The sequence below is a fragment of the Numida meleagris genome, chromosome 3, assembly GCF_002078875.1.
Source record: "Numida meleagris isolate 19003 breed g44 Domestic line chromosome 3, NumMel1.0, whole genome shotgun sequence".
NCBI classification, from domain to species: Eukaryota; Metazoa; Chordata; class Aves; order Galliformes; family Numididae; genus Numida; species Numida meleagris.
Genome location: NC_034411.1, coordinates 48,483,596 through 48,609,105, shown reverse-complemented (window position 1 = coordinate 48,609,105; position 125,510 = coordinate 48,483,596). Strand labels below are relative to the sequence as shown.

At 42.0% G+C, this 125,510-nt stretch overlaps 6 protein-coding genes and 1 non-coding gene across 23 annotated transcripts; 6 read left to right on the top strand and 1 right to left on the bottom strand.

Annotated features, from left to right (window-relative positions):
• NUP43 (nucleoporin 43) lies at positions 4,561-13,708 on the top strand. The gene is made up of 8 exons (XM_021392287.1): positions 4,561-4,725; positions 4,868-4,990; positions 5,215-5,292; positions 6,214-6,391; positions 9,150-9,285; positions 10,100-10,251; positions 11,817-11,939; positions 12,585-13,708. The coding sequence occupies exons 1-8, from the start codon at positions 4,606-4,608 to the stop codon at positions 12,797-12,799; spliced, it is 1,125 nt and encodes a 374-aa protein (XP_021247962.1). The 5' UTR covers positions 4,561-4,605; the 3' UTR covers positions 12,800-13,708.
• LATS1 (large tumor suppressor kinase 1) lies at positions 14,386-37,118 on the top strand. 6 transcript variants are annotated; one of them, XM_021392274.1, is made up of 8 exons: positions 14,386-14,449; positions 18,437-18,946; positions 22,723-22,873; positions 23,950-25,466; positions 29,876-30,458; positions 31,429-31,611; positions 31,844-31,950; positions 32,929-37,118. In XM_021392274.1, exons 2-8 carry the CDS (start codon positions 18,596-18,598, stop codon positions 33,436-33,438), a joined length of 3,402 nt encoding a protein of 1,133 aa, XP_021247949.1. In that variant the 5' UTR covers positions 14,386-14,449; positions 18,437-18,595; the 3' UTR covers positions 33,439-37,118. The 6 variants fall into 6 exon arrangements, with proteins under 6 accessions (XP_021247949.1, XP_021247951.1, XP_021247950.1 ...); XM_021392275.1 differs by lacking the exon at positions 14,386-14,449 and adding an exon at positions 14,486-17,298; XM_021392276.1 differs by lacking the exon at positions 14,386-14,449 and having other exon boundaries at positions 14,485-18,946; positions 23,953-25,466.
• On the top strand, positions 38,547-59,983 carry KATNA1 (katanin catalytic subunit A1). Of its 7 annotated transcripts, none has more exons than XM_021392284.1 (12): positions 38,547-38,771; positions 42,422-42,451; positions 43,506-43,680; positions 44,364-44,521; positions 47,262-47,445; positions 48,600-48,721; positions 49,975-50,080; positions 50,413-50,571; positions 51,708-51,834; positions 53,404-53,538; positions 53,826-53,952; positions 59,651-59,983. In XM_021392284.1, the coding sequence occupies exons 3-12, from the start codon at positions 43,510-43,512 to the stop codon at positions 59,847-59,849; spliced, it is 1,488 nt and encodes a 495-aa protein (XP_021247959.1). In that variant the 5' UTR covers positions 38,547-38,771; positions 42,422-42,451; positions 43,506-43,509; the 3' UTR covers positions 59,850-59,983. The 7 variants fall into 7 exon arrangements, with proteins under 7 accessions (XP_021247959.1, XP_021247960.1, XP_021247955.1 ...); XM_021392282.1 differs by lacking the exon at positions 38,547-38,771 and adding an exon at positions 38,833-39,023; XM_021392283.1 differs by lacking the exon at positions 38,547-38,771 and adding an exon at positions 38,835-38,935.
• Positions 38,589-38,659, top strand: TRNAG-GCC. The gene has a single exon. It is a non-coding gene; the product is annotated as a tRNA-Gly (tRNA).
• GINM1 (glycoprotein integral membrane 1) lies at positions 63,698-80,031 on the bottom strand. 2 transcript variants are annotated; one of them, XM_021389710.1, is made up of 8 exons: positions 79,866-80,031; positions 73,019-73,078; positions 72,746-72,842; positions 70,537-70,688; positions 68,503-68,659; positions 67,648-67,778; positions 66,100-66,263; positions 63,698-64,596 (listed from the first exon to the last, which is right to left on the bottom strand). In XM_021389710.1, exons 1-8 carry the CDS (start codon positions 79,968-79,970, stop codon positions 64,488-64,490), a joined length of 975 nt encoding a protein of 324 aa, XP_021245385.1. In that variant the 5' UTR covers positions 79,971-80,031; the 3' UTR covers positions 63,698-64,487. The 2 variants fall into 2 exon arrangements, with proteins under 2 accessions (XP_021245385.1, XP_021245386.1); XM_021389711.1 differs by lacking the exon at positions 79,866-80,031 and adding an exon at positions 75,570-76,450.
• PPIL4 (peptidylprolyl isomerase like 4) lies at positions 82,018-105,441 on the top strand. The gene is made up of 13 exons (XM_021389709.1): positions 82,018-82,689; positions 83,334-83,401; positions 83,505-83,569; positions 85,666-85,783; positions 86,820-86,962; positions 87,709-87,805; positions 89,885-90,001; positions 91,197-91,321; positions 95,040-95,106; positions 95,988-96,099; positions 97,335-97,431; positions 98,037-98,175; positions 104,018-105,441. Exons 1-13 carry the CDS (start codon positions 82,620-82,622, stop codon positions 104,234-104,236), a joined length of 1,437 nt encoding a protein of 478 aa, XP_021245384.1. The 5' UTR covers positions 82,018-82,619; the 3' UTR covers positions 104,237-105,441.
• On the top strand, positions 109,465-122,214 carry ZC3H12D (zinc finger CCCH-type containing 12D). 5 transcript variants are annotated; one of them, XM_021389706.1, is made up of 7 exons: positions 109,466-109,717; positions 112,457-112,561; positions 113,109-113,549; positions 117,116-117,255; positions 118,233-118,467; positions 119,328-119,434; positions 119,910-122,214. In XM_021389706.1, the coding sequence occupies exons 3-7, from the start codon at positions 113,167-113,169 to the stop codon at positions 120,851-120,853; spliced, it is 1,809 nt and encodes a 602-aa protein (XP_021245381.1). In that variant the 5' UTR covers positions 109,466-109,717; positions 112,457-112,561; positions 113,109-113,166; the 3' UTR covers positions 120,854-122,214. The 5 variants fall into 5 exon arrangements, with proteins under 5 accessions (XP_021245382.1, XP_021245381.1, XP_021245379.1 ...); XM_021389704.1 differs by lacking the exon at positions 109,466-109,717 and adding an exon at positions 110,006-110,228; XM_021389707.1 differs by lacking the exon at positions 112,457-112,561 and having other exon boundaries at positions 109,465-109,717.

Here is a 125,510-nt window from a genome sequence, read left to right as displayed (position 1 = left end):
TCGAGGGACGCGCCCGGCGCCACGGAGCGCGCGGGCGGACACAGTTGAGACGTCGGAATGAGCCTCCTGCGCCCTGACACGAGCGCTGCGGCCCTCTCCGGTTAACGGGAGTTCGTTACGAAGATGTCCGACGGAGGAGCTAGCAGGCTCTCGCTAAGAGGTGGGTTAACGAGAGAGGTACTGCAACGACACGCCCCTCCTTCCCTGAGCCCGGCCCGCACTTTGTGGCCGCCCTCCTGAAGCACCCCCACCTCACACCGCCCGGCCGTATTGGTCGTTATTGGCCCGCGCGCCCCGCCGCCCTCACTAGACAGCCAATTACTGCCGCCTCGGTGCGCGGTTTTTTCCATGAGGCGCGCCTATTGGCCGCAGCCAGCCCGTGAGGGCCGAGCCTACGTGTCGAAGGCTGCTATTGGTCAGCTGGCGCGGGCTCCGGCGGCCGGGCGGGAAGATCCGCTCAGCCAGTGTCAGGCGGCCGCGGCGCTGCGGCTGCAGGTTGATGGGCTCGAATGGTGCGCTGGCGGCTGAGCGCTGCCACATGGCTGCCTCCGCGTCGCGCTGTTACAGGGTAAAGCTGCGCGCTTAAAATTCCTTTTAAAAGGTATACGGCTTACAAAATCGCTAGCTCGGAGTGTAATAAATACCACAAGGCTTCGATACAGCTTTGCTCTGCCCTGCCACGTGCACAGTGAAGCAGCAGTTCTTTGCTTTGGAAACGTGAGACCACGAACTGCCAGGTCCTGTCGGCAATGTGTAGTATGAACATTGGAGAAAATAAGGTGTCAGTCATAAATTCTAATATCATATTGCTCTCTAAGAGCACTCTGGGTACAAGGACGCACACTGCCTATTATACCACCACGAGAGATGCAGATAACATCACTTTGTGCGAAAACCCATCTTGGGAGCAATGAGACAGCACTATCTCCACATCACATTGCTCTCCATCCCATGATCATAAATTCAGGTAAGGGAAGTGAGGTGAATGCAGGAATTTGCTTTTCTGGCTAGCATTCTCTAAAGGGCAAAGCCCAGTGCGCACATCGGGGTCATGTCCATTGAATTCCTGGGCCTTTCCCATCTGGTTCTTGTAATATTGGAGATGGATCTGCTGCTTCGTTCTGTATTCTGCATCCACCTTCTCTCAGGAATGATCTGAAAACTGCTCTACAGCCCGTCCCACAGCATGAGGGATGTCCTTGTTGTGTCCAGTGGGTCAGAAGGGAAGGAAAAAAAACCATGGAGTTACAAGAATTCCCAAAGGGCAGCAAGTACAAAGAACAAACAGACATTGTAAAAACACACAAACAAAAATACTTCATTGTTTTAAATGCAAAAGGCATTTTCTGTTGTCAGATGCAAGCAAACTGCATTGCTTTTACATAGAGAGGCTGTTAGCAACAAACTAGCTGACCCATGCTTAAAAGCATTCCGGGGATACTTACTCCCTTGGGAGACCAGAAATACCAGAGAAGCCATTTTCATACAGCCTGACTGTTCTACCAGCACCAGCTTGAATTAGGCTTATGCTTGTCAGAGCACAGAGAAAGAGCCTAACTTTAGCTCCGAGGAACACACAAACCTGCCCTGCAGCTTTCAGGCTGACCTTGGCCATTTATTGGCACCATGCTTGGCATGGTTTCTCAGATAGTGACAAGCATGTAAGTGATATCTGGGGTGGCAACAGGCATGTGAGAAGGAAATGGTTTGGCTCTGCAGATTTCCAGGAACTTTAAGACAAGCCAATTTGGCTTATGTGACACTGAGAAACTACAGTGCACCAATAGCAGCAGGATGCACCCTTTTGTGCAGCAAACAGCCATAAGGGTCACTAGCTCTTTTTGCTCTATAACCCCAAGCCATGAGTCTGTTATTAAAACTTACTAAGGGCATGGTTGTCAATAAAAGCCCATGAAAGAATGCCTGCATTCTATGCTAGAATAAGAAAAAAAAACAAGTAGAATTTTTATAAAGTGTTTCTGTCCATCAGCACAATTTCATCTGCTCTGACACTCAAGGTTCCTTCATCTTCCTCCTCACTTGTCCAAACCAGCATAAGCACCTCAGTCCCCAGATGTCCACGATCAGTTGCGGGCCCCTCTGCCTTCTGGAGGTGCAACCACCTCCCTAGCCCCTCCAGGCCCTGCCAAGGAAGGGGCAGGGGAACGCCAGTAGTGAGCCATCGTGTGATTGCTCTGACATGGAGATCCCAGTAGTTTTAAGCACGCAGCCCATCTTGGTTCTCTCTCTTTTTCTGCACATTCACCCACATCTCAATCTCTTATACATTTATATATAAACCCCTCCATGCTACTATTTCTATTTTATCCTTTCCCTCCTACCTTTTGCGCCCATTAGAATTTTGAAAGCCTTTGAATTTCAAAAGCATATGAAAAGTTGTTCATCACTGTCTGGTCCCATCTGCTTCTGCATATACATACGGCAAGCAGAAATTTCTTTATGAAATATTCCTGCAGAGCATTTCCTCAGCTATGTCCCAAACCACACACTAATTGGCTTCTACACCTACACTCACTCCTCTCCCTGCCTCTGTTCTGTTTTTAACTTAATCATTCCCCTTCATCTCTTCTCTCTTCCTGTTTTCCCAAGTCAGCCTTAATTTTATATTTCCATTTCAGAAGTTTGCATCTAAGGTTATTTTGCACTCTGCCTCCACAGGTCAGGGCAAGCAAGGGCTATGAGTGCGCTCGTGGCCCCAGCACTCTGCTCTTACATCTGCTCTGCAGTGCCCTGCATTGTCAACTGTGCTTGTTTGGGAGATTGAACTGGGCACAGCTCCAGGAGCTATGACCAGCAGTAAATATAGAGTCTTCAGATAACTTTCTTAAAATATTGCTGTGTGATAATTAGAGGAAAGCAGATTATTGGCAAATAGAATTCAGAATTGGCTTCATCCTGCCTTTGCACTCCCACTGACTGGCAGGTGCCTGCCTCCCCAGTCTCTGCAGCCTCTGACAGAGAGAGACATGCTTTGGCTTCTCATCCCCCTCGCTCACACTCCTAACTTTAGCCACTATGAGGACAACCCATACAAACTCATTTCTGCCGCTGCCATGTGTTTGGGCCCAATGCCCAAAGCCACCTTTGTCTAGTCTTAAAGTCCTTATTGGCAACCTCAGGAATACTTGATGAGGCATTTTGTCTCGTACTTTTTGTTTCCTTCTTTTACTTGTTTAATTAAGTCTGATATTACACTGAAACAATGTACTAACACAGTACCCATCTTTCATAATGATCAAATGCAGAGATTATATTTAAAGGCTTACAGAGCAGCCCTAAATCCAACAGACAGCATGCTGCCAAAAGAATCTAAAAAAAAAGCAAGACAGGGAGGAAAAATTGATTCTTTTTTCCTTCCCAATGAAAACAGTCTGTATGTCCCACCTACTTGCTTTAATACTTCCCAAATGCTTTTGATCGAGCGCTCCTGAGCAAAGAGAGAAACTATCCAAGAGTGTAAAAGAGGAAACAAACACACAAATATTATGAAGTAACCATCAAAGGTATTTGTCTAATAAAGCATTTCAGTAACATCAAGGTATGATCTCTTCCATGCTGAGGTCTCCAGTCTGTCGCCATGTTCTCCTCATTGACCCTTCTCACAAGTGTTAGGAGAATCAGCAGGGAATACTGGCGGAGTTGGCTGTGACTTGCAAGGTCACTGCTAGCAGCTCAGAACAGGATGCTGCTGTGAAATAGTAATGTCACTGCAGAGAGTGGCAGAGCTGTCTTAAGGTTCATAGTATGGCGACTACCATAGCATCTGCTTTATGAATTCATTCTGTGTTGGATACTGCTGTACATAATAACGAAAAAAAATGTTGCCGTGAATGAAGCTTAAGTGATGCACAAAGCATACAGACTAATGTCCCCGATCTTGTATCACATCTGAAGAATTGTGATGCTGCAGAGCAGACCAAGAATGCGTTGTAAAGAAAAGTCATAGTGCTTTGGCAGGAGAATTGCAGTAGCGGAGTTGGAAGTCTGACCAAGACGCTGCTGTTGCTGCTGCTGGTAAGCACAACTGGCAGAGCCCCAGGCAGCTGGCAGTGCTAGCTGGGAGAAAATGCAGCAAAAATCTGGCAGGACAGAGAAGGAAGGTGCCTGTGGAAGTGGCCTCACTGCGCTGCAGCGCGGTCCCATCCCAGTGCCACAGCCCAGCTCTGTCAGCTTGGAGCTCGCTTTACAGCTGACCCCTGAACTTTGTGTGGAACAGTTGTTCAGGGCTCTGGTGATCACAGAGTCACTGGAAGGGGCCCAAAGGGATCACAGAGCCCAGCAGCTGGTGTCCCACAGCACCACCCAGATTCATGCCCTATCTATGTCTGAGCGTTGTCCTGCAAATCTTCCTTCAACTCCAGCTGCCTTGGAGCTGTGACGGCTGCCCTGGGGAGCCTGCCGCGCAGTATTTGGAGAAAAAAAAAAAAAAAAAAGTTGTGACTGCGTGCGGGAGCGCCCCACCCGCCGCAGCTCCCAGCCCTCACGGCCGCGCTCGCCGCCGCGCCCAGCGCTGTCCCTCGGCGCTCGCCGTCGCCCCGCAGCCAATCAGGCGGCGCGTGGCAGCGGCGGGAGCTGCGCGGCGCCATGGAGGAGGTGTGCGCCCGGTTCGTGTCGCAAAAGATCAGCAAGGCCCGATGGCGGCCCCTGCCCGCAGCCGCGCTGCAGCCGCCCGACCTCTTCGCCACCGGCTCCTGGGACAACGAGGTAGCGCGGCGCGGCCCTCTCCGGCAGGCCGCCGCTGACCCCGGCTTCGGGCCCCTCGGCCGCCGCGAGCGGCCGCGGGCAGGCGCCGGGGAGCCCTGTTACACACCCTCCAGGTAAAAGCGACTGTGTCGTTTCCCTGCAGGACAACCGCATCTCCATTTGGTCTGTGGGAGACGTCGGAAACGCGGGCCTCAATGGGGAGTATCAAGGAGAGCCTCAGCTGCTGTGTGACATCCGGCACAACGGCGACGTGATGGACATGCAGGTAAGGGACCTGCTCTGTGAGGGCTCGTCGCCTGGGGGAAATGGGGTGATAATGAGCTGTGGTAGGCTGAGATTAAAAAAAGAAAGTTATGAAGAATGGCAAAATCAATCAGTATCGGTTTGTGGGGTTTTTACTGCTCCTACTGACACATCTGAATACTCTGAAATCGAAATTATCATCGTAGTATTCATATCAACTCATAACATGCTTATTAATCTCTTTAGTTTTTGGATCAAGAGAGAATTGTTGTTGCCTCCTCAACAGGAAGTGTGACCGTATTCCGTCATCATCAGAACAACCAGGTAGGTATCTTCAGCTGCGGTCTGTGCAGTGCAGGTCACTTGGATCTCAGCCTAAGATGTCTCAAATTTAAAGTAAGAGACATCTGTATTCAACAGTACATTTGTTTGAAGTGTGTTAGAAAAAAGATTTGGATTTGTACCTACAAGGAGTGAAAAACATCTTGCGCGCATACAGCATAAATCAGATTCTAGAGCCAGACAGATTGGGTTCAGTGTTAATATGTTGTAAGCAAGTAGTCAATTTGCTAAAGACATACCTGAGGTTATATGCAGTTATATATGAGAATTAATAATTTCAGGGAGTGGGAATGAATGAACTTGTACCTGTCTTACTGGAGTGTTTGTATTTTTTTAACTGAATGCCTCACTGAATTTTTGCTCACAAGTGTCACGTGAGGAAAGATAAAGTCTAAATTCTGTAGTCTTTTGCTTTGATTATAAATCATTGAAAATAAACCTGTAATGATACTTCTTATTTATTTGCAATGGCACAACAAAGACTAATACCTGTTAATAGTTTCATGTGGTACCTAAGATAAACTAAGTTAAGTTTCTTGCAATCAGAATCTAAATCTGACGTTACACTTTGTAAAGGCCTCAGCTCTTTTTCTTTGTCCTAGGGAAAGTCTGGAGCGATAAGTCTAGTGAGAGACATTTCACATTCAGGCATAGATGCTATTAAGTCTGAATTCTCTTTCGTGTGAAAAAGGTGATTCAGAGCAGACAGTGCCTCACTGAAGGGAGTTCAGGGAAATTCAGATCTCTGGTTCTTATTTATGTGGAAGATTCCCATTCCAGTGAGTTAGTATGGCTTTCCTGGAGCTTTTTTCCAGCTTTATGAGTATTTATGAGTATTCCGAAAGCTTTGCTCAGTCAGGATCGTTATTTACCAGCAGAATCTTATGTCTGGTTTCTGCTTAGACTCTATCTGCCAGTCACCGGTGGGAGAACGCCCATTATCATGCAGATCAGTACACAGCCTGTGGTGGAGCAGCATGTACCGGGGTCATCTGCAGCAACCCAGAAATTGTCAGTGTTGGAGAAGATGGTAGAATAAATCTCTTCAGAGCTGATCAAAAGGATGCAGTGAGGACTATAGGTATGCCGAGTAAATGCTCAGCATGTTTTGGTTTGGAACGGTTTGTGTTGGTGTACAGAATAGAATATTTATTTTAGCCAAAGCATTTTTGTGTGATAGAAAGGAAAGCAACTGAAAATTGAATTAAATACTCCAAGGTGAATGTATTTCCTCCAGATTTCCTCCTATATTCCTCCGGACTTCAAGTATCTGAAGTATGTTTCAGATATATTTCTACGTGTTTTCAGACTTCAAATGTTTGTAAGTTAATATTTCAACTGGTGGAGACATTTTAAGATTTAACATTCTCAGTAGGCTTCTGTTTGATCTGGATAATGCTAAATGCTATGATAGATTGCATGAAATACCGTTGTATTTCCAAAAGCATTGTGTCACCAATTGTTCATAAGAAGGGGTCAATAACTATTGTCATTTCAATTCATTATTTGTAGTAAGATTAACCCTCATGCTATCCATATTCAAAACCAACAATTTGCTAAATATGTAGCAACTGGTGGAAATCCAGCTTAAAAGCAGAAATGATGTGAAGCACAGTAACAGCATTCTTGATAATGGAACTTTCTCCGTGAAACCTCAGTTTGACACGTTGCCCGCGTTTCTCCTCAAGTGAAATCTTGCTTCCGATTGAACAGATGAAGGATCTTAGACAGTGCTAAGCCAATTAAGGAATGAACCTCTCTGGGATTTCTAGAGAGGGGTACTTGTGTGTGCATGGCTGTATATGTGTGCACACAAGGCAAATCCTATTAACTGCATACAGTCCTTTACTGAAGCTTTACCGAAGCTCCATGAGAACTGCAGGAAGTCATTTTAAAACGTAGGAAGAAACGCAGTGTTGCACAAGGCAGAGTTTTAGTACTAACCCACAAAACACAGTAACTCTTCAGCACTGAGGGTAAAAAGTAATTAGTTTAAAAGGTTTATTTTATTTTCAAGTTTTCATTTATAAACAGATACTAACACAGAGTGTTCTGGTACAGGTTTAATAGAGTAGAATGTTTTGCTGACTCAGGAAGGAAATGTTCACAAAAAATCTTTATTTTTCTCTGAGCAGTTGCTCAAATTATTGTATTCAGATTTAATAATGTGCAGGATGCAAGTCATTAGTTTTCTTAGCACTAATTTGATAGTGTTATGTAAAAAGGTGTGCTTTGTAGTGGTGACGTAAACCATTGTTCTGATGCAGTGAGACTGCATTGAGGCATTGAGCTCAGCAGGGGTATAAACATAAAAGTAATCATATGTGAATTAACTGAGAAATATCCTTTTGGAAACAGAAATAATAAAATATAAATGAACCATAAATAATTCAGTCAAGTGTATGGCCTGGTAAGTGGACCTTACTTGGACTTAGGTGGAAGGGACTAGCAGAAACTCATTGATTAGAGATGGTTTTACAAAAAAAGTTGGAGTGGGAGAGGAGAGGGCGTCTTGGAAGGTACTTCAAAGTTGCCTCAATATTGTAAGCAATCCTTAGTGCAGATTCCCAGTTCAGTGACACCTTATTGTTTCCCAGGCACTGAGCTCTCTTTTTTTTTTAACACACCAATGGAACTCTTAGACCCTGTGAAATACCCGTACAGAAGTACCTTGACATTTCTACTACTGCTTAATGAATTTAAGAGTGTAATATAAAATTGGTAGGTTTATTCCCAACTGTAGTGGGAGAAATCTCCAAAGTTAGAGATGAAGTAAACATCTTTTGGAGACATAAATATGTATAGTTGCTTAACACTTTCTGTTATTTTGTCAGAAAATTCTAAATCTATCACAGCTTAAGTGTTCAGTCATCTAGTATTTCTTCCAACTGTCCTGCAGCTTTCATTTAAATAGTAAGCAGAAAAAAAATCCCTCACTCAAATGTCTGTAATCTGGCAGTAATGTAAATTTTGTCTCAATACCAGGAAAAACATTCCTATTACACGACCAAAAAATTCACCTTTTGATTTTAATTAATTTTTAAATAGTTGGAGTGAAAGTAGACTTAATGTTACCCCATCATAATCAAGATGAAAGATTTATGTAAAACAGAACAATCCTATAGGAAAGCAGTGCTTGTTTTAGTCTTTCCTAAAGCCTCAAGTTTCAAGTTAGTGCTGTGAAGTGTTTTTGACATTTGTAGAAAATTGTGATTAGAAGGAGCACTGTAGTAAAGGACCTGAAAAATGGCTTTCCCCCTTAGTTAAGATTAACAGACAAAGCATTGTTTTTGTTTGTCTTTAAGGACACTCAATTGATGAGTCAATTAAGGACACACTGATGACTGTTCTTGGAAAATGCCTAATGAAAACGTTTTAAACACTGATTGCTGAAATAAGTGCTTCTATGTACCACTGTTTCGTGTTCTCATCAAGAGTTGTGGTTTCTTGTAAGAGAAACAGAAAGGAGAAGAGCATTCTGAAAAAATCCATAGCCTTTCTTGCATCAGTAGATGCAGGGCTTGTAAAGAAAACTCTCAGGACTTGGCTAAATTGATTCTTCTTAGGTACTCCAGAACAAAAACGTATGGATCAACAAGTAGGTCAGTAAGCACTGGTTCTAATTAAATATAGCTTCTTACAGATTTGTCTCGGTAATATTTCTATAGGAAGCAAGGTTATCCTTGCAACACTTAGATTTCCCATGACGCTGAGCCGTCTCTGCCCCCGAAAATGTTGTTTGGTTTTAGAAGAGTTGTTTTGTGTTCATTAAATGGAGATGAGCATTCAGTAGGTTTACCTGAATTTGTAGTTTAATGCTTTGCTGATCTCTCTTGCAGACAATGCAGATAGCAGTACACTCCATGCCGTGACTTTCCTTCGCACAACTGAGGTCTTGACGGTAAATTCAATTGGACAGTTGAAAATATGGGACTTCAGACAGCAAAGAAATGAGCCAGCTCAAATATTTTCCTTGTAAGACCTTAATTTTTGTTTACTTACTGAAAAGCACATGCTATGTATATCTGATTTAAGTCTTTCCTGATACCACCCTATTCTTAGCAATGGGGTGATTAATATATTTTTTTCCAAAATGTTTCTACTGCTTTGGTGTTTAAGTACCAAAAGCAGAGTCTGCTTAATTACTGTTGTGAGTGAGCACTGTAATGGTCTGTTTTGTGATGCAACTCTGAAAGACTTGCATCTGTACATTTGTTCTGCAAGAGAAAAGCTAAGCACTTCTTCCTGTTTACCTGGTTAATTGTACATCTGTTTTTTTCCCCAAAAGGCTTATGTTTCTGAATGATAACTTTATGCCTTATAAGGTATTGTGAGAAAACGAACTTAGAGCTAGATTCATATCCTGTTGTTTGTGGAATAGTTCCCATTTCTATTAATAGGCTTAGGGTTTGGTACCTGGTTAGCGCCTGGTCTCCCTCTGTAACTCAGCTCTCCCTCTGTAACTGGTGGTATATGTTGCAACTGTAATTATAACTTGAATATCAGAGTAACTTTCTTGTATGTATACCTGAAATATTTGTACACAAAGCTTTCTTGCTCTTGTAAAACTGTTGCATATTGTGTAGGTGCCTGTATGCCCTAGGGCACAGAACCTGCTGCCCCTCCAGTTGCAGCTGCCTGTTGCTGCTATAGGTCTAAACTCCAGTAGGTGTGGTGTGGCTGCAGTTGTTACAGTTGCCCTGTCGGTCAACACTCATAGAGATTAAGAGAAAATATTAACTGAATGAAGAATTAATGTATATATATTTTTTCTTCTTCTCCTTTACAGGACAGGTGACAGAGTTCCACTACACTGTGTGGACAGACATCCCAATCAGCAGCACATTGTGGCCACAGGGGGCCAGGATGGGATGCTGAGTATCTGGGACATCAGGCAGGGTACTATGCCAGTGTCCCTGCTAAATGCTCATGAAGCAGAAAGTAAGTATCTGAGTTGAGGAAGAGATAAGGTGTTTTAGAAAAGCTTCTGTAAATCCTGGATAAAAACTTGGATGTGTTTAGCAACAGTAGAAAGCAATCGTATTTGCTACTTAAAGTGCTGTTATCCAGTTGGCTTTGTTTTATCCCCTCTCTGTGTGTGAAATTGTTCTCATCTAAAAGGCAACTCTGTTTAAATTAAAACTAGAACTAGTAAGCAGTTCTTTGTTACCCATTAGAGGCATTTAATCAGAAAATATTTTTTTATAAAGCAAGTATATTGATAATTTCTTCTTACAGAAACTGATGCTGTGGTATACAGCATAAAGCAGTAAAGTAGAAATTAACTTGAAAACATGAAGGAGGGAAAAATGAAGATAGTACACATGCATTTGGTGATTTCATAGTGCTGAAACAGCTCACTTTTCTGTGTATTTTGTATGAATAAGATAGCAATTCATTTTGCGCTGAACATTTCTTGACTGCCACAATTTTATTTAAGGAATAAGAAATAATTTTTGAGTTAAGTTTTCCTGTCAAATATTTTTTTCAATTGTGGTATTTAGACACAATTGAATAATGTGCGTGCTGGGAAGGAGTGTTGTGTGCAGATTTAAACGAATAGTAGAGAAGATGGCATAAGAAATTATTCAGAATGCCTGAATTCAGATAAGATTGTAACCTCTAGCAATATACACAGTATTGAAAATGAGACATTTGGGTTTTTTTTTCCCTCCTGTGGAGGGAAAACTGCAGTAATAACTAAAGGGGCTTGGGGCCTTTCTCCCCACCTACCCACCAAACCAGTGGAGAATGGAAGCTTTTGGTGGGAGCCTGAGTGCATGTCCATGTCATATTAACCAGAGGACACTGAGCTGCATACCTGATACTTGTGAAATCGTTTTGTTCCTTTCCAGACCCCGAGGGTACAGACTGTCTTCACTAGTCCATAAAGTAAAAAAAAAAATGCGTTACCTTCTCAGAAAGCAGTAGTATTCTTCTGTTTAATTGAAGCTTTTCTTTCATTTACTGCAGCTGGCTGTTCTTTCTCACCACCCTTCTCGCAAGCAAACCTGTAGGAGGCACTTGCTGAGTGACTCCATTCTGCATATGGCCAAGCTAAATAATGCTGCTCCCATTGATGCGTATTACTATTAAGTACACTCCTTTTTATTTGTGCAAACATTGTAGTTTTAAATTGTGTATCCTGCAACACTGTAGCGACAGTAGGACCACACTGGCCTTTGAGGCACATAGTGCTCTTCCAGACTGTATGGATAAGTGAAATGCTTAGATTTGAAATGGCAGGAAATTGTGGTTACCTTATTATCCGTACCACTATCCTTACTGAAAGAAGCCATCCTGATTTACAGTTGCGAAGTTATCTTTCTCCTGTCATGAATAACACCTCAGTTATTTTAAGAGAAAGGTGAGCTCTTAGGGTTTTATAATCACTATTTGGATTTCAGTAATGGAGGAACCAAATTGCTTTTAGGATCATTGCAATATAGAAATGTTAAGGAGCATGGCTATACTTTTTAAGTATGCTTTTTCTTTAATATTTGTAGTGTGGGAAGTTCACTTCCACCCCTCCAACCCAGATCACTTATTTACATGTTCTGAAGATGGATCTCTTTGGCACTGGGACACTTCCACAGACATATCTGAAAAACCATCTTTTCTTCATCAAGGTAAGGATGTTTGAAGTTGGATAGCATTTAATTTGTCAGGTGGCAGAATTATTAAAGCCAATGTGCTTATTTATATTATCCAATTACTAATACAGTCCTAATTCAGAAAATTAAAACCTGTTTTATGTTCTTAGAAAGAAAGCACTGATAGGCTCTTCAGCAAAACTACTTAAAAGGCAAACACTTGAGTGGGGTTTTTCTGTGTTTTTAATTTGACCTTTCCATACTCTGTCCTGTATGTAAAGAGGCGCATCTGGTATTTCAAAGATAGATTGAGTTCAGTTAAAACTCATACATACATAGAAAAGACATAAAGGCAGTCTAAATGACCTTAGTCTCTGAGGGAGATGTACAACATTTTATAATACCAAAACAAGTGGTAAGTTATTAAGATAGTGGAATTATGAATTCACTCCTTACGTAAACTTTTCAAAGTCAGCTGGAAGACTGTTACTGAATGAAAGCAGACCCCTTTGTGTTGTGCAGAATTTTAGTTGAGGATATGATACTGACTTAATATAAATATTTCACATTCTGATCATAAAGACTGCTTGATTGTTTGCAACTTCAAACTGTAAACGGTGGAGGAACTTTCCCCTTTTTTATAAACTGATTTCCCTATCTTCCCTATTTTCTTTCTTTTAGGAGGAAGAAGTACTGCCTATATTTCCCACAACACCATTAACCAGTCTGTAGTAAGTGCCTGGCTAAGCAGCGATCCAACCAAAGACCGAATGGAAATCACCAACCTAATTCCAAATCAGACTTTGTCCGTGAATACTTTAGATGTTTTGGGACCATGTCTAGTGTACGGTACTGATGCAGAGGCTATTTACGTGAACAGACAACTTTTTGCATGAAATTCTTCCAGTATCCCTTTGAAGTGCTGATCACATTTAACTACAGAGAAATGTTGTCCATTTGATTCGAGTTCTTAACTACACAGAGTGTTATCAGCACTGGGGGAGAGGCCTTCAGTGTGGTCCTGGCATTGCAGAAGGAATGAAAGTTATCCCAGATTCTGAGAGCTCTTTCACATTACTGATGCTCCAGCATGAGTAGCTAAGCAAATTGACATGTCAGCTTGCTCTGATTTCTTCCCTGATGTCTGCTATTGCTAAGCAGACATAGTAGTTGCTAGGGCAAAGATATATGTTGTAAGATTATTTCTGTAGTACACCCAAGGTGAAGTAAAGGCAACACATGCTTCCCTTTTTTTTTTTTTTTTTAAACATAAAGACTTTTTTTTCAAGTAATTCAAGGCCAAACTATAGGGTTCTTTGGCATTCTTTTTATGTCATTTGAGAGAGAGAGGGTTTTTTAATCTGAGGGTTTTTTTAATGTATTTTGGGGACATAACTTTTTATCTTAGGGCTTGAGAGGAGAGCTCTTTGAGCACTGAAATGTGAAAGGTCCTGTCAGAATCTTAACATTTTAGCAGCATTATTTCAGGTTTTTTACAGCTTCATCATGGATGTTAAAACTTGAATGTTAAAATGTCTCACGTTAAAACTTGATTGTGATAACTTGTCAGTTACTCTCTCAGCAGAAGACTGTTCACGTAGTTATGTGTTTGTAAGTGAGAGACTTGTTGGCTGTGTTTTTGGGTTTGAGATTGAGACTTCCTCAACTTGGGACATAGTCCTGTCAATCAACATTTCACATCTGGTCTGTTGTAATCTTTGGAAGGTTGATTTTATGAATAATGACGTGCCTACCTTTTGTTGCAGAGAACCGTTTCTCTTTTTAATAAATATTTTGCACAAGGATAGTGGTCTGACTTTTTACATTAGTTTGAATAGACGTACCTGTAGCAATCTGCACGGGAAGGTAAATGAGTTACTGGGACCGATTCCTGGAGTGGGATCTCAGGAGTGGAGGGCAGTGCTGGAATTTGGGCAGCACCAGATGAAGTTATTGGGCTTTAAAAGGCGTTTTCCATCAAACGAACTTTAGAACGTATGTTATTTTCAAGTCGGCTGGAGAGGCATTCTTGATGTCCTGTTGTAAGCATCGCCTAATCTGAATGTCTTGTGCCCCTGGCTGGGCCGCGGGGGTTACTGCCAACAGGACTGTTAGAGACTTAAATTTTTCTTCCCCAGTTGTGCGGAAGTGCAGCGTACTACCGGAGAAGAGAACTGCGTCTCCCGACGCCAACTGTTCGGCCGCCCGTGGCAGCGCACAAACGACCCACGGCCCCGGCCCCGGCCCCGGCCCCGCCTCGCCTTCCCGGCCGGGGCCGCGGGGGGAGCGCCGGGCGCGCAAGGGCGGCCGGGAGCTGCCCATATCCGGGAAGCCCTTCGCGGCGGAGACACCGACAAAATGGCGGCGCCGAACTGAGAGGCCCGTGGCGGCGGCGGCGGGCCGTGGCGGAGGGAGCGAGCAGCCGCGGCTGGCAGCGCGGAGGGCCGCGGCGGTCGTCGCCGCTGGGGCGGGGCCGGGGCCGGGGCCGGGCTGCGTGCGCGCACGCCCGGGCCCGGGGCGCTGCCGCCGCCGCCCTCTCGCCGCAGGTAGGTCGGTGGCGGAGGGAGCGGGAAGAGGAGGCCCGGCCTCGGCGCAGGGGCGGCCGCGAGCGCCCCGCCGGGGCCGCGGAGCGGGCCTGGGTTTGAGTCCCTCCGCCCCGCGGGCCCGCTTGGCCGCCCTCTCCCTGCTCTCCCCGGAGGCCAACGGGACGACTGCCGCCCTTCTCAGCGCGTGGGCCTGCCGCCGCTGGGAGCGGCCGGGGTGCGTTTGTCCGTGGGGAGAGCCGCGTCCCGCTGGAGGAGATAACGGGGCGGGAGGGAAGCGCGGGCTGAGAGCGCCGTGTGCTCCACGAGCCGTCCTCATCTGCGGCGCGGAGTGCGCCCTTCTGCGCGGGGCGTTCTCCTCATCCTCTGGAAGCGCTCAGCGCTGGCAGCGTGTCCTTTGGCAAAGGGTTCGGTGGCTGTAAATGATGGAAAGAGTTGCTGCCTCTCGTTGGTTTGAATCGAGCGCCTACAGACTTAAGCTGATGCGTCCCAAATCCTTGCATTGGTTTGGTTTGGTTTTCCTAGCGGTGAAGTCTTGATTGAGATCACAAATAAAAGAAATTACTGTAACAGGAGTATGGGAGGGGGAACCAAAGACAACTTACAACATGGTGTGCAATGCTTAGAGAGGGAATAGGAATATGTAAATGTGTTCAAAGTTATTTAAATGTGCAGTATTACAAGTTTGCTGGAAAGCTGTGTGGGGGTTTTTTTTTTTTCCTCAGAAAAAAGTTGGAAGGCGCTGACAGTTGCATGCAGCTATGCTGTGTTTTCTTTCAGATGCCCATTCTGAAGCCCAGCCTTTCTTGGCTGTCTGTAAAAAGACAAGTCTTTTTTTTGTTTTGTTTTGTTTTCTTTTTCCGTATACTTTGACCTGTAGTAGAAAATACTATTCCTTTCATTTCTAAGTTTCAGGGTGAAGTGATTTATTTTATTTTTAATTTTAATTAGTTTAGGGACTTAAGGAGCTTCATTAGTGGAAGTAGTAGTAACAAACAGGTATATCATTTACATTTATCATTTACACTTAAGGACACCCAAGTGCAAAGCCCTACCTGCTGTAGGCTACCTGCTCTAGTGGGGGTTGGACTAAACAATGTCCAGACATCCCTTCCAACCACTAGTATTCTGTGATTCTGTAGGTACGTGTCAGTTTCCTTGGATGCAGTCAGTGCTTTCTGATTAGAGGTGGATGACTCTGATCGGTCTCTTACTGCGCAGTTAAAATGTTCTTGTTTTACAATGTATGCAGATGTTTCTGAGAGGAAAACTCAGAGAGTTTCTGAGAGTTAAACTGAGGGGCAGATTTAATTGGCTTTCTATGCAATTAAGGCTGCTGTATCACATAGGCATCTAACTGTTATTACTCAGTACTGCTGTTGAAAGAAACAACCCACCAATAAGTGACGATTTATGTGGGTAGGTTGCCCCAGCCTGATGTGCGCTGTGTGGCCTTACGCATAATTCCACAGGCCCAGGTGAACAGTGACAGGTAAGCAGGTTCACACTGGTGGAGCTCAGTTCTGCGGCATGAGAGCATAGCTTTGCTTTCCATGGCTGCTTAGTCTGTATCCTGTTGTGCTGCGGTAGCCAGCAAAATAGTATTTGTAAGACTCTTGCAGGGTCTCTTAGCATTCTTGAAGTTCCATTCAAATTCTCCAAGCACTTGTAAATACAGGGGTTACTAGCTGCTTTAGCTAGATAACTCTGCTAATGGTGAACTAATAATCACTCTTAATTTTGGCTGAATTTGAACAAGTAACCTGAATTACTGAGCTGTGTTAAATGCTGTTGGATGAGCTCGTGTAGAGATCTTGCTTTTCTGGAGGTGGGAATTCCTTCAGATCCTATTATCACGTATCCCTGCACTTGTGAATCCAGTATGTGTTCTGAAGCAGGTCTCTTGGAAGGAAAAGGAACGTGTGCCAAGCAGAATTATTTTCTAGTAAAATTCTAGAAAAAATAGTTATTTTCTCCCTCTTTGGAAAAAGCATTTTTAGCCAAGTGTTTTTCAGTGCGGTCTTAAATATTGCGTGTTCTGAAAATGATCTTGAAAGTGGGCAAAATTAATTATCTTTTAATTGCTCTCATGACATGCTTTCTGCTGAATCAAGATTTCTTAACACTTTGAGCAAAACCTCACTGTTTATTATTAAAACTCACTTAGATGCTTGATAATCTTTTCCTTATTCAGTGAGTGCTGTATGCTACCAGACCGCAGGAAAAAGCTTTAATATCAGTACCAAACTGCCTTCATTTGAAGTTCTGTACCTACTGCAGAGCAAAGAAAGCTTGGATGCAGTTATAGCACCTAAGATTTAGGCAGTTCCATTCAAGAAATTATGGTATTAAATGATAGGCCAAGGCAAAAGGGATTGGGTGGTGGTGCTCTGTGTTTCTTCTCACAAGCCTGGTTTGTGTCTTTCTTCTTTAAGCTTTCAAGTTTCATTCACGTATGGGTAGCATGCATATGCCACTCATATAATCTGTATGGGTATCAGAAGGTTCTTTTTCCTATTAACTTCTTGTCATGTTCTTTCTCAATTGTTGAATCACTAATTGGTTTATGGCAGTGCAAATATCATAGAAGTGAAACCAGGGTAAAGAAAGAGTGGTTTTTATGTGGGCTGTATGAAACTCCTTAGACATGTTTAATTCAGATGTCTGTCATGAGAAACACCTACGCACTACTTCAGGAGACAAATGATGTTCGCAAGCATCTGGATCCTCAAAAAGAATCCTTCAGAAAACTGGGAAGGCAGAACTTGAGCACGTTAAGAAATGGAAACAAGAAAAATAAGAATGTTTTTGTATCGCTTCTGTTGGATGCTGTACTGCGGTAAAGGAGGAATGTGAGTTAAGCTTTATCATTCTTCTTGTTGCCTGTGAAGACAGTGCTAAAACGTGTAAGTTTTTTTATCTTGTACTGTCTTTAGTATATGATCTGCCTCTGTGGAGCAGTACAGACTGCAGAAGGTTTATTCCGTGATACTCTGAAGAGGCAGAAGCTCTGTAACTTCTCAGTATATCACCTTAGTTTCTATAGCTTTACCATACCGGTTACAGTACATGCTAATGCACAGCATAAAGGCAGAAATTTTAGTTCACCACAGAGCACAGAGTTCTTTCCCTGCTGAGTCAGGCCCTTCTAAATGCAAAAATTGTTTGTTTTTGGCAGAATTTTCTGTTTTCCTTACCAAATGTCACAGTTATGTTCTCAGTGAATTTAATGCTTGAGTTGTTAAATGATATTGCAGTAAGGAAGTTTTGGTTTTCTATCCTCTTGCACCCAACTATATTAAAAAAAAATACATAACTACTAACAAAATACAACTGGATTCAGAAGGCTCAAGCTGAGAGACTATGACAGCCTTAGGAAACCGAGACTTTAAATGAGGTTAGGTGGAAGATGGTACAAGAAATCATAAAGTTGCATATGATGAGACCGGCCATTTTTTTGTATGTGGCTAGTGGAGAATGGATAAAATCATAGTAGTTAAATGCGTACTTTGTGCTTCCAGCTGCTCGTGGAGCTTGGTGTCAGGGCTGTTGAACAGCCAGCACGTTGGTCCCTGCTCTAGCTGACTGTCTGGCAAGCGGAGCAGGCACCTTCAGCTCTCCAGAGTGCTGGTGGAGAGAATGTGGGCAGGAGATTGGGAGTGGCAGGCAGGGAAGGCAGAGAGGCAGTGATGGGGGAGTGCGAGGGAAGCACACTTAGCAGCCATGTCTGCACCTTAGGCTTTGAACCTCACCTGAGTTCCTGTCTGTTCAGACTTGAAGCATCTATGACATTCCTTAAAGGACTGTTTGGAGCCCAGCAGAGTTTATCATTTGGGTTGTGTAAAGACTCCCTGAAGAAGTCGGGTAGCATACCCTTACTAACTGTGAAGGCAGCGCTGCATGTCAACGTTTTTCTGCCACTAGTGCTGCATTGTGAGCTCTTTCACCAGCGGATGTGTAACGGGTTTTTTTGTTTTGTTTTCTTAACAGGATAGCTACTTTGGGTTGTGACACCCTTCAGCACTACAAGAATTGCGGTTTAGCAGCAATCGGTCACTGCCTTCACGTATTCTGAAACTACCAGCCAGCCTTTCTGGAGTTTTGCATTAGCGTGAGTCCTTGGTGAAGGTTGCATATATAGATGTTTTCATGAAGAGAAGTGAGAAGCCAGAAGGATATAGACAAATGAGGCCTAAGACTTTTCCTGCCAGTAACTATACTGGCAGCAGCCAGCAGATGCTACAGGAAATACGAGAGAGCCTCAGGAATTTACCAAAACCATCAGATGCTGCTAAAGCTGATCTCAGCATGGGGAAAATGTCATCTGAAGATCCTCGACAAGGTCGAAATCCCCCCAAATTTGTAACGTATCATAAAGTTTTGCAGGAGATAAGAAACTCGCTGCTACCTTTTGCAAATGAAACAACTTCAGCTGTCAAAGGAACGTCAGAAGTTAATCGACAAATGCTGCAAGACTTACAAGCTGCTGGCTTTGATGAGGTATTGTATTTTATTTTCAAGTTTTAGTGTTCTTCTAACTATAAACTATCAGAGCGTATTGGAAGAGGTGTTGGTCATGGAATGTTTAAACAGCATATGATAAGCAAAATAGCTTGAAAATCTGGTACAGTTCTCATTAGGACTTAATGAAACTGGGATGAAGAAGGGGAACAGAGATTTAGAGAGATTTGGCTATTTTTCATTTTTATGCACCATTTGCAGTGTATTCTTACGTGGTAGGGATTGTTTTAATTATACAGATCATCTCGGACAGAGGGAACTGGCCACTTTAGAACATGGCTTTTGCCTCTGGTATGCAACAGAATTTTAAATTGTGCACAGTTAAAATATGTTGATGAAGTATGGTCATTCTAAAGTGAAAGGCAATGCCACGTATTTCAGGAATAAATTTTAAAGATCTTTTCACGTTTGTTGTTAGTAGAAGGTTGGTGAAGAAGATATGTTATTGCTTTTCAACAAGGTACACTATAAAAGCACTTACAGGATACCTTCTCTGCAGTATGTTCTCAAGACAAAAATGTTGAGATCACAGCTCTTGGAAAATCATGGGTACAAGTCACTATTCTGCTATCATCACTATAAAAAAAAAAAACCCACAAAAAATTAGATAATTATTCAGATAAGATTATTTAGATTCAGGTAGACTTACTTCATTCAATACGTGGAAGGAGTTTGAACTATGCTTTCTAGGAATATAAAATGAATATACTTACAGCTCCTGTGGTTTTTTTTGAGGATTGCGCACCTACATAAGTTATATTTATTCCTTCTCTGTAAAGCTGGGCAGAAAAGCAGTGAAAAACAAAACACTAACTAGCAAACCACTCTGCCACCTTGGGGTGGTATGTGCTTACCTTTCCAGGCGAGCACTGACTGCCCTAACAACCAGCTCGCAAGTTCTATAATGCTTTGGTATTCACAGGGAGGTTAAGAGGAGTGAATTTCTCCAAAGCTATCTGTTGGCATTTCCTCAATAATGTCCCAAAATCAGGTGCTGATAGTGTGGGTTTTTTTTTTTTTTCACGTTCCTTTGGCTTGCTCAACTGCAAAGACCAGGTTGGATTTTCAGTAGGAATGGAAGAGTTTTACAACGATAAATGATTTTATAATGATTTGTTCCTGATCTGTGGTTTGCTTCTAGAGTGGTTTTGTTTTTTTAAGTAGATTAGCTCTCATATCCATTTTTACAGAATGAGTCTCCAGTCACTTTCACAAGCTGTGAAATGGTACGTGGCTGGATAATAAACTAGAGAAGCATCTCAAGTTGGTATTTCTGTTGGAGCCTTTGTGTCTTGAAACCTTTTGCTCCTACCCTTTGTTCTTGGATACAAGCAAGAATTCACAGGACACTTGCGATTAAATGGACCTTTTCATCAGACACAGAGACAGCATAAGCAGTTTGTGCCACCTGTTAACCCATGGTTGTGTTTCCACAGTAGTCCATATGGGAGCAGCCTGTGGACACCACCAGGGAACGGATACAGCTGATAGCATTTTTCAGAGTGAGGGGGTTGAGACAAAAAGTAGGAAGGAAATAAGGGGGTGTTTTGAGCTGGGTATTTTTCTGGACAGGATTGCAGTTGGCGTGTGTTAGCTGCTTCTGTTTTGGCCAGACTGGACTGTTTCTGACTTACATTAGGTGTGTTTGTGCCTTAGCAGGTTACATGGACATTACTTTCATGATCTCTGGTGCATTACCAGACGTTTTCTAATCTGCTACTTACTGTAACTGTTACTGTAACTGTAACCAGTGGGTACCAATTTCATTTTCTGTTTTACTTAGCTCTGGTGAGAACCTATATATAAAAAGTGTGTGCTCCTCTCAGCTTCTAGTGAGTTTTTATTAAGATGTTCAAAATGGATTTGAAGTAATAATAAAAGCTTGTTTCAAATGAGAGGAAGATCTTTGCCATATTGTGGGCTCAGTAATCACTTAGGGTTTGGAAACATAAGTGTATTCCCACCTCTTTCTTTTTGTTCTGTATGTATTGATTGTATCACAGAAGTTTTGGTCATTCCCTCCAGTCCCCTTTTAAAAAAAAAAAAAAAAAAAGACATCTTAAATTGTTTACAGGAAATCTGCCTTACTTATTGAGATAGAACATATTAGAATTGAACTTCAGTTTAAGATGATACTCTCCAAGATGTCTAATACTTCATCTGACATAGGTAACCATTAAAATAGTCTTCGTTAGGAGAGACCCCTTGGGTGGCTCTTCCTCGTGTTCTCTGACTAGTGGACAGGGAATTTAAATTTAATATTCTAAAATATTGCTTATTCTGTACTTTTAAGTTAAATATAAACTTTATGGTTTGATGATGTCAACTTGTTATCTTATGTTTGTGTATTGTAGACTAATTTTGCTGAAAAACTGGTAAATCTGGTTTTGAAACTAAGAATTAGAATTGATAGGTAGGAATGAATGATGAGTCCTGTAAAAAGCATTTTCAGATTGGAAATGCAATACTACAAACAGTCTAACCTGTTTGCACAATGATCCAGTAGTATACTGATGCTGAAAACGTGCTTTGCAACGAGTCGGTCTTGCCTGTAATAGTTGAAATTTTGCAGGTGTAACTGTCTCACAAAAGAGTTGTGAGATCAAATGTTGTATCTTTTTGATCCAGTGATGTCACCTGGTCTGTAAACATTGAGGCTATCTTGTTTCATACATACATACACTTTTCTGTTTTGTTCATTTTATTATTGTCTCTGAAGGCTGTGCATATTTCGTACATTTGCAATGTCAAAAACACACAGATGTAGTGGAAGTGTAAATGTGGGTTTGAATTTGAAATTGATACTGACCCTCCTCCCTTCTGAGCCCTCTTGGATTTCTCATTGATTTCACTAGTAGGTGAATCAAAGAATGGCTTGGGTTGGGAGGGGCCTTGAAGATCATCCAGTTCCAGCCATCCTGCCATATACTGTTGTAACTTGGTGGCTTGTTTGGAAATAATGTGAACTGAAGTGATGGCTTTGATGTGACAAAGTATGGCCGTAACAAATTGCTGGAGGGCAGTGTGGTTAATTAAAGGGAGTCACTCTGTATATATGTATGTATATTTTTTTTCAAATTCTGAGTCAACTGCGCAATACCATTCAATAAAAGTGGGAGAGGAGTGCCTGACTTTTAATTGCCTCTGTTTCTTGACCTCCGTCTCATTCAAGTCAGGAGAAACACCACTGATTCATAGTACACTTTCCATTGACAAACCTGGGATTGGTCGTCTGATCAAAGCTTCTTTTCGGATCTCTAAGAACACAGCAAATCCCCACCACAAAAATAACAGAATTTCTGCCAATATTGTTATATTTACTAGTTAAAATACTTGAGGAGAAGCTAATGGATATTTGTTGACAAAAGGCATTCCAAGTTGAAGAAAAATGAGCAAAAACCAAAGTACTGAATGTCATATTTGGATATCTTTTAAAGAATAGATTAAGTTAGTTGGGACCTCTAAAAGTTATCTGAGTAGTGCGTATAAGTAATAAATACCTAGATAGGCAAACTGTTTAAGAATAGCATGGTAACAGGGTTAACATCAAAATATTGTTGTTCTTCGGAAGATCCACACTATTAATTTTTTTGTAGGTTCTGTTTTGAAGAAAGCGTTGTTAGATTATTTTTAAGTGGTTGAGTGAAATCATTATGTACTTTGGTAAAATTACTGGAGGATATTTGGCTAAATTCTCATGATTTTCATTATTCATGCCATTTTTAGTAACTTCTCGTGTTTAATTTTCCCTTTAGGATATGGTTGTACAAGCCCTTAGACAAACTAACAACCGTAGTATAGAAGCAGCCATTGAATTTATTAGTAAAATGAGCTACCAGGATCCTCGTCGGGAACAGATGGTTGCAGCTGCAGCAAGACCAGTAAACGCAGGTATGAAACCACCAGGTAGGTATATCCATGGTACTTCAGTAACTCATTAACTGTATTCTTTCTGGTGAAAAATAAAATATGTAAAGTATATAATAGAATTCTTCTGAAACATGAGTGACTGATGTGAATTTAAGACTTTTTTTTTTTTTGTAATGGCATGTTTTTAGCGTTTTATCTAAGTATTAGAATCACAGAACCATAGAGTCACCAAGGTTGGAAAAGACCTCTAAGATCATCCAGTCCACCTATCACCAATATTTTCCACTAAACCATGTCCCTCAGCACAACATCTAAACAACATCCTTGTATTACATCCATGGAATGATATTCAGATCTCGGTCATTTTTGCCCCTAGTTGTTGGTGATGCTTGTATTTTTTCTCCGTCATGTGCCATTTAGAAATCAGTGGTAAGTATTGAATTCTGATTTTATTTTTTTAATATCGCTTAACACAGTTTCCCACATAGCAGCACTATACATCTGTATATATTACTTATACAGATGTACTTATATATTGCATGGTTTCAATATTTATATTTTATTGTGTCCTATTTCAAGATCTCCTCCCGCTCAATTTTCTTCTTGGTTCTAGATTTTGTCTAGGGTTTTTAAGGCAGACTTTACATTATAATAGATGTTAGGGGATAGACTTGGCTTTAATAGCAACAGAGTCAGAATTTCCCACTTGCTATTACTGCTTTCATGAAACACACAAGCACATTTTTAATACATCTTGATGCTTGCTGGTTACCAGCATTTTGTAGCATAGATTTAGACAAACTACTTTCCAGATGCAGCAGAAATACCGAACTTTTATTTGACTTAAAGTTGAATACTCAACAGTCGTCTCTTTTAAAGTTTTGTTTTAAATCCACAATGTAAGTGTGAGGAAAAAAATGATAGTCAAGAGTAGCAACATACAGCATTTATTTTCTGTTAGCTTGTGAAGCAGAACTAGTTAGCGTTTGTATGAAGCAGCTAGCTAAATGCTACCACTGAGTTGTAATTTTCATTATTACTTGCAAAGTTGTCATAGTCGGCATGTTCTTTTACTGAAATGATATAAATGCTCTGTTATGTTTTTGTAAAAGCAGGGACTGTTAACCGCAAGCAGAGCTGGAAGGGTTCTAAGGAATCCTTGGTTCCTCAGAGACACGGCCCTTCCCTGGCAGATGGAGTAGCTTATCGCTCAGAAAGTCCCAGCTCGCAGCCTGATGTAGGAAGGCCGCTGTCTGGATCTGGCATTGCAGCATTTGCTCAGGCCCACCCTGGCAATGGCCAAAGAGTGAACCCCCCGCCACTCCCCCAGATCAGGAGCGTCACGCCGCCTCCTCCGCCTCCTCGAGGGCAGACGCCCCCTCCCAGAGGAACCACGCCACCGCCGCCTTCCTGGGAACCAAACGCCCAGACAAAGCGTTACTCTGGGAACATGGAATATGTGATCACTCGTATTTCTCCGGTGCCACCGGGTGCGTGGCAGGATGGTTATCCACCTCCACCGATGAATCCGCCACCCATGAATTCTTCCAGTCAGGGTCAGAGAGGCATGAGTGCTGTCCCCATTGGAAGGCAACCGATAATCATGCAGAGTTCTGCCAACAGCAAGTTTAGCTTTCCCTCAGGAAGGGCTGGAATGCAAAATGGTAATTGTCAGGCAGAGTTCATAGTTCACCAGAACGTTGTGTCTGGGAACTCAGTGAGTCGCCAGCCACCCCCATACCCAATGAACTCAACTAACAGGCAGAGTCCTACAGCACTACAGATGCAGGCGGGGGGATCTGCTCCTCCTTCAGCATACTCCAATGGGAATCTTCCTCCGACAATGCTGGTGCCAAATAGAAATAGTCACAACATGGAACTTTATAATACGAATGTAGCTGGAATACCTGCATCCTGGTCGCAGCCTCCACCTGTGCAGCCACAGTCATCACCTGGAAATGGGCATGAAATCCCCGCATGGCAACCCAACCTTCCGGCACGGTCAAATTCTTTCAACAGCCATCATGGAAATAGACAGAGTCACGCTAGCAGCTCTCAGCCGTCAGCCACCACAGTAACAGCTATAACACCAGCTCCCATTCAGCAGCCGGTGAAAAGTATGCGTGTGTTAAAGCCGGAGCTGCAGACTGCCTTAGCACCAACTCACCCTTCCTGGATGCCGCAACCAGTACAAACCGTTCAGCCCATTCCCTTCTCCGAGGGTCCATCTACAAATGTGGCTGTTATGCCACCTGTGGCAGAGGCTCCGAATTACCAGGGTCCGCCCCCACCTTACCCCAAACACTTGTTACACCAGAGTCCGTCTGTTCATCCTTACGAGATGGGACCCAAGCTCAGCAAAGAGGAACCACCCATTTCATCTAAGGAGGAAGAGAATGAAAAGAATTATGAATGTGTTGATTCAGCGGACAAAGAAAAGAAACAAATTACAACATCGCCCGTTCCTGTTAGAAAAAACAAGAAAGATGAAGAACGGCGAGAATCTCGTATTCAAAGCTATTCCCCTCAGGCTTTTAAATTCTTCATGGAGCAGCATGTGGAGAATATACTGAAGTCACATCAGCAACGTTTACATCGGAAGAAACAACTGGAGAATGAAATGATGCGGGTAAACTCTTTCTCCTAAGTCTTTGACTAGAATTGTCTTAATGGTAGGACGAATAATACAGACACATACGTTGTGGTACAGCATGGTGTTGAGGGCTATTTGTAGTTTTTTGTCTTTGAGATGTGGCAATTTCTTGATTGCTTTGTTTACGTACTTCATTGTCATCTTAGAAATTAGTTTTGTGATGTAAGATTTCTGTGTGTCTAAACATAGTTCATATGGCTCATAGCAGGTAACGCAGAAGAAGCAGAATTTCTGTATGAACTGAGATTTAACTATTTGGCTTATAGCTTTTTGTTATGGATTCTATTTAATCCTGATTTTTTGAGTGAGCTCTGTGCAATGTTTTAATGATATGTATATATGTGTATAAGTAAACATTGCAGGGACGAGTTGGTAGGCCTTTTATTTAGTCACTTGAACAGTGATAACTTTGGCTGTTTGTTCCCACTAGTAAGAGGGTTTTCTAAGTTCATATCTAGAAAGTCAGTGTTTAAAGTTACATTTCAAAAATGAGAGAACCCTGGTACTTCTTGGCAAAATATTTTATAATCCAGACTCTAAGGGTGTCTGTTAAAACAAGATGTAACTGAGTGCGATAATAACAAGCACACATCTGCAAGAATATATAGAAGCAATTTCTTTGCGCCTACTTGAAGTTAGTGGTCTGTTCCTGAGATTTCATGTTCTGTGACACTAAATGCAAAAGGTTAAAAAGAAAAAATGCAGCTGGTGTATGCATGTGTAATTTCAAAAGTGAAAATCACAAAAAGTAGATTATTAGGATCTGCAGAAATGAAGATTTGAGGTGCATTTTATATATTCTGAGCTGCTGTAATTGAAAATAGGACATAATTGTGACGTGCCTTTTAAAAGTGTACTTGGCTAATGCTACTTTCTTGAAATGCTGCTTTTAAAATCCATGTTTTCTTACTCTTTGAAAATTTTTACTGTAAGCTATAGTGTTTTATGTGTGGTTAATCATAAGATATGTAAATGTTAGCAAGATTTCCTGAAATTCTTTCTAGATCTTTATTCTTAGTTTTCTCTCTTTCCTTTTCACTTCCACTAACAGCTGATTTAAACTGTTAAGGTGTGGGAAGCTTTCCTGAACTCTGTAGCCTCCATCCCTGTGTAGGCAAGTAAGATTTTTGGAGCAACAGTATTTTTTTGTTAAAGAGTAGCATGATCCCTTGTTAGAGGTCTTTGCATGCAATCCTGCATCAGAATTAAGCATGAATTTTATTTTGACTATTTTTTTAGTACTGAAAAGTAAGATTATAACTCATGTTGATTTGCAACTTCAGTTTCCCTTCTTCCTGTGTTGTTCCATAGCATCAGAATCATGTCTTACTGAAGTGAAGACACTGATTGTAAGCTTTCTTGGATGTTTTCTTTGTACATTTAAAGCACCTAAGTGAATGTCTCTTTTTATATGAAATACATTTTGTAATATTTACACTAGATTATAAGATGGGATGTTTAATTTCAGACTGAAGCAGGGGAAATGCAGTTTTACACTGCAGCACGCCTCTCTTTGATCAGCTTGTAGGACAGAATTCCTCTAATAGTGAAGTATATTGGAGGTCTTCATGAGAAGGAGATAGGGTAACTAGTTCACTGCATATTGTTAGGAGGTTTAAGAGGGTTAAACAAGTATTGAATCCACTCTTCTCCTCCTTAGTAGGAATTTTGAAAATCAAAAAAGAACACAGAATGTATCCACCTGCAGGAGAGGTGTATTTGTAGGATAGGTGATGTATTTCTATTCTGTCAGGCCTCTTGGGGAACAGAGTGAAGGTCTGTCATGAATATTTAATTTAAATGTGTGAATTTAGTTCCCTTACACTCGTGCCCAAGTATTATGCTAGATATCTCTGCCATAAGGAGAAACTTAAGTAGTCATGATCTAAGGCACAGGTGAGAAGGAAGTAAAATGAGGGTAAATTATGTGTTAATATATAGCAATTCAGGAAACTTGTGCCTGATTGCATAATAGAAGTAACTTGAGTGTGAGTACATAAGTGTTTATGCACCTGACAAAAATAGTTAATTTTTGGTAAATGCTAGAGCTGAGAAGACTGTGATGCACATTTATTTTAATGAATGGCATAGGAAAAAGTGAAGACTGCATTTGGGTGAATAGATGACAAATTAGACTACGTGAGCTGGATTTTACAACAAAATTGTTAGAATGCAACAAGAAAGCTACAGGATTTTTGGAGACTGTATTTTGTATGTCTTGCAGTGATTAACTCCCTCCTAGTGTTTTGTTCCTTCCTGGACCATTTTCTTTGCTAGTTTTCTAACCGATCGGAGGGATTCTTTGTGTGCAAGTGGAGCTGTCCTGAAGCAGACTTCCTGGTGCAGGGAACATTTGAGAAGCTGACACTCTGTTGTCTGAACTTTTTTTTTTTTTTAAAAAAAAGTCTTGACATTTTGAGTTCTTCAGAAATGCCACCTTCTGCATTGAAGTGTACCTTAAGCACGTTCATTCACAGGAAACTTGAGATGCTTCCCACTGTATCTCTGTTTTCAAGGACGCTGCAGTAGTATTCCTACAGTAATGTGGAGATCATTTGCACACATTGGCTGTACTTGGGATAGGGAGTTGAACATATTTCCAATATCTAATCTGAAGCTAGCTCTACCTAGTCCTTACTGCTGCTTTTCTGATTTTGATGAAAAATTTTGTCTCAGAATTGAGACAGCCATCCCTATTTAAATCTTTTTGCTATTCTTTGTGAAGTTTTTGTGGTCCCTTTTTTTCTATGCTTGTAAGAAAATGCCTGTGATTCTAGCAGTGTGGGTTTTTTTGTTTTGTTTTCGTGATTGATATATGGTATACTGAAAGCGTTTGTAAGATACTGAGTGATGCCTAATTGGTCTTTTATCACTCCTTTTTTCTCAATCGCATCTTACGTTTTGTCACTAGTTAAATTTTAAGTTGGGCAAAGCGTAGGAGTCATCTGTTAACAGACAGTTCATACACGCCTCGACTAGTGGTTATCTAATCCTGGTGATGGTCTGGAATAGTATTCTGCAGATGGTACCTTAAGCATTGAAGCGTTCGGGAACAGAAGTTGCAACATCTGGTCAAGCGTCAGTAAAATATTGTGACGCTAAGAAATTGAAAATTTGTGCTGGGTAACTGTTGTTATGTTTGCAGGGTTTTAGTTAGTGCCATGTTCCATTTTATGATTGGAGTGTCCAGGAAAAAAAAAAAAGAAAGTATTCTCTAGGTTGCCCTGGCAAATCATTGCTGTTGGCTGGCGGCTTCAAGCCAGATGGGCAGAAAAAGAATTGAAATGCTATAAGAAAAGGAAGATAAAAATTTTTGAAAATGTTTACAGAAAACAAAAGAAGGAATGAACATAAAGCTCTGTGGTAGTAACGTCACAGAGGAAATAACAATTTGAAGAAAAATTTTTCTCATATTAAAACCAAAATGGAGGGATATCCTGATACTAGGGCCTGAAATTCTCCTAGATAGAAGCCACTGGAATGCTTTAAAGGAATTGAAGCCAGAAAAACACGCCAGTAGGAGGAACCTGGGGTTGGTATATGACAAGAATGCTTAGCGTGGTTATAGTAGATAAGAGTTTCTGTGCTTTAGGTGGTGAGTGGCATGTGACTTGTGAGTATTTCAGCTGTCAGAGTGTTAGTGGTATTGTCCAAATGCCAGGTATGTTCATTCAAGATAGTGATACTTGCTGAGAAGTGATAGTGGGTAGAGGAGTGAGCCACGTCCAAGAAACTGCTCTGTCCAGCTTGCTGGTACGTGGAGATCGACAGAGAGAACGTGACTGAGGCCCTGTTACAGAGAGGAGGAACTCGTAGTAGCGGGGAAGACTGGGCCTGGACTTACTGTGGAGGCATGCCCTGGGGTTGGGCAGGCACTAGGAAACAGTGCCAAGGTTTAAGGTTCTGCCTGGTGAAGATAGACATGAGTGTGGGAGCTGCGTATTCCCTCCTGTAATTGAGATTGCACTGATGAGGCCAGGATGTTTAATAACACTGCTTCAGCTAGGGTAGAGTGTAGAAGCCTTATCCACTGAAGCTCCTTAGCTCTCAGTGGGTTACTGCTCCTCTGCATGCCTTGGCTGCTTTTTGCTCTGCATGAAGAATCAGGGAGACAGTTAATGCACATTGTTATTGTGATTAATAAAAAACAGTGCAGGTAATAGTTAACAGTATTTTGTAAAACATTTTACAAAGGAAATAATTATTCCTAGTTTTTAGGAAGAGGAGCTGAGGAACAAAGACATGAAGTAAGATTAAAAGGATCTTCTTAGTCTCGTATATATAAGTATTTTGTTTATTTTGCTTAAGTCTTGTAATTATAAGAAGATCACCTAGAACTAAGAGTACTGTTCACTCTTCAGATGTAATTCTGTTTTGCCGCACAGGTTGGATTGTCACCAGAAGCCCGAGATCAAATGAGGAAAATGTTGTGCCAGAAAGAGTCTAATTACATTCGGCTAAGAAGAGCTAAAATGGACAAGTCGATGTTTGTAAAAATTAAAACGCTGGGAGTCGGTGCGTTTGGCGAAGTTTGCCTAGCAAGAAAAGTGGATACTAAAGCTTTATATGCAACAAAAACTCTGAGAAAAAAAGATGTGTTGCTTAGAAATCAAGTTGCTCACGTTAAAGCTGAGCGGGATATCCTTGCAGAAGCTGATAACGAATGGGTGGTTCGTCTGTACTATTCATTCCAAGATAAGGACAATTTGTACTTTGTAATGGACTACATTCCTGGAGGTGATATGATGAGTCTCCTAATTAGAATGGGTGTCTTTCCAGAAAATCTGGCACGGTTCTACACGGCCGAATTGACCTGTGCAGTTGAAAGCGTTCATAAAATGGGCTTCATCCACAGAGATATTAAACCTGATAATATTTTGATAGACCGTGATGGTCATATTAAACTGACTGACTTCGGACTCTGTACAGGTTTTCGATGGACCCATGATTCAAAATACTACCAGAGTGGTAAGAAAAATATAAAACTTTTATTATTGTTGGCATGTTATTCTTTTGGAGAAATTGAATAACGAGCCGAAAGATGACTGCAACATTACCTTTGTGAACATTAAAGCATCTAGCAATGTTTCTGCACACCATTCAAATTACAGAAAACAACATTTAGGGAGCATTGCTGGGTGTAGGTAGGCACTGATTCCTTGAGAGAAGGAATAAGCTATGATGCTGAAAGTTTGTCCTGTTAGTATCTTCTGAAACTTGGAGAGCAAAGACGTAGCAGCATAATTACATAGATAACAACTCCTAACACTATTTTGAATGTAGGAGTGATGGTTTAGATTAATCATTTTTGAAAATCTTTCCCCAAGTGTCTTTGTAGCTGTTGATTTCTTTTAAAACCCAACTTAATGGCTTAAAACAGTGGTTTAAAAAAAAAAAAAAAGAAAAACAGTTGTGAGTAATGAAATACAGATTATATAATAGTCTGAAATTAACTTTTTAATTCTTGGAGGCTTGTTTTTGTTTTAGAAAAGAATTTTTAAATTACTGTTAGACCAGGCTACTTCACCGTCTCTCAAGAGAAAGCAGAAGCGTTTGTATTGTTCCAGATAAGAGATTTAAACTGAATGCTTGGAAGGTTTAAAACTTGATAGATTTTAATTTTTTGGTAATTAGCATCAGATGATGCTTTAAATGTTTTTCTCTTTGTATAAGAGCAAGAACAGTGTACACACTGTACAGTCAATCTGGTTATGTTAAAACCTAAGAAAAATCAAGCTTTCTCATAATTATTCTAAAAATTATATTCTCAGATGTTTGTATCATAAGCAAAAAGTCGAAATCCTGATGTTTTAAGACAGTTCAGTTCTCTTTCTTATTAGTTTCTATTTTGTAATAAAAATAAATGAAGAAAACTTCATACTAGTTAAGCTCTGAAATAGTCTTTCTGAATTTTAGCATTTTTCTCACACAATTACAGGTGATCATGCACGTCAGGACAGCATGGATTTCAGCAACGAATGGGGTGACCCAGCAAATTGCAGATGCGGAGACCGGCTGAAGCCACTCGAGCGTAGGGCTGCACGCCAGCACCAGCGCTGTCTGGCCCATTCCCTTGTTGGCACACCTAATTATATTGCACCAGAAGTATTGCTACGAACAGGTAATGCGTTTATTTTTATTTTTTTATTGTAATCTTGCTGTAAAGTAACTGGCATTCAAGCAGCAGCTTCACCTTTTTTACACAACTGCTTTTCCCAAGTATGTATCTCGATAAAAATTAATAGCTATTAATATAGAAATCTTAAATGCATTGAATAGAATTCTCTTGCGAACTTTTAAGATTAAATGTATACTGAAACTTTGACTATGCTTTTTTTTTTTTTTTTCTCCAGGTTACACACAGTTGTGTGACTGGTGGAGTGTTGGAGTAATTCTCTTTGAAATGTTAGTGGGCCAGCCTCCTTTCCTGGCACAAACACCTCTGGAAACACAAATGAAGGTAACTTTAAAAAATCTCACGCAAACAGGTAGAAAAAGCTGAAAAAATAGGGTTGAAATGGGCATGATCTTGCTAATTTATAATGGAATTAAGGGTGATTTTTCTTGAGAGTGCCGCTCTGTTCAAGGATGTTATGAACTAGCAGGATTGTAAATGTTACAAAATTAGCGCACCATCACTGTAATGTAAGGGGCTTCAAGAATCACAGTCTTCTATTTTTTCTGGTTATGCTGCAATTGTACCAAGTAAAATCACATTTTAGATCTCAGCCATCCCCTATAACTAGAAGTGGATGCAAGAAGTTGTTATTTCCACTTCTCATTTTCCAGCAATCTGAGTGGTGTTCTGCTACCACTTGGCTTCCGTGCTCACTTTTCTGCAGAAAATTACTTTTTGAAGTATCTGCAGGTGCTCAGCATGTGAAGATGGAGGAAGAGGAGGTGACCATGGCTGCTTAGGGGTGCAGGCAGCTCAGAGCTGTTGGTCACTCTCTCCCCTGACCTCACTTGGTTCAGAGATTACGAGGATTCTGCAGTCTTCTGCAGTGCCATTTTTACAAAACAGTGTTCAACTCCCAAGATATTAGTTGGCCCAAATATACTTCTGTATTGATGTGTAACTTTAAATTTGTTCATCTTTCCAGTATATCAAATAACTAAAAAATCATTCATCTCACCTTCTTTTAAGATTTTAAGCTGTGTTAGGCACTGTTTTTTTATGATATCTTGTGGGGTTATGGCAGGCATATTCCATGCCAGACTCTAGTTTAGATCTGAACTGTCAATAAACTTAGGTAAAGTTTTGACAAATTTTCACACTAAACATTCCTTCTCTTGCTGACAAAACAGCTTTGCATTTGCCCTCATTAGCCTGTAAACATTCCTTCTGTTGAGTGATCTTTTTTGTTTGTTTGTTTTCACAGGGGATTTTCCTTTTTATGAAGTTGTAAATAAAATAACATGTCTTCTTGCTTTAAAGGTTATCAACTGGCAAACTTCCCTTCATATTCCACCTCAAGCCAAGCTGACTCCGGAGGCCTCCGACCTTATTATTAAACTATGTCGAGGGCCAGAAGATCGTTTAGGCAAAAATGGCGCAGATGAAATAAAAGCTCATCCGTTCTTTAAAACTATTGATTTTTCAAGTGATCTACGGAGGCAGTCTGCTTTCTACATTCCCAAAATCGCTCATCCTACGGACACATCGAACTTTGATCCAGTCGATCCAGATAAATTGTGGAGCGATGATGATAAGGAAGGAAATGTAAATGATACACTTAACGGATGGTACAAAAATGGAAAACATCCTGAACATGCCTTTTATGAGTTCACATTCCGAAGGTTTTTTGATGACAATGGCTACCCATACAACAATCCAAAGCCCATTGAATATGATTATAATAGTTCCCAAAACTCAGAACAGCAGTCTGATGATGATGAAGAACAAGCAGGTAGAGGGGTTCAAAATCGTGACCTAGTTTATGTTTAGTAGAGGAGTAAACACTAAATAAACAGTTTATTTTGCAGCTGACATTTTTTAAGTGTTTTCTCTGAACAGAATTGAGAAAAGATTTGCTAGGGTGAATATACGCACGTTCTTTATTATTATTTTAAACACTAAGTTGTCTTCGCTTTCCATCTCTGTACATTTTGTTTCCCCAAAATCCAGGGAATTCCTTCTCAAAAATTAATTTATTCCAACATTGTTAATTGTTTTATTTAGAAGAGATTCAGTGTTAGGTGAAAAAATTATCACTTGAATTTTATCATTGATCTCTGTACTCTAAGTACTTAAAATAGGAAATAGTGATTTATTTTTTTCCACCCTGAGATGATGCCTGATATCTATTTGTACATATACTAAATAATTTTTTTTTAAAAACCAAGTCTTTGTTTCAGAATTTTTTAATGACAGTTCTTCCTTTGCATTGACCAAATATAAAACAAACTTTACACTAATAAAGCTATTTGATAAGTTTGGCAGCCTCTTCCTCCCCTGCCCCATACCCTTACTGCTCACTGTATTTAGCATATTTATTCAGTGTTGGGGAAAACTGAGCCATCTATCTGGGTGAAACGTTTCCAGCTGCTGTGGTAATGGCATAGTTCTCAGCTTTTGAACAGGAAGGAGTCTTGGCTATACTCACATTGTAATATGATAAAGCATTAGAACTGGTCTTTTATTAAATATCTAATTGAATTTGTCATTAGTAATGCTGTAGTATGTGAGTGGTACTCTGAGAGCGGGAGTCCTCACTCAGAAACAACTTCATTGTCTCCTGTCGTCAGTTCTCTCACGGTTTTGAGAGAAAACAAGCTTTAGGAAAAATACTTTTTGAAATCGAGTTCAATTTTCTGACTACAACTGAACTGTAAAGTAAGTTTAAAAAAAATATGGCTTTAGTTGGAATTTCTAGTTTGAAAACTAAATTTTAGAATAGTTTCTTTATTATATGTTTGAAATAGTAATGAGAAAAGAGCATAAATCATGGTTTTTGAGACTTGTTGTAGAGACTGGTTTCACTTACTTTTAACAAGTTTCCTCCCAGTGACACTGGCAGTAAGAAATATCACGCAGCTGGCTACCTGAGCTGTTAGTTTTCCTTGGTACGTTTTCAGTGGTTCGTCTTTCCCAGCCCAGTTCAAAACAGAACTAGTAACCTATGTCTGTCTGCTGCATGTTCCGCATTCCTGTTTAATGACTTCCCACAGCAGGTGAACAGGTGTCCCTTTGGCCTCATGGTGGGAGGGCAGTGAGCCTGCTGAGGAGCAGGAAGCAAGGCAACCCTGTGGAAAAAATTTTCCAAGACAACACCAGGAGTTTCAGGTGAGAGGCAGAAAGAGTTACGCTTTTATTTCCATCTTGCTCTATTCTCTGAATTTAACACAGCGGTAAATAAAATGCACTATTTTTAGTAAACTTCATTCCTTTTTAAATACATCCTTCTTGGAATTGAATTTCAATGGATAATTTGTAATAATGTACCTGTATAGCATTAGTGCTTTCTTAAGTTATTATTTTGTGCCACTGCATTGTCATTATGACTATTCTTGCAGCAAACTTCAGTTACTAAGTCAGTTTTCTCACTAAGCTGGTCTAAGAAATTCTTGTGTACTTTCAGCCATTCGTTGCCTTTCTGTGCTCCAATTCAGTACCTGTTTTTATGCCAGTGCAACCATTTACAGTGTAGTGCTAATTACTGGCTCAGTGAAAAAAATGGTGTTTAGCATCTGGAGGGTTGTTGTAGTGCATATTCTTTGAAGTGATCCAGTTTCCAGTGTGGTCCAAAAAATGGCTTATATTGGCATAACTGAGGGAGGAGTGAATTGCACTGAGTAAAAAGTGATGGCAGCATGGAAACTTCTCAAGCAGACTTTGTCACAAGATAAAATGTTTTTGAAATTCCACCCTCTCCTTAGAAGGTGGATTAGGAGTAGAAGATGCTTTAAAAAAAAAAACACAACAACAAAACGTTGCTTTTCATAACCAAGTAGTTATTTTCTACAGTGAAAATGGGCTGTAGCTTAATAAAACAATTTGTGTTCTGTCCAGCTGTTCTACAGCTGTTGAAACAGAACAGCTTTTAAGAGTAATTTCATTTAGTTTGAACACTATAAAATGGCTGCAATGCCTAGCTATTCCATTTTATGTAAAAAAGATGGTTTTCAATGTAAATAAACTTAAAAATTATCCTCCTTTGTAGTAAGTATGCCAGTAAAACTGGTCTACTTTGCTTGGAGTAAAGTATAATATATTGCTGGTTAAAGGTAATTTAATGAAACCTACCTTACCATTTGTGAAGTTTGCAGAGAAAATAATGTCAGTTCTTCATTATTAAATTGACTGTTAAAATTGTGGGTTTTTTTTTATCTGAGTATATTTCTCCTTTGCTTGCTTTATATTATGTTATTATATTCCTATTTAATATTGTAACTGGTCTTTAGCTAGTGTGTTTAAAAAAAAAAAAAGTCACCAATAACGAAAACCCAAAAGGGTCCTGCAAAGGCACCACAGTTGTGTATGAGTTAAAAATGATGGCTTTTATTTAAAGAAATTGAGTGTGCTAAGGACGTGCAAATACTGAAATATTTAATATTATTTTACCATTTTGAAACAAATTTAGTAAGAGCTCACATTTTTAGACTTTGGTAGATGCTTCTAGCATTTTCTGTTACCTTGTGTTAGAAGTTGTAATATTCCTTGTTTGAATTTTGCCATCCGTATGCTAAAGTATCATATATTTCTTTGCAAAAATGCAGTGTGTATCAGTCCACGTTCTCTAAGAAGAAAAAATTACTTGCATAATGATGGTGCAACTCTCCAACATCCTATGCCTTACCCATGTTTGAAACTTCCCGTTTCACACGTTTTGAGTCTATTGAGATTCTTCGTAGCTGCTGCTTAAAACATGGGTATTTCACTGGCTACTCATCATGGGGATTGGTTTGTACTGGCAGTAAAGAAAAGGCTCCTAACCGGCAGCTGCGGAATTATGCAGTGAGTTTTAGTTCAGATTATTTTCACTCTGTAAAGCATGAAAATAAACTGCTCATGTGTGTCCTTGTATACATATAAATTGTATTTATAAAATATTCTATAATCATATACTGTATTGTAAATACTATTTGATATTCAGTGGCATTCTATCCTAGGGCAGGCCCTCTTGCTGTATCTTTTCTATCCTCAGTTTGTAGTAGACTCTATAGAATATATGGCTAGGAGGTCAGTGAGGCTGACTTGCCTTCTGCTATTGCAAAGCTCAAAGCTGTGAGTGGGAATGATTTAGACTCATTTAATATTGTTTAGCTAATAGGCAGTGCAGTGGGTGGGTTCCTTAGATGTTGCTGCTGTCACTCAAGATACCATTAGGCATTGGTTTCAGTTGTCTTTGGCATTTCAGATCAGACCTTTTAATGTTTGCTTTAGTTCAGACGAAGCAAAAATATATTAAACTGGGTCAATGTCACAGTAAAATGTTTGAATGCCTTAAGATGCTCTTGATAAAGGCACTATTCAAGTTTACTGATCTATATATATCTATATAGGCACATATATAGATATATTCTATGTGTATATGTATATATATAATGTTTTTTTGTATTATAAACATTCTTCTGATTGTCACAGTTCCTTTGGATCTTCAATTAAATACATACACCACTGCACAATTCTGCTCAAGCAAATTATTTATTATGTGCTTTTTAGTAAACTTAAAAATCTTGCATTATCTCATGGCCATTATAAGTTACTCACAAGTCTTTGAGTGTTCTGTGCTTGTCTCTGCCACAACCTGGACACCCACTGCTGTCAGGTTTCTGCATACCTGTAGTCCTGTGGTGTGTGATATCCAAATGCCTGCTGGTATGTTTGGGTTTTGTAGGCCATTGTGGTGTTGGCTTGAACCATAAACACCGAGTCCCTTGATGTTCATGTGGAAAGAACATGCATCTTCTACACCATCTTTGACAGTTGGAATCCTGGACTGTCCTCCTGTGCGCAGGATGCCAGGTTTCCTGTTCCTCAGTCCACACCACATAGCTGAGGAACGCAGTGAACTTTGCTTGCCCCGCTGACTCAGCTGTGAGTGCAGCAGGCCCCGATCGGGGTGCTGTGAGCAGGGGGTTGCCCTGACACACTACTACACTTGCTGCAAAGTTACTGCAAGAGCAAGAGAATTCTAGAACGTGGGGACAGTATAACGGTCAGCTTCTGGTAATCAATTACATTCTTTCAGAGTTAAGAAACTGGTTCTATTCTTGGAAGCAGTTTTTGTAGCATAACACCTGCTGGGGTAGTGAAAAGTACAAGAATCTTTACAGTAACTGAAAACCAAATTTCTGTTTTGGTTAATCAGATACGAAATGTACACAGTAGTTGTCCAAAGGGAGTTATTTGTTCTGTTGTTTTCCTTCACTTTTCTCTCCCCCGCGTCCCCCCCCTACTGCAACAGCTTTACTCATTAATAAAACAAATGTTTGTAACCTGTTCTCCAAAGCATATATTTTGAGGTTCAAGAGCTGAATTCATTGGTGCTCTTTCCCTGCCTTCTGCTGCCTCTTTCATCAAGATAATTAAAATGTTGCTTATTTATGCATAAAATTGTATCATGGGGCTATTCCTTCTCTGAAGAGATGCACCCTATCTCAGCTTTTGTGTTACCTGTTTCTTTCACAGAACTTCACCTTTATGACTGGAGGTTGTCACAAAGCAATAAATGCTTCTCCCTGTGGAAGGAATGCTCTTCTCTAGGCAGTTAACAAATAAACTGAGTCATAAGTCAGCAAAATCAAATAAAAAATGGGATTGTGTGCCCTTAGCTAAAAGAACTTAGAGGGGGGCAGCTGGGCCAGAGGTTGCAAATTGCGTGTACTGGGCGGGGGGGAACATGTTAAAAATAAATTAATATCCGCTCTGTGTTTGAGCACTGAAGGACAGGACTCCACGTTATTTAGGATTAGCAGCACTGGGGGCGAGGGCCGCGAAACGCGTCGTATGAAGTCCTGTCAGCTGCGGTCCTCAACCACCGGCGCGAGCTTTCAAACGGCTGCGGCGGAGCGTGGCCGTTTGAAAGGTTACATAGGCCCAGTCCGACCGCCCAATATTCAACTGAGGTAGCGCGACGTGCAGTAAACAACTCAGCATTGGTGGTTCAGTGGTAGAATTCTCGCCTGCCACGCGGGAGGCCCGGGTTCGATTCCCGGCCAATGCAGTTAATGTTTTCTGTTTTCTCCATTCTTTTTTTCTTTCAATCCACCGCAAACTCCTCTCAGCCAGCAGTAACGCTGAAACAAGCACGTTCTTTGGGCGCCAACGCGATACCGGTGAGCAACACCGCCTGGAAGTGACGCAGCGGATTTGCCTTCAAACCGGTGGCGGCGGCAGGAGGGGGGCGGAGCGGGGCGGGGTTACCGGGACGGAGGAGAGGAGGAAGGCGGAGGAACGAGCGGCGGCGCTGGGAACTGCTGCCGAGTTCTGGGCCGAGCGGGTAAGACCCGCAGCAGCCGCTCCGCCGCGGGGCGACCCCTTCCTCCGCTAGCGGCCGTCGCGCCCGGCCGCGGGGCCGCCTCCCCGAGGTGAGGGCTGCCCCGCCCGGCACCTGCCGCCGCGTGGCCAGGGCCGCACGCAGGGCCGGACGGCTCGGGCTGGGGTTGGCGCTCGGGGCAGAGCCTTGATGCTGCCCCTGGCGGGCCGTGGCGGGGGACGTCTAGTCTGGCGGGGCCCTGCCCCGCCTGCCCGGAGACTCGGCCGGCGCTGGGATGCGCCCGTGCCCTCCGGCCTGAGGACCGGCGGAGAAAGCGATCGAGCGCGGTCGTTGCTGTCGCGACATGTGCGAGCACCCCGGAGCGCTCGTTGCTCCCCGTTGTTGTTGTAACTTGGGCGGCAGAGGGGCGCTGCGTGTCCCGCGGGGCTCCCGGCCGGGGCTGCCCCAGGAGCTGGGTTTCGCTTTGTGCTCCCTTCTCCCCACCTCCTGCCCTTTTTTTCGCCTGTGTTTTAGGTGTCCGTTTTGCAGCGAGCCCTTCCCTTCCAGCCTTGCTGGGAAGTTCGGTGTTGTGGTTCTGGTTGTCTCAGAGTGCCAGTCCCGTGAGACGGGAGAAAGTATTGTAATTGTTTCAAAGTCTTCTTAAAAGCTCAGTATTGAAAACACGGCGTCGTCTGTGTACAGCTCATGTACACAATGAGTTTTTGTATAGACTGAGTGTGCTTATAGCTGTGGTTGCTGATGATTGTCTTTCACTACCATTAATAACGCAGTGTGTGAGAAGCAGTGTCGGTAAGCCTAGCGAGCGTCGTGTTTCTAAAGCAATCAGCAGGACCACTTGTTGATACCAAGTGTTGCTCACGGTGTGTGTTTTGGAGTGCAATAGTAGATCTGGAAGGGATCTCAGAGTTACACGACCCAATCATGGGACTCCGTGTTAAGAGCAAATTGGTTCCTGAGAGCTCTTACTGCTGGTTTCCCCTCCCTGCGTTTGTGGAGGGAACTTTCTGAGTCTCATGTGGCTGTCTCAGTGTCAGTGCCAGCCTAGCAGACTGCAGTAACAGGAGCATGCGCTCTGCCAGAACCCCGGCGCTGGTGTAAGCCACTTGTGGAGGTCTGACCAAAGGATTCTGCGGGAATACTGTCCTTGTGTGGCTCGTGCTGTTCTGGGTCAGCAGAGGGTTGGGGGTCCCATGGTGGCGGGCAGACCTTGCCTTTGTGTTTCGCTCTTGACAGCTCAGTATCTTGGTCTTTGTTCCCTCTTTGTACGTGTACGGGGCATTTCTTTGTGAAACATTGTTGAGATTATGTTCAGCTCCCTAAATCCTAGTGTACGGATGTGAAGAACTTTCCGTACTGCTGGTACAAGTTATTGCTGGAAATGTGGTACATCCCCAGTGTTTTCTGATGACGATCGAGCTACTATCTTTAATATAAAATACAAAAATAAGTTTCAAAGTGTCGTTCTCAAAAGCTGTAATGCCTTGAACCTTTGTTAGATTCCTCCCATGCTACCTTTGTCAGTTTCATACCCTAGGAGTATTTCAGGTGCTTAGAGCAGATGATAAAGTGTATGAATATATTTTGTTTCTGGAGGTGGGTTAAGGTGTGACAAGTTTCGTTTGTGTCAGTCTGTGGGAACCAGGAACATTCACAGGTAGTGCAGAGGGGGAGAATGGTGTGCGTACACACGTAGAATTAAGCTACAAGTCAGAGTTCTTACATTGTTTGCATTGTGCCCTGTTTGCTGTGAGCTTTACAAGTCCATTGCTCCTCCAGTGGCTGCTGGAACGTAGATAATTTTGCAGGGGGTGATTCACAGGAAGGTTGTAGCCGATAAGTGCGTTCCTGCTGCTCTGACATCCGGCTATGTGACAGCACCAGGTATTTGTAAACACCTTACAAATTAAGTTGTTACAAATTAGATTAGTTTTTTTTAGTGATTTCCTGAATTTCTTCATGTCTGGCTTAGCTCTGGGTTTGTGTGTGCTCGCACCTCTCTCACGTGAGTCTTCTGTGCTACTCTGAGCTGCTACAGGCTGCTTCATGCAGCAAACCTTAATCAGCTTTCAGATTAGTGCTCTGACTCCGTCTCCTGCCTGTCCTGGAGCTGCTTCAGCATCTGCAGCTACATCAAGCTGTGGGCTTGCATTAGTGGACCCGCTCTGGCGCTGCCATCTGCAAGCCACAGTGGCACGTCCAGACATGGGCTGAGCCAGCAGCTGTCCTGCACAGGAGGCACGTCTCTGGGAGCTGCTCCAAGCTCTGCTCATCTCGTGAGTCAACATGAACCAACACATGTATTGTTTTGTTACGTTTTGTGTCTCATCTCATATTTTAGCACAATTGCTGTTCTGCTTAGATCTCTCTGCAGTATTCAGTGTGTTTCTTTTTTTTTTTTTTCTCAGTTGTGTGCTGCTTCTTGTGGTGTTTGAAAGTCTGGTTTGGCTCTAGTAACTTGTTGTTACTTGATTTTTAGAATGTTTATTAGCATCTTGCTCAACTTGTGATTTCAGAGGTGTTAGTCATGGGTTTGAATTCTCAGGACAGGCAAACAGGTGTATCTGGTAGGATGAGCACGGGTGGAAAAGCTTGCTCCTAAATATAGCAGTAAGACTTCAGTAACATCTGCATGATGATCCAGGCAGTAGTTGACAAATATCTTCAGGCTCCTTCTCCTGAGATTAAAAAAAAACAACAAAATTCCCAAGTCAAGCTGTGTCTCCAGAGCTTAATTACACAGACACATGGCAGTCTTTGTAGTTACTGGTCACATGAACCATACTAGTTTGCAAATGTGGCTGTGGCTGGCTCAGCAAGTCTCTGGGCAGAGTGAGCTGTGTGGTGCAGGCTCTGGTAGCAAGCTTCCAGACCCAGCCCTGCAGGTGCCATCCCTCCTGCGTGGCCCTGCACGTGGGTGCACGTGGGCTAGTGGGGCCCTCTCTGACTCCACTGCTGCCAAATTTTGTTGTTTGGGCTGAAACTTTTCTCAGCAGCTGGCTGCTACAAGGGGAACCAGGCAGGAAGAGAAAGGAAGGAAAAAGCTGTGTTGGCTCAAGAATGGATCGGTTATGTATCCATGCGTAAAGATACTTGGGAAGGGAAAAGAAAAAGGAGGAGCAGAAGCCTTAAAATGTTTGATTTGTACTTTGCAGCTCCTTCTTACAGAGGGGACGTCACATTTTAGCTGTGGGTTATCTGGTGTGCAGTGTGACCTTTGAAATCTCTGGTAATGTGTCCAAATTTGACCATGACCTGTTCTTGAAATGTGTTTGGTCTTAAGTCGTTTTATTGTGCGTGTGAATTTAGTGCCTCTTACATTCTTTAAATAGTTGATCTGTATCAAGTATGCTTCATCCCAGGGCTTAGCAGTAATTGCTTGTCTGCAATTGCTCCTTACTGGTACTGGGTAAAGGTACTGCAATGAGAACAAGACAACTCACACTGGCTTGTTTATTTGCTTATTTTGATGTTTTCTGTGCTTGGTTCTAGGAAATTTGGAGGAGAGCAGGTCAGTTCTTGGTGAGTAAGCAACAGGAAGAATAGAGATGATGCAAGTGTCTTAGAGAGGTGTAGAATGGGATGTATAAATGATGTGTAAAACAGAGGAGGACTGCTCTACGAACAAAGCCTGAATTGCGAAGGATGAGTCTAAGTCTACTTACTACTGTATTTTCTTGATGTTCCATTCTAGTCTGGCTATTGCTGTACTTGTGTTAATAGTTGTAGTGCTAATCTAATCTAAAAGTGCAGGTTGTGCTCATCTACAAGGTAAGAGGTCACGTTCCATAGTATTTGCTGACGGAAAAAAACACTTGTGGGAATATTAGCGTGGTTTGAACAAGATGTTAAATGAAATGGAATGCCACACACTAAGCGATTCTGGCTTTTCCTTTCCTTAGCAGCCTCAAAGTTTTTCAAGAGTCTCTTTTTAAGGGTGAAAATGAAGGTGATGGAAGGGGGAAGCTGAGCATGGAATGTGGAGCCTTGATTCAAAGAGTCATTAAATAAAACCAAATAACTGTAAAATTTAAAAGAAAAAAAGGAGGGCACGGGGAGAAATGGTATTTTCCACTATGTGTGCATATATCATACTGACAAACCTGTGTACGTGGAACGATAAGGCAAAAATATTAGCAGAACCTAATGCATCTGGAGGAAAGGTTTGAGGTTTTTGTTCATTTGTTTGTTTTAACTAGAATGGTTATAGTATGGAGGATGTTGTAGCACTAACAATAAGATACCAAATTGTCTCACAGCAGTGCAAAGAGGGAAGGAGAGTCTGCAGTTCTGGCTTGTGAAGATGCATTAAATCTGCATGTTTTGCATATACTTTTCAACAGAGTCTATCTTGCGTGAAATGAGAAGTTCCACTTCTTTCAATAGAGAAACAATTATCTTTCTGTATGGACGACATGCATTCTAGAACCCTTTTATTAACAAAGTATTTCCTGCTTCTATATTTAGATATGCTTGTTAGGGTAACAATAATGTAAAAGTAGTTGCAAAAAATTGTTTTCCTCCTGGGTTGTGGGATATTTTTTTCTTTAATATAAGTGTTGGCTGTCTTTTTCAGCTTCATGTTGAATATGAGCCTTGTTATGATCAGCGAGAATGTAAAGCTGGCCCGTGAATATGCCTTACTGGGAAACTATGACTCTGCAATGGTCTACTATCAGGGAGTTCTTGACCAGATGAATAAATACCTCTACTCTGTCAGAGATGCATATTTGCAACAGAAATGGCAACAGGTAAATAATCCTTTTTTGGGACATTCAGAGGGTAAAGCATTAAACTAGCAAAAATCACTTTGTTGATGGTGAACAGAAGTATAAAAATATTGATATCGTTCTCTGATAAACTGCACTATTATAATGTATATGTATTTGAGGCTTCGTTATGCTCAGACACTGACAGAATAGTCTTTGAAACACATCCCTGGGGAGCCAATGCACTGTCTGCTTTGTCAGCTTCTTGCTGATCTGCACCCCTGTTGTGCTGAAGTGTTTTTTTTTTCCAGCTAGTGCTATTCTCAGCAATCATATTTCTCATTGTTTCAGTAGTGTGACTTACAGATCCTTAATAGAAACTGAGTTGTGGCTACCATGTCAATTTATCCTTATCACAAGATGTTAATTCTTCATTGACATTCAGTATGTAAAGTTGCATTCTCTTTTCGTGTGTAATATTTATTAAACAAAATTTGTCAAGAGTCTCTTTAGTATTGAACTCAGAATATTTTCCTTAATCCGTAAATGTGCTGGGAAAAGCAGAAGAACATTTTGAATATCTTGTCTTAGCGATGTAGGATCAGGTAGCTTATGAAACCTTGTGGAATCCATCCAGGCATTACATAGTCTTAAGCAGAAGATTACTACAAACTTACTTCCACTGTGCTTATTTTCCTTTTTTTTTTTTTTTTTCTATTTATCAGGTTTGGCAGGAGATAAGTGTGGAAGCTAAGCATGTGAAAGATATAATGAAAACACTAGAGAGTTTTAAATTAGACAGTACTCCATTGAAAGCTTCACAACAAGAATTACCAGCTCATGATGCAGAAGTCTGGTCTTTGCCAGTACCTGCTGAACGAAGGTAAGAAGAAACTCCAAGACCTGTATTAACACTTATCAGGGCAAAGTGTGCTTTGACTTCAGCCTGCTCCTGTGAAGATTTTGTTCCGTGGTTTATATAACTTATATAAAGCCCCAGCTGTGTGGTTTTTGTTAAACAAAACAAAAACCCAAACCAATACAATGTCTCTTGTTTGCTTGTTCTGTTTAGTTTTGCCTGAGGCTAGCTTTCTGTACTAGTTAACTGGAGTTTCTAACGAGTGGTATTGATAGCATGAAGGACAGAACAGGAATGCGTGCAAGACAGGCCTGGAACTGTGTGTTTTGACGGAAAGTAACTGTTGGACCAACTTCGCTGTATCATCAAACTGTTCTTTGAGGCTCTGAGCTTACAGGCCGTTTCTCACAGATTTATTTTAAGCCTACTCTCTGGAGGAAACGGATCTTTTGTTCACATTGTTTCTGTTCATCTCATTTAATAACTTTGGAACACCTCTAGACAATTTCATTCAAGCCTTTTAGAAGATTAGAGTCTGGGAGGCAGAACTTCTAGTGTTTTAAAACTTCTTAGAAAAGACACAAATTCATATTTCTAAAAAAGAAAAGACTTGATAGGCAGAACTCTTTCTGTCCCATTTATCTTGCCAGCTGGTTAAGTGTTGGGTTGTTGTAATTTGAAAAAACCACAGTGAAAACTGGTCGTGTTGTGCTGGAATAATTTCTGTAAATTTCTATACTGAGATAGCAGATCACACAAATTTTGATGGAATTGAGGTGTTGGAACAGGTTATTCCTTTATTTTGAGCTTTGTAATGGAATTCAAAGGCAGCTAAATATTCATAAACACAAGCATAGGTTGGTAGATACTCCATTTGGAGAGTGAAAAGACTTTAATGCTTATCATCTTATCATTAGCATATTCTTGATCCTTAATCTGCATTTCACCCTGAAGTGATTGTATGGTTTTGACAAACTTCTTCCTGTTAAATTCAACTTTTATGAAGGTAATCAACGTGATTAATTTTGAATGAAATGTCAGAACACATCTTCTGATTTGGATAAATGCTTTCCAAATCACTCTTCCATTTTCTGTTCTACAGAAATATCCCCAAACTTAAACTTGGCTGGTAACTTATTAATGCTGGAATTTTAGGAAGGCCCATGGAAAAAGTGTATCTGTGAATGTACTGGATTTAGGAAAGAACCTGGATTTAGAAATGAAGTCCATTATGATACTGGTTTATTTGTATGTATGTGCTTATGAAAGTTTGAATCTTGGAGCAGTCTAATTTCAAACAGGAGATCTCACACATATCAGGCCCTAACACCTGCTAGAAGGACAGCACAGCATGGCTCAGTCAATCTGGGAGATTTCTTGAGTGCACTGATGATGACTTGCTGGCACAGGTAGTTAAGGAGTCAACAAGAAAGACTGCTTTGGACATAGGCAAATAATCCTTGGGAAGATGGTAGGGAAAGTCCTTCCGGAAGACGTTTCCAAACACATGAAGGACAAGCAGGTGATCAGGAGTTGTCATCATAGATTTACAAAGAAGAAATGATACTTGACAAACCCCATTACCTTCTGCAATGAGATGAGTAACTTGGTGGATAATGGCTGAGTGGTAGATGCCATTTACTTCAATTTTAGTAGCCTTTGATGCTGTATCCACAGCATCATCATAGGCTGACAGAGTATGAGTTAAATAAGTGAACTCTTCTCAGTAGTACCTAGTCGATGACAGGACATAAAGCAACACACACAAATAAAAATGCACAAAATTCTCCCAGAACATAACAAAATGCTCTTTTACTTTGGCAACAGACACAGATTCCCCAGAGAGGTTGTAGTCTCCATCGTTAGAGAGGATCAAAATCTGACTGGGCACAGCCCTCACCAACCTGCTGTGGCTAACTCTGGTTGGACAAGGAGATTGGACTAGGTGATTTCAAGAGGCCTGATCCAACCAAAATTATTGTGTTTCCTTGAATTATAACAGGAATATCCAAACTGTACTGACTTTCCTCTTTCATAAGCTGCAGGTTCTGAGAAGAGTACTTTGAGAGAGAGATAAGGACAGAATAGTGTGCATTTTTTCCTTCAGGAATCTTGATAAGAGATCTTGATTGGTGTTCAGAAAAGCTTTTTATGTTATTTTGTGTCTGTTTCTCTGCATTTCTCTTTAAAGCAAAAATGATACATCTCTGAAATCAAAATATGATACCTGTTTGTAACATTGTAAGTTGGCTTCTCTTTTTAGACCTAAGCTGTTCCGACAATAGAATGATGGACAGTGATAAGAGCGATGGGATTATTTTCTTTTTTCTTTTCCTTTTCCCCCTTGAGTATGTGAAAATAATGCTGTCATCCCCAAGAAAAAATTGTGTTTATGTGGATAGGAAAGTGAAAACAATTGTTATAAGAATAAAATATATTGTTTTTCTTTATATTTTTCTGTGCTCCATAATGGCAGGATTACTTTTGTTTGTGAAATATGAAAAGAACTTGCTTTAAGCATATAATGAGCTTTGAGCTTATGGCAAAGGGAAAGTGAATTTTTAGTGACTATGTGGAAACGTTTGTCTTGTTTCTGGCCAACATAGTTCTGTATGGTGACTTGTAACATTGTTGGTACCTTTAATTGCAGTGAGTGAAATATATTAATATACACAGATTCTTATCTTGAGCAAAATGATGTAATTCTTTAGCACTCACTGGTGACTTTACACTGAGGCTTTTTGCATTTATTACAACTAATTAGACCTTCGCCAGGACCCAGAAAACGTCAGTCTGTTCAATGCAGTGATTGCAGAGGTCACAATAATCGTATAAGTGCAGCTGTTAGAGGTCCTCACCGTCCATCTTCTCGAAATCCAAGTGATAAAGGAAAGGCAGTCCGCGGCCGGGAAAAAAAGGATCAGCAAAATAAAGGAAAAGAGGAGAAGGTAAGTTTGTGGATAGCTTCTTGGTGTTTAGAAACTTGGTGTCGTCTTTTCCTGAGTATTTTATGAAGTCAGATGCTTATGAACTGTTTCTTTTGTTCATGTCAGCGTGCCAGTTTTAATCTCACCTTCAAAAGTATCTTTCCTTTAGGGACAGCCTTGCTAACTGAAAGGTGCAAAATAGATTAAATCAAACAAACAAAAACCTAGTAATAAACCCATCTAGAGGAAGTGATCTGCAAATTGTGGGCTTTTTACTGCAATTTGGAGATAATTGTTTAAGATTATATCACTGAATTACTGAAACCGTTCTTGGTGGAGCTTGTTCAAATGCAGTGTCTTTGGGAGTTTTTATTGCTTGTCTGTATTTTAGGCTGAAATTGACATGCCTGTTGAAAAGCATTTCAAAATTTATTTAACAAGGCAGAATTTTGCTTATTTTATGTTGAGATCCATTACTAGCTCCACACTCTTCTCAGTGTGAAGCAAACAAATCTGACGTATTTTCCTGAAGGAGAAGGATCCAGGATCTATTCTTCTTACTCTGATTGCATGAGTTTTCACTTATGGTCCAATTTCCATGAGTTTAGCTGATGATCAGAGTAAGAAGACATCTTACTGTTGCTAAATACGTTCTTTTTCAGAATCTGAATAAATCAACTACTCATATACTAGAGTTTCTCTTAGTTCCAACCACCTTTTGTAGTGACATATGAAAGCAGTATAAACTACCAGGGTGGGCACGCTTGTCTCTGAAGTTCCCTAATTTTAGTTAGTAGTTGTATCATATTCTCTGAATGATGATTCTCACTCATGAAGAAAATATACATGCTGAGGTAGGATGTTGTGGGATTTTCTTCGTTTTGTTTCTATTTTTTTTTCCTGTTCTGTCAGTGCTTGCTGTTGAATGTATAACCTACTGAAGCAAAGAAACTGCATCAGTGCGGTGTGTTGGCTTTGGGGAGAAGGAAGTTGAACTAGGGTAGTTCAGAAGTGTGGGTAAACCAAATAAATAGTACAGTGCAACAGTGGTAAGGACACCTCATCTTCTGTGCTGTCTTAGTTCACCTCTGAAAAACTCATGGACTTGGTTATTCTACTAATGGATTTTTATAACATTTATTATGTATTTACACTGCTGTATTCCTCCTATGTAGAACAAATCCACATCTGAAATTTCAGAGTCTGAACCAAAGAAATTTGATAGTACTGGATATGATAAAGATTTAGTAGAAGCTTTGGAAAGAGATATAATTTCTCAAAATCCCAACATTCGATGGTAAGTTTGAATACTGCTGCCAGATCTTAATTGTTTATTTTTCCCCTTTATGATATGATAAGAATTAAGTACTTAGCTTATTCTTACATATAAAAAGTACATACAAGCTTTCCTTACTCATTAAACAGTCAGCAAAGCCTCTTGGGTAGCTGAATATTTCTAGAACTTTTTTCTCACCCATACAAAGCTTCTCAATCTCAGTTCTAAGAGTCCTGAAACCAATGTAGGAGATAATATTTTGCAGTGTAAAAGATTCTGTTGTCTGCCGGTGCCTCTTTGTTTTAAAAAACCTGTTTTGCTACCCAGGGGCGTACCAAGAAAGAAAATCAATTTACAAAGAAGTTATGTCAATATAGGAACCCTTTGAGGTCTCGTTGGATGTGATGTGACTGCCAGTATAAAAATATAACCACGTGTCAACGCCTTTACATAAATGTGTTAAATATTAAACCTTATACAAAGGTTGTTTTGTGTTCCAAATGTTTCCAAGCTTAGCTGATTTTGTGGGGATTAATGAGCAAAAATCTGGCAAATAAAGTAGGCTTAAAAAAAACCTGAACACTCCCACAAACCTTAAGAACTTTGTGTGCATAGGACAACTGACATGTCTTTCAGTTCAGTATGTGAATATATCATACAATTTGTATACCGAATTTTAAAGTACAACTTCAGATTTGAAACTAATTTTCCACCTGGGTGTGTTTTGTAACTAAAATGTTACTTGGGCTTATGCTGATGAGTGGAATGTCCTTAGAGTTATCCTCAAGAAAAAAAGGCTGGCCTGTAAGATTTTTAAGAATTAATACACTTGTAACTTTGAAAAAGAATTCAACATTTTTGTTAATCTCTGTTTACTAGCCTTTAGTAGCTGGTTTTCTTATTGATAGAAGATGCTATTCAAGTTTCAGGATCAGCCGACCTGTCAGCAAAAGAGGAAAGCATAATTTGACTTGCATAAGTTTACCCAAATTGCCTTATTCTGCTTATTCTTTCTGTGAATAAAAGTAGTCATGTTTTAGTGAAATAGTGAATGTCTGTTTTTTGTTTTTGCAACCAGCTGGAGTCTGTCAGCTGGTTCTTGGCAGTAGTCAGCATTTTGCCACTAGAACTTCATTAAATCATTATACTTGTATAATGATTCTTCCGTAATTCAGGCAAATAACAATGAGTTCAGTTGCGTATTGATGTGAGCTGTGGACTGATTCTTTTGCAGCCTGTCTGAATCAGTGAAACAACTGTCTCTTTCTTGTCAGGGATGACATTGCTGATTTAGTAGAAGCTAAAAAACTGCTCAAGGAAGCTGTAGTTTTACCGATGTGGATGCCGGAGTTTTTTAAGGGAATTAGAAGACCATGGAAGGTATGAAAAAATCTGATCCTGTGATCATAAGTAGGATTCTGGGATTGGATCTTGGAGCAACAAGAAATTACAGGTGTCTTACAGTTTATATAAATTCTTTCCACTTTTTAATAATAAAACTTATGGCAAATAGTACTAACAAAATAATGGTGTCAGATAATTACTTTTTTCAGCTGTTTTGTTGCGAGTAAGCAATAATAATTACTTATCTTTGAGCAACTTTTAAACCGAAAGCTTAAATCTAGCATTCCTATTATTGTACTACTAATCAAATTGTGAAATTTTCTGTTTTGATTCTTGTCCTAACTGTGGTTCTTTTTTTATTTTAATAGGGTGTGCTGATGGTTGGTCCTCCTGGTACTGGAAAGACCCTTCTGGCAAAAGCTGTAGCAACTGAATGCAAGACTACTTTTTTCAATGTTTCTTCTTCCACACTTACCTCAAAATACAGGGGAGAATCTGAGAAACTTGTTCGTTTGCTCTTTGAAATGGTGATTGAAGTTTCTTAAAATAAATAGTGAAATGATGAAGCAGAATTACTTCTGGAATAGTAAAACCTTGGCAAGTTTTAGAATTTATAGCATATGTAAAAAAAAAAACAAAAAAAAAAACAGCTCTTCAAGCTTCAGACTCTTTAGAACCTTCTGATTTAGCTGTGTTCATTGAAGATCTAGTTATTAGCGAATAGCTTCTTAACTGGAAAAAATGGATCACTTTATTTTCAGTGTTAACTTGTTATGGTAGAGGGTAGCTACCTATGAGCTGATGAGAGCTGTAGGACAAACTTGAAGGTAAATCTGGAAATTGAATATAATTGCTTTCTGGATGGGAACCCTACTTAGGCTATGCATGTTTTGTTGTGGGTTTTTTGTTGTTGTACTTCAAAATAAGCAAGCTTTCAAACTGTACCAAGTATGTAGTTGGCTTCAGAGCTTGTAACACTTGAAAACAGCTCGGAACACATAGTATTTTTTGTGTGTTACCAGGCTTGCATGCAGTGTTAACCAGAGTGCCCAGTACTGAAAGGGGCAGCAGAGCTGCAATTACAGTAGTCAGGAAGGAGACGACTTTTGCAATGTAGTGTGACCATATTAAATAAGTTAATATAATGACCATCAGTCAGAAATGAGTGTACACAAGGGAGTATATTGTAACCGCTGTAAGACAATGACTTTACTATCAGAAACCCTTGTTTAACTTCTTTCATTCTCAGAAAGATGAAGGTTATTTTGTAGTTGACGTGTCTCTTGAACAGATACCATGTCATAGTGTTTTAGGACTAATGGTATTGCCTAACTTTATCCAAGCTCATATTCAAGCCCTCCATGAGGTCTTTCACAAAATTAGAAATTCTGTTCCTACTGTGTGAGAATTTAACCTTTTAAAATGTTTGTTTTAGCCCTAGCAATTATGATTGCCAAAATCCATTCTGTTCAAATGTCATTAATGGATACGCAGCTTACTGATTGTGTGCGGTGGTCAGAGGCAGAAGGTTGGGCATTGTTTGATACTTAGGAGCTTATTCATTGGGGTAAATGTTTCATTACTCTGCTCTGACTGTGCTGCTATTTCTTAAATGTGAGTAGACTGCCATTTCAGTTTCTCCTTTATCTTTTGTGTCCTTTAGGCTCGATTTTATGCCCCGACAACCATATTTATTGATGAGATAGACTCTATCTGTAGTCGTCGGGGAACTTCAGAGGAGCATGAGGCTAGCCGACGTGTGAAAGCAGAACTGCTAGTTCAGATGGATGGTAAATAACCTAATCTCTCCAAAGTTCTGGGCTGGAGGAAACTTGAGGGAGGAAAAATAAATAAATCCAAACTTCTTTCTTCAGAAGCAATTTCTTTGAAAGGCTTACATAAAATTGGAGTAAAAACATACCAATACGCTATTCCAACTGCCAGTATGGAAGAAAAAAAAAAATAACCTATTATGTAACTGTCTTTCGTCATCTGAGCAAGGACGTCAGATATTATTAACGCACAATAAAAAAATTCAGTGGAGAATGCAAGATTCTGAGGCTGTAGAAGGAAGAAAATACCTTTCTCGTATAAAAACGTAGCAGCCAGGATGGCATTTGAGTTGTTATCTAGAATATTATCTGCTTTTTACTTGGTTTTAGAGAAGTGGTTCAAAATAATTGTCACTTATTTCAATTTAAACTTCAACAAAGACAAACATTACACTTAACTTCGAATTTTCTTTTTTTTTTCCCTTCCTAAAGCTAAAAATGTAGAAAATTGTTTTGTAGAAAGAATTTGGAGAATTGTCATCTTAAAACACTGCTTTCATTACAGTTATTTGCTTAATATGTAGCAGGTCAACAAAACTTAAAAGTAGATTGCTGCAGTGTTGGAAGCATCCTTCTTATGCTCTTTTGTCAGGAAGGGAGAAGGAGCAAATGGAAAGTGTTATCATATGTAGTAATTTGTGTTAGAATTCCACAAGTCAGGAAACTTGTATATTCTGTCTTTCTGATGCTGATGCCCTCTTATGTCTGAGTTTAACTAGCAGCAGAGCTGTGATACTGTTCTCATAATTCAAGCATATAAGCTAATTTTATTATTTAGAATTACTTGAAGTTCTTTTACCTGAAAGTTCATAAATGTTGTTATATATGCAAATTTTCAGGCATACTAGGTACCGTGGCTATTCCATAGCACAGTCCTGTATTATAAGTTAAAATAGTAACCCCAGAGCCTAGCAAGTTTAATGAAATAAAACTTCTTAATTTAGCAGCAGTTTCATAGTGCTTTGGAGATTGAAGTGATTTCTCTGTCTCTAAGAAATTGTGATTTAGTTCAACAAATTTGAATGTTCACTTCAGCAGCAGTTTGGAAGAATCCACCCAAGTATGTGGAATATTTGGCCTGAATTCAGAAGTGAATAAGCTTTTGTTGGAGATAAATTCTGCTTTAGCTTGGCTGTTAATGAATAGTGTTGAGGTGGGGTGATTCTGGTGCTTCGTTGGTTTGTTTTCATTGCTGGTCCCCTTCTCCCTGCAGCTGTTACATGACACTGGTGTGAAAGCTCCAAATGCTGTAATGGGAAATGGGAATAACTGCTGTAGAAGTGTTCTAGATGTGGTAGAGAGGAACTTCCTAACCCTGTACAGCCTAAGTCATTGCTGCTAACTAAACCGAGTCTCTATTTTTACTTACAGTGTGACAGATAGGAACCTGAATTTTATTGCACTACATTCTTTCTGTTGCACTTGGTCTGCTGCTTTAATATTATAGAATTGTGGATATTCTCTTCTCTATGTATCAAACTTAATATAAGCGTATGTACATTTAAATTCTCCTTTTCTCCAATGCAGGTGTTGGAGGGGCCACTGAAAATGATGATCCTTCTAAAATGGTCATGGTACTTGCAGCTACTAATTTTCCTTGGGATATTGATGAAGCCCTGAGGAGGAGACTAGAAAAGAGAATTTACATTCCTTTACCATCAGGTATAAAGATTTGAGGAGAGGAGGGGCTGAAAAGACTGAAATCAAAGCTGTGTCGATATTTCTTTTGTTTTGATTGTCTTATTGTTTATTTAAACAAACAAACTTGTTGATACATATATGCAAATTTATTTATGAGTTCAGAATTGAGTTAAATCTAAACATTGAATATTGCTACTTTTATAGCGAGTACAGTATCCTTCGGTCATCCTTCCTCCTTAGCTCTCTTCAGTTTACTATTTGTATTCAGAAAACAGATTGTACAGCCTTGATTTCTGTTCTTTGATTAGCAAAAGGTAGAGAGGAACTCCTAAGAATTAATCTGCGGGAGCTGGAACTGGCTGATGATGTTGACCTTGCAAATATAGCTGAGAAAATGGAGGGTTATTCAGGTGCAGACATTACCAACGTATGCAGGTACGTTAACATTGAATCATTTGTGTAATCAATGCTAAAAACTCTGAGAAAGCAGTTTTTAAAGTAACAAAACTAATTTACTCTAAGTTGTTGGATAAGAACAGGTTGTAACTTGTCTTCTAAGTACAGCTAAAAGGTGAAATGCTACATTAATCTTCACTTATATTTGGTATTTTCATAAGATAATGATGAAGAGCAGTTGCAACATAGTATGATTTAGGTAAAACTCTACATTCCTTTATGTATGCAAAATTCCATGTGTGGGGAATATCTACAGGATGGTAGACTTCAACCCCGCAGAGTTGCAGTCATTCCACTGAGGTCATAAAAATGAATGTTCTCTTGAAGATGTAGCAGATAACAGAAGCTGAGACCAGAGTTACTGAAGTAAAAATATAGCATGTCCTTTGCTCGCGATAAAGAATGCAATATACCATATTGTGAGACAGCACAAGAGCCACGTACCTGGCACATTGGCTTTAGTGATAAAGCTGACCTAAGAAATCTTCTACCTCCTCCATCTTCACCTCTGCTCAGTAAAGAACCACAGACTGGCTGAGGTTGACAGGGACCTCTGGGTCCATCTGGTCCAACCCCTGTTCAAGCACATACACACAGAGCAGGGTGCCCAGGCCCATGTCCTGGTGGCTTCTGAAAATCTCCAAAGACGAGACCCCCCCACCCAGTCTCTCTTGGCAGCCTGTGCCAGTGCCCCTTCATTCTCACAGCACAGTAATGCTGCCTAGTGTTCAGAAAGAATCTCTTGTGTTCCAGTGTATGCCCATTGTCTCTTGTCTTATCACTGGGAACTGCTGAGAAGAGCCTTGGTCTACGGCTCTGTCTTCATTGCACCTTCTGAGAGAGATGGCTGATGTGGTTGCTGAGCTGCTCTCCATCATATTTGAAAAATCATGGCTGTTGGGTGAAATCCCCGGTGACTGGAGAAAGGGAAACATCACTCCCATTCTTAAGAAAGGGAGAAAGGTTGTCCTGGGTAACTACAGGCTGGTGAGCCTCATCCCTGTGCCTGTGAAGATCATGGAGCAGATCCTCCTGGTTACCATGTTAAGGTACACAGGAGACAAAGAGGTGATCTGAGACAGCCAGCATGGCTTCACCAAGGGCAGATCTTGCCTGACCAATCTGGTGGCCTTCTATGATGGAGTGATGGCATCGGTGGACGGGGGAAGGGCAACGGATGTCATCTGCCTGGACTTCTGCAAAGCCTTTGACACGGTCCCTCACCACATCCTTCTCTCTAAAGTGGAGAGGTGTGGATTTGAGAGATGGACTGTTCGAGGGATTAAGAACTGGTTGGCTGGTCGCAGCCAAAGGGTTGTGAGAAATGGTTCTATGTCAGGGTGGATGCCGGTCATGAGTGGTGTCCCCCAAGGCTCAGTCTTGGGACCGGTGCTCTTCAGCATCTTTATCAATGACGTAGATGATGGAATCGAGTGCACCCTCAGCAAGTTTGCAGATGACACCAAGCTGAGTTGTGCAGTCGATACATTGGAAGGAAGGGAAGCCATCCAGAGGGACCTGGACAGGCTGGAGAACCTAATGAGGTTCAACAAGGCCAAATGCAACGTGCTGTACTTGGGCCAGGGCAATCCCAGGTGTTTATACAAACTGGGGGAAGAACTCCTTGAGAGCAGCCCTGCGGAGAAGGACTTGAGGGTCCTGGTGGATGAGAAGCTGGACATGAGCCAGCAGGGTGCACTGGCAGCCCAGAAGGCCAACTATGTTCTGGGCTGCATTAAAAGAGGAGTGGCCAGCAGGGAGAGGGAGGTGATTGTTCCCCTTTACTCAGCTCTTGTGAGGCCTCATCTGGAGTGCTGCATCTAGGCCTGGGGCCCCCAGCACAAGAAAGACTCAGAGCTCTTGGAACAGGTCCAGAGAAGGGCCACCAAGATGATTAGAGGGCTGGAGCACCTCTCCTATGAAGAAAGGTTGAGGGAACTGGGCTTCTTTGGCTTGCGGAAGAGAAGGCTCCAGGGAGACCTCATTGTGGCCTTCCCATACTTGAAGGGAGCATACAAACAGGAGGGCGAACAACTGTTTACATGGGTTGATAGTGGTGGGACAAGGGGGAATGGTTTTAAACTTAGACATAGGAGATTTAGGTTAGATATTAGGAGGAAGTTTTTCACACACAGGGTGGTGACGCACTGGAACAGGTTGCCCGAAGATGTTGTGGATGCCCCATCCCTGGAGGCATTCAAGGCCAGGCTGGATGTGGCTCTGGGCAGCCTGGTCTAGCGCTTGGCGACCCTGCACTTAGCAGGGGGGTTGAAACTAGGTGATCTTTGAGGTTCTTTTCAACTCAGACCATTCTATGATTCTGTGATTCCCTTCAGGTATTTCATAGAATCCTTAGAGTTGGAAGGGACCTTTAAAGGTCATCTAGTCTAGTTCCCCTGCAATGGACACAGACATGCACAGTTAGATCAGGTTGCTCAGAGCCTGATCCAGACTGGCCTAGAACGTCTCCAGGGACAGGGCATCCGCCACATCTCTGGGCAACCAGTTCCAGTGCCTCACCGCCCTCACCGTAAAAGACTTTTTTCTTATATCTAACCTAAATCTACCCTCTTTAAGCTTGAAACCGTTTCCCCTTGTTCTGTATGTTTTCTGTATGTTAAGATTCCCTCTAAGCATTCTATTATTCCAAGCTGCACAGGCCTGGCTCTCTCAGCCTCTCCTTAAAGGAGAGATGCTCCAGGCCCTTCATCATCTTGATGGCCATCTGCTGTACTCTCCTCACTGTGTCCATGTTTCTCCTGCGCTGAGGAGCCCAGAACTGGGCACAGCACTCCAGGTTTGGCCTCACCAATGCTGAGAATAGGGGAAGGGTCACCTCTCTTGACCTGCTGACAGTACTTTGCCTAGTGCAACCAAGAATACAGTTAGCATTCTTATCGTTTAAATACCTTCTAAGCCTTCCGCCAGTTATCCCTTTCCCCTTAATGCAGAGGTGGCAAACTATGGAACCAGCAGCAAGCAACAAAGAACTGAAACTTCTCTAGATGCTTTTGTCATCTAATAAGCACCTGTATAACTATGCTTTCAGGCTTTGAAGGTAGCACTAAAGAGTGGCAGTGAAAGCCTGCACCTCCAGTTGTGCGCTAACACAGCTGTTATGGTGCTGTACTTTGAGCAGAGTAAGAGAACTACGTGTTCCAGGTTAAAAACATCTCATCACTCTCCTGAAAATCAGATCCACTTCTTGATTCCTAATACAGCTCTGCAAGTGTTTGTCAGTGCAAATGAGAGGGCAGTATATCATGCTGCAGGGATCTGTGTGGCCTGTAGGCAAAAGTGACACCAAAGGCTCTCTCAGGGGGGTTACTGAAGAGTTTGGAGGCTTGGTATTATTTCCAGAACAAACCTTGCGCAGTGTCTGGGAAAAGAATGCATTAGGTGCTCTGAGTCAGTATGGTATGGATTTGATTCACTTGTGGATTTAAGAGTTGAATTTGTGGTGATGTTCTGCTGGGTTTTGGCATTGGTTGTGCTTCAAAAGGAGTTTGTGCTAATAGGCTTGTGTTACACAAAAACCTCTGTTTAGCCTGCTACTTTGAGTGGTTTAGCTTCAGTTTGCTTTTTCTTTTGCCTGTTTGCTTTTCCAGATACAGTGTTTGTTGTTTGTAATTCATACTGCACTGGACATTAGTAGACTTGTTCAAAATCATTACAGTAATTGTGACTTTTAATTATACAGTTGCTTTTTAGTTTTAAAGTTCATTTAGACCAATAGTGCAGGAAAACAAATACAGAGACATCCAGGTCTTTCATTTGTGGCGATCTCCTTAGAATGAGGTGACAGCAACTAGAAATCCAGAGAAGCTGGAGTCAGGATGTTTGTGATTTGAAATTAATAAAGAAGTACTCAAATTAGTCTGTATATTTATACTTTGTTGTTGGTATCAGGGAATAAGGATTTTTAGGCATGACTGCTTTGTTTACATTGAGACAAAAGACATACGGCTGATTTAACAGTGCTTTTATATTGTTCGGACATACAGTATACAAACACAGGTAAAGTTCAAACTTCTGGAATGTAAGTCCTCGCTAGTGACTTAAGCCAAACGTAGGAAGAAGTGACCAAAAACTCTGGCCTGCTCAAATTGTACTCCTGTCTTAAAGAACTTGAAGCAAAATCCAGTGTTTGCTGAGCCAGAGTGAAATGTAGTCAGAGCTATCAGGGCAGTTCCTAACAGTTCGCATAGAGCCATGAGAAATGAAGATGGAACTTGATTTAAAAAACAAAAACAAAAACAACCATATTCAGGAAAGGTAAAATTGCATCTAAATTGTGTATTAGGTGTCAGTGGGAACTGAGTTGGAACCGTTTTGTTGTGCAAAGTGAAGCTTGAAAGGTGTTTGGAACGGAACAGACTCCCACTGCATATTCTGGTGGGTGGCTTCTTATTTTTTGAGGATAACTTTTATGCTTCTCCAACCACTAAGAGTGTGTTCGAGAAAGTGCTAAGAATTGGAGCTGGAATGATGGTAAGAAAAATGACTTTATGGGAGAAAGTAGTGGCGACTGCACTGGAGGTAAATCAGATGCATGACATACTCCCCCCCCCCCCCCCTTCTCCTTTGCAGATTGTGTAATGCTGGCTTGTAGTTCATAAATGATGACATAACAGCAAAGCATGGTGACATTTAACTAAGATGGTATTTAACAAGGCAGCTCTTTGTTGTTGCTGCTGCTCTAAAGTCCTAGTTATTGTATTATTCATGAACTTGGTAAATAATTCTTAGCAATTAGAATGAGGAAGCCTGTCAGTTATGGTTTCCTTTAGGGGTTGGAAACTGAAACAGAAAACGCTGTAACCATCTTAATAAATCCTTCTAAAATGCCCTGTAAAACTTTTTTCCTCCTGGATCCTGACCTACTACTATGACATGATACTATTGTGATACCACCTGAGTTACCCTTCCTTCTTTTTTTTTTTACTGCTGGACAAAATTAACAGTGTTTTATTTTTAAAATAAGCTTTATAACAAGGAATTAGCAAGAACTGTAGTATTTCAGCATTATTCATTTATGAAAGCATTCAGCTCATCATCTGCTACTTGTATTAGTGTTGGAAATTCACATGCAGTCAGTGCAGTACAAAAACGATGCACTTGATGCTTATTGAGGCCAGAAGTTAGAGGAGCCAAAGACTGAACAGACTTTGTAGATTAATGTTTTGTTTTGAAAGTATAGGCTGGAGTCAGATATCGTAGACCTCTCTTTCTTTGAAACAGACCTATTTGCAGCAGGAAACATTCAGAACTGTCCAGCTGTCTCTTCTACACATGAGAGTAGTGAACCAATCTTTCACTCATCCCTGTTAAAAAATGCTGTATGCAGCAGCTGCATCATAGGCATGCAGTGGCCTTAGGTAAATCAGTTAATCTTAACCTCTCCTGCGCAGCCTGTGTATTTAGTATAACAGGTATTGGGAGATTCAGTGATAAATCAGTGTTTGAAAAATACAGATGGCATGGTATTGCAGGCTGTCCAGGTATTAAGAGAGCTTCCTATAAAAGTTTAAAATTATTTATACGTTTTTTTGAATGCAACAGCTTAAGTGGAATGTTTGAGCAAGCAAACTCATTGTCCTTTACTGGATGTCCTTTTCTCATTGTCCTTTTCTTTCTTCTTTTCTTTCTTTTTTCTCCCTCTTCCTGTTCCTAATAGAGATGCATCGTTGATGGCTATGAGAAGGCGTATTGAAGGCTTAACACCAGAAGAAATAAGAAATCTTTCTCGAGATGAAATGCACATGCCAACAACGATGGAAGACTTTGAAATAGCTTTAAAGAAGGTTTCTAAATCTGTATCTGCTGCGGACATTGAGAAATACGAGAAATGGATAGTTGAATTTGGATCGTGCTGAGTTGTCTTATCATGAAGCCATCTTATGTCTTAAAACAGCTTCAGAAGTAGTGTGTCAGTGCACTGCGTGCTCTTTTTAACTTTTGTAATTTAAGAGCAACAGATACCTAAATAAATATTTTTTTAAAATGCAAATTCTCTCTAGCTTTCTTTGAACTTGCTCGAAAGTTACCTGTTTTTTCTCAAATGTGAAAGCTATTGATGGGATCTGCTTTGATCTTCAAGGTTTTAAAATGTGGGTCAAATTTAATGCCAGAACTTGTGCAGCAGAGTACTCTTGGCAAAACAAACAAACTAAAAAACAAACAGCTATCTTGAAAACAGGCAAACAAAAGAGAACAACCAAGAACCTGAACCCACTAAATGAGTGAGGGGTGCTGAAAACTAGAAAATGGGATAAACAAACACAGTTCTGTGGACGGTTTATGAATAGAGAATTAAATTATTTCTAAGTTATTAATACAGAACCTGTACAAGGATTGAGATTTAAAACAGAAGCCCTTAATGCTACTAGTCCTTAATTTGGCTATTAAGTAAATATTAAAATACACCCAGTCAGTGTAAACTGTGCGCAGCCAGCAGTGGTGTGGTCGTATGTGTAGTCTCCTTATAAGTCTGAGGGAAAATGAAAGCTTTCTTGGTGTTATTTCTGAAATGTTTTCCTTCCTTCACTGGATGGTACTGTGAGCTTCAAAACTGGTGCATTGACTAAATGTTTGTTCTGGTAGTGCTGTTCTGATATCTTTGTACTCCGCTGACTTCTGCTTCTAACCTTGGTTTTACAATTTTAAAACTTGAATCTCTTTTTGAGAGAGTTCTCTTTTTGCAGTAGTTCCCAAGTGGACTGTAGAAACAGATCTATGAGACTGGTTCTACTGTGACCATTTAGGATATAAGTTTAGATTTTGTTGATCATAGTAGCATAATCGTCGTGATCGTAGTACTATTGTTACTGTCCATCTCCTTTAAAATATCTCTTATATTGGAAATGCTTCTTCCTCCCAGCTCATCTCAGAGCAGATGGCTGGAGTTCTGCTTGCAGCTGAACTTCATTCTATCCCATGATTCCAATATGTCTAGGCTCATTTCAGCTAGTAGATGTGCATCGTACAAAGCCAGCTGTGGAACTCCTGCTAATGCCTCCTCACATGCTGCAGGGCAGATGAAAGGGCGTGTGATAATGAAAGCTGGCGGTCTGAGTGGAGGGCAAATGAGTCCCAAGTACACAATCCTATAAATGCCATTATCATGAACATCTTTTTAATATACTTAATTCATCCCTATGTCATGAGTGACAGACATTTTTTTTTTTTTTCAAAGGCTATTTGAGCAGTGTCAGCAATCAGATGTGGTAGTAAGACACTGAGATGCAGATCTTGCTGACAGTTTCTGAATCCCATGGTGGACATGGTGTGATGAACCCGAAAATGAAGAAGTTCAGGTAAGAATTTAGACAAAGCTGCAGTGTTTCGAAGTAGGTTCTCTTGATACTTATTCCTGTTCGTATGTGAGAATGAAGATACAGCTGTCAGTCCTGTTACAGGAGGAGATTTCTTCTTGGAAATCAGTTCACTGCAAGCAAACCAAACTATTCAGCCTCATCTGAGTGAAAAAGGGAAAGTTTTAAGCTTTAATCCTTGGAAGCCGTCCAGTACAGGGCCACTTAGACTGAAGGTGTGATATATTTTGAGAACTTTTAAAGTAAACTTTGTTTAAAAAGCAGCTTAGTTTTTATAGCGCCATCAGTGCTTTTCACTCTAAATTAACAAAATGAACACCTCTGTAATATATGGTGCATGGGAAAAAGTAATAGATGCTGAATTCATAGCTCAGAAGTTCATTTTGTTTTGGAAGGCAGAATGTGATGCCTGCCCCTATCCAGTGAAGTTCTTGGATGGAGAAAAGGGACAACTCATGCTCAGCTCAACATGTTCAAAGATAGAGATGCATTCAGGGGCTGAGGAAACAGAACAGCTGCAGTGAGAGCCACAGGAAAGGGATGTGCCTTTCCTAGTCCTACAGGGTGATGTATCTTTATTTTTTTTTTCTTTCAGATTGCACCTGTATCCTTCTCAACTTGTGTATGGAAAATGAGACCTGCTGCAACTGGCATGCAGGATAGTTTGCCTTCCCTAACTTGTTAGCTGTGGCAAGGAGTCTTTATAACTGTTTTACAGAATGGTTCAGATTTGTCCCAGCTTAACTTGGCCCTCCTCTGAAAGGTTTGAGATTTATTGAATCAGGAAAACTATGCACGTGCTGAAGCAGAAATCCACTGCTAAAAGTTTTTCAGACTCGATAGCTCAGTAGCACAGCAACATTGTCTGGTAACTGCTGTGTTTTTGTTCAAGTTCTATACTATTTTTCCCACTACTGCCATCAATTTAAAGAAGTATTTCTTGTGCTTTGTAACTTTGCAGACCACAATATGGAAATAAGAGGATTATTTGGCATGGGGAAGTAGGCCAATATGTGAAGCAGTACCAATGCTTTCAGGCTCAACCACTCTTTTATTTATGCTGCAGCTGTTTAGCACAGAGTTAAACGTTCTTGTTGCGGTGCAGGTGTTTGGTTTATAGTTTCATAAGTAGGGATGCAATGAGCACATACTAACAGCTGCTCAATTTCCATCTGCATTGCAATTCATACCATGCTTGTGCAGTAAGGCAATACTCTTGTATGTTGTCTGCCCCCTCCCCCATTTTTTCTTCGTTACATTTCAGCTTTACACTAGCACTCAGCACTGCTGAGGCCGCACCTCAAGTACTGTGTTCAGTTTTGGGTCCCCTGCTACAAGAAAGACACTGAAGTCCTGGAGCGCATCCAGAGAAGGGCAATGAAGCTGTGAAGGGTCTGGAGCGCAAGTGTTATGAGGAGAGACTGAGGGAGCTGGGATTGTTTAGTCTGGAGAAGGGAAGGCTCGGGGAGACCTTATCGCTCTCTGCAACTGCCTTGAAAGGAGGTTGTTAACAGTGGAACTGTTCTTCTCAGAAAGAGTGGGGATGCATTGGAACAGGCTGCCCAGGGAGGTAGTAGAGTCACCATCCCAGGAGGTATTCAAGAAACGTGTACATGTGGCACTGAGGGAAATAGTTAGTGGACATGGTGGTGATAGGTTGGCAGTTGGACTGGATGGTCTTAGTGGTTTTTTCCAACCTTCACGATTCTTTGAAGGGACATTCATTTCCACATGCATGGAAGAGAAGTTGGTCTGTGAGAGACTTGCTTCGACAGTTCTTGTCTGTGCAGCCACCACCTTTGTGCTGGAGCCTCTGTGGTTTCCTTATTAGTTGTGGATGACAACCACCTGTGTCATGTTTTCTTAAACCAAATTTCATTCTTAATTCAGATGCTTCAAGCTTTATGTCTTAACCAGTCATGGTATCATTGTGGTAGCTCTCCTGGGGTAGAGTCCTGGAAAAGCACTGCTTGTGACTCCAGGGATGTCAGTCACTGCTGCTTGCTTCAGATCAGCAGAGCATCTGCGCTGCTTGGATATTTCATGTTCCAAGCCCACCTGAAGCACCACGCCAGCCACGACATGGGCAGGTGATCTGGGAACAGTTGGGATCCTGCTCTCTGGTGACACTGAGCTTGAGGAAGGAACTGTGAAGTACATATGCACGAGGTTCTAGAACTAAAAGCATGGATAATTTTGATCTCCCAAATGATAACCGCTCAGTCTATTGCCAGGTAGCCTGGATTCTTCCCCCCCCCAATCATTCTTCTGAAAAACAACTCCTATAAATTAAAACAATGAAAAGCTAAAAAACCAAATAGCTCCATGTATCTAACACATACTGCAAGCTGCTGGTTTATGTAGCAAAATAAATATACACTTCAACACAGTTTAATAAACAATTTAAATGTTTATTTGAAAAACACGAACAGTACAAATCAGCATGGGAAGACTGGGCCTACTTAGTAAGCCAGTATTGTTAATTCCTTTTTCCTTGATTTTGAGATGTCACATAGCACTGTCACAAATACAAAAAGAACCTTGTGAACAAGCCACGTTACAAGTGCTAACGTTTATGAGCGTTAAGGGGTCATAAAAGTATAAAGTGCTTGAAATATAAATCTGCCTTTTTAAACTTTGTTTTGCATATATGTCAAATTACTTGAGCAATACAAATGTGTGGTAGTGATACTTTCCTTGCAAGGCACACTCAACCCTAAGAGACCTGAACCCCGTTTGGGCAGCTCTGTTTCAGCTTGCAGGCACACGTTAACGTTTGTGATACTCCTTTGTCCTTTTCTCAAAAGTGGTATTTAGAGACTTCAGGGCACCCTGAATTTTGTCAGCTGGCTGCTTAGGAGAGCTGATTTATCTATAGGTGTGAAGGCAGCCAGCATCCTGTCCGAGCTGCAGAGAAGTGACTTCACAGAAGTTAAAATCAGTGGTAGCTGTTGTATTTTGAAGCTTCTGAAGAAGGCTGCGTGTTTATGAAGAGGCACAGGGAAGTCAGCTTTGGGCCTCATCCTGACCGTCCCTTTACCAATTAATCAACTGACTTAGTTTTCTCAGTAGGAAACAAATTATTAAGATCAAGTGCCAAATTTCAAGTCAACTAAAAATTCATTAAAAACAAAAAAAAAAAAAAACAAAAAAAAGAGCAACTCTGAAGTAAATACATTATTAAGTACATGTTCTCTCATCTAAATTATTTTTCCTGTCTGGAACATCTGAAGGCAAGCTGATGGTAATCACAGGTACAAAGCTCATTTGATCCAGGAGAAGGATGCCTCTGAAAGGCAAGGTTAGTTGGCATTAGAAAATAATACTCAAAACAATCCTGTGTTCTAAAAATAAGACATACTGTTAAAAGCACCCTAAACTTTGACTTAAATTAGTGAGTCAAGTATTGTCCTAATAATACCATTTCTTTGAAAGTAGAATGAAAATCTTACGAAGACTGGTTTCAAAATGTACTGGCCCTGGTTTCAGAGAGGGCTCCCGATTCAGTTCATACTGAATCATAGTTCATGAACTATCAGCAGAGTAGGCTCAATTTTAACACAGCCTAAAGCCGTTCAGCCTTTCAGTTTCTCAGAATGCTCTGACAAACCGCGCGCAAGCTGTGTGTTCTCCAGTTGGACAAGAAGTTACTGCTCTCTGGTTCCTCTGTTCTGTACTGACCTCTGCCCTGCATAGATCATCAGACACTTTGCTGAATGGTTTATGGCGGTAAGATTTTTTTTTTTCTTAGTTCTGCTTATGTCAAAGCTTCCCAGCATTAAGCTTCTTATGGTTGTAGGAGTGCAGCTGTTACAAAGCATTTTGTCACTTTTCCTACTCTAACAAGCTAGTTCCAAGAAATGCTCTGACAGTAGGCTTTGTAAAGTGTCAGGGGGAAGCATGGTATCTTCTGTCACTGCAGTTTCCATCCTTCTCAGTTTACCAGCCCTCCATTTTCCTAGCTCTGTCAGAAGCACTAAGGCCAACTCTTACCCCTGGGTGAATGCATAAATTAGCCATGCTTGGGGCCTTTCCGAGGCACAGCTGGTCAGCAGGATTTGAGAACATCAGCTGTGCTTGCTCCGAGTGAGGAAGCACGATTTGCTGTCAGTCATTCCTCCTAAAGGAACGTCTGGTTCCAAGGGTTAAGGCTTCCCAAGTTGACTTGGGTTCCTTAAAAAATGTTCATGCTTTCCTACTCCAGCACTAAATCTGTACTGATTTCTTAGCTGCAGTAGCCATTTCATCCTTCCACGCCTTGTTTGGAAAACCTGCTTCTCTAAAAAATATTAGCGTTGCTGGTAGGGTACCAGCCAAGTCAATAAAGCCATCCACAGTCAATGAGTTTTATTTATAACCTTTTGCCATGAATGATACCACCGCTCCCTACAGCTTACAAGCTGCCTATATAGATAACTCCTTCTTAGAGAAATCCCATCCAAACTTGAGCCTTTCATAAGTACAGTAATGACTGCAACACTATGAAAAGATGTAGAACTGCTGGAACGGCTTAGCTCTAGCTTCTACCCTCCTGTGTTGGAGCTATGTTAATGGTGTCTCAAAATGTAGTCCTTGGAAGACCAAATAAAAACTTGGTATTGTCACAGCCAAGCTAAAGATGCTTCCAATGAAGGATTTGCCTGTGCATCAAAAGGTCACGTGGAATTAAGATTTGCTGGCATCCTTCATATTAAATTGTTGCTGCCATCTGCCTAAAGAACAGGGCTGCTTCTAACTTGAAAGATTTTTCAGCTTCATCTTCATGGAAAAAAAAAAAGCACAAGTTACTTACTTGGGCTCACAGGAAGGGAAGATGACCTTTAAGACTTTTAGAATGAGCGCTGCTCCAATAACTCCAACCACAATGACTTCCATCAGATTAAAGAAAATGGGTAAAGATTTAAACCAGAATCGGCAGAGCCATTTTCTCAAGTCTTCCACCCACTGGCACATCACCTACAATCAAACAGGCAGAAATAATCAGGTTGCAAAACATAGCAGGTGGAGTTTTGTAGCTACTTGTAAAAGCAGGATGTAATTGATTGGTGACTCAGACTTGTTTCTTTTCTGAAGTTTGGAACCTTTCAGCTGAACTGTTTCTATTTGAAGGTTTAATTTGTGCAGAAGTGACTCATCCTCAAAGAGTCCCCTGAAAGGAAAAGCCACTTGGGAAATCAAAGGACACTTGAACAGAGTAGGTGAAGGGTGGGCTACTCGACCTACGTTCAGGGTGGCTATGATTGCATTGCTCTGTACAGCAGGGAAGGGTCACTGAAACGCAGGAGAGGGGTAGCACATTCTCTAACCTATCTATAACTTGCAGCATCCTGTTTCTGCCATCATCTCTCAGCAGTGTATTTCAAGCGGTTCTCTCTGCCACAAAGTAGGCTGTGGAAGTCTCATCTGAAACGGAAGCTTTTCGAGCTACCGCTGTTTCTTACAGCTGGTGAAATTCATGGCTCATCAACCAGTGGCCAGCACCTGCCTCTAAGCAATGTCAGAAAAAAAAAAAAGTGTAATTTAAAGCTAAAAAAAGAATTAAAAGTGCTGTAAATACTTAATCTGTTATAATGTAAATATCACAGCTTGTTTTCATGACATACCTGTGAGGTCACCACATCGCAGGATTTAGACACTCATATGACTTTGATTGGAGTAAGAAAGATTTCTCACTGCTAAGGGGTAGTTTAGGAAGGTTCTGGCTTAGGGTTTTTTTATTATTATTTCTGTTGTTTTTACAGTTTTCTGGAGTGCGCCTGTAGCAGTCTCTTGTTCATAATGGTTGGCTGTGGGGATTTCTGTGACTTCTCTAGAAATCAGCCACTGCCGTGTACTTCACACAACTAAGCGGGAATAGCAATTCTCTCCTGTGAAATCCATTATATGTTATATTGCTTTCTTCAAATGAAAAATAGAGAACCAAAGAAAGGTCTAGAATGTTACACACCTTCTTACCATCTTTAAGGAATGTTTTGTTTGGCCTCTACACAAAGAAAACCCGCTATCTCAATCCTAACAGTGCTTTTATTTGATTCCTTCTGTAACCATCCAGGAAGGAAGTAACCCTGTATTTGTGCATGTTTCTGCAGACAATACTAAAAACAGAGAGGAAGTCTATTTGTCTGTTCTCTTGAACTGTAACATTCTGCTTTATCAGCAACGTGTTACTACATTTGTCTTCCTAGGAATGTCACCAAGTCATATTCCCATTTCTGTGGAGACAGGAGGAAAAAAAGGGGAGGAAAAAAACCTACTTCTCCTTAGGAGAATCTTTTAAGGTAAACACTAATTTAAAAAAAAAAAAAAAACAAAACACAAAGGAAAAACAACAAGACCCTACCTTGTAGGAGGATGGAGGTTCTATCCTAAGAGGTGTTTCTGGTAACTTGCCAGGTAATGTCTCTTCATCCACTGTGGTTTCTACTTGCCGGATCAGGTACTGACTGGTAGTTTGCAGTGGATCTTGAATATCTAAAGAAGAAAAGCTGGATGTAGTCGGAGGATTGTTTTAGAGGGGGTGGGGTTTTTTTTAGGTTTTTTTTAATTGGACTCTCTAAGATAGGAAGCAAAAACACGCTGCATTTCATTAGGATCAAAGAAAGCCAACAATTTTTTTTACTTGATAAGAAGCAGCAGTGTTACAGTGCAGCCCTTAACTATAAATTTCAGCTGTCAGCAGATTCAAAAAGCGATAAACTAGATAAAAATATTTATCTCCTAAGAAATCCTTGAGTTTTTTTGATTAAACTAAACTGAAATGAGATTAAAGTATCCAATAACTTCTCTTTCTTTAAAGTTATTCAAATTTAATAACTTTTCTCTGATTTGGAAGTGACCCAGACAGGTATTTCCTCCATAGTTTTCCCTTTTGATCTCAGGAAAAGGGGGAGTTTTAGGGAAATTTCCAAAACAGCACCGAGAGAGAGAAATTTATTTATGTAAATGTCTGGGCTGCGATTTTACAAGCACTAGGTGATTCAAAGGAGAACAGGTTTGGAAATAAAAGAAATAACTAGAATGTAGAAGAGTGGAGTTTAGGTGTACAAAAAAAAAAAAAACCAAACCCAAACAACTTCATGGTTAATCTGACAACTGTTTAACGATGCAAAACACTGATTTACAAGGACAAAAGAACGTTGTTATCCCAATATGTAAATTATGGTCAAAAATATTACGTAACAGCTAAGAGAGACACCTTTTCCTGAGAGGTTGGGAAGCGTAAATAGCACATCATTGTCCCTTGGGATGGAATACAGCATACTCTCTTTCAAAGGGACAGTGTAGTTTGAATGTCTCAGTACCCTCAGGTCCTTCACTAAGATATCTATTTCTGTTACTTCTTCCTGCTGAACCTGCAAGAGATGCAAACAGATTGACATTATTGAGTTTAAAGTAAAGACAAAGTAGGCTGGCAAAGAAAACCAATTCATGCTAGTAAACTCCAAGCCAGTAAGATTTAGATGCTGTAACATGAATCAGTACTCTTAGTTTTTCCTTAACACACTTCTACAGCCAACGCCGTATTAGAATGTATGCTGAACACACCAGGTCTCCCTCTCCCTGCAAAAGCATGTGGTAGTTAATCCACGGGCTTTCAACCAAATCTTACAGGGCTCCTCTTGTCAGGGAGGCACTTTAAAGCATGAAAAACTCAAATATATATTAAAAGGGCACATGGAAACATTTAGTGGGTTGCTCAGATGAGACTGACACTGCTGCTTTTGCAGTCATTGCTTTTTTTTTCCTCCCAACAAGTGAAAAAATCCTGCTGAGATCATTCATTGCTGCTTTTGTTTAGCTTCTATTTCTTTTAAGCGATACCATTCAGAGCAGACAACAATGAAGTACAGAGTAACTGTGTTCACATATTCAACTCTCCTACTACAGGTTGATGTAAAATAGTTTGTCAACAGATACATTTCTTCAGAAAGGAATGCAGGAGATGATGCGGTTTCACTCATGCTTTCAGAGCCATCGGCCTTTTGCTTTTAACACCTGCAGACCAATACAACTAAAAAGATGACTGTCAGCTGATACCTAATTAGGAAGATGGAAAGCTTCTGACTTAAAGGAACAACGAGGGAAACAGTTTCTATGTGTTCTTACCAGGTCTCTATGCAAACCTAGTATGCATTTTGATGTCTAGTTTGAGACCTGAACTACTACAACTGTACTGAGGGTTTAGTGGGAAATACTGGTGAGAGGTGGACTGTTGGACTGGATGATCTTAGAGGTCTTTTCCAACCTTGGTGATTTTGTGATTCTATACAACGCTACTGTCTAACAATTGTACCAAACCAAAGTACATTAGCCAAGAGTGGGGTAAGCACCTCATCTAAAAAGCTTCAAATCTCTCGGTGGGATCACTGCTTTCATTAAGAGAAAAATTTTCACAGGGAAATGCATCATGCCAGAAGTACTTCATGATGAGCATGCAATTAATTACAGATCAATGGTATTATCATCATCCTCCTATTAAAAAAAATGCAGTAGAATATAGGCCAGCAGCTATATCTTCTAACCAGAACCTCTCTGGTTGGAAAAATATAACTTACAGGTCACTGTGAGAACTCAGTTCTGCACATTTCAATCTCAGCTCCAGTTGTAGCCCCTCACATTCACTGCTATGTGTGCAAATACAGTTACAAGCTTTGTGGATTTTTGTTTTTCTCCATTCATCTCAAAAAAAAAAAATTATGTTCAACATCAAGGTTTTTATTCAGATGAATTAATTAGCTTGCATACAAAACAGTCTAAGGCTAAGCCCTCAGTGATTTTTCCTAGTAAGCCCATTTAAGAGGATGCTGCTGCAAGCTGCATGGTTGAAATGTTTTATTAGCTTGGAATAAATAATGGACAAAATCTCAAAACTCAGAATGAGCACATGCCCATTTATTAATTTTGTACGTTACTTTGAAAATGAACTATTGCTTGCGAGTTTGACTTCCCTTGCATCTTGGAAAAGTTCATGATATTCTACCAAGTTTAATGGAAAGTTATCCAGCTGCTAGCTACTGAGATAAAAATGTAAACATTAAAACGTAAATTCTCCTCATGAAACACCTCTGCTGACCCAGGTTGGTTTTATCTCCCTCGGCACTGTGCCAGCTAGCATTAGATTATGCACTTTCTACCTTGACCACCATCCACACACACGTAAACCTTTCAACTCTTGGTTACTATTTGCCTCTCCTAAATTCAAAACAAGCAAAGTGTTATTTTTCCTTACCTGTCTTCCATCAATTTCCGTCACTTCTTCCTGAATGACAATCAACTGCAAATCAGAACTGGATGCCAAAGGCCACTCATGAACCATGATGCGAACGCTGACAGTTCCCAGGCGCTGCTGCTCTGCTATGTCATCCAGGCTTCCATTCTCCACTGTTAAGACATAATGGCACAGTTTTCAAAGAGAAACCATCCCAAACAGAAGGCAGGGAATGATGGAACTCTCCATGGAGCAAACAGATGCAAACAATGTGGCATCCCTGCAGCTGAGGCCATGCTGGAGCTGGAGGGCAGCAGTGGAAGTCGGGGAGACCTATCCACCCTGCAGACCACACAGTACCAGAGCTGAGACTCCGCCGCCTCTGTTTCTAAGCCACTAGTGCTGTGTGTCACCTGCACTGCTTGCTTAAGGTGCACCCAGGGGGAATGCTCCACTTGTGTCCCTTAGTTACACAACTCCACCTGCGACCCTTTTCCTCATAAAGCTATTGAGCTCTTTTAAATATAGAAAAATCCTTTTTGGAACCATTTAGGAGCATCTTACTTTGGGAAAATAAGCGTCAGGAGGAAAGAAGGAGGGGCTGTTCCCCATGGGTGTAAGCACTAACACGCTTGCTGAATGTTTTCTGAACTACAGCAGCAAGCAGACATTAAAAGAACAAAGATCCCAAGAAAATGGAGCTCCCTGCAGTCTCAGCCTTTCATGTGTCAAGCTGGAGCTAAAGATGTTCACCGATCTGAAACTGACTTTGTGGGAACGTGAAGTGGGGATATAGGTGCAGGCAAAATGTAACAATAATGTCAAGACAGTACTGCTCTGGAGACTTGGTCTCTCATATTCAAGAGCGTGAACATTTGGCTCAATTTTGATTTTACACACCGATATTCAGGATTATTTTTCCCCTCTCTTTACACATAGTAAGTATCTCAATACTCCTTCAGCCTTTTATAAACATTATCGGAATCGGTTGTTGAGAATTTAGTTAGTAAATATGTAACTGTCACTTTGGAGGTAACAGACAGAAGTACTGTGATGAGGACCCAGACCCAAACATGGGGATGGACAATTCCAGGTTCTCAGCTCCCAGGTCAAATGAGTATTTTTCCCATTGTTTCAGGTTCTCATTCGTAACTGTAGCCACTGCAAGCTATACAACTATGGTTTTGGAAATTAATAGGAATCACTACAGTAGAGTGCTCAGCATCTCTCAAAATTACTCAATGAAATCATATCTACTTTTCTGGAGTCAACTGTCTTGTAGGTAAATTATATTTTGCCACGTTTTTCTATCCTAGGACAGAAAACACAGAAGCAATAGGAATATAACTACCCCAGAAATAGAGAAGTGAATTACTGTTCCACCACTTCAGAAAAGAAATAATGTCAAATTAATAATTGATAGTATTTGGGAAGAAAGGGTTCAAGAGACGAGGTCATGGCTCAGAGAAGCCATTTAGAAAAGCATTTTAGCTCTCTAAGTAAACGACTGAACATAAAGGGGGGATGACCTCAGAAACCAAGCTGCAGACTGACTGCACCTGATACATCAAGAGATCATTCTGAAAACTACAGAAGCTTAAAGCAAGTAATACAGTGGGCCTCACTTAATCAATTATACAGTACGCTCTGAGCATCTCAAAAATCACAGTGCTTCCTGATCTTTCACAAAGGTGTTGCATTGAATTGGTGGAAAAAAACCAGCAGTTTCAAGATCATTTGAAAACATTAACTACAACAAAACACAGCAAAACTGCAGTACTGGTGCCTTAATATCCTGTCCAAGGGAACCTTCTTTGTCTACTAAAGACAGAAATGAGATAATTAAAAAGATCTTCCCAAAAGATCTACATATTTTTGCTATTGAGCCTCTGTTTGGATGCATGCCAGCAAGCCAGGGGACATGGCCATTAGCAGGGTGGAGTTGCATCCTTCTGTTTACATTGTCTAGCTTGTCCTACAAAACATTCTTCCGAAAAGACAGGCAGGGTCTCGAGTTCAGATTCAACCATTTACATACAAGCTTATCAGTGTGACTTGCCTACAAGGCAGTAAGATTTTTTCCACACACATCTGTAGGAAAATGTTCCCAATTTGGGAAATTTGCTTCTACAATGCTGAAGTTCACAGAGTACAAGTACACGCAGGAACTGTAAGCTTTCATTACTAGATAGCAGGGAATCAAAATACTGCAGAAAAAAAAAATACTCACATATTACTGTTTGACACGTTATGTGGGCAACTCCACTTCTCATAGGAAAATCATTTAGATATACCTGTCCATTAACATAGGTGATATTAAACACAACCTGAAAGACAGACAGAATGAATGAATGTGCAGTCCTGCCTCTGTGCTGCAGTTCTGTTCTCAGAGGAACACAGTTAACACTGACTGAAGTCAGACAAAACAATATATTCTCATCCACATGCTGACTTTGTTTTGTTGCATATTAATTCACTGAATAAACAGAAAAACCTGACAAACCTGTCCTTTGTGAAATTCTCCATTGCTTTTCAACATCATAACATTGACTCTGATCGTTTCCTGGAAAACAACAAAGAAAAGAGATGTATGTTTCTGTGAGAAAACACACGAAGCCCTACAGGCCACGGGCAACTTTCACACGCTCTCCTGCAGAACGGCCCCATGCAGGTCCCACAGCACATTCTCAGGCTTTCTGCCTCGCAAACAGAAGTAACAGGGAGATGCTTCCCCCTTCCAGCTATGTTTTTTTCTCATCTTTTTAAATAAAAATGATTGATGAGAAAAAAAAAAAAAAAAAGTGACTGCTTCCTTCTAGTGTAACGTATTTGTTAAATACAGATAAATTAATAATCAAAATTATTGGAAGAACTTGTTACGCATGGATGTAATGGAAAATACAACTCTCACATTAGCTGAAACAGAACAGACAGTCCACGATACAATCAGATTCTCAGTCTCTGAGAAGTTCATTAAGAGCTCCACTAAGCCTTCAAGCTGTCAGCCTGTTGTGATAAAGAACACCCGGCACCATCAGCACCAGCAGTGAGCTTGTTTTGTTTTTTTCCTCTGGTTATCATTTCCAAGTTATGCCACACAGGCCTCCTCCAAGCCGCAGGGATTTATTTCTTTCTTTCAAACCTCAGTTGTTGTGATTTCTTGCTTCCTTCATTTTGTCCTCTCATTTCATCCTTGTAATCTGAGGGGTTCTTTTGCCGATGGGACCTGAAATCTCCTAAGTGTCCTGTGACAAGGCCTATATACAAAAACCATCCTCTCTTGGACATTGCCACACGTAAAGAGTGCCATGCTGCTTTCCCGAGTCATCTCCTCAGAAATAATGGTAGATTCTCTGTTTGCCTTTTGGGAGCCTTAAATTACTCTATCCCTGTTTCACTTTCCTCTGGAAAACTCTTCTCCGTCCCTTCAGCATCTTTAGCTCTGTGTTTGAGACAGTTTCACATCAAGCAACTAAAAAGTGAGGCATGTCTCTAAAGAAAGGAGAACTCCTCAGAATGCAGAACGTACCAACAGAAGATATTTTAGGCAGGAAATACTTGGAGCACAGATGACATTTTTTGCCATGTTTTTACCTAGTACAACTTTGTCCCAGTTCAAAAGCAGAAAGTTTCTGGAGTACAACTGTAAGATAAAAATTTCCTTAAAACAATGGGTACTCATAGGTAGCCAGAACTACCACAAACTGAAAAATAGCATCCCAATCTGATTCAGCAGAAATCTGGCTTCATAAGGGAAGCACGGTTTAAAATCCAACACAGATTTATATTAATTATCTACTTAACTAAGTACAGCATCTTTTTTAAAGGAAGGCAATTTCCTTTTGGTTGAAAATTACCTGTCCTTGGTATTTCGTATGCTTTTATCAAGCCAGTAGCAAAATTCTCTGGCCACCGAGATCAAAAAGAAAAATCCCTGCCCTTCCTAGGAAATGGGTGTTTATGCTGATTTTTCTCCAAAGCTCTGATCCCAGTTATTCAGCTAACATATAAACTGACTTAGAAAACTGGAAATCTATTACTGAAAATTTAAACTAGATCAGTCGTATAACTGTGGGATGTAATCTGTTTTGTCATCCTGTAGCTCCCTCAAACCACTTATTTTGTTCCTCATATTTTAAGAATGCTGTATAGTTAAACAAAAAATTCTCCAAACTTTTAGCACTTTATTGAGCCCTCAGAGCTGTGCTTCTTTTACTCTCCCAAACTGCATAACAGATTATGTACTCCATAGTACTTTCTCTCTTTTGGGAATTCAAAGGGCCTGGAGGATGGACCTTCCAGGCAATCTTAACAATCCTTCAGTTTTAAGCTTCAAACTAAGTCTGAGCTCCTTTGCGCAGAAAGTATTTTGCAATCTTCTGTCGACATCTACCAAGTGACTCAGAGAGATTACTAGAAAAAGAAAACAACGGACAGCCAGTTACTGCTTGGAAGAGGGAAAGTCCCCCACCTCTTGTTTTAATCAAATGCTGTATTTGAACATGAAGGGCTTAGGGCAAAATAAACGTGTTCAGCAACTGAGCGCTGTATGCATAAAGTGAAACGTGCATGTGATGGTTTCTTCGAGTCATCAATTCTGTTTTCTTGGTACCCAAAAGCACAGTCATGAATTCTGTTGCACACTTAAACCTTGCACTTGAAGAGCATATTACGTGTTTAAGAAGTTAAAAATATTTAAGTGGAACACATTCTTGCTGTCAAATTTACAATAGACAGTAGCATGCAGACAAGTAAGACAGCTGAGCTGATCTAACAGCTTGCTGCCTCTGCCACTGACTGACTGACTGACTGCAGCTCTCTCCTCTCCAGCACATCTTCCTTCCCTCCTATTTCTGCCAAGTCAGTGAGCAGCTACAGCTCATTAAGCTGGCAGGAGAACGGCCACTTTGCTGCCAGCCTGTTTCCCTCTCCATAAGCAAGAGGCAGACAAGCAGTGGAGACACAGGCTCACAGCTGGGAGAGGTGTGTGACTCACTTGTATCTGAATTTTTCCTGACCTCTTGTATTTTCTTGTCTTGCCTAAGCAGTCTTACCAGTCTTGGTGCCAGACTTGCTATGAAACACTGCAAGTAGATGCCCAAGTTTTGGTGTGAGCAAATAACTGGTTTTCAACTGTTCCCGCTCCAAATGTTCCCAAACTGATACAGAAACATCACAAGGACCAGAGGAAGGAAGGCTGCCTTTTCCAGAGTAAGAATCAACTCATAGTGACATCATTCCTGACAGGTGTTCACTTAACCTATTCTTAAAGCTTTCTGGTGACATCCAAAAAATGAGCGCTGTCCTCAACTATTTACTCTAGTGCTCTCTTTTTTCTCTCTAACGTTAAAAGCTTTCCTGATGCCTAACCTGAAACTTCCTTGCCGCACTTTATGAACAGGTTGTTCATTACTTCTGACAGCACTTCCCAATGGAAAATAACAGCCCTCCAGTTCAGTTCTCCTGATTTCATACTGATGCTCCCAGCTCACTTCATTCTTCCTTGGAGATCAGTTCCTCACGGCTGCCTTCCCACTGGTACTTCCTGAAGCACTGCATCCAAAACCCAGTAGGGCCCTCTGTGACCCAATTGCTGTGGCCAGTCTCCCTGACTCCACACACTCCACACCAGTCTACACGAGCGTAGGAGCCACAAGACACACACGCACCACAGCAAGGAGCAAAACAGGAGGGTTCACCCACCACAGGGAGCGTGTGGTGCATAGGGTTCCCCCTGTTACTAAATCCCATTGATACTGGCTCAAGAGTAAGCGCTTGAGAGCCATATGTAAATGTTTGCTGTGCTGGAAGGAAGGGAAAACAAGCCAATCCCGCAGCAGTGAAGCTGCTGAGTCCAGAACACTGGCCATACGCAGTAATCCGCAATCTTGCTCTGCTGAGATCTGGAGAAGCCTGAACTGCAAGCGTAAGATTTATTTGTATAACTTACAATCACTCTTAATGCTGTTATAGGGTGCAGATGTGTCTCCTGTGTTTTCCTAAGACTTCTCATCACTATTTTAGTGCTCTGGTAGTAATACTTGTAGCAGTAATGGCCACAGTACCTGCGAAGAGGATAGCACCTTCACCACAGATTTATGCTCTTCTGTTTAAGGAAAGTTGGCTGGGGCAGTAGTTGTGTGGCAACGTGCATGACAGGTTTTACGTGAACTAGTGAATTTTGGTAAACCTGAATCAACAGCGATAAGCAGGCAGTGATTATGTTCTAATCCTTTCACCATGTGCTGCAACAGAACCCATGCAAGTTAGATGGGGCAGTGCAACACAGTGCTAGCAAAAAGCATGGTTCCAGAAAGAATATAAAGCATCTGACATCATCTGAAACAAAATATTTGTTACTTCTCACAGAGTCCCCACACTAGTGCTGCACACATCTTCACCAAAGCTGCAGGTCTAATCAAACAGGAACTTCTATCAGATCTGACTGCGGAATTACCAAAGAACCTCTCTGGCACGTGCCTGACACAGTCACCCTGCCCTGAGAGGCACTCAGTGGCACCCAAGTGCCTCCGAGGCTCACACAGCCCCATGCCTCTCCCCAGGCTCCCGAAAAAGGCTCCTGCTGCTGCAGGGAGCAGATGGTGCAGCGCCTGGCAGCACGACCAGCTGCACGGGCAGCGGGGGGACAGGCAGCCCCTGTGGCAGCTGTGCAGGGATATCCTGTTTGCAGTATGGAAATGGGAAGTCAACAGAAGTTGCCACGCAGGTAAAAAAGAAAAAAAAAATGGACAAAACTAGAATCTGTTTGTAAATTTGAACGGAGATTGTGGGAAAGAGTGTTCAAACAAGACAAAAACTGCCATCCAAATTCATGCTGCTTTTGAGTCCTGATGCTCACATAGAAAACTGGCCCCACAGACTCTCAGGTTCTGTTCTTCCTTCATCAGACTCAAAACAAAGCTATGCTTGCCACCAGGCACAGCTGGCCACCACGCACAGCTGAGGTAAGAAACAGTCTTGGTACAGTCGCCAGCAAGTCCAGAGGACTTTAATTGGCCCCTCACATCTCACTAAATTTTAGTACAAAATCTTCTCAAAGAAAGCTCGGTGTTATTAAATGGCATGACAATGTTTAGGATAAGACAATGAAATCCAGTATTTGCTTAAGTAACTGCAGCTCAACTATCTTGTTAATATATAAATCTAACACAGTGATGCTTCTACTTTACTTTACTTTTCTGAACAAGCACACATATTCCTTCCTTGCTTTGTGGTTAGCACAAAATAACATCACTTATTCTTTCTTTTGCCCGACGTGTGTTGCCCTTGCTCTCTCCCTGTTAAATCAACTCACACTATGAATATTTTATCTGGAGTTTTAAAGGCAAACACTTCATCTCACATCATCAGAACACAGCTGCATCACACTGCTTCAATTTAATCAAATATACATGGAAAGATGATGTGGTATCTTTTAAGTATAAAATTCAGAACATATGCCAAGATGTTAATAGAGAAATTGGCATAAAGTTATGAAAGAAAGATGTCAGCATGTCACTATAAACAAGTTCTTTGATTAAAATACATGACACCCACTGCACACGCACTCGTGGCTGATGTAGTGAAGATTATTTTTCTCTGTTGTGAAACTATCTTCATAGAGGTTTCTTGCAGCCAACAAATAGTCTGAAAAATATTTTTCAAGCAACTGCATAAACATAAGGTCTGGTAGACAAGTAAGCCTTTTTGAAAGAAAACAGTTAAATCTAAATTTTCAACGGCAAATTGAGTAAACAAACATCAGAGCATTCAGCCCACTGTGCTTTCAGCAAGCTCCTGATAGCACATCAAAAATACTCCAAAGTATAAAATCTAATTCTTGACCTAGCACTAGAAAAACACGTTACTTTAGTGCAAAGATCAGTTATACTGCTGTTGCATCACTGTTTTTTTTCTTCCCAATCTGTAATGCTGTTTTGCTTGTCCAAATTTCAGGAGGAGAAAGCAAAACTAAAGCACACATGCTAACCTTTTTTTTTTTTTTTTTTTTTTAAAAAAAAAGCCCAGATTTCAAAACAGCTTATTTAAGAAACGACAAGTGTTGCACAACAATGGAGGCGTTCACATTCCAGAGTGAACAAAAAGCATTTCGAACTTAGAAAATGAAATTGCACAGACGTTCTCCAGCATTCCCAGGTCTTTCCTCAGTCCTTCCCTTATGGGTCCTGTAATATCTTGGAGATAAAGTTACTGCCATGCACAAGACTGACAAAATGTGAAGCTATCAGAAGTACCCTGCCACCATACTGTTAGGATTATGAAGCGTACAGCCATGGCAGCCAAAGGGGAGCTGCAACCAGCCTGCAGCCCAAACCCTCCTGAGGAAAGAGCCTTCTGACGTAGTGCTGTGCGTTGTTAAGCTCCTGGCTGCTGATGCCAAAACAGCAGTTCCAAATTCCCACCCTGCCCAGGCCCTTCTCCCACCAGCTCCTGCTCACGCCATCAGGCTTTACAAGGGCTCTGAAGCGCACCTGCCCTATGCCCAAACCAAAGCACCTGAGGACCGACTGAGCTATCTCTGTGCTCCCATACTTCACTGCACCTGACCTGGAGCACTGTTGGCTGAAGATCTAGATCCTCACTTCGAAGAGCTAAGCCCATCTCACTTCCAGTGTTTGCAAAGGGAAGTGGAGATAAGGAAGCAAGCTCAGGATGTGCCAGCACAGGGCCTGTGTCAGGCCCTCAGGAGGGCTATTTCAACCAGTACCTTGTGGAAAAGGGGCCCTGACAAATCCCCCCACGGGACAGTGACTGCGCAATGGCTGGGTGAACCCAGGTACAGCGTGGGCACTGGAAGGAGAAAGAAGACAGCACGATGCCCTGCAATATGCTGCTGCATCGGAAACCTGCTGTGGGTTCAATTCAGAAGCACGGACATCACCAGAAGGAGACGTGGCCATAATACACCACGTATTTGTGCAGCACCAGCCATCATGACACGGTGGGCACACACACAGCACGAGGTGGATCTGCCTAGCAGTATGGATAGCCATAACATCCTTCCCCTCAGCCTACCAGATATTTTTCAGCTATCAAACGCTACATGGGTGAATCACTGAAGGGAAGCAGGAAGCACTGGGCACGAAGTAACCGAGTTCGTGGCAGGCGCGTAGCGCTGTCCTTTTGCACCTATTCCCGTACACCTCAGCCCGTAACGCCCCCGCACGGCAGACGAGGTCTGCAGGCAGCGCACCTGCGCCCGCCCCGCGCCACGCCGGGAGCTCACAGCGCCCGCAGCCCGCGCCGCCTCGCCGGCCTCGCCCGCCTCCTCCACCCGCGGCGGCGGCCCCCAGCGAGCCCCCCCCGCCGTCCCACCGCGCCCCCGGTACCTGTCCCAGCGGCAGCGCTGCGGTCGGGCCCAGCTGCAGCGCGGCGGCCAGCGGCAGTAGCAGCAACAGCAACCGCCGCCCGCGCCGTCCCAGCGCCGCCTCCATCTTGCGACCCGGGAATTAAAACAAAGTGAAACATCAACAAGCAGCGGGGCGGGGCTCGGGTTGCGGGCGGAGGAGGCGGTGCGGGGCCGGGCTGCGGGGCCTGGAGGCCGCTGCTGTGCCCCGGCCCCGGGGCGGGCGGTCCTCCGGGAAGGGCCCTCCCGCTGCTCGGAAATAGCTGCGGGTTTCTCAGGGGCAGAAGCTCGGCCGCCGCGCCCGGGATGACTGGTGCCCACTAACGCGCTCCGTTTGCGCCCCGAGGGCGCCTGTCGCAATCCGCCTGGGCGGCTCGTGGGGTGCAGCAGCACCGGCTGGAGAGCGAAGCAGCCGGCGTGCCGCGGGGCAGCGGCAGAGAGATTCCTTCAGCAGCGAAGAAAGCATGAGATAGAGGTTTAGAAAGTGAGAGGTCTTCAGCCTGGGGGAGAGAAAACGGGTGGAAACTTAATAACTGCACAACAGCACAGATAACTCAGGCGAACAGAAGGGAAGCAGCCAAGATCTGCGGGTCCTTGGTGGGCATGGAGATCATAGAATCATTGAATGGCCTGGGCTGAAAAGGACATTAAAGATCATCTAGATTCAAGCCCCCTGCCGTGGGCACGGTTGCCAATCACTAGACCAGGCTGCCCAGAGCCACATCCAGCCTGGCCTTGGATATCTTGAATATCTTGAGATAGATAGTGCTCTTCTTGTAGAAGAGATGGGAAGCATCTAGCTGCTAGCAAAAGACATTCTGATGGTAAGGGGACAAACAGGTCTGCCTAGTGCAGCTCAGAGAGGGCAATAAGTGAGCCATTCTGATGAAGCAGTCTGCAGCCTGATTTTGTATTGCTCTGAGACTCTCACTGTTGATAGTGAACTTAAATCATAAAAGAAACACAAACGTGTTATTTCATGCACAGTTGGCATTCATGACATACTGCCGTAAACATCTGGAACAGGACTGGAAGAAAGAGTAATAGATTAAGAAATACACGTTAAATGAAAACCTTAGATATTTAATCCCCAAGTACATTTATTATCAACAGTTAGTACTGTTTCAGAGATTAGAAAACACAGAGTTGATTAACTGACTCTCATCAACACATAAGTCAGCACTGGATGAAGGAATAGAAGCACTGATGTTATAATTTCCACAGCCTCTCTTCAACATCACCCAGTTTCTCTTAGATCTGTCCTAGATTTTAGTTTGCTTGTTTGAATCTATTGTGTTTGGTCTACTAAAACAAATAGACAAAGGATCTGTTTTCTGTGCAGTCTCAGGCAGCAAAAATCCCCATGGCATGTCAGCTCCCCAGCCAGACATTTCGCTGAGTGACGTAGGAGTCTGTGGGGACAGGAGGGCAGCTCCAAGAATGCAGCTCTTGTTGGTACTTGCAGCCGTTTGCATGCTCTGGTGGGAGGAAGCGTGTATATCAAGTACATTCCTAACTATGTGTCACACCCCATTAGTAAATCGGATGGGGGTTCCATCTCAACGAGCCTGGTGAATCCTAGATGTGCAAAAGCAAGCTACAGCTCTACAGTGTTCTGGGTATGAGGGTGACTGTTAAAATGCTTCCAACATTTACGAGGTAAATAATAATATCATAGCATATACAAATACAAAGACTCAAGGCTCGCTGACCTGCAGAATGCTTCAGCAAAGCTTGGGCTGCTCACCTCAAGGAACTCAGCAGCTCACTGAGATGGAGCAGAAGAATGCCTGTTGCCTTTTGAATGTCATTGAATGTCTCCTTCCTGCATTGCTTTTTTTTCCCCCTTCACTCTTTCCCCTTTCTCCCAGTGTTTTGCACTTCCTTCTCTTCTGTCCTCTCATTCTTTCTTCCCCTCTTTTCATTCTCCTGGAGTGTAGTTCACGCTGCAAAAAAATATGCATTAAAAATGGTTTGTCACTTCTCTCCAATTTTCCCAAGCTTTCATTAGTCTCACAGCATGCAGGAGGGCATAACAGTGTAAATATTCAATGTAAATGATAAAATTCCTAGCAATAACTAAATAATTATGGCTATTATTTATTTTTTCTCTTCATTGTTTCACAGGTTTGGTTGGAAGGGACCTTCAGAGGTATCTTTTCCAGCTGCCTGACCACTTCAGGGCTGAGCAGAAGTTTAAGCGTGTTGTTGAGGGCACTGTCTACACACCTCTTGACCACTGACAGCTGTGGGGCATCATCCAACTCTCTAAGAAGCCTGAGCGGGGTTTGACCACCCTAACGGTAAAGTTTTTCTTAATGACCAGTCCAAGCCTCCCGTCGCACAGCTGTGGGTGCTTTCATACTGAAGTGCAAAGCGAGAGCTCTCAAAGCAGCAGGTAAATAGTTAAACCTCAGCCAGCACGGGCCCGCACAAAGGTTTCAGAGGAACAAATGTGATGTGCGATCTTGCTTCCTTCTGTCACTAACTGCCGTACAGGGTGGCTCAAAAACAGCCCTCCATCAACGCACGCTCGGTGCGCAGGCTGGGAATCAGCTCACAAAAACGTCACAACACTGCACAACGCCGGCGATGGCTCTAAGACTTGCACACTAGCGCAGTACCGCAGGCACGGGGCCCGGCACTCCGAGGAGCGCGGCCTCCTCCGCGCCGGCAGGGGGCGGCTCCGCGGCGGGCAGGGCAGGGCCGGGCCGTGCTGGGGGAGCGGAAGGCGGCCATGGCCGTGCTGCTGGAGACCACGCTGGGCGACCTGGTGATCGACCTCTACACGGAGGAGCGGCCCCGCGGTAGGGGCGCAGCGGGCCGGGCCGGGCCGGGACGGGCCGAGCTGGGGGGAGCCGAGCGCTGGGTGGCGGCGGTGCCGGCCGCGGGGCCGGGCCGGTGCGCGGGGCAGCGCGTTCTAGGCGCTCCGCCGCGCCGCCATTTGTTGTAGCCGCCCCTCGGCAGGCTGCATCCCTTGTGGGAAGGTGCCGAGGCCTGGTGGCTTCCTCCAGTGCGCTCAGCCCGGGCTTTGGGCCTCCGTGCTGGAACTGGGTTCGCAGGAGTGTCAGGGGTTCTGTGATATCCGTGGGTCTCTGAAGTATTTACAAACATCAACTGCTGCTGGAAAGTTTGTTTTTCCCTTTAACGATATGTTTATGCGTGTAATACGTACTCAAAATATTGATCAGTGACAATGTTTGGCATCGAAAGGCAGCAGTGGCCATCTTTCCTGGCTGCTCGGGAGGAACAGGGGAGGGGAAATACGTTCCTGGGTACACAGCTCTATTACGGTGACCCTACAGCATCTCTGACACTGCTTATAAGCCCTGTACTGCCAAGTTTTCACACACCTGCCCCAAAGGCAGCTTTGTACACACTGAGACATAAATAATATATCTATTCTTATTGGACCCAGGGTTTTCTTTACTAAATGTATCATTTCTTGCAGCTTGCCTGAATTTTCTGAAGCTCTGCAAAATCAAGTACTACAACTACTGTCTTATTTATAATGTTCAGGTGAGTATTCTTAGCTTTTGGTGGTTTTTTGTTTGTTTGTTTTGTTTTGTTTTGTTTAAATTCACAAACCTGACAGCATTTTACGTATTCTGCTTTGTGACAGAGAGACTTTATCATACAGACAGGTGACCCCATGGGAACCGGCCGCGGAGGTGAATCTATATTTTGGTAAGTAAAACGTCTGGTATTTAATCAACAGAGAAGTCGTGTGGGAGCAAATGGTTGCGCTTTCATTGTTTTTAGCTCTTTTGGGGCAGCATTGTTGTTTGGAAGTAAAAATGTTGATGCATAAGCTTATTTAGCTATTATATCTTTATATACCTTTTTAGTTCTTACTCTGCCTTTGACCATTCAGAAATGTTTTATGGACAGCATTCTATCTCCGACCTTAAAAGCGAAGTTATAACAAGCTGTGTATAAATTTCTATTCATTTCTAAGTGAGCAGATAACTAGGTTTGGTTTTATATGATGAGCACTATAACTATATGCTCTGTAGAAGGCACAGTCATTAGCAGTTTGTCTCTCTCTATATATATTTGTAACAAAATGTATTTAATTGAGCAGGAGGAGAACACAGAGGCTGTGCTTCATTTCCCCTGTGTGTTCTTACACCCTAAGCAATCCTGCTGTCCTGAAAACTTAGCTGAGTTCATTTTAATCATGCTGAATGTGTATTGGGAATTCAATGTCCTTGTTAAAAATGTTAGTGGTCATGAATGTAAGGCTGAAGAAATTCTCATAGCTGTGATGGAATCTGGCAAAGTATATGCATTCTGTATGTTTCATCATAGAATCATAGAATGTCTTAGGTTGAAAGGGACATTAAAGATCATCGAGCTCCAATCCCCTGCTGTGGGCAGAGTTGCCAAGGATTCCTTTAGGATTTTAAAGGATTCATTTAAAATTGCTGTTAAAAATAGAATTAAAATTGCAGAGCAGAACTGAAAACCTGAGGTGGTGGAGAACACAGTATACGGAGAGAGTTCAATTTGAACAGAGCTAATGTTGCTAGACCAGTGTTGACTTGGGTAAGAGCCTTTAAATAGAAAACTTGGAGCATGTGAATCTGTCGCGATGTTGGAAGCAGTTTAATTGTGCTAAGCAGATGCAAGTCTGGGTGCGTATGCTCGCTAGGCCTGAACTGTCTCTGCTCTGCATGTGGGTAGATGAAGTTTATTTTGGTATTCTGTTCCTTTATGAGGATGGTTTTGGCCCATTAGTACAGCAGGTGGGGAAGGACTGTGTGATAAGGAAGTGGTGGATACCGTCCTGCTGCTAGCGTGGAGAACGGCAGTGTGTCATTTCTACCAGTTCATTACTGCTGAAGTCCACAGAACTGCGGTTTCTGTTCTTGCTACCCAGGAAACTGTTGCAGGGAAATTTTAATTTGAGTATTCTCTTCATAAAGACTTACAGATGTTTAGCAAAATAAGTTCAAATACAGTATTATTCCTTAAATTTGGTCAGATGTGTATATTGACCGCGTCTCTGTCAATTATGGAGAGAGGCAAAATTCAGGGATAGACCTCAAAAATTAAGAACATTTTGATGATTTGCTGTATCCTGCGAATGTCAAGTTACTGTGTACAGTTCTCTATGTATGGTGAACTGAGTGTGCATGCAGATTTAGTGGCTTTCTGTTTGTCGTGAAAGAGAAATTTGAATCATAAAATGTTACAGTTTTACAGTGTAGGCTTAATTTATTTTGATGGAAACTTCTCATGAAAATATGCATTCCCTTCATGTCCTAGAAAAATGTTATATGCTGCATTAAAACCATATAAACAAGCCTCCAGAAAAACCTTTGTGAAAGGCTTCAGAAAAAAAATCTGTTTCCTGTAATATAAAGTAGATTGTATAAGTGTACGTGTCCATAAAAAAATATACACAGATACAAAGTAAATTCTGGTTATATTCGTAGAATCATAGAATTGCCAAGGTTGGAAAAGACCTCCGAGATCATCCAGTCCAGCCGTCCACGTACCACCAATATTGCCCACTCTCTGTATCCCTTAGTACAACATCTAAGTGTTCCTTGAACACTTCTAGGGACGGTGAATCCACCACCTCTCTGGGCAGCCTGTTCCAGTGCCTGCCCACTCTCTTGGAGAAGTATTTCCTAATGTTTAACCTGAATCTCCCCTGGCACAAAGGCCAATGTTTAAAAAATAAAAAAATAAAAAAAATTCCTGTTTTACAACACTTGCTTATCTCACTTTTAAAAATTCATTTGCCTTGTAACATGTTTATTATATATTTTCAGTAAACTGTATGGTGATCAAGCTAGATTTTTTGAGGCAGAAAAAGTGCCAAGAATTAAGCACAAGAAAAAGGGAACAGTGTCAATGGTGAACAATGGCAGCGATCTGCATGGATCACAGGTCAGCATACAGGGTTGGGAAGTCTTGGTACACATCTATGTAAGAAAATGAAAATTCCTTGAATTTGCAACATTAACAACAATGATATCATCTCAGCAGCATTGTCTTATCATAGAATCAGAGAATCATGGAATGGTTTGGGTTGGAAGGGACCCTTAAGATCATCTAGTTCCAGCCCCCCTGCTATGGGCAGGGACACCTCCCTCTAGACCAGGCTGCTCAAAGCCCCATCCAGCCTGGCCTTGAATGCTTCCAGGGAAGGGGCATAACATTGTCAAAAGACCTGTACAAAAAGGGCTGTGTTCCAGGTGCCAAGAGCTACTTGATTACTGAGAAGAAAGAGGTTGAAATGCTCGGATATAAATCCCATCCTAGAAAGATTTTATAAGTGTTGTTGGAATTTAATCCTCAATTTTTTTTTTCCTTCTGTTTATTCACTTTTGTTAATAACTTTATATGATTTAGCTGATCTGTAGAGCGGGCAGGAAAAAATTCTGTAATTAAATGTTCCATCTTAGTTTGGAAGCTGAATTCAGAATTTCTATGTATGAGTGTATTAAAGTATTCAATAATACAATATCCTCACTAAAATTATAATATAAAACAGTTTTTGAAAGTGATGTTGCCCTAATCTCATGTAATGATACTGTTTCTGAATGATTATTTTAGATGCATTGTCACTTTTATGGATTAAAATGCCTTACATGAGATATCCATATGTTTGAATGGAAAAATGTTTTTTTTTTTTTACATGACCAAAGAGCGACTTAAAAAAAGCCCTACAGTTTTATTCCAGCTAGAACTTACTGTAGTCTATGGAGTTAATTTTCCTGCTTCTGTGCATTGTAATTAAAAAAATATATATATTGTATAGACTTTTAGGAAGAAACATTGGCATTTGTATTGACATTTAAGAACGCAGCCTGCTAGCATGTACGCAGGCAGATGGCAATAATGCCGTTCCCACTAGCATTACTGTAGCTTCTTGTGGGGAAAATAAAATTCACTGTATGTGACTTTGTATCTTCTTTTGTAGTTTCTTATTACAACAGGGGAAAACCTGGATTATCTTGATGGTGTGCATACGGTATTTGGAGAAGTGACTGAAGGCATGGATGTATTGAAGACGATTAATGAAACCTTTGTGGATAAGGATTTTATCCCGTATCAAGATATCAGGTGTGATTGCATTTGACTTCGCTTTTTGAGGAATATGTTATAATTTAACATATTTATCTTTTTGGAAACTAAATATAGCGATATGAAGTATGCGGTATCTAAAATACCCTTTTATCGTAGTATTATTGGTAAAATGCTTTATAATCATGTCTTAGGAAGAATTCTAAAAGGAACTTAGTATTTATTATGCAAGTCTGTCTTGAGTTTATGAGTCGTGAGCCATAAATCTGTAAGTCTGTGTAGGCATGTGTTCTCATATGAACTCTGCATCTTTACATAGAGTTGTTTAAGACCTCTGTGAACTTGCGGCACAGGGATGGAAGTGTTGTGCGACCTACACTGTAAGACACTTAAACTGGTGACGGACACCAGAGTAATTGGTGTAGTTGCTCTAAGCAGTTTTGTTCCTTTGGATTCTTTTAATTGTGATTTCTTTATTTGTGTAGTACGAGGAATTAGATGGCAGCAACAAGGTGAAACATTGCTTGATATTAGACTTTATCAGACTGTTAGTCTGGAAATAGCTCTCTAAGAAAACAAACAGGTACTAAAATAAGAAAAGGTATAAGAAAATGTGCATCTGTGTTGCCTTTACAGAAGCATCAGTTCTAGTATTTACAAGCATATACTATATTTAACTTTTTGGGATATAGCTGGGAGTCACCAGGGCTGATTTCCTTTTACTTGGATAAAGATGCTTTTATTTGCTTGTGACTGGTACTGATCTTGATATTGCTTTCTATTAGGATAAATCATACAGTAATCCTAGATGATCCATTTGATGATCCACCTGGCTTGCCTATTCCTGATCGCTCACCAGAGCCTACTAAGGAACAGCTAGATGTGAGTCTTTCTGATGGCTTCTTGGGGAAAAGTTGGAAGAAAGAATTAAATAAATAGATCCCTGTTAGTCACCAGCACAGACTTTGTTAGAATCTATATCTTTAATACTTTATCTTTAAATCTTTAGCATAGGAGGATAAAAGATGCCCTTCTACTGTGCCTGCCTCAGTTCTGATACATCAAGTGCTTGTCTTCTATTTGGGGATATTGCTGTGTTTTATCAAATGTCTGTTTAATCTTTCAAGAAAATGATGAAAAGAAGTCACTTGGGTGACTTGTTGTCCTGTGGTGGAATAAGTTTGGAAAGAAGTATTTTAGATTTCTATTTAAAGAAACAAATTTCTAATTTAAGTACAACATTCAGAATATTCACTTCTGATGCTACTTTTTGTTTTTATATGCTCTTCTGGTAGAACACAAATATTACTAATGTTTTTTTAATATGAAATTGCTTGTTGTTGGTTCTCTTTTGTATGATAAATGTTCTGTTTGTATTTCAGAGTAAGCATTCTTTGTCATTCTTTTGAGTTATGTCTACAAGCATATGTACTGTTGTGGTGTATTTGTTCACGTTTTGGTGTATTTGCAAATGGTATCCTGGGCTCCATCAGAAGAGGGGTGGCCAGCAAGGAGAGGGAGGTGATTGTCCCTCTCTACTCTGCCCTCATGAGGCCCCATCTGGATTACTGTGTCCAGGCCTGGGGCCCCCAGCACAGGAAAGATGTGGAGCTGTTGGAGAGGGTCTAGAGGAGGGCCCCAAAGATGATCAGAGGGCTGGAGCACCTCCCCTACGAAGGCAGGCTGAAAGACTTGGGCTTGTTCAGCCTGGAGAAGAGAAGGCTGCGGAGTGACCTCATTGCAGCATTCCAGTACCTAAAGGGAGCCTACAAACAGGAGGGGAGTCAACTCTTTACAAGGGTAGATAATGGCAGGACAAGGGGAAATGGTTTTAAGTTGAAGGAGGGAAGATTTAAGTTGGACATCAGGGGAAGTTATTGGCAGAGAAAGTGGTGAGGTGCTGGAACAGGCTGCCCAGAGAGGTTGTGGATGCCCCATCCCTGGAGGTGTTCAAGGTCAGGTTGGATGGGGCCCTGGGCAGCCTGGTCTAGTATTAGATGTGGAGGTTGGTGGCCCTGCCTGTGGCAGGAGGGTTGGAGCTTGATGATCCTTGAGGTCCCTTCCAACTCAAGCCATTCTATGATTCTGGGATTCAGACAGAAGGAACGTGCAAGAAATGTAGTTATTCATAACTTAGCAACTTTCATAACTGCATACTGTGACTAAGTGACGTTATCTCTCTATATGGAAACAGTTGTTCCAATGAATACATTAACAAGAGAGAGTATTTTTTGTCTTTAAGCTTAATAGATATATAAATGCAAGATTGAAATTAGGCTTTTGTAGTACATCTGTACTCTGCTTGATCTCTAACATACCCTCAGATCTGCTAAACAGCATAAGGAGCTTTATATCTCACTGCCAGACTTGGCAGAAATTCGAAAGCTTGCACTTAGTTTCCTGCCAGCCTGTAGCATGACAGAAGATACAGCTTTTGATGTAGAAGTATTTGTAAGAATGGCAGCATTCTAGAGATGTCCATGAGGGGAAAAGCTTAAGCTTCAAATCTTCCTGGTGCTAGATGTGCAGAAATATTTTTGTTGTTGTTTTTGCACTACATTGTATTTATTAATATGGCCTTATTAGACACAAGAGAAATTTGTGGCGTTCATTATTTTCATTTCTGGTAGGAACTCTCCAGATTAGAGATGAGTTGATACTTGTGGTGAGTTAATGAGTATGAGATGGGGTTGTAAAAGAATTCAGAAGACCAAACTGTGTTCAGTTCCAGTTGGGCCTGGAAGTTCATATGTAGCTTATGGTGCCTGAGGCTCATGAGGATGGCATCTTCTCATTTTTAATCTGAGTGGAGAGAACAGGAGGAAAGGCCAGTTCTGCAGAGATACGTTGCTGAAGCATTTTTCTCGTCGTGCAGGGAAAAAAGATAACCATGTAAGATTTGGAAATTGTGAGAGAATTTTTGGCTGGGAATTAAAACAGTTTTTCCTTCACTTTTTCCAGAGCGGAAGAATAGGAGCAGATGAAGAAATTGATGACATGAAAGGACGGTCTGCAGATGAAATAGAAGAAGTTCAGGCAGAAAAAGAAGCAAAAACACGTGCCATTCTTCTGGAAATGGTGAGCCTTGTTTTGCGTTTACCTTTCTGATGTCATTTCTGTACATATGCATGTGCTTGTTGTATTATGTCTAGAAAGATGTGTGCTATTTATCTTGAAATTGCTGATACGATGTCATGGCTCAGATGCTGTGCTATTACACGTCTTTGGTACAATGAAAAGAAGTAAGCACGAGCACTTAATCTTTGTGTCTTGTAGGAAGTGGTTTTCTGATAAAACTAGTGCTATGGCGTTTTCAAGGCCAGGAGGAGGCTTTATAAAAGCCTGTTAGAAATGCATCCAGTTTTAAAACTTAACATGCATAAGTGCTGCTGAATGTCTTTAATCCTAAAAAAGCTTTAGCATGCATGGGAGAGAGCTGAGCGAACTTGAAATAAACTCTTAACTGTAGTGGCACTGTGTTTACATTAATCCTGTGTGTAACGGCTGTCTTCCTTCTGTGGGATTATCTGAATTTAACATTAGCCACAGTGCTGCAGAAGATCTACAGCTGTGTGCTCTTGTTTTGCATCAGCACTGGGGCTACTGATCTGTTTTCCAGATGAAGTTGTCTTAAAAAAAAAAAAAAAAAAAAGGCAAGTGGGGAATGTGAACCAATGCGATAATGAGTATTGCCGGGTAGTATGCAGTAGGGAACAATGTTATGTAAGCTGAAGAGAGAAAAAATATAGTGTACTGTTAGTTTCACTGATTGAAAATACAAACCTAAAAACCCACAGCTGTTTGTTTCATTGTTCCTCTGTCAAAACAGTAAACTTCTCTGGCACTGTCATGTGCTTAAGCTATTTTCTGAAATCTATTCCTTACTTGTGTTATTTTGCTTATGTAATGAATGTACATTTACCGTTTTATTAGTGTATTCAGTGAAAGATAGAGATAAATGGCTTAAATATCACTAGTCTTTTATACAAGTTTTGTAAAGAAGTGCTGCAGTTCAGTGGGAGGTGTTGTGATTTTTTGTATTTTCCTCTGGAACTTAGATTGCTGGTTTTGATGTGGGGATTTTGACCAGAGGTTGCATACATCAAAGCTGTGTGCATTGTAAGCAAGTGTTGCCTCTTAGTAGGCGTGAGTGCTGGCTCCCTTCTGTCTCGCAGAAGAAAGTTGTGTGATTTTATCTTCTCATCCTTACTAAGCTAGGATGAACTAAAATTTATGGACAGAAATGATGAAAGTCTATTTCTGAACCCCACAGGTGGGAGACTTACCAGATGCAGAAGTCAAGCCACCAGAAAATGTGCTGTTTGTTTGTAAGCTGAATCCCGTGACTACAGACGAAGACCTAGAGATAATATTTTCCCGATTTGGTCCAATTAAAAGGTAATTACTGTAATGCGAAACAGAAAGCTTTCTTGAAACTGAACATGGTACAGTCAATCTTATTTAGGTTTAGCTGTTAAGTAGTTATTCTGGTATGTCTAGTAATGTACCCTCTGTCAGACCACAACGGTGGTGATACAAAGTCACATCTAACCAACTGAATATCCTGTCCCCACAGTAACTTTAAGTGAACACCTAGGGGAAGTACAGGAGCAAGTGAGGCAAATATGGTACTTTCCCCAGCCCCCCACTCTCTCCCTCCTTTCAGCGGTTTACAGCTAAGCCACTGCATAAGCTAGATTTAGTCTCTGGGTGGTTTTTTGTTTTGTTTTGTTTTTCTGAGAATTTGTACAGTTTTGGATAAAGCAGTACACATTTGTAGCAACGAGTATGCTCTTTGTTAAGGTGTTCCCCATACCTGTTGTCTTTTTCAGTTTTGAGCTTGGCTTCTAGTAGTTGCAGTTGATTTCCTCTGAAGTTGGTGTAAAAAAAGAAAAAAATGTTGGGCAGTGAAACCCACTTTCCTACAACTCTCTAATATATATAATCCCAAATCATCATTTTTTTTTTCTGGCTAAGTGTACAACTCTACATACTTTGTAGGGGAATTTTCCATACCTTTTCCCTTTTCTCAACTTTTTTTCCTGTTCTGTTTTTACCTCAAGATACGAGGACCAGAACTGCATATGGCATTAAGATGTTACAGAGTTACAGTGGCAAAGTGATATTCTCCACTTTGCTTTCAGTACCTTTTCTAATTACTCCTAGAGCTGTGAATGCTGTATAACCTGAGCTGTTTTCACACTGATGATTTCACAAAAAAAAATTTTTACAAATTTTAGAGCCGTTCTCTTTAGTGGTAATTGCCAGCTCAGATTCTATCTTTTTTTACAAGGCACAGTTAGGATTTTTCCCTCCATGCTCATCTTACTGTATTTATTTGCACTGAATGTCACTTTCTACTTCGTTGTTCAATTAGACTCCTAGGAACTTTGCAATTTTTTCAGTCTTTAACTATTTAATATTATCAGCAAACTCCATGAGTGACCTCCTTACTTTCTCTAAGAGTGATGACTATTTACTATGTCTTGCACTTGCTTATTAATACAATGATCTTTCTTAAGCTGTTCACGCTTGGTTTCCCCAGAACCCTTTGGTGCAGGAATTTATTAGAATTTCCAGAAGGATTTCAGATGTGGATCACTATCATGCTTAGGCATGTTCCCCCTTTTTAAGAACTTTAGTTAGATGTATTGAGATGGTCTTGCGTAGGTCCTACTTAGTCAGATGCTCACTAAGTCAGTCTTGTGTTCATTTTCTACTGGCTTGTGGAGGACTGGCAGCAGGCATACAGACCTCCAGACTACCAGATCCTTCACTAGGCTCTCTGTACAGTTTATGTGTGAAATTGGCATTGCATTGCCATCCTTACTACTGAAGCATATTTTCTGGATGTCCTAGAGATTTTTTTATAGTTTTTTTCCCTATCAGTTTGTTTAATAAACTTTTCTGCACTCCTTTCACTTAGAGATAGATCCTCTGAATGATCCACAATGAGAAGGGATCTTGCACAAGTCCTACTATCACAGAATTGCAGGGTTTGGAAGGGACCTCTAGAGATCATCAAGACCAACCCCCCTGCTAAAGCAAGTTCCCTACAGTAGGTCACACAGGTAGGCATTCAGATGGGTCTTGAATATCTCTGAAGAAAGAGAGACTCCACAACCTCTCTGGGCAGCCTCTTCCAGTGCTCTGTCAGCCTCACTGTAAAGAAGTTCTTCCGTGTATTTGTGTGGAACTTCTTTTGTTCCTGTCTTTGGCCATTGCTCCTTGTCCTATCATTACACACTGCTGGAAAGAGTCTTGCCTCATCCAGTTGCCTCCTGCACTTTAGATATTTGTAAACATTGATCAGATTCCCTCTCAGTCTTCTCTTTTCTAGTCTGAACAGAGCCAGGTCTCTCAACCTTTCCTCATATGGGAGTTGCTCCAGGCCCTTTATCATCTTTGTGGCCCTCCTTCTAGGAGATCCCTGTCTTTTTTGACCAGAGGATCCCAAAACTGGACACAGTATTCCAGATGTAGCCCAAGCAGGGTAGAATAGAGTGGGAGAATCACCTCCCTCAGCCTGATGGCCATCCTCTTTTTAATGCACCTCAGGATACCATTGGCCTTCTTGGCCACAAGGATGCCCTGCTGGCTCATGGCCAACCTGTTGTCCACCGGGACCCCCAGGTCCTTCTCTGCAGAGCTCCTCTCCAGCAGGTCAGCCCCTAATCTGTACTGATACATGTGGTTATTCCTCCCCAGGTGCAGGACTCTACACTTGCCCTTGCTGACCCTCACCAGGTTCCCCTCCGCCCACCTCTCCAGGTCTCACTGAATGTCAGCACAGCCTACTGGAGTGTCAGGCATTCCTCCCTGCTTCATGTCATCAGCAAACTTGCAGAGAGTGCACTCTATCCCATCATCCAGGTTATCGGTGAAGATACTGAGCAAGACCGGACCCAGCACTGACCCCTGGGGAATACCACTAGTTACAGGCCTCCAACTAGACTCTGTGCCACTAATCGTAACTCTCTGAGCTCTGCCAGTCAGCCAGTTCTCAACCCACTTCACTGTTTGCTCATCTGTCATGTACTTTCTGAGTTTCATTACAAGGATGCTGTGGGAGACAGTGTCAAATGTCTTTCTGAAGTCAAGGTACACAGCAACCCCTGCTCTTTCCCCATCTACCCAGCCAGTGATGACATCGTAGAAGGCTACCAGATTGGTCAAGCACATTTTCTCGTTGGTGAATCCATGTTGACTGCTCCTGATAACCTTCTTCTCTTCCAATTGCTTGAGGATGGCATCCAGAACAAGTTCTTCCATCACCTTTCCAGGGATGGAGGTGATGCTGACTGGCCTGTAGTTTCCTGGATCATCTTTCCTACCCTTTTTGAACACCGGAGTGATGTTGACTATCCTCCAGTCCTCAGGCACCTCTGCTGTTCTCCAGGACCTGTCAAAGGTGATAGAGTGAGTGCTTCAGCAGTCACCTCTACCAGCTCTCTCAGCACGTGTGGGTGCGTCCCATTGGGGCCTGTGAATTTGTGCTCATTGATTTTGGCTGGATAGTTCTGACCATATCCTGCTCAACCAAAGGGAAGTCTTCCATTCTCCAGACTCTCTCTTACCTCCAAGGTCCAGGATTCCCAAGGGACAGTCTTTGTAGTAAAGACAGAAGCAAAGAAGTCACTCGCTATCTCTGCCTTCTCAGTGTCCCCCATTACCAGGCCACCCACCTCATTTAGTAGCGGGCCTACTTTTTTCCTAGTTTCTTCCTTCTACTGTTTTACTGTTGACATACTTAAAAAAACCCTTCTTGTTATCATTTACCTCCTTTGCCAGATTAAATTCCAAGTAGGCTTTAGCCTTCCTTGTTGCATACCTTACAGGCCCTGACAACACTCGTATATCCTTCCCAAGCAGATAGGCCCTTTTTCCACATTTCATGGACCTTCTCCTTCCTTTTAGTTTATCCACGAGCTCCTTGCTCATCCACACAGGATCCACCTCACCAGGGGTCTCAGAATCAAGTGTTACGGTACCTTTTAGGTCTGTCTTTTTTTTCTTTTATGTTTTAAGTGTTACTCTTCCTTTTAGTCAGTGCTTGCCTGTCCTACGCTTCTTGCTCCAGAAGCACTGACATTTTAATTTCTTGTCAATTTTTCAGCTGTGAAGTGATTCGAGACTGGAAGACTGGTGAATCTCTTTGTTATGCTTTCATTGAGTTTGAAAAGGTATGGTTTTTAATTATGCTGTGTGTAGATTTTGCTTATGAAAGTTCATTTTCAGTATACTTCCATTAAAGAAGAACAATAAAATCGTCAAGTGTGGGGTAGCTAACATTTTCTCTTACTGACGTAGTTACAGAAATTGTAGGTCCCAAACCAGGTGAAAGTCTTGATTCAGCCTAGCAATACCAATATGTGCTTAGCCGGTCTTGAAGCCAGTGGATTTGGAGCAGGTCCCTTTATTTCCCAGAGCACCCTAGGGTTTGTAACAGTTTTGAAGAGTAAAAGAAGGGTATGCTAGGAGAAAATGGAGGAGTGCTGCATAAAGAGAGGAGAATGAATTAAAGATGGTAGATGGGTGTCTACAGTACTGTTACCCTATATTCGGTTTGTAAATTGTGTTAGCTTTATCATTGTGCTCCTCTTACAACGTTATTGATAGAAGTTTTCTTTATGGTGTATAACTTCTTTATAGAAACTTTCTGATAGTCTCTAATCCGTGAGGAAAACTGGACGACACTGGAAAAGTCATAAGACTCTTCTTTAGCCTACTTGTGTACTGAAAATAGAACTTCTGTTACCCATGTCATTGTTGTCCGTTTTCCCCCTTTTTTCTCTAAATGTTACATATACTTTTTAAAGTAGTGAAATAAAATGGAAAAAAAGATGGAATTTGGAATGTTTACATTGGGACAAAGCATAACTACTTCTTTTGAAATGGCACAATGCAAAAACTGCTGTGGTTTGGGCAATTTTAGAAAAATACCCTGTGGAACGTTCTTTGGAAAATGTATGCCAGTAAGCAGTTGAGTTTGTGATCGAGCTCTTTAGTGAATACTCTTATGAAATAGTCATGCGTCCAAATTTTCTGGAAATGTTAATATCAGGAGGAAGACTGTGAGAAAGCCTATTTCAAAATGGACAATGTGCTGATAGATGACAGACGGATACATGTGGATTTTAGCCAGTCTGTTGCAAAGATTAAGTGGAAAGGAAAAGGTAGGTACATTCGCGATTCTTTGACTCGTAATTTAATAAGCTATGACTTCTGAGCTATAAATAATTATGTAAAAAGGGAAGCCATTGTGAAGAGCTTAAATCATCTCACTTTTGGGCATGCGAATTTCCTGGCAGCATAGGAACACAGGGCAGCAAAGTTTCTAGCTCTTCTCTTCACTTGTTCCCTAAGGAAGTGTGGAAGGGTTTACTGCTGCTACATTAACTGGGTAGGTCAGAAACAAAAAAATTAGGTTACCATAGATTGTCTTTTGCAAGATAGATTTTTGCCAGTAAATCATGAGTTCCCCATCTCAAACTTTAGAAGTGATGCTTTTGGAGATACTTACTAGCAACATACTCTAGCAGTGCATTGTTACTTTCTGGGTCCTTTTCATTATTCACTGTTTGTCACTTGAAGGTAAATGACAAAAAGTGAATATTCAGGCCAAGGTTATCCCCTCTTCACCTTCTGTGGGCCAGCCTTATTGTATAACTCGTGTTAGCCTGTATTAACTGAATTACATGGATTTTTTTTCTTTATCTGGGGCAACGTAGATCTAAATTGTCCTAAATATTGGAAAGGTAACTATACTATCGTTTTGTTGGGCTTTTCTGGTACCCATAGAATGTCCTTCCCCTTCAGTTGCTGTTTCTGACCTAGCCGGTCAGTAGCGCAGTTTCAAGTATGAGCGGGAGATGGCAGCACATTGCTATGAAATAGTAGCTTGGTCTGTGAGCTGCTATTGCCAAGTGAATGGACAGAGTGCAATCTGTGATGTCCCTCTTGAATCACGTCATAATACTTTTTGGATAGCTTGTGGATTCAGATGGAGACCTGCAGCTGTCTCAGAGGTTTCCCTTGTGCACCTGAGAGTAGAAAGTCGTTTAATAAAGAGGATAGTCTGTTGGTAACATAATTTTAAGCAGTGTGACATGGGTCCTGTAATGAAAGAGGGAATGAAGGAGTTTTTAAATCCTGCTTTGTGATACTGTTCATGCTTCATCTCCACTGCATATGAGTGAGAAGAAAGCCATACATTTTTTAATGAGATCTGCAGGCAAGAGAAGCACAGAGTCATGACTTGTCCTATACACTTCTACTCTGTCATCCAGATGTCAGTATGGGTTCTGGAACTGTGAATCTCTTCAGGGTTAGGAAGAGCCCTCAAACTCATAAATGGAATGCAGTGATAGGTGTGGCTCTTCGTTGATTTTTTTAGTTTTTCTGTCGACAGGTGGGCAGTATACCAAGGATGATTTCAAAGAGTATGAAAAGGAACGTGACAAACCTTCAAAATTTGCTCTAAAAGAGAAGGTGAAACCGAAGCAGGAGTATCCTTTTTTGTTCAGAGGTATTTTTTGTGTCAAGTAGAGCTTATGAAAGTGGACCGGGAAAGATTTCATATTATTAAAGCTTGCCAAGTGGATGTTTTTGCTACTGCTTCATATAACTATCTCATGTTTGAGATAGAATTAAGCATTTTGCCTTTTTCATATGACGACTTGTGTGAAAGTAATGAAATCAGAATATGCTGTTTCGCTTTTGTGTTTTATTCAAGTAAATATTGTTTCCTATTTAGAGCCATAGAGTGGCATAAGGCATAACGGAGTTTTCGGTAGTTTCACATGGGATCTGCTATATCCAGAATGAAAGAACTGTAGTAATTAAATGATGTTTTTCAATTCTGCTTTGCTTGTGGTGGAAACAGAAAACTGTAACTTGTTCCGAGATCCACAGGTAGGAAAAAAAATAAAAGATGAGACCTGGCCATACTGTTTGGCAGGACAAGATTCGGTTGTTTTTGAACAATTGAATTTTTCATTACCTGTATGTCTTGGTAAACTCCAGTCAGATAAACTGAGGTTTGTTTCCTTTATGAACTTCTCTGTTCTTATTTTTATTAAGTAAGAAATCTGCCCTTAACCAATACCATCAGTGCCAAGTATGACCTTTTGCTAGATGAGGAAGAAGAAGAATCTCAAACAAGTCAGTCACACTTGGCTAAAAAACAAAAGAAGAAAAAGCACTACCACTCTGAAGACGAAGAGGATGACAAGAGGACTAAAAAATACAAGGTACTTGGCTCTTCTTGCATTAATGATTTAACTTTATACCAGTTTGTTGCTCTAGTAAGAGAAGCCAGGAAGAAGTTTGGTTTTCAGCTGAGGACCCTGTGTGCAAAGTCCCACGAAGTACAGCAGCTGTAAATGTACGGAAGGTTGATGTCAGTATCTGATTATGAAGGAGGTTTCCTGGGTCTTGCTGGACTTTGGAAGTGAGGCGTGTCAGAGTGGCCTTTTGTCAAAGCATCCTGAAGAAGCAGTGTAGCCTCTCGCAAGGTAGAAGATCTTCAGCACTTTGAACCTGCTGTTCACATATTCCCAGTCATAAACCAGAAGTTCGTGACATTTCATGAATGCAAACTATTTCTGATGTTCTTGCCAAAACTGTGTGTTGGCTTTCTCCCATGCGGAATCAGAAACACAGTGTCTTTGCATTGTCTGTTTATTTATTTAAGTTGTTTTGGAAGTGTTTGTGTAAAATGTGTATGCCTCTTTGCTTGGATCCAGACTGTGCTAGCATACACTGCTGTAAGACAGGGTGTGGGGAGGCTGTCAGAAGCCAGTAGTTCTGCCATTCATTCATTCTACTGCAGCCTCTGTGGTCAGCATTTTCACATTTCTGTGAACCTGAGATAGTCAAGATGTTGATGTTTCATGGGAACTGAATGCCTGCAATGAGTAAGTGGAGGGTTAACTACTCCTGAAATTTGAGCATTAGGGAGAGAGAAGCTAAGCAGAAAAAATAAGCATCCAGTATTTTAACAATGCAAGTTTTGAGTGAGAACAAAGCTGTCTTCGAGCAACTTTGCAGAAAGTGCTAAAGTTCCAGCTGCAGTAAATAAAATCATCCTGGCTTGTATTTTGAGTACTGCTTTAAATGCTGTGTACAGGGAGCGTAGGGGATTCTGTTGTTGCATCACTTCTTGCTGTGATTCTAAAAATAACTTTTCTCACAAACGTTAGCAATGTTTTGCCACTTTTCATTGCCACTCTTGTGGTCTATTGCTCATTCGTGGTACCAGTCTTCTAATTACTTGTGTACTAACTGGATGGAGGGAAGGATCTGTTCAGATAAGGCTGGAGCATAGAACGTGTGCAAGGGGTCTGCCTTCATGTTGTTTTGAACTTCCTCCAATCTTTTTGGCTGATTGACAATGTGTTTTTAACATTCTTGCAACAAATATTTTTGGATGTAAGAGCTGTGCTTGATGGTTCAGAAAATACATGTATGGAACTGGCTGATCACGCGTTATGAGCAGAGAACATTTTAAAATCATTCAGATGTGTCTTCACTTGTGCAGGTGATACGTGTAATGTCAGCGTTAGGATTTTAAATATTGTTATGAGAGGACTGTGAGATGTGTTTACAATGGATTTCATGGTGTAACAATGTGGAGACAGGGATTTATGGGTTTGAGAAAAGTGTGTTTTTCTATCACTTGACTCTGATTTTTTCTGTTTCTCTGCTTTTTCTTTTTTTTTTTTTTTCAGTTCAGTCACCTGCTCCTGTTGTGGTTTGTGTCTGTAGTGTACTGCTACTGTATTTGGGTATCATCTTCTTTCCTGTTGCTTTCCTCTCTTTCTTTCACATTTACGTGTTCAAACGTAAATAGCTCAGCCTTCTTATGCCCAAAATTGCAGGTGGAGGCTTACCCCTATTCTATGATGACAAGCAGTATGGTTCCCTCTTGGAGCTGTGAATTCTAATTTCTCCTAAGAGTCTTTGTCTGCTTCTGTACTTGAATGCTGTTGTTAGCATGTACTCTACAGTATATGCATACTGAGTAGAGTAGAATAGAATAGAATAACTAGTTGGAAGAGACTTTCAGAGGTCATCTAGTCCATGGGTGACCTACCTTTGCTTCATACACATTTCCATGCCAGACACCATTTGTCAGACTGCCCTTCTGCTGCCATCTGTCACGTAGCAACAACATGTATTGGAATATTGATGGGAAGGTTCAACCTCTACTCCCAGACCACCAGCATCTGCCTCTGATGTTGTGAACCAACACCATAAAATGGGAGGCATTACTTTTGGGGGAGCCGTCGTAAAAAATACAGTTAATGCATGTAAAGTAACAAAACTTACTTTAATTTTTAATATTTTTAATTAAGTCATATACAAAAGAGAGCAGCAAAACCATAAACCTAGTGGGATATGTGACTGTGTTTTTGTGAAACTAGCACAGCAGTCTGGTTCGGTGGCAGTGGTTGCAGTTCTTTGTGAGCTCTCAAATTCCTTTGTCAAAACAGAAAGCACAGCTGCATACTCCTTGCTCTTCACGGGGCCATGTTTAGCCAAAGTATCAAAATGCATAGACATATTTGCCATCACTTGAGCTGGCACTGCACTGCACGCCATGCCCTGGATTCTGCCCAGACAGGGTTAATTGCGCAGCGATGTTCTGTTGGTGCTGAGGGAAGAGCCGCTGCCATGCTGGCGCAGGGTGGTTGCAGGTTGGACGTGCCTCCCCTCGTCCAAATGAGTAGTGTGTACTTAGTTCCACACAGAGTATCAGTGAGTGATTTGAATGTGACCCTTTCCAGGTAAACTTTGCTGGCAGCTTAGATGACAAATCATGCTTAGAATATACTACATATACATATATATTTTTGTTTATAGTTTAGTCTTAATGTGGGGAACTCATACAAGCACCAGGGAGGAAGGCATGTTCTTGAGGCAGTGTCTGAGGCCAGCACAGGGCAAAACAGTATAGAACTTTTTGGATCAATGGTAGCATGTTTAGTATAAGCAAGCAGTTTTCCCCTAAACCTATTTCAGTAATAGGAGAAGCATTTGAGGTAAAAGCTTCAAAACAAAACAACAGCTAACCTAGCACAATCAGTTGCCAAAGATCACAATGATCGTGCTTCACATTCAGACTTCTACCCTGAACCCTTAGTATGACAGAGATTTTAAATGACAGAGAGCGGAGTTCAGTAATAGAAAGTTCTGGCAACTGAAATTGAAGTTGGTGCTGCCAGCTCCAGCTATGACTGAAGAAAAGGGACTTTTATTTTCTGAATAGTTTCCATGATGTTGAGTTGTTTTTCTGTTCTCTTACTTTTTTTTTTTTCTTTCTTTAGTGTATTTTGACTCATCCCTTTTCTTAGTTTGACACCAGTTTCCTGAATCTTCAGCCCCGGAGCTGAATGTTAAGAAGATATTTTTGAACCTTGTGCTGTTTGATTTGATCCCAGAGGGCTGAAGAGGTAGGGTCTTGCGGCTGCTTTTAGTAGGCAACAGGATGTGGGTCTGGAGTAAGAGGCTGCATCAGCGTGTGGGTTTGAGAATACGATTTGGCGGAGTATTTTGATTGCTTCTGCTTGAGATCTACATTATGACTTTGTACCCTTAGCAGTTTTCTGGATCTGTGGAGGAGTACAGCATATCTGATGGATTTCTGTTTGACGTAGTGTCTTTCTGAATTTCAGATTTGTGCAGCTGGTCAGTTTAGCAAAAATATATTGATCTTTCTATTTTTAATCTCCTGCTTATTGAATGGTGTTTGATTAGGTTTGATCAAAATTTCCTTACTGAAAAAGCTATCTCTATTTGTTTGATCCTTTTAACCTTTAGTCAGCGTGCTTTATGTACGTAGAGATGGCATGTTTTTATTCTGCGCTTGTAGTCATGGTATTGCAGACTGGTTTACATTCAAGAGTTGTTTGGCACATTGCTACTTCTGGCAAAATCAGTCGTAACTTCCAGAGAAGTTTTTTCCCCTCTCTTAATAATTCCTTCCTCATGTGTTCACCGACACAGCACTGGATCGTTGCTAGTTTGCTGACTGATCAGAGGCAGTGATCCTGCATTGAGAAATCTGGATTTTATCAGTAAGATAAAATCTGTTGCTGAGGAGTAATCTTCTGCTTTCAACAGGAAAACAGCATTGTTCTGGCTTGGATAGTGCACAAAGGATTCAATTTCAAACATCATCATTACTTCTAGTAACATAGTGTTTTGAAAATTTGATATTTTTCTATGCCAAAGATTTGAAAAAGGCAACATCTTTCTTAAGGGGAAATACAACTAATTTGTTTGAGAACTAAGATGCAATTCGTCATGTTAATTCAAATTGCTGTATTGTTTCTTTAGACTGTGGTGGTATTATCTACCATGCCAACCTTTTTGTGGCACTTGCAGCTTCAGACACGCCCTGTACGCCTTTGCCTTAAATGCTTTTTTAAAGATCCTTGTGCTTATCTGGCTCCATGCTCATGTGACTTTTAATCCTTTCAGCAAGTTGCCTTTTTCTGTGACATTTGAGGCAGGCTATTTGTCATTACATTCAAGTCTTCACTAGCCCTTTCCCTTGTAAATGAGGAGTTCTGCTTCTAGCTGCGCCAGCAACCTGTCTTTGATGTTGGCTTTGTAGATTTTGTACTGAGAGTTGTTCTGTTTTTTTTTCCTGATCCTCCTTGTGTTCTCCCTCAGCAAGAAACCACCCTGCAGGTAACAGAGCACCATGCCCCTCACCTGCTTTACTGGCCAGTATTTTTGTCTTGTTCTGCTCTACTCCACTGCTCGGGGGTTCGCCTTCTGAAGTTCACTCATTCTCTGACACAGAGAGGCTTGGAACCTGATTTCCTGTTCATACATGGTAACCAAGGGTTTGGGCTTCACGAGAAACATATTTGGTAAAATAGTTAAAGGGAAGTTGTGCATAATTCTGAAGATGAATGGACAAACCTCTTGTAAGTAACTGGAAGCAAAAATTTTTTTGGTTTATTCAGATTTTAAAATCTATACTGAAATAGAAGTCAACAGTAAAGATGTGGAATAAGCATTTCATTACCAGTGAGATTACTGTACTCAGCGGCAGCAGAAATTTTTGGTTATGTAGATAAAGATCAAATCTGTGATTATTTGTGCATGCGTCTTGGTCCTGGGGTTTTGTATTTCTTATTGTGACTGTAGTATTTCAGCATTATCTGCATAATCCCAAAGGCAGTGTTTGCTCGTAGGAGTTTGCTCTGGGGATCGTCCCAATTGCTGGCTTTCTGCATAGAGGCCTACTTGGAGGAGAGTTTCCACTCTTCTTTTAAATAAAGAAAATTTGCTTGTTTGTTAATGTGATTTAGGCTTTAGCCATACCCTATAGTAAACGTTACTACACATTTAGAAAAATGAAAACTGAAACTAAGGAAGAAATACAATATATTTGATGCGATCATTTCTCCTAGTTCAAAAGATTTATTACAACCCCACGAAAGATGATCTGTGCCTCCCAGAGTATGTGTTGGTACAAAACTTTCAGGTGATCATACCTTCAAAAGTGCCCACTGCCTTCTTAATGCTGAGTTCTATATGTATGTTCCTGCAGGATTTGGAAACTGCCTCTTGTATTTTTGTCTTCCTGTATATCTTAGTTGAATAGTAAGAACAAAATGATTTCTAGCAGTACTTAAAACTGTCAGAAGTTCACATGTTAAAACTCAGTGTTGTTTATTAAGAAAATCTTTTGAGTTCTGTGACTTTCCGGGTGAAATGGTAACTTTCTGAAGAACCTTGTTGTTTTAAACTGCTGTGAGGCTGTGGCCTGTGTGTGTGTTGGTGTTACCACATAGTCGTTCCAGCATGTTGTGTGTCATAAATCTGTTAGAGTGACGTTTCACTCCATTAATCCATCTCTCCTTCCTTTACTAATATGCTGTGTCAGAGATTTCATGCCAGCCACCTATTGCTGCAAGCAAAGCAGGTGTGTGTATGGGTGAATCTATTTCAGGTAGAATCAGCCCTAGACAGTTAGGGAACCAACCATTCTTGACTCTTTCAAGTTCTTCTCATGCCTTTGTATTGTTTTCCACTTTTGTCTGTAACTGCATGTCCATCCAATTCTTTTAACAGGATTCTGATCGAAAACATGAAGGAGAACGCTCTAGAGAGAAGATGAAGAGTGAGAAGAAAGACAGGCATCGGAGTCGCAGCCGATCTCAAGAGAGAAGTTACAGCAAACATAAGGACAAATACAGAGAAGATGTCCGAATAAAGGACTGGGATAAAAAGAGAGACAGAAGCAGAAGTCCTAAGAAATCAAAAGACAAGGAGAGGTCCAAGTACAGATGATGGAGGAGCAGGAGAGATGAGGGAACTAAAATAGTGTTTTCTTCCTGCATTTACAGCATGCTGTCATATGACCGTGGAAATTCAAAGCAGCTACATTCTGTCAACTGTTTGGCCTTACGATTCTTTGAATTCCCAGTGTATGACTTGGAGTAGGGCTTGATTCCCAAAAGCTTTTTTTAATAAAATGTCTAACATTATTGGAATGATTTGAGTCTCCAATAAGGAATGTTGTCTAAAGCTTTTTGGAAATGTAAACATGTGCTATCAAGTGAATTGCCCACTGAAGCGATTGCAGGACATGCTTCCTTTCTGCAAGGAGAATGCATTTGTCTTTCAGCACTCTCAGATGCTATGGTAAAGGCATGTGATAGAAGACCTGGGAGTCAAAAATGTTATGTGCACACTCCCTCTAAAAAGTGATCTGATACCATTTGCACATGAGTGCTTGGAGCTCTATTTCCTTCTTTTAAAATGAAGAGCTGCAGATTGCCTTAGTCCTGACAGCTCTCATTTGCTGAGAACTGTGCAACAGTGATTAAAGGCACTGAAGTGCTGCACTAATGCTTGCAAAGGTGATGGAAGTGCTGCGCTGTACTAAATCATTTGCACTAACTTGTTCAGTTGTTACGTAGATTACCTGGCTGTGTGGCATTGTTGAAGCATGCCTCTCAAAACTTAAGATTCACTTAGCACAGCTGCAGACACTGTTGAAGGTCTTGAGCTCTGTAGTGTCCGGACGTTGAGCTGTTGTGATGTCAGGCAAGTCTTGCTGAGGGGATAAGAAAGAAGAAAGTGCTCATCGACAGGAAGGCAGAATTTGTAGCTTGCGTAACTTGTATTGCACTTGCCAAAGCCAAGATGGGATTCATTTTCAGGTCTGGTGGCAGAAGTGGGTCAGTTAATAAATCTTCATCTACAAAGGAATGCAGGTAATGTTATCAGAGTCTGGGTCTTACTGAAAGCCATCGGGCTCTTAAATGTCTAGTTTGCTCTGAAATGTAAGACCTGGACGTTAAAACAGTGTTACTCAGTTTGCATACATTTTAAGAATGTGCATGCCCGTTCTTTCTCTCCAGAGAAACATCTTCTTGTGCTGATAAGAGGGAAAGAGCAGCTAGGGGTGAGGCATTCATTATTTCTTCCTCCATGAATTGTGTGATGACTCGGAGGAGTCTGGTCTGGTGAATAAATTTAACTTTTGTGGTTGTGGTTTTGCTGTAGTGTCTGATTCTGTAGTAGGCGTGTAATAAGTTTTTATAGATGGGTACCTCTCATTGGAGCTTGATCTGAAGTACAAAACCAAAATCTGAAATGCTTGGTGGCCATGAAGAGTTGCAACATGTTGCTGTGCCCTGGAGGGCCAGGAGCAATTCTGCTCTGCCTGGCGAGTGCATTTGAACACACCGTATGCAGAAAGTGAACTTTGAAGCAACATGCTCCTATGGGAAGGCTGCTGCTGAAGAAAGAAAAGATATTTACTGCATGGCATAAGATCCTGACTAAACAGGCCAGGCCAGATGCCTACAGTATTCAGACCCAAACTGTGTGAAGATACTGAAGGGTATTGCGTACAGATCAGAACGTGCTTTCCGGAAACAGCTGCATTCCCTTTGGTTTGTTAAAGATTAAGTGTATTTGGCTAAGAGGCTGCCTTTGCAAAATTTCTCCTTTCTAACTGGTGTATGCTCTGAAGCATGGAAGTAGAAATTCCGTTTCCATAACTGTGTCTAAATTACTGGGGGCTTGCAAGGACTGAGCAAGAGTGCAGGGCCCCTGCCCCACAGGAGAAGCAAACAGGAAGCCTGCTCTTGGGAGTGTGTTGGGGCCTGCACAGCGTTCTCGTCAAGATTTCTGCCTTCAAAAGAAGGTTTCTGGAGAACTCTACAGGACCAAGATGTGATGCATTTGGAGTAGTGCTGCTGAGGCAGTAGATTTTCTCATGTTCTTCCTGCTTTGTTAAAGAAATTACGTTAGCGCTGGCATATTGTCCTCGGTTCTTCTTTTCTGTGGCACATTTTTAACATATGAAAAACATTGACCAAGGCTGACAGGGAAGCGGAGGTGCTGAACGGTTAGGTTCTTGCTGTTTTTTGGAAGTGAGAGTAATAGAAAAGAAAGTTTCCACTCTGAGGAAAAAGCTGGATTCTTGCTGAACACCCAAGAATCCTTTTACAGGAAAGGTGATAAAAATGACTCAATGGCATGAAGAGTTCTGGCCGCCCTTCCTAGGCCTCAGCTAGACCCCACGCACACCTGTGGGGTGTAGGAACGTCTTAGTGTATAAAAGCTAATACCCAATTCCTGGAAAATGTGCACACTTCTCGGCAGCAGAAATGGGTTCTCTTCTAGCAACAGGCAAATGCTTAAGATCTAGAAGTTTATACGAATAGTGTATGGAAGTAAGTAAGTGGTTACTTTTGTGTTGGTGACCAAGGAGTCTTCAGAATAAAAGAAAAAAAAATAAACACGTTCAAAAGTGTGCTGCAGTGTTGCTCTGACGAAAACCTGTGCAGGTAAATCTGGCTTGTTTTGCTCTTGTCCAAGCAAACCCAAAGAACTTAGTTGCTTGGATAAGCATATTTAATTGCACCATTAAGAAGTTATATTCAAAATTTTCAAGAATCTTCTAAGTATTTATGAATATGTTGCTCTTCCCTTTCTTCATCTCATTCTCCTATAGCCTGAGTGTGCATATAAAAATCCTGTATTACTGACTAGAGCATTACACTTTTGGCTTGTAGGCTTTCAAGGTAGATGAATTCCTAGATGGATAACCCCTCTTCTGTCAATCACCTGTTACATACATAGGAATACTATAAGAAATCGGAAAAATGTGAAGTTTTGTGTATGTGTTCTGTAAGTTTATGCCAGATGTTAGTATTTCTGTGTAGCTTTGTGTCTGGCTGCTGTCAGGATATGCTTTTTGTCAGTCAATGAGCCAATGGCCTTGTTCAAGGTGGTGTGTATGTTAAAAGGCTTCAGTGAGCCATGTTAGGGGTTAGGTCTACCAAGCATTTGCTAAATCACTGAAACAGACAGACCGTTCCAGGAGCTTTCTGAAATTGAAATCTTAAGCTAAAGAGTGGTAGACTTTTGAATTTGAAACTTGTTTGGGGCTTTCTGGTTTTAAAAGGTACTTTTTATATAAGCTCAGTGGAAAACACTTGACTAATAGCAGGATTTTTTTATATCAAGGGGAGACCAAAAATAGACTGGCAAAAACAAGTTGGGTTCCTGCTGTGTCAGATCTTAAGATGGGATTGTAATTTTCCAAGAAGTAAAAGAAGTTGTCTGTCAGCTGTATATTGTTTGAATAAACGTGTCTCCCTCCCTGTTCCGTGGTCAGATGCGGGCCTCACTACTGCTGCCTGGTTTGTTGGGGGGAAGGTTTGGCAAGCATGTAAAAATATCTCCTCTAAAGACACTGGTTGTTTACCAGCCTGAACACTGGGTTGCCTGTCAACAGCTTGGTCCAACAGGACCTGTTGTTGTTAGTGGAGCAAACATCTGTTTCCAGCAAGTCAGAATTTCCAGGGTCTCCAGCAGCAAGAGAATTTCAGTGGCAGAAAATGTCTAGACTTTGCCTGATAGTGCATAAAACCCAGATTTAAAACTGAGAGCACATCTTGCACTGTGTAACAATGACTTCTTCTTGGTGAGGGTTTACCAAGAACCCGGGTTGTGGTGGCACAGTGTGAGGCAGCAGGGAGATGCTCCTGCCCCAGGCTGTTTAAGGTGCTCCTCCCAGTAGGATTGTGTTTGACTGCATGTTTTATCCTGGCTCTGGTCAGGGACTGAAGAATTCTCACTGTGATACTGCGACCACGTGCGTTTGTTTGATTTTCCCAGCAGGTGAACTTTTTCACATGAGGAAGATGGTAATAATGCTTTCTTGTGTTTCTGATGCAACGAATGAATGTTTCCTTTAACAAAGAAATAACTCATTGGGGTGTGTAGACCAGAGCACCTGTGGCGTTCCCCACTACAGGTTCAGGAGAATGTTTTTCCGTACTTGGCACGACATCTTACCTATCACCATCAGGAAGGTGGGGCTGCACAGATCCTACTGAGATGGCAGGCCTGGTCCTCTGCCGTGGTCTTCGGGAGCTGCCGCAGCAAGGCTGTTCTGCTTGGAGGTTGGTATAATTCTTTCCAGTGGTAGTCCAGTTGTTTCACAATGCGGCAAGTTCTCAAACTTCAGCTCAGCGTAGGAACAGCCATGAGTTCGGGTTCTTTCCCAGAGAAGACCTCGTCTGCCGTATCCATTTCCTTAATTACCACAACACCGTGGAGAAACAACAGATTGCGCTGGGAGAACTCGGTGTGCTTGTCAGCACAAGGAAGCAGCAGAAAGAGGAAGTGTCTACAAAACCACAGCGCTGGGCTGGCAAATGTTTATCTGTGCTGGTGAACAAAAGGGTTTGAGACCATTTTAAAATTCTGTACGGTCGTCTGCTTTGTGTGGTCTGCTGCCGCACACCGGCAGTCGCCTCGGTGAAGTGCTCTTCCCAGCTTTGGCAAGGAAGGTAAGGGTCCTCCTGGCTGGCTGCAGTTTGAATAATGTTGAAGTCTCATATTCACGGCTTGTTCATTAACTTTAGTCATTTTGTTACAAAGGAAAAATGAATGTAAAATTCTGACTTTCTTCTAATTGCTTTTTTTAAGCTCTGATTTAGAATCACGGAATCATTAAGGTTAGAAAAGACCACTGAGATCACCCAGTCCAACTGCTAACCCATCCCCACTATGCCCACTGCCCGTGTCCCTCAGTGCCACATCCACACGGTTCTTGAACACCTCCAGGGACGGTGTCTCCACCACCTCCCTGGGAAGCCTGTGCCAGCATCTGACTGCTCTTTCGGAGAAGAAATTTTTCCTAATGTCCAATCTGAGCGTCCCCTGGTGCAACTTAAAGCCATTCCCTCTCATTCTATCGCTATTACTCGGAAGAAGAGGCTGACCCCCACCTCGCCACAACCTCCTTTCAGGTAGTTGCAGAGAGCAATAAGGTCTGAACAATCCCAGTTCTCTCAGCTGCTCCCCATAAGACTTGTGCTCCAGTCTCCTCACCAGTTTCGTTGCTGTTCTCTGGACACTCTCCAGAGCCTTATTCCCATATTAGAAGAGTGTTTCGCTAAGGAGTGGGAGTTAAAATGATACTCTGCAATGTCACATGCTCTATTCCATTGCATCCCTTGGTTGTAAGCAGCTAGGCAGCTTTCTTGTTCCTCTCCAGAAGCACTTTGTAGCGGTGCTCTTGTGAGAGGGCCCTTGGCACTCTGCCTGGCTCCTTCCACAGGGTGTGGGATCTAAGGCTCTGGATGTTCTGCTGAGCTATGTGTGTTCTGCTGTGTTTCAGGTGTTCTGGGTATCAGAAAGCTGGCAAGTCAGTGTAGTTGTGGCCTTAGGAACTGTTTCCCATGCAGCTGACCTGCCCAGTCAGTCCTATCCAAGTCCCAGAGAGATCTGCGCTGCGTGCAGGTAGGTTGCATGCTGCCCTTCATTCTGTCCTTTATAAATTTTAATTATCTACTTTTTGTGTCCCTGAAAGTCAGGGATTTGCCAGATGCAAGGGGGAAAGAATAACTTGGTTGAAGTGTCCCTGGTGGAAAGTTGTCCATTCATCCCCAAATTCCTGTGCCCAGCTCTGACTGCTGGGTGCTGTGGATCCCTGCCCATGAGCATTTGACTCATCTTGTCCATGACTCAGAGGAGAGTTGTATTGGGATCCCCTTTTTTTTTTTTTTTTTTTTTTCCCCTTTTGAATAACGAAGTGAAAGTTTATCAACCTGTACAGTTAGATGAAAGACCAGCGAGCCAAATGAGGAAGTAAACCCTTCCTTTAGAATGAGCTCTAACCTGCTCACAGCACTTGTTTGCTCTCGGCTGACTCCAGCCCTGCCTTAAAGCTCTCCACACCGGGCAGCTTCCTTGTGGCTGCCCTGAGCAGCTCCCGTCCGCCCACCGGGATGGCACCGTGGGGATTGGGCAGGTAATGTGGGGTGAGTGGGGCTGCTGGTGGGCATGGCTCCTGGCGCTGCTTGCTGCTACGGCTTCTGGGGAATGCAGCACGGAGGGTGGGGAGGAAAGAGGCAGATTGTTCTGTAGTCATCTAGCCTTGTTGTAGGGGTTTACGTGCATCCCTCACTTGGGAAACTTAAACATTCTGATTTATTTGAAAGCGCAGCAGCCTATCCTCTTTCTGAGAAGAAAAAGCTCCTGGAAGGGCCCAGGAGTGCTGCCTGGTGCAGGTTGAATGAATTATGGGGTGGCTGTGAGGGACAGGGGAGGAAGGGACGGCCAGTACTGGGCAGGGGGAATGCTGCCATGGTATGGAGTTGTCGCTGTGCCTGCATGCATGGCCAAATGGTTTTTTTTTTTTTTTTTTTAAGCTAAAACATTAAGATTATAACAGAATCTAGAAATGACACTGAATCTTTTCCTCCTAGCTGTGTGGGTGCATGCAAGGGGGGCACAACAGCACGGCTTTGAGGGCTGGGCACATTTGTCTGGGGGAAAAATCAGCCTGGGGCTGAAGGCTGAGTGCTGGCTGAGCACAAAGCCAGAGTGGCTGCCCAATGGGTCTGTGAGAGCAGGGGAACTGGCAGGAGGAAATCCAAGAAATTTGCAAATGAAGGTTGTAAAGTTTATAAGTTGGATTTTACAACCTGCTTGTGTCTGATAGAAAAGGTGGACTCTGTGGTGCGCCCCTTCTTTTATTGTGTGTTTTTGCACTGATTGTAGCAACCAGCTGGCCTGTTGGACTTGGGCACGCTGCTGATTGCTCATCAAAGTGTCAGCTGGTGACTTTATTATTCCCTGGCTTGGTTCAGCCCAGAGCAGAGGAGCTGAGGGGAGCCCTCATGGCAGCTGCAGCTCCTCACAGGGAGCAGAGGGCAGCGCTGAGCTCTGGTCTCTGTGACAGCGACAGGGCCTGAGCGAACGGCATGGAGCTGTGTCAGGGGAGGGGCAGCTGGGGTTTAGGGAAAAGTTGTGCACCAGAGAGTGATGAGCATGGAACAGGCTGCCCAGGGCAGTGGGCACAGCCCCAAGTGCCAGCGTTCAAGTAGAGTTTGGACACCGCTCTCAGACATAGGGTTTGACTTTGGGTGGTACTGTGTGGAGCCAGGGGTTGGACTCAATAATCCCTGTGGGTTCATTCTAACTTGGGATGTTCTATGTTTCTACGATTACCCTTCAAGTTTCCCTTTTTAAGAGTCACCTCAGTGCTAGCTGTGAGCATGGCTTCCATCTCAGGGTTCCAAATGTGCTCTTACTTTGGTGAAAACCCTGCAGTTGCCGCATTACCCATTTCTAACATCTGGGTGAACAGTAGCAGAGATCCAGTGGTTAACTCTGCAGAAAAACAGATCTGGCCAGGCAAGGCTGAGCCTGCCTTCAGTGGAGTCGGGGACAAACACAACGCAACAGGGTGATAGTGTGGGAAATCACCCTGAGATAAACAACATATATCAGGACACGTGGAAATGCAGGTCTACAAAACAACACTGAGGGCTATTAAAATACACTGATGATGTTCATAACTTTTACTAGGGTTCCAGATTTCTTCTGCAGAAAAACACGCTGTCTAAGCCATCATAAAGTGATCTGCCAATGAATGAGATGAAGTGGCCCCACAGTCCTCTTCTTCCCAGGGAGCTGTCTGCAGGGTGTTTTTTTACATGATCTCAAGTCCCATAGGCAAAGGAGCATCAAGGCTTAGGGCTGAATGCCTCACTCTAGCAGAGCTCCAGAGCTTGCAGCATCTTCCCTGAGCAGTTTGCATTGTACTCAGGAGTAACCTGCACTTGGTCTCCTGTCAGTGAGGGCGATGAGAGGGCTACAGGGAAGGGAAGACAGCTGGACTTGTTTCTTACACATGAGTAGGTGATGCAGCCATAGCTCTGATACTGGCGATACCCGTAACTGCAGAGATTTAGTGAGATAAGTGTCAGTGCAAGTATGCCAACCATACCTGAGAAAATGTGGCTTGATTGTTGAGTAGTCACCATGTATCTCCTTCTGCTGTCATGCTTGGTAGGGTGAAGCAATTCTGAGGCTTATATTGCCCGTCATGGTCAGTTACTAGGTAGACCAGAAATGTAAACAGTCATGTTATGGAGAAGCTTGAGGTAGCGTTCTGCTACTTTGGCACAGTCATTTCTGAATTACCATTTTTTTTTGACAATGAATCTAAGTGAAACTGAAACCACTTTTCAGATTGTTTTGCTTCCAACCACTACCCATGACAGCCTTTAAAAAACGAGCTGCTTCTCCGAATATCAAAACAACAGGAAAATATTAACTCAGGCATCACTGGAACAGGTGAGTGGTAAAATTTCATAAGATATGCCTGTACATACACACATATAGACACGTACTAGGAAACGCGGTTCTATTAAGAAAAGTTCAGAGTTCGCAGCTATTTTGCGAATAACGTTTCCCTAAATCACTTGGTGAAATTCGTTGTAGATGTTAAGTTGCTATGGCATCTTAGATCGTCCAACAGCATTCAACAGATATTATCTGTGCCTCATTAACCACACTGAGCAAATTGAAAATCCCCGGTTACACGGCCTTTTGTATCATTTCCTGTGAGATAAGTCCAAAGGACAAACTTACGCATACAGCGAACCTGAGTAAAGACAGGCTTGCATAGCTGGTGAAGTAGGATGACACCTGTCTGACATAATGCCTGGAGAATGACAAACATCGCCTGGACCAGTCAGCTGCTTTTATAAATAAGAGAGGATCAGAAAAACACGTGAATGTTGAGAGAAGACTGGGGCAGTGCACGAGGCAGCTAACTGAGCTTGCACGTTCTGCCTTAACGCTTGCATTTTGTTATTTCTAATCTTTCCCCCACCTAAAGCTGATGCCTGCTGGACAAGGCTGGGAAGACAGAAGCACCGCATTTGGAAGGAAGGCAGATGCCTGCTAGGATGGCCCTGGCCAGTTCATTTTCCAGCAAGCCAGTACCGCCAGGTTCCAGAGGAGTTTCTACAGCAGGGGCAGAAGTGCACCAGAGCAAGCTGGACTTTTTCTGCAAGCTAGGCTATGGTAAGCAGGACATCTGCAAAGTGCTGGAGAACCTGGGCCAGGAGGCCCTGGAGGATGATGTGCTCAAAGAGCTGATACGGATGGGGAGCAAACCTCAAGCTCTGGAGAGCCAGGCTCAGCCTCCCCCGCTAAAACTTGTCGCCCGTGGGTCGTGCAGCACTTCACCAGTGCCAAAGTGGCTTGGAGAAGAGGAAGGTGATTCCTCCAGTCACTTGAGAGCCATTGTGATTGATGGCAGCAATGTTGCAATGAGGTAAGCTGCGCTTCTCAAGAGATCTCTCTTTCTCAGTAGTTTTTGAATTTGAAAGCTGATGGGTTGAAGTGTGTTTTTCTCCAAGTGAGGTGTATATCTGATGTATAGGAGATGCACGACTGCTTATTCCTGTTGTTTGGGGCCTTTTGTCTCCATGCCATGCTTGCTCTGCATTTTGACCTTTTATGAGCTCACAGCAGCTGAGGTGCACTGTTAACGGCAGGATGATTCAGCAGCTCTTTCTCTTTTTGTTCACCATTGATGTTTCCCTGCCTTTTGATGCAGTTACCTAGGAATCCCAAATGGACAGAAAAGTTCCACTAATATAAGAAGGGGAGGGAAAATTAAGACAAGTGGCTGTGGTTCCTAACAAAATCACTGTAGTATTGTCTTGACTTGCAACTAAATCCCACCGAGGTTCTTGGCTTGTATGTTTTTTGTTGGTTTATGGTTCTACTTCATTTCAATATCAGGAAAATGGTCTTGACATTTATCTCAAATGTTCTCATTTCTTCCTTTATTAATGCTGTTTCTGGGAAATGTTTTAGCCACTCATCTTGGCCAATTATACTTCCTAGGTAGTGTCCTGACACTGTAAAAGCACTGTGGTGTAGAGCCTGCCATTCCCATGTGGATGAGAAATCCACAGCAGCTTAGTGACAGTAGCTTGGCCTCCATTCCTCTGAGCAGTGAGAACTGTCAGAGGCCCTGCCAGAGTCCAGGATGCCCTTTGTATCCACCATTTCTCCCTGTGACCCCTGCTTTCTTCCGCAGGGCCAGGCTCATCCTTGCACTTTGGAGTAGAGTGGAGAAGGGCTTCCTCCTCTGGTGCGAGATAAGGCCACATCCCCTCTGGTTAGAGGGCGAAAGAGATTAGCGCATCCAGAGCAGGTGATCCTAGAGAGTAAGCAAGTTGTGCCATCTTCTGGAAGAAGGAAGAAATTCCACCCGAGAGGGGATCCTCAGCAAAGCTCACAAGTAGTGAGATATACGCAATAGAGCAAAGCCCTTTATCCTTAGTGAAGCCATCAGCTGGGTAGCCAGCTGTTAGGGTCTCCTGCACTTCCACCCTAGGCCCTCCTCAGGGTGTTTTTCAGCCATATAAGTGTAGGGGAAGCAACAGTTTAGGGATGGAGCTGTCAAAATCTTGAAGCTTAGAGAGGAACTTGCTTGTGTGGGGAAAAAAATACCTCAAGCATTTGTACTTCTGTCTTGGGACTGGTGTTACTGGAGCACTTCACAGCTGACATTGAGGGCCCATTGCGTGGTGCAAGGTTTTGAAAAAAGTGTGTATGCCCCAAGCCCATCCATCGAGACTGAATGGCAAATACTCTTGCCTTCAGCCAGTCTCACTAGCCAGACACCTCAGTATGCTTTGCATTTCCATCAGGTGTAGTTAGAAACTTAGCCATCTGCCAGCCTGTCTATGGGAGATACACAAGATGGTTTAGCTAGGCCAGTGGGGGAAATCAATCAAGTTGTGTAAACGTGAAAGGGAAACTGTTGTAACTGAAGGGCTATCTACTCTAGAGCTTGCACATACATCTAGTTCTAAGCTGTGACATGTACAGAGGCTTTTTCCTGGGCCAGCTGAGCCCTGTTTGTACTCTTAAGTTTCCTTACTTTGGCAGTAAGCGGTTATCAGGGGGAATTAGTGCTGGAACTTGATGTTTCCTAGCCAGCAGGCCTAAAACATTTTATGAAGGTGGAACGATACAACTACAGATAGAGGAAGAAAGGGTGTAATTGCTTATTTTAACAAAATTACAATATAGCCCAACTGTCCTCTTAGGCCAGTGCCCTGTAGACAATTGCTGTTCATGAACAAATGCTCTTGAAGGAGTTGTTTTGAGTAAACTTCTCAAAGAGTTTGGAGCTGCACAACTGAAAAAGGAACCACTTCCTGCTAATTATAGAGTAATTGCTGGAATGGCTGCTTTGCTCTCTGTGCCCTGGTGAGAGGAGTCAGATGGGTCCTGGTGACCTGTAACCAAGTGATGCATTGCACTGCTGGCAGGAAGGAGAGAGCAGGGACAGAGCTGTGACAGATCAGTTAAGGTCTGTGGGCATGGGGTGGGTAAAAAAGGTTCTGTTGGGCAAGACAGATTCAACATACAGGACATGAGAAGTTTTAAAGACCTTGTGGTATTGCATGGCAGGTGTTGGTGTTCAGTGATGCTTGACATGGCAGTGCATCACGTGTGTACCTACTACTGTGGATACATATTCCCCACGTTTGGCTGTAGATCCAGTGACAACACTGAGAATCAATGCCAGGTGCCTCTTGCTTGTTGTGCCTGTCCTTTTGATCAAATTGTTTGTGCTTGAGTGTTTTGCTTCTTACATTGAGAGTATATATAAAAGTACTTTCCTAAATCTGAGAGGGCTATATACATACAGATGAGGAGTCATTGTCAAAGAAAGTTATTGCTGTAGTGAACTTGATCTGAGACCTGACATTAAAGAATTGCACTATTTTTCATTTGTAGTCAACATTCCAGCACTATACATTTTATTAGGTGTAAAATGAACCTTTTTGGTTTTACTGTCAATATAAGCACAATCTGGACATGAATTTCTGGGAGTCAAGGATATTTAGGACTGCAGCATCTTCCTCAGCTGGTCAGTCACTGCAGGTAGGTGTAGTAACTGAGAGAGACTTTTATATCCATGTTTTGCAGAATGTGAGTAAGACTGTGGTGATATTATCCAGAAACCTCAAAGTACAAGGATGAGGTTTCTGCAGACACTGTGAGGGTATTTATCTGTTCAGGATCTGTGTGAGGAGTTTTTGTTTCCTTGTGCAGAGGCAATTAACAAATTACCTTCCTTTATATGTGTGCTGTACTCTAGTCAAATTTTAGATAAGAGGAGGGCAAGTAGTAAGGATTTTCAATGGGGAAAAGAAACTTATACAAAGCAGATTGCCTCTGATTATTTCCTTTGGGGATGTTTTCTGTGTTTTGTTCTAAATACTGATAATTATCCAGAACTCACCTTGCCTGCATCTGCTGCAGAGCACATCCTGGGGGTTTCATACATCTATGTGCAACAAAGACAAAATCCAGCAAGATCTTGCCCAGCAACCTGGGCAAGATAAAGATGGGCCTGAAGCATCTGTGGCCATCTCCACAGAGGTCTTGTCCCTTTTCTGGTGACCTGGGTTAGATTCTCCATAGTTCTCTTCCTCACTCTTGCAGTCTTTTTTTTCCCCTGTAATTTGACTGCTACTTCCAGAAGAGATCCGCACCAAACTCACCTGCAGTTGCACTTATGGCCATTTAAGACATAAAAATCCAAGTCACTGTTAGCACAGAAGAAAATCCCCATAATTTATTTCATACAGGAGAGCCTCATGGGTTTCTGCATGTGCTGGAAGAAACTCTCCATCATCAAACCATTATCAGAAGGCATGTGAAGGATCTGATACAGACTAGGGTTTTGCTGGTACTTTAGGACCCAAGTCCATCTAGATATAGATGGAAACAGCATGCCCGGGTAGCAGGCAGGTCACAGAATCTGGGGATAGAATACTTCTGACTTAAGGTATCCTATTTCTTTTATAGCCATGGAAACAAAGAGGTCTTCTCCTGCTGGGGGATCCGCCTGGCAGTGGACTGGTTCCGAGAAAGGGGGCACACCTACATCAAGGTTTTTGTCCCTCTCTGGAGGAAGGAGCCCTCTCGACAAGACAGTCCTATTGCAGGTAGGTCACCATCCTGGGCATAATTTGGCAGCCATCAGGAACAGGTTGCAGGCAGGGGGGTGTGAAGAGTACAGTATGGTTTTGCCCTGTAAAGTGCAAACGGTGTATAAGGTCTCAGTTGCTTAAATTAGTCATTAATTTATTGCCACATGCAGGCTAGCAAAGAAAACTGCAGACAGGGCTTTGTTATTGTGCTTAGAAGCACTCTGTTTCAAAAGCACTGGTTTCTGCCTTAGTTAAAGAAGAACAAGTTCACCAGCTCACAACAGCCTGCAGAGCATTTAAGGCCAGCCAATAAACAGTGACATTGTTTCTGAGTAGATAAAGTGTTTCACACGTTTTTCAAAGGCTTGGGTATTCGAAGCATTCCCTATTGCATGACTGGCATCAGTTAGCCTGGATCTGATGCAGGGGCTACACAGGTTCCTCTGCCAGGAGAAGCATGTGTGTTGGCTGACGTCTGTGGAGAGGGGCAAGATTTAGGCTGTATGGAAATAGGGAAGGTGTGTGCCTGCAGCTTGATGTCTGCAGCTGCAGGTAAGAAGGCAATGGATCTGCCCCTCTGTGTGGCAGGAATGGCAAGAAGTCAGAGTGTCCTTGGAGGCAGAGAAATGAATTTATTTATTTTATCATGCCCATTTCAACTTGCAGTAACACTCATGCCAGGGCTAATCAGAAGCTTTCTAGCATCTACTGGAGTGAAAAGGGAACTACTGGGCTTCACCTACCTCTGGTGTAGAACTTTAATGGTTAGGACTTAAAAATCAGAAAAAGGTACCTCAAATTTTATGAGTAGATTCTTTTATAAAAGATGAAATTTTTAAATTGCCAAACAATGATTAGTTTTCAATGCATCTGAAAATCACACCACTTTTAGTTGCCTGAAGTTTCTATCATGGTGGAGATCAGGTCATCATTAACTGATTCTTTCTTTGAATGTTTTTTTTCCCCTCTATTTCTGCTAACCACCTCACCAGATCAGCACATTCTTGAAGAGCTTGAAAAGCAATCAATCCTTGTGTATACCCCATCTCGGAAGGTGAAAGGCAAGAGGGTAGTTTGCTACGATGATCGCTATATTGTGAAGGTTGCTTATGAAAAAGACGGGGTCATTGTTTCTAATGACCATTACCGAGATCTCCAGAATGAAAATCCTGAGTGGAAATGGTTTATAGAGCAGCGACTGCTCATGTACTCTTTTGTCAGTAATAGGTAAGAGAACTTTGGCTGGTGAGCAATCTGTAACTTAAAATGTATGGGTCAAGACAGCTCAAACATGAGCATACCTCTGGTCACCACTTTTCTTATCTCATTTCTGTAGTTCCTTCTTATTCAGCCTTGGTCTTAAAACCCCATGCCACTCCTCAATGAACTTCTCTCTTTGAATGGCAGAAGCAGTGACCAGCTTTCCTTCTTACCAGGCCAAACTGGGATGTTTACGCAATTCCTAGTATGTATTCAGTTTCATTCCGTAGTGATGTAACTGAATTAAATTAGCGAAAGGACGCTGGCTGAATTAATTTTTAATTCCCCTACAAGGCAGAACAGCACTTTTTCCCATGCTTTTATTATTGTAACCTTTTAGAAGAAGAGAAAGGAGAAGCTGGTCTCTCTGGCCCCTTGACTATCCCCTTGAAAAGGCTGGGTTACTTCATTGCACCAGATGGGCGATCAGCTGTAGCTCCAAATTAAGTAGTGGCTTTAAACCTCATTCTCCTAAAAACAGGACGAAAGTGAGTTTAATGTGAAAGGGAGCTGACGAGTGCAGGGGCTGCAGAGGTATTTCCTGCTGCTTCAGGGAAAAAGGAAGTGATACTGTGATGTTTGGGGCACTGATAGACCAGGGCTGTGCCAAGCCTCAGCCTCTTTCCAGTTGGTTGAAGCTTTTAGGAAAGGAGAAGGACAGCTGCATGAACATGAAGCACAGTGGGCTAGGTGAGCAGGAGGAATAACGCAGCTTCCAGAGGCCAGGCTGCAAGGGCAGCACACGCCTGCCCTGCCCTAAGCCTGTGCCGCAAGCTGTGGCAATGCTCAGAGTACTTCTGCTACTCCTGCCACTTCTCCTTTTTCAGGTTTATGCCTCCCGATGATCCGCTAGGCCGGCATGGACCTACTCTTAATACTTTCCTCAGCAAAAAGCCGGCGCTTCCTGAATCTACATGGCAACCTTGTCCCTACGGTGAGTTCCTCTCTGTCCCTCCTGGGCCTTGCTTCCTCGCTGCTCTGGCCTCAAACAGCCCTGGTCCTGCATGTGCTCCTCCTTCACACTCGGTGTGGGAGAGGATGGGGCCAGGGCTGCTCAACCATGTGGCGCTCCCACCCCAAAACAGCTTTAGTGTAATTTGGAGGCAAACTTCTGCCCCATGTGTGAAAGCCACCCTTTTCAGCAGCAGGTTTCCCGGTCCGTTGAGCACTGTAACCAGAAGACATGTGAATTTCAGACACTGCCAAAATAGACCTAAAATCTTTATACAGAAATTTCCCTCCACTGCTGCTGCACCCTGCTATTTCAGTCAGCAACATGTAAATGTGGAGTCAAAAGTGCTAGGGGGGAAAGCAGCGCTTCCTCTCTGTGTTGTTTGTGCTCACCAGAAGCTCCTGGCTGCATGGTCCTGGGGGACAAGCTCCTGTTCGATATTTTTTAATTCTTTCAGGTAAAAAATGCACTTACGGTAACAAATGCAAGTTTTACCATCCGGAGAGGCTGCATCAAGCTCAGCTGTCAGTTGCTGATGAGCTCAGAGCCAGAACAAAAGTGCCCATAAGCCTGGGGAAGGAGAAGGAGATGTGCAACTGCTCTCCATATCGGACTGGAAGACAGCCTATGCCTCACGACACTGTCACAGAAACTCTGCAGGGAGCCAGCAGGGGCATGAGGGCCTCTGGCTATGCAGCATGGTCCCCAGGCAGCTACCACACACGGCCGGTCGAGGCCTGGGCCATCAGCTCCAACCGTGGCCTGGAGCTGGACCAGAAACCACCAGAAGCCCTGAGAGACCGACCCCTGGTGGCAGAGATGGCAGCACTCTCCATCAGTGACAAGGCGTACTCTGGAACCAGACCAGTGTGCACCTCGCAGGACAGAGAGGTGTCTGACAGCCCTCATCGCTGTTGCAGCCTGAGGCACAACCCATTCCTGCTGCACCACCACCACCGCTCGGACTGCACCTGCTTACCAGGGAGCCCTTTCCAGCACTCGGTGCTCCCGCCCACTCGAGGCAGGCACCTGGAGCACCGCTGGCCCCAGGAGTGCTGGTCTGATGGGGCCCAACCTGGCCCAGCCCTGGAGGCACAGCAGCACCTCCCACTGCCCTCTGTGATGCCCCTGGCTGAGCCACTGCAAGAGTACAGAGAGCGGCCCCAGCGCTGTTTCCCCAGCCAGCCCTTTCTGCTGAATGATGGCAGCAGGCTTGACTTCTTCCAGAAAGCCTGTGCTCAGCCCACTGCTGCTTACTGTGGCTACTGGCCACCCCATGCTGCAAGACCTCCTTCTGCCCAGCAAGCCAGTGCCCACAGGGAGCTGTGCGCTATTTTCCCCTGTGCCGAAGTGAATCAAGTGATGGCACCGCATCCTGAGATTAAGGATATCTATCACTAGCTTGACATTGCTGATCCGAAGACATAGAAACTTCTGATGCCTCCAGGTTAAACCTTTCCCACCAAGTGCAGAGCTGCTATTCTCAGGTTTATCTAAGTAAGTAAGTGTTATTAAAGGGCTTTTTGAGCTGAGTTACAGTTGTTCAAGTAGCATACATCTAAGCATCAATCATCTGTGGTGCATGGGCATTATGTCAAGGCAACCACTGTGGTTCACAGCATTAGGATCTTGTCTACTTCACTTGGGAGTGAGTAGGAGGGCTTGGGTTAAATAACTGAGCTGCCAGCATGTGAATTCCACATGTTTTTAATGTCCAAATGTACTGTTTAAATACCACCAAAGAGGCATTCTCCATGGGTTCCTCCTATGACTTATCATGACTAGCCTGCTCGGCTAGCAGAAAAAGTAATTTGGCATATTTCCCCTAACACTGGGCTGTACTCTCTGCTAGAAGGTGACTTTGGGCCCGTGTAATTACCTGATGGCTTTAATCACAAAGCAACCACGTCCTAGACCTTTAAAAGCTGCAACTAGTGTTTATGAAGTAATGCTGTGAACCCATCAGATTACTAGTAGAGGTAGCAGAGAGAGACCCCAGAGCACTTGGAAACAATTGCAGGTACGTTTCTCAGGGCTCATGCATTTTATAAGTCAAGTAAGGGAAGTCCTCTGTAACACAAGTCCTTTTGTGGACTGAAGGCTCAGAACTGTTCTTATTTGAGTTAACAGAGCTGATAGCAAAGGAAAATAATAACAATAGTAGCTTCGAACTGCTTCTGTCCTAGTAAACAAGAAAAAATATTGTTGAATTAACCCTTAATTACCAAATGTGGTCCCATAATGCCACTATACAGATGATTTATGAAGATTTAAACTCTCTTCTGCTGGGACGTTTGTTTATTTTCAGTAAGCTGTAAAGCTGTTAGTCTTTGTGTTATCCCACTGAACTTGCAAGTCAAAATTCAAGTGTTAAGGTTGATCCTGAAAGTTTTTGGCGTTTTACCAAAGTTTAAGTATGTCAGTATGACACATTTTAAGAATTATTTAGCACATTATAAAATGATCACCTGGAACACTTTGCTCTGAATGTTTTTTATATTTTTATTCTATTCCTTTTAGCACTGATGGATAATTAGGTCCAACATTCAGGTGGCCTTTACGAAATCTCAGACCCATCAGAGAACCTCTATTGGGTTCTTCTCAGAAGTAACGTCAGGCAAGAATTAAACCTAGCTCTCACTGAATGCTCTTGGTTTGGAAAGGTGACCAAGCAGAAGTAATTTACCTTTAGTGTCACTATCACATGATGCGTTTTTGTATTTGTATGAAGACTCTTCAGGAAATAAACTGTATCAGCTGAATCTCTTTTGGTCATGTGGTGGCTGACTAACAAGGCATTCTAAAAGAATGTGGAAGTGTGACCACAAAAATGATAGCTTTTTCCTATTTCATGACTTTTCCACTAGTTATAGTCATTTTAAGTTTTTGTATTTTCGGTTTTTACATAAATCACCTCATTCAGACTGATAGGTTTTGCCTCATCAGAATCGCTTGCAGTATCTGCTGGAAAATACACAACGATTAGAACAGCCACTAAACCAAAATTAAGGAATATGTGAATTGCTTTGGAAAGTATTTGAGTTCTACAGCCAGCGGTAGTTTCCTTGAAATACGTCACACTCCACTTCAGCACAATAAATTAAACAGAGATGTTTCATGGATCAAATGCTGACATAGTGCCCACTCAAGGACGAGCTCACTGCACCGCCCAGCAGCCTGCACTGGAGCTTTCCCTCTTGCCTGTGTGCATCTGCACACTCAAAGTGCCCTGCGGAGTGGAAAAGCCCCTTCCCCGTACTCAAGACCCAAACAACAACATTCAGAAAATACACACCAAGCAGTGGAACAGGCTATAGCCATACATGTCATCATTGAGTAGTTTTACGTCTGGAATGTAGGTTACATATTTCAATAAGGAGAGCATTTAAAACATAGAGGAAAATTGGCACGGTGCCTCTCCACAGTGCCCTGGGCTTGCTGGCTACATGCACGTAAGCTTTTCTCCTTTTCCACCAGGAATGCACAGGAATTTGGTGCTCATTCAAAACTCTCTCATGTTTAATAACTTTTTTTTGCTTTCATTTCTGCCTTATTTACTGTGAAGTCTCTCAGTAAAACACCCAGAGCATGCATTCTGTTAAGAAAGTGTCTGAGAAAATAAATCAGACTTCGGTGCTAAACAGAACTTGACTTCTCTTGGCTCATCTGCTCAGAGAAATTTTTCTCATGAAGTTTTTGTTTCAAGGGCAGCACAGCAGCAGCGTTATGTCATTGAGTGCTGTAGAGAAACTCTGCCCTTGGCGAAAGGCCCACGGCAAGCACAAACCATTTTATTATTTCACCACTGAGTAAGCATCTGGGAGTAGGGGCCTTCTGCTGCAGCCTTTTGTACTCTCCAAGACAGTAGGATTGCTTTCTGGCTTGAGAGTTAAGGGAAGGAACTGCTAACAGGAAGGAATAGGTAGCTCTCATACAGACATTATGGACAGCTGTTGCCATTTGGTGTCTCTGCTGAGATGCACTCAAGGGCAGCTCTTGCTGCCAAGCTGAGAATGAAGCCATAAATCCCCAGAGACTGAAAGCCTCGAAGACCTTTGCTTTTTGGTTGTCACGGCAAAAGGAAGAGGATTGAAACAGTGGGAGATGGGCTGCTTTCCTAAGGAAGATTTGCAAAGTTGCCAAATTTATTTTAAGATTATAAAAAAAAAAACAATGAAAGACATAGAAGGGAATTCTATTCTTCCCTTCCTTATGGTCAACCATTCCCAAAAAACTGGGAAACCAAAGACACATTCCCCCTGTGAGTGGCCAGGGAAACTGATTACGAGTATCCCACTGAAGAACTGTGGGCATGTCTGCAGTGTGAAAAGGAAATGAGGCATGGTCCTGCCCAGTGGTGCGTCAGCACTGCTGCCAGAGCTGCTGCCCCTCCCTCTGCTTCCCCAGTGCACGTGTTCTTCCCTCATGGCACATGGACTGTGAGCTTACTAACTAACTGGTGAGTCAGGTGCCAGAACAACTCCTGCCATACGAAGGGCTCTGGAATAGGTGATCTTCAGATATTCTGAAGAGTTTTATAACAATTTTAGCTCCCCATAAAAACTGGCATGATTCATAAGCAAACACTGAACAGATACTCAAGCACATACATAAGTAGAAGATGATGCGAGTCATAGCTTCTCCCCTGCGTGACTACACTGGACAACTGGGAAGGAAAAGGCAAGTCCTGTACCTAAGTGAGCACAACAGACCACCTCTACAAGCTAGAAAAACTAATTCTGTTGAAACCCTTTGAGAAATAGATGCTTACCACAGCAGATTTGTAGAATCAAAATGGTTGGAAAAGACCTCTAAGATCATCTAGGCCAACCATCCACCTACCGTCAATACTGCCCACTAAACCATGTCCCTAAGTGCTATGTTTACCCTTTCCTTAAACTCCTCCAGGAACAGTGACTTCCCCACCTCCCTGGGCAGCCTGTTCCAGTACCTGATCCCTCTTTCAGAGTAAAATTTTTTTCCCAAAATCCAATCTAAACCTCCCCTCGTGCAACTTGAGGCTATTCCCTCTAGTCCTACTGCCGGTTACACGGGAGAAGAGGCCAGCCCCCACCTCGCCACAACCTCCTTTCAGGCAGTTGCAGAGGGCATTGAGGTCTCCCTTGAGCTTCCTCTTCTCCAGTCTGAAAAACCCCCGTTCCCTTAGCTGCTCCTCATAAGAGTTGTGCTCCAGACCCTTCACAGCTTCATTGCCTTTCTCTGGACGTGCTCCAGGGCCTCAATGTCTTTCTTGTAATGAGGGTCCCAAAACTGAACACAGTACTCAAAGTGCGGCCTCACCAGAGCTGAATACAGGACATGCTCACCTCCCTGCTCCTGCTGGCAACACTATTTCTGACACAAACCAGGATGCCCTTGGCCTTCTTGGCCACCTGGGCACACTGCTGGCTCATGTTCAGCCAAGCGTCGACCAACACCCCCATCTCCTTCTCCTCATCACAGTCTTCCAGCCACTCCGCCCCTCAGTGAGCTTCATCAATGTGCTGATTTGGCAAAAACATTCAAAGCAGGGGTGTGCTTAAAAACTGTTGTTTCTGACTGGGAGACCAAGTAGCTTCCTTGTGTGTTTTCTGAGAGGAGAATACACTGCTGAACCACCACAGGTGAAACAAAGCTGTAAACACAACCGTGTGTGAGAACAGCACAAACAGGGCAGGAAGCCGTGACGAGGCAGGCAGGGTGCACAGGCTGTTGGACACAACTTGAAGTCGGACAATGCAGCTCTGCCAGTGGCACCAGAGTCACTGGTACCAGATCCCTCTTGCCACACAACATCCTCCTTTTCCCAATTTTTTCCACGTTTTCTACTCCCTGTCTTACTGAACTCCATCAACACCTTCACTGGAAAGTTCCCAAGTCACAAAACAACTCCACGTTCACTCCTATCCCCCCTGCTGCATAGACACCACGCAGCCCCCCCCTCCGCTGCCACCTCAGGCCCTGACTTGGTGCTCCTTCCTCCTCCTCCTCCTCCTCCTAGTGCAGCCACTCACTGTTCCTCACTGCACCACGTGTTCCTCCTTCTCACCTCCTCCTC

Coding starts and splice junctions, on each gene's coding strand:
- GINM1 (XM_021389710.1), bottom strand. CDS start 79,970: ATGGAGGCGGCGCTGGGACGGCGCGGGCGGCGGTTGCTGTTGCTGCTA. Junction 73,079..79,865: donor CAGCGCTGCCGCTGGGACAG/GTACCGGGGGCG, acceptor GTTGTTTTCCAG/GAAACGATCAGAGTCAATGT. Junction 64,597..66,099: donor TTCCCTTCCTGTGAGCCCAA/GTAAGTAACTTG, acceptor CTTGCCTTTCAG/AGGCATCCTTCTCCTGGATC.
- NUP43 (XM_021392287.1), top strand. CDS start 4,606: ATGGAGGAGGTGTGCGCCCGGTTCGTGTCGCAAAAGATCAGCAAGGCC. Junction 5,293..6,213: donor GTCATCATCAGAACAACCAG/GTAGGTATCTTC, acceptor GTTTCTGCTTAG/ACTCTATCTGCCAGTCACCG. Junction 11,940..12,584: donor ACCATCTTTTCTTCATCAAG/GTAAGGATGTTT, acceptor TCTTTCTTTTAG/GAGGAAGAAGTACTGCCTAT.
- KATNA1 (XM_021392285.1), top strand. CDS start 43,510: ATGTTGAATATGAGCCTTGTTATGATCAGCGAGAATGTAAAGCTGGCC. Junction 43,681..44,363: donor TGCAACAGAAATGGCAACAG/GTAAATAATCCT, acceptor TCTATTTATCAG/GTTTGGCAGGAGATAAGTGT. Junction 53,539..53,825: donor TTACATTCCTTTACCATCAG/GTATAAAGATTT, acceptor TTCTTTGATTAG/CAAAAGGTAGAGAGGAACTC.
- ZC3H12D (XM_021389707.1), top strand. CDS start 113,167: ATGCCTGCTAGGATGGCCCTGGCCAGTTCATTTTCCAGCAAGCCAGTA. Junction 113,550..117,115: donor GGCAGCAATGTTGCAATGAG/GTAAGCTGCGCT, acceptor TTTCTTTTATAG/CCATGGAAACAAAGAGGTCT. Junction 117,256..118,232: donor ACAAGACAGTCCTATTGCAG/GTAGGTCACCAT, acceptor CCACCTCACCAG/ATCAGCACATTCTTGAAGAG.
- PPIL4 (XM_021389709.1), top strand. CDS start 82,620: ATGGCCGTGCTGCTGGAGACCACGCTGGGCGACCTGGTGATCGACCTC. Junction 86,963..87,708: donor ATCCCGTATCAAGATATCAG/GTGTGATTGCAT, acceptor GCTTTCTATTAG/GATAAATCATACAGTAATCC. Junction 87,806..89,884: donor CTACTAAGGAACAGCTAGAT/GTGAGTCTTTCT, acceptor CACTTTTTCCAG/AGCGGAAGAATAGGAGCAGA.
- LATS1 (XM_021392274.1), top strand. CDS start 18,596: ATGAAGAGAAGTGAGAAGCCAGAAGGATATAGACAAATGAGGCCTAAG. Junction 18,947..22,722: donor AAGCTGCTGGCTTTGATGAG/GTATTGTATTTT, acceptor TTTTCCCTTTAG/GATATGGTTGTACAAGCCCT. Junction 31,612..31,843: donor AGAAGTATTGCTACGAACAG/GTAATGCGTTTA, acceptor TTTTTTCTCCAG/GTTACACACAGTTGTGTGAC.